This window comes from Haliotis rubra, unplaced genomic scaffold (genome assembly GCF_003918875.1).
Source record: "Haliotis rubra isolate DU_JTF1 unplaced genomic scaffold, ASM391887v1 Scf1309, whole genome shotgun sequence".
NCBI classification, from domain to species: Eukaryota; Metazoa; Mollusca; class Gastropoda; order Lepetellida; family Haliotidae; genus Haliotis; species Haliotis rubra.
Window position 1 is genome coordinate 91,589 of NW_025765236.1, and position 131,873 is coordinate 223,461.

Sequence of the window (131,873 nt, forward strand, 5' to 3'; positions counted from 1 at the left end):
GAAGCAGCAATTCTACTTCTCTATCATCTTTCTTTTCCGATATAGGCGAGTAGCAGATTTTGCCGTGCACAGAAACGGTTCCCGCCAACCGTGGCGTTCTATTCCACCGGCGTCCGAATCGTTTCTCAGATCTTGTAGCCAGACTGGAATCGTTTTCCCAGTCGGGGGATCGAGTAGCAACAACAGCCGGTTCTTCCTTTGTATCTCGCTACAGCAAACTTTTGCACATGTAGACTCCTTCTGGGACGTTCGCGCTTTTCGGTGTTCGCTGCAACGGAGGGGGTGCTACTTCCATATCCTTGGGTCCGCCATAGTTGGGCAATGGGGTATGCCAAATATTGCCCCGTCCCTGTGGTACCTCTGCTTCCCCCAATAGCTGCCGGAAGATACAAGACTCTTTCTCCTTGCACGGACAACGGTCCACCAATTTGCTGGCGAGGAGTGCATACCGTATGCTCCAGAAAGCACAGGCGTTGTCGTGACAGGTTCTCTATATTTCGCGAAACAGCTGTCGACTTCACGATCTCTTCGGGAACCCTCGAGTGGGAGTCGCTCCTGGGGTGTGTAGTCTATCGCTTTCTTTTCCCAGAGAACACATTTCTTGCTGTCGACGCGAGTGGTCGATGGCGCGACTTGCGCGTGGAGTTGTCGGGTCCAAAGAGAGCAGGCAGTTCGATAGAGTGGCGAGACAGTCGGTGCATTGGTTGTGCCTGTCCTTGGGACCCGGATTGCAGTCATCGGCGAGAATGATTCGGAGTTTGCCCGCCGAGGGTCGAAATTGGTGGGGTGGGTAGATGTAGACGAAATCGACTATTTTGCGGCTTCTACTGGTGGGCTAAAAGCACAGCAAATAGAGTTCGGTGAAACCGTTTGGGGATCTGGTAGCGCTCAGAGAAGGTGTGTCCCGATTGCTCCAGGATTTGTTTCTCTCGGTCGGAAAGCAACATGGGGCGACACTTCTGCAGCAGGGCCTCAAGTCTTCGGATATGTCGGGAGTTGTCGTCGTCTGGGGGCTTGTCTATACCACCTCGGATTCGCGTGTATCGAGCTTGCGATATGTGGTACTTCCTCTTCGCTTCCCGAAGGGACAAACGACCCGATCGGATCTCGGTATAGGCTTCGCGCGAGAGCTTGGTTCCTGGCATATTTCTATATCCATGCACCCACATAGCTCTAACTGGGAGTGCACTGCACTGGAAGCAGCCGAAAGTGGTCTTGTCGAAGGGATTGGGCAAACACTCATTTTCACCTAGGCTGGTAGCAGAATTAGCCCATATGGAAGCTTCTGAGCAAGGTGTACCTATACAGGTTTTTCTTATCATTCCCCCTACTACTGAGCACGAGGAAGTGAAGAAAGCTGTAAAGTCACTTATAAAGGACGTAAATGTGATCAAGCAACAGCTGAGTGAAGTGAAAGGTGATCCAGCTGACCAGTCAGAAGAAGTACGTGAGCTAACAGAACAGCTTTTAGATGTGCAGTCACGGTCCATGCGAGAAAATCTCATCTTCACAGGAATTGAAGAAAAACCTGAGGAAGACTGTGAAGAGGTTCTACACGAGTTTATAAGGACCAAGTTACGATGCGAGAGAGGAGTGAAGTTCGAACGAGTCCATCGTATAGGAAAACACTTTCCTAATCGGACTAGACCCAGACCTATCGTGGCAAAGTTCACAGAATTCAAAGACCGAGATTTCATACCACAATCAGCGTACAAACACCTCAAAGGGACGTCGTTCTACATCAACGAAATGTTCCCTAAGGAGATAGAAGACAGGAGGAAACAACTCTACCCTGTACGGAGGGAGGCAGCAAGGTCAGGTGACAAACTGAGACTCATAGTGGACAAGTTGTACATTGGAGACAAACTGTACGTTCAGGGAGAAGCCGCGTCACACTCCAAGGTGCGCCACTCTGAGGAGGAAACACAGTGTGGAGGAACTCAGAACTAGATCATCGACAGCAACATCGTCGACGAGGTAGGACGACGCGGAGCATACGCGAACCACACCTACTCCCAGTTCCCGACTGTGTGGACGTGGTAAGATGAATGCGTTGAATGTATGTGGTTTGAGATCCCGTCTTTGAAACCCAGACTTTGTGCAAAAGATATCCCAATATGACATTCTGTGCCTAACTGAAACGAAAACGTGTGATGTTGACATTATTAATATTCCTGGATATTCAGTATATATGAATAATAGGATAAACCACCAACACGTGAGGACTTCAGGAGGAATTGTTTTAGCAATCAGTCAAGCAATTGCCAAGCATGTTAGTGTGCTTGATATTTCACATGAGATTGCGACGTGGTGTAAATTATCCAGAAACCTACTTCAGACACAGTGTTATATATATCTCGCGTGTGTGTATATTCCCCCTGAGAACAGCAGATTCGCCTCACTCGAACATTTTACTGTATTAGAGGATGACATAATCAAATACTCGAATCTCTCTGATAATGTCTGCTTAACTGGACTAGAGACTTACAGGATTATGTACAAATTGATGAGTGTTTTAGATCCATGAGCATATTGATAGTGAAGAGCTTTTTTCTAATGTTCAATCACTTGTAAATCTGAACATTCCGCTTGGTCGTGCGCACACAGACAACTCTGTTAACAACTACGGTAAGAAGTTGATTGAGTTGTGTAAGAACACTGGATTGTTCATTGTTAACGGTCGTCTTGGTGATGACAAGGACTATGGGAAGCTAACGTGTAAGGATGCCAGTACTGTTGATTACTGTATTGCTTCTTCTACCGTATTGTCCCATATCGAGACTCTTAACAGTGGAAGAGTTTGATCCAGTGTACTCAGATGTACATTGCGGTGTGACATTCTCTTTTACGTGCAAACATATGAGCACTGGGAATGAGACGAAACAACGAGAAAATACACCCTGTATTAATATAAATAAGTTTGATAATAATTTCGAGATGACCTTGTAAATAATATTGATTTATCTGTTGTAAACACTTAGTGTACATACATGGAAAATGCTAATGATGATGATGTTGCATCATGTGTAAATTCTGTTTGTAATGATTTGTCAAATATGTTTGTTAGCGCTGCTAAGAATACGCTTGGTACCACTAAGGCTAAATCACCCCAAAATTGTAAAACACATAAACCTTGGTTTAATAGTTGTTTGGATTTAATAAGAACAAATCAAATCGTTCAAATTTCTTGAAAGCTGGTAAAAATTACAGTAAAATTTTGAAAACTTCATTTAATAACTATAAACATGACTGTGCTGAAAAATTACGTAATTCACAGAATTACGACCAAAAATCTTTCTGGAAAGTTTTAAAGTCATTTGATAATCGCACTGAAAAAGCTTTAGGTATTGACAAGCAAGAGCTATTTAATCATTTCAAAGATTCGAACGCAGGATAGGCCTGCAAGGTTGATTGTGATATTTGTTTTCATGAAGGTGTGTTACATAAAGAGATTTTGGATTCGGTGGATACAGATAAGGAAATTCTTTCTGCTGTCCATTGTCTGAAAAGCAACAAAGCTTGTGGGTTGGATAATATAGTAAATGAGTATATTCAGTCATCTATTGACGTTATGTTACCTGTATATGTAAAGCTATTTAATTTAGTTCTTGATGGTGGTGTAATGCCTGAGTCCTGGCTTCTAGGTATAATTAAGCCTATTTACAAAAACAAAGGGGATGTTGGGGACCCGGATAATTATCGAGGGGTGTCACTTTTAAGCTGCTTGGGTAAACTATTGCTCCAAGCCTACTCTGACAGCGTTGGTGTCATAAGCTCTGCGCAAGCGGGCTTCAGGAAAAACTACACCACCATCTATATCTTAAAGGCATTGATTGATATATACCTGAATCAAAATAAGAAATTATACTGCGTATTTGTTTATTTTATTAAAGCCTTTGATACTGTGTGTCGCTGTGGCCTTCGGCGGAAAATGGTTGATAATGGTATTACTGGAAAATGTTTTAATGTTATAAAAAATATGTATCAGCATATTAAATCACGTGTTTCTCATAATGGCAGTACAACCCAATTCTTTCCTTGTAATACGGGTGTTAGACAAGGCCAAAATTTATCTCCATTTCTGTTTGCTCTTTATTTAAAGGTTTGGAATATTTTCTATCAAATAACGTAATGCTTATGCACGAAAAGAAATAGGTATATTCATTAAGCTACTGGTAATTCTTTATGCTGATTGTACAGTACTTTTATCTGAATCTCCTTCTGATTGGAAACTTTTTTTGGAAACTTTTGATGCTTACTGTACACGATGGAAACTAACAGTAAACATTTCTAAAACTAAAGTTTTGATTATTTCCAAAAGAAGCAGTAAACTTAGTACATTATTTCTTCTGCAGAATACTGTTTTAGAGATAGAAAAACATTATGTTTATCTTGGTGTACTATTCACAAGCACTGGTCGCTTTTGTAAAGCCATTAAACGGCTCTCTGGCCAATCTTCTCGTGCAATGTTTGCTATATTTAGAAAAATTAGCTTGTTAGATTTACCGGTCGACTGCCAACTTAAACGTTTTGATCAACTTGTTAAGCCTATTTTATTGTATGTCGCTGAGGTGTGGGGCTACGAAAACACTATTCAGTTAGAAAGTATTCATTTGAAATTTTGTAAATACATATTGAAGGTAAAAACAACAACTCCAGACTATATGGTTTACGGTGAACTTGGAAAATATCCACTTAGTATTTCTATCAAATTGAGAATGTTATCATATTGGTGTAAATTATTATTATCTCATGGCAAACTATCAAAAGTAATGTATAAATTAATGTTCAATTTGCACAATTCTCAGGCAAATGCTAAATATCCGCTAATAGCGGAAGTAAAATCTGTCTTAGAGAATACAGGCTTTAGCTACATTTGGCAATTACAAGAATTTCAGAGTACCCATTGGCTGGTAAATAATGTTAAAAATGTACTCGTTGATCAGTTTCTACAAACTTGGAGAGAAAGTAAATCACAATCATCGAAAGGCCTATATTACAATATGTTTAAGGATAATCTTTATATTGAAACTTATTTGTTGCAACTTCCTCTAGATTTACGTATTTATACTACAAAACTTAGAACTTGTAACCACAGACTCCCTATTGAAACTGGTAGATGGCATAAAATTGATAAAGAAAATAGATTGTGTACATCATGCAAGAGTAAAATTGGGGATGAATTTCACTTTATGTTAGAATGCATTGAGTTAAACGAATTACGAAACAAATATCTCCCTCCATATTATTGTAAACATCCCACTGTGGATAAATATATTTCACTTATGTCTATCACATACAAACCAATACTTGTTAAACTTGCTCTTTTTGTGAAATGGGGCTTGCGTACGCTCCGTTATTGTAATATATATGTGTTTCATTGTTTTGCACATGTATTTGTTTTACTCTGTGTCATGTATATGACTCATGAGAATAAACTTTGAATTGAATTGAATTGCAACGTTTGCGTGTGTCGTCCAGCGTTCGAAATAATCGCCGGCCCAGAGGCCCAGCGCCGGTTGTTATTGTATCGGGCCGGCAGTTTCATATATTTGCAGGCCCTTGTGGCCTTCAGTAAATTATCTGTCTTTTTATCCCCCGCAACGCGTTTTGCGGGGGGTATTAAAATGGACTCCGTCCGTCCGTCCGACTGTACGTCCGTCCGTGCACATTTGTCTTTTCCGGAGCAGAACTCTAAAACCGTTCAATATTTCTTCACCAAACTTGGCACATACATGGATCTGGTGGTGTACTGGTGCCTTTTGGTAGTTTTGGAATTCTGAATTAAATATTTTTGGCGTTTCCATCGCGAAAATGTCGACTTTGACTGAAATTGGTGGTAGTGCTCTTTTCCGGAGCAGAACTCTAAAACCGCTCACTATTTCTTCACCAAACTTGGCACATAGATAGATCTGGTGGTGTACTGGTGCCTTTTGGTAGTTTTGGAATTCTGAATAAAATACTTTTGGCGTTTCCATGGCAACAAGTTCGACTTTGACTCAAATTGGTGGTAATGCTCTTTTCCGGAGCAGAACTCTAAAACTGTTCAATATTTCTTCACCAAACTTGGCACATAGATAGATCTGGTGGTGTACTGGTGCCTTTTGGTTGTTTTGGAATTCTGAATAAAATATTTTTGGCGTTTCCATGGCAACAAGTTTCACTTAGCCTGAAATTGGTGGTACGTGCAAATTTGTCTTTTCCGGAGCAGAACTCTAAAACCGTTCACTATTTCTTCACCAAACTTGGCCCATACATGGATCTGGTGGTGAACTGGTGCCTTTTGTTTGTTTTGGAATTCTGAATAAAATATTTTTGGCATTTCCATGGCAACAAGTTTTACTTAGCCTGAAATTGGTGATAGTGCTCCTTTCTGGAGCAGAACTTTCAAAACCTTTCAATACTCTCCTTCCACTTTTCTATATACACACCTAAATATTTGACATAATCATAACTCGTAGACATAATCATGAAGAGTATTTTGCCATTGCTGGGGATATTGATGACTTTGTCTTCTTGTTTACAACTGGAATCTTTCACTTGTTTTTTCCCCTTTATTAACGTTCGGGACTCATCCATGATCCATCATGTTACGATAACTTACAGTCTCACTTCCTGGTATTTCAGCGCTTTGCGCATAGGAATGTCAACACCAGTCTTTAAAATAAAAACGTCTCTCTGCGCCATAGAGTTCGCTAATTGATTTTGTAGAAACAGTGTGAAACTGTGTACAGTGTAGTCTATTTTGTTTTTATTGGTTTGACTTTAACAAAATGGGCCTGCAGATTTCATTCAGGGCCTGTAGATTTTAAAGCCTGCAAGCAGTAGCAGGCCCTGATGGCCAACTGGCAAATTAAAGTATTGCAAACACTGATTTCGACCCCATCTGGAGCATACTTATGGCCCTCTCACGTTCAACTGTTGATAGTCGTGGCATGTCTGTGGTGATCTTTTTCAAACTGCATGTGTAACCTGTCCACGCACAAACTTTTATACCCTTAGTGCATGTGAAACTCTGACAGAGGCTCAAAATCATGGTTTATACAATTGACCACTTCCACGTTTTATTCACGACGTGCACGTGAATTTCACTGCAGGTATCAAAATGTTTCAGCTTAAAAATATTAACCTACAAAACTGTTTCTTTAAAATTTGAGAAATGGTAACTTTTGGTATACTTTCTTTTGCCCGTCAGTTTATTTTTACGCAGCAAAAAGATTTAACTTTTAGCAAAGTACAAATTCTAGTAGTCATTCGGGAGGTCCGTGAAGATCCGGGTTAGAATTGATTTTCAGAAACCCATGCTTGTCGTAAGAGGCGACTAACGAGATCGGGTTGTGATGCTCGCTGACTTGGTTGACACATGTCATCGTACCCCTCATGCGTACATCGATGCTCATGCTGTTGATCACTGGATTGATCATTTACAGACCGTCACCATGTAACCGGAACATTGCTGAATGTACGTTAAGCAAAATAATAATTAATTAATTAATTATTAGATCATAAATAAATAAATAAACATAAAAAAAGAAGTAGTAAGAGTTGGAACTTTACCAAGAATACTTTTCCGTAATATATTATTTGTAACATTTGACAACACTCTATAAGGCATTACGTTTCCGTCTTGGGCTCCATTCCATCAAATGCAAACATTGTGTGGAAGGGAGCATGTTGGACTGTAACATTCACAACCTATTTGTATGTTTTATCCAAAAGGAATTATTAAAACAAATGCCATTGTCAACCAGTAAAATGCCGTAAATATAAAACACCAGCGCCAAAGACTATCGACTGGCGCTTTCGACTATCCTCAGAAACAGATTAACTGTGCGTGACTGTGGAAACATCAGTGGAATGTTACTTTGACAACTTTTTCAAAAATGTTAATAATTCACGAATCATAAGGAGTTGAAACTATCAACCTGTATGCATGATGTCCTCTCATAGGTTGTGGGAATCTTTGACATTATATATATAGATTGCACTTGATGGGGTGACGCTTTTTAGCCTTAAGTGATCTCACATCTACTCAGCTTTCACAGCCCATGGCCAAAGCACCATCGCATCGCACCAGAAGGGTCCGGATTTAAATTTAAGAAACACAATTGGCATTCTTCAAAGAAAAATCATTCCAGCGTTTTCAATTATTTATGTTAAAAAGTTACTCAGAATGTAAATGAAAGGGTTGTCGACGATCAAAAGTCTTGGTTTAGTAAGCAAGTCGATTAACACCACTTTAGTCCATTTGTTCGTACCAGTACATACGTGTCAGGATGTGCAGGGTTCCACCATTCCATATACATTATATCCACCCCGAACCGCATCAACAACCTACACACCCGTGAAGATTCAGGTTAGAATTGTTCTTCAGTAACCCGTTCTAACGGGATCGGGTGGTCAGGCTTGCTGACTTGGTTGACATGTCATCATACCCCAATTACGTAGATCGATGTTCATGCTGTTGATCACTGTAGTGTCTGGTCCAGACGCGATTATTTGGCGACCACCGCCATATAGCTGGAATATTCCCGAGTGCGGCCTAAAACTTGATTCACTCGATCACCAACTCACTAAACAACCTACATAAATAAATATTTTAAGACATACATATGTCTACTTTTCTTTCAATAAATTCAATTGTTATCATGTATGTATGGTATGTTTAAAGCTGTTCATAAACCCTCAATTTTGTAAAAATTATATGCACAGTCAAACACCGTTATGTCGATGATGAACATATCTACGTACATACTTCGAGTCATTCGAAGTTTGACACAACAGCAAAATGATGATTAATAAGAATTACGCAGGGACTAGATATTTACTTCCAGACAACTGTGCGTTCGACACATCGAAGTTGTTTGACTGATGAAAAGGACGAATTACCATCTGTGAAAAGAATGGTCTTCAAACACAAATCATATTGATGGATCAGTTGTATCCCACTAACAAAGATTCATATTGATGAGAGTGAACCTGTCTGGGGATTTGTCATTCCATGTATGTTACTTCCGCGTCGTGCACCCACCTAGTTGTCTAGTTATGTAACCTGCCAATGTATCCTCACACTTTAGAAAATCAATCCGTGCGTTTGGGTTTGTACTAAATTAACTGAAAAAAACACTTACTGAATACAACGCTGTACAGTATCTTGTAGATAAATAAAAATTATACACCAGTATATTCTTCTAATGAAATATAAATTGCAACTTTTAAAAGCAAAGATAAGCGGTGACAAGAAACAACCTGTGCAAACACCTGTGGTCTATGACGTCAGTGAATGACCCAACGCCGAAACTGAGGAAATTGCCACTTGTCTCCTGTCAATATTTACAGATTAATGGAAATACTCAGGGTGAAAATCTACCAAGTTCAACTTCCATTACAAATGTTAGCAAAGGATTTCTGTAAAGAACCACTTAGTGTTGTGTCTCGCATCGAAAAAACTCCCATCAACAAGTTAAAGGCACTATATCGCACCACATTTCTCTAAACATAAATAATGCATTTCTCTCAATAATACTAACTATCAGCCCTCGCGGAAACCACCATATAATTAATTCCAAAAACAAATACGCATTACAATATTGAATATTGAATTAATAAGTTCGAATGAATTAATGTAACGTTGGATTAAATCGACTGTTGCGCCCTCTACCGGCCGAACATTATTTTAAGCGAACCCCATATAATTATGTCCTTTGGAGCGCTCTTTGCGAATATCCTCCGCACAACTTGTGATTGAAACCAGTTCGGCAAACACCGACAACACCACGTGCGACATTTTTCGATGTACGGAACAATTGTTTACATATCATGTATGGCAAGTGTTCTCTGTTTAGAAGCTGTTCACCTAGAAGTTTCAATTATTGATTTCAGGCAAGGATAGGATCATAAGTAATTATCGCATCAATGGGAACTTACAGTGAGTGCATGTGCTCCAGTATGTATACTATAGACCAAAATATTTTCGAAAATATTTTATATATATATATATATATATGTATATATATGTGTGTATATATATATGTGTATATATATATATGTGTGTGTATATATGTGTGTGTATATATATGTGTGTGTATATATATGTATGTGTATATGTATAACAGCTGCATTGTGACGTCATGACAACGTGACGTCATAACACAATCCGTTTAACTGTAATCACTTCTCCCTGAAGATAAAAGTGAAACATGTTGGAGAAGATCCGTGTCGTGTGATTATTTCAAAAACTTCTCCTTATATATGTACTACTGTACGCTCGTTATTCTCATCACTTTCGTTATATATACATATATATATATATATATATGTATGTATATGTGGTGTGGTGTTGGTGTGTGTGTGTGTGTGTTTGTGTGTGTGTGTGTGTGTGTGTGTGTGTGTGTGTGTGTGTGTGTCCAGATAGCGCCACTGAAGTCATGAATACATGACACGTTTCTATGAATAACAACTTTTTATTCTTTATACGACGTTTCAGAGCTAATTCCTGCTCCATCATCCTCCTATCGTCAGTCTACTCAGTAAATGAGATTATCTGTAGGCATAAATACAGACGTGGTTTTTACAGACATATACAAGCACGTTCGACAAATCAATCAGCGATTTATCGTTTTATCCTTTAAACAATGTTTTTCAACCTCAGCTCTTCATTTCTCGGGCATTCACGGGCATATTACATGACATAATACATCCATTGTATCTAACGTATTTTAAATTGAATTTTATGTTATCATCTAATACTTTCTTATCAAAATTAGGTTTAATGTGTTTTAACATGTTTTATGGTCGCAAATGGTTTAAGTATATTTCCACTAGTTCAAACAAGCCATTATTTTATTTAATGTATTTTACGATTTTATCAAAAATACAGCACCGTTATCTTGCCTTTTAGAAATTATGTATATTTTACAGTTTTACCACTTGTCTCTTCGAGCCCTGTATGATTATAGGCTGTATAATCAATTTTACCTTGAAATTTTAGTGTCACACGTAAATATATCATTCACTCAAAGAAACGCCAATTGGGAACGTTTCAATATAGATTCTTGTACCGTTGTATAGCACGAATGATATGTATGGAAACGTCGCTCTCATGATATAACGAGGTTGTAATCCATATAGCCTGTCTATATTGTACTTCCCAACTTCTAGTTAATAATTTGCTTCGACAAAAGGTTTAAAAGTCCCCTTTGAACCAGCAAAATAGAACATAGACAAGTCTAAAATATTCAATAATATCTTGAACAAACAATGAGCAAGCTACAAATGAATGACAATACAGATTTCTAGTACTATGCAATTGAGTCACGAATCAAAAATATTGTGTCTCAAATATATAATATTAACTCACCAGAGTCTTGACATTCACAGTGAGAACAGATGTATTGATTAAGGGTTGTTTACAATGACAACAGTTGAATAGACAAGCACGGTCAGTCTTGAAATGTTGGTCAGCTTGATTATGGCAGACAGATGTGTATAATTCAAGTCAGGTGAAAGGTCCCGCGCATTACTCAACAACCAGCCTTAAACAGTTCTCGGGCATTCTATCAAAGCTAGGCTCCATCATTATTCTCTCAGAACGATGCGGGATTTTCTCGAACACACGACATGATAAGACCCGGACGTCAAAACAAAATAAAGCCAGCCAAGGGAGGCAACTCTGAAGCCCTATCAAAAAGAGGCGTGCCGCTACAAATATTATTGCCATTGACCATATATGATGCGAGCCAAAACCCACACTCACAACTTTTAACATTGTGACCCATAATAACTGTCACTTAATCAATGTGATATTACAAATTACAAATTACAAAAAAAACCACACACTCATAACATTATCACTTATTATGCCTATAAGAAAACGGGCAAGTGGATGACGATAAATAAACATGTAAGGGTCTGTACCATCAAACATAACAAAAGAGTTGTAATTTTTGTATCGTACGCATTTAAGTTAACTGAATGGTCGTTGCAGTTTTCAGAATATGCATGGGACGTCAATGCTATTTGCACGTATTTACTGCATACTAAGGTAGAGTGAGTGAGTTTAGTTTTACGCCGCACTCAGTAATATTCCAGCTATATGGCGGCGGTGTGTAAATAGTAAACTAAAGTAAAAGATGGTACATACACATTTACCTAAATGATTTGTTTTCATTAGACAATATCAAAATGGGCTTGTTTACGGCTTACAATAAATCAAATGCGTATTTTAACACTACATAACCGTTGAACTAAATATCAAGATATGGAACAAAGAAATGTGATCCAAATCAATCTCTGTAATCGTATAAACTCACGGATCAGAAATACAAACATTAATTTTAATCAAACTATAACACTGACTGACTGACTGAGTTTGATTTTACGCCGCTTTTAGCAATATTCCAGCTACATCACAGCGGGTGACACCAGAAATGGGCTTCACACATTGTACCCATGTGGGGATTCGAACCCGGGTCTTCGGAGTGACGAGCCAACGCTTTAACCATTAGGCTACCCCGCCGCCCCCAAACTATAACACAAAGATATTTCTTAATAACGGCATCTGATGGGCTTCCACCTCACTTTTTTGCGGTTGTGTAGGTTACGAATTTAATTAACAGGCATCCTTTGGTACATGGGAATCTTCAAAGATGATGGATAATCAATCAGTTATCAGAAAGGCGTGTAAACAATGTATATTGTGTTGTCATTACAGACGGTAACCCAGTCTGTTGTCAACTCAGCTGCATAAGCCAGTAAATCGTCGGGGTAGTCTTTTGGGTCGAGGTAACAATACATTGATGTTTGATGTTGTGAAAACGGTGTTGTTTTCGGGAATTTCTACAAAATGTAAAATGTGTTCACTCGTCTCACAACAGGTAACAATCACTATGTTTTAGACTGTGACAGTGTCATATTGTCGGGTAGTCTGTCTCACAGTCCCTGAACCATATTATTTTCCTTACTGTCTAGCCCTCCCTGCAATACTAAAGCCCAAAATAATGGAAATCTAGATTTCCCCAGGTTCTGGATTTCCCATCTCACTGGGGCTCCTTTTCACAATTTAAACTGGGTTATTTCTTACAATCAAAAATTATATATATTCAGCGCCTAAGCGTTAGTCTAGACTGTCGGGTGGTCAAAGATCGGTGCTCTTACTGCACCTACTGACCTGGCTGTCTTTGATTGTGTGGATCTCTCGTTCTCGGTATACGCTTTGTCTTTTGAAGCATAGCTTACAAGGCTTATTTGCATTTACACGGGTTACGCCAACAAACCGCGCATGTGCGATGGTTTGCTGTATTCATCAAACTTCTTTTGCAAGTGCATATAGATGCGCATTTCAACAAGACAAGAACAATGCAATTTCTTTCAAAAAATATATATTTACGGGCAATATGTTTATTTATTTGTATTCATTTATCTACAATGTACTTTGACTTAACTGCATTCCATTTTTGAGTATCATTAGAATCATTCACATAAAGAGTAATGACATAGCTAGCCGTGTGTCGACGAGTTCCGTTAAACTCCGATATATGTCCATAAAACAAATATTTACATTAATATCGCTAATTATTGGCAACTTCTTAGCGGATTATTCACGAATGATTCCAAACCTGTTGATTATTGGCGAAACATTCGTAGTTTTTCTGTGTAGTTCGCAAAAAAACAAACCCGATAGCAAACCTTTTGGGAGGATTATTAACGAAGCATTCGCAACCTCCCCGAGGCCCAGTCGCATGTTTACTGCAGAATTTAATTACAAAATCCTTTGTTGTAGCATAGTTTTACATTCCGCCGACAAATGCCATACTTGTGTACTTCCCTGCTGCCCCGTTAAGGTCCGGGTTAGATTTGGTCTTCAGCAACCCATGCTTGTCATAAGAACCGACTAACGGGATCAGGTGGTCATCCTTGTGGACTTGGTTGACACATGTCATTGTATCCCAATTGCGTAGATCGATGCTCATGATGTTTGATAACGGGATTGTCTGGTCCTGACTCGATTATTTACAAACCGCAGCCATATAGCTGAAATATTACTGAGTGCGGCGTTACACAACAAACAAAGACAACTTCCCTGCTCAACACTAAAAAATCTAAAAATCTAATCTAGAAATACCCTTACCACCGAGTACAAGTCCTGGGCATCTGGAGTCACACGTTCCGTTGAATGTTTGACCAAACATGTACGTTCTTGGTAACTGTACACCGCCAGTCTACAGCTTTTTAACTGCCTACACAAATTGGCACATTGGAATCTGTTTGAAACCCTTGTTGGATCTTGGTTCCATCCCTCCAGAAGCCTGCCGCCTTGATTCGCAGTGCTGAAAGTCCATAGCAAACACGACAGAAAGCCAGAAATACCCATGCTCTGAAACTTAACCATTCTGTTCCAGTGGCGTCGGAACCGACGCCTAGCAATTACATAAAGTAATCGGAGACTGCTGTATTGATTTAAAGCACGTACTTAATAAAATATTTATAGCAGTTCCATATCCATAATAGGCTCCCAAGACAACCCTTTAAAATGTATGGAGTTATGAAGAATTGCTACGTAAGCCATTTGAAAGATTGAGAAAAATGGGGGTGGGGATGGTGGGGGGAAGGGAGCTAATGAATTGTTGAGACCATATTTATCGCCTTAACAACAGTCTAGATCCATCACGACCACCACCACGACCACCACCACGACCACCATCACGACCACCATCACGACCACGACCACCACCACCATCACGACCACCACCACGACCACGATCACCATCACGACCATGACCACCACAACCACCACTATCACGACCACCATCACGATCACCACCACCACCATCAGCACGACCACCATCACGACCACCACCACGACCACCACCACGACCACGACCACCACAACTATCACGACCACCATCACGACCACGATCACCATCACGACCATGACCACCACAACCACCACTATCACGACCACCATCACGATCACCACCACCACCACCAGCACGACCACCATCACGACCACCACAACCAGCACGACAACCACCACCATCACAATCACGACTACCACCACCACCACCACGACGACCACCGCCACCACAACCACCATCACGACCACGAACACGGCCATCATCACCATCATGATCACCACCACCACCACCACCACCATCACGACCACCTTCACGACCACCACCACCACCACCACCACCACGACAAACATCACGACCACCACCAACACCATCACGACTACCATCACGACCACCATCACGACCACCATCACGACCACCACCACCATCACCACAACCATCACGACCACCATCACGACCACCACCACCACCACCACCACCACCATCACGACCACCATCACCACCACCACCACCACCACAATCACGACCACCATCACGACCACCACCACCATCACGACCACCATCACGACCACCACCACCACCACCATCACAACCACCATCACGACCACGACCACCACCACCATCACGACCACCACCACGACCACGACCACGACCACCATCACGACCACCATCACGACCACCACTACCACCACCATCACGACCATGACAACCACCACCACTATCACGACTACCATCACCATCACCACTATCACGACCACCACCAGCACGACCACCAGCACGACCACCACCACCAGCACGACCACCAGCGCGACCACCACCACCATCACGACCACAATCACGACCACGACCACCACCACGACCACCACCACCACCACCATCACTTCCACCGCCACGACCACGAACACCACCACCATCACGACCACGACCACCACCACGACCACCATCACGACCATGACCACCACCACCACCACTATCACGACCACCATCACGACCACCACCACCACCATCATCACGACCATGACCACCACCACCACCACTATCACGACCAGCACCACGACCACCATCATGACCACGACAACGACCACCATCACGACCACCACCACGACCACCACCACCACCATCACGAGCATGACCACCACCACCACCACTACCACGATCACCATCACGACCACCACCACCAGCACAACCACCAGCACGACCACCACCAACATCACGACCACCATCACGACCACCACCACCAACAACATCACGACCACGGACACCACCACGACCACCATCACGATGACAACCACCACCAGGACCACCACCAGGACCACCATCACGACCACGACAACGGAAAACACCACCACCACCACCACCATCACGACCACATCCACCACCACCACCACCACCACCACTATCACGACCACCATCACGACCACCACCACCACCACCACTATCACCACCACCATCACGACCACCACCACCAGCACGACCAACAGCACGACCACCACCACCATCACCACCACCACCATCACGACCACCACCACCATCACGACCACCACCACGACCACCACCACCACGACAAACATCACGACCACCACCACCACCATCACGACTACCATCACGACCACCATCACGACCACCATCACGACCACCACCACCATCACCACAACCATCACGACCACCACCACCACCACCACCACAATCACGACCACCATCACGACCACCACCACCATCACGACCACCATCACGACCACCACCACCACCACCATCACAACCACCACCACGACCACGACCACCACAACTATCACGACCACCATCACGACCACCATCACCATCACGACCACCACCACGACCACGATCACCATCACGACCATGACCACCACAACCACCACTATCACGACCACCATCACGATCACCACCACCACCAGCAGCACGACCACCATCACGACCACCACAACCAGCACAACCAGCACGACAACCACCACCATCACAATCACGACCACCACCACCACCACCAACACCACCACCACCACCACCACCACGACCACCGCCACCACAACCACCATCACGACCACGAACACGGCCATCATCACCATCATGATCACCACCACCACCACCACCACCATCACGACCACCTTCACGACCACCACCACGACCACCACGACAAACATCACGATCACCACCACCACCATCACGACTACCATCACGACCACCATCACCATCACGAGCATGACCACCACCACCACCACTACCACGATCACCATCACGACCACCACCACCAGCACAACCACCAGCACGACCACCACCAACATCACGATCACCATCACGACCACGACCACCACCGCCATCACGACCACCACCACCACCACCATCACGACCACCATCACCCCCACCATCACGACCACCATCACCACCACCATCACGTATCACGACCACGATCACGACCACCATTACGACCACCATCACGACCACCACCACCACCACCATCACCATCACGACTACCATCACGACCACCACCACCACCGCTATCACGACCACCATCACCACCACCATCACCACCACCATCACGACCACCATCACGACCACCATCACCCCCACCATCACGACCACCATCACCACCACCATCACGACCACTATCACGACCACCATCACCACCACAATCACGACCACCATCACGGCCACCACCCCCATCACCATCACAACCACGACCACCATCACGACCACCACCACGACTACCATCACGACCACCATCACGACAAACATCACGACCACCACCACCACCACCATCACGACTACCATCACAACAACCACCACCACCCCCATCACGACCACTATCACGACCACCATCACGGCCACCACCCCCATCACCATCACAATCACGACCACCATCACGACCACCACCACGACTACCATCACGACCACCATCACGACAAACATCACGACCACCACCACCACCACCATCACGACTACCATCACAACAACCACCACCACCCCCATCACGACCACTATCACGACCACCATCACGACTACCATCACGACCACCACCACCACCACTATCACGACCACTATCACGACCACCATCACGACCACCATCACGACCACAATCACGACCACCACCCCCATCACCACCACCATCACGACCACGATCACGACCACCATCACGACTACCATCACGACCACCATCACGGCCACCACCCCCATCACCATCACAACCACCACCACCACCACCATCATCAAGACCACCATCACGACCACCACCACCATCACAATCACGACCACCACGACCATCACGACCACCACCGCCACCACAACCACCATCACGACCACGAACACGGCCACCATCACCATCACGACCACCACCACCACCACCACCACCACCACCATCACGACCACCACCACCATCACCACCACCATCACGACCACCACCACCACCAGTATCACGACCACGATCACGACCACCATTACGACCACCATCACGACCACCACCACCACCACCATCACGACCACCATCACGACCACCACCACCATCACCACCACCATCACCACCACCACCACTATCACGACCACCATCACGACCACCATCACGACCACCATCACGACCACTATCACGACCACCATCACGACCACCATCACGACCACCACCACCACCACCTTCACGACCACCACCACGACCACCACCACCATCACGACAACCTTCACGACAATGACCACCACCACCACCACCGCGACAAACATCACGACCACCACCGCCACCATCACGACTACCATCACGACCACCATCACGACCACCCAAGCCACTACCATCACGAACATCATCACACGACCACCATCACGACCGTGACCACCACCACCACCATCACGACTACCATCACCACCACCACCACCATCACGACCACCACCACCACCACCACCACTTTCACGACCACGATCACGACCACGATCACCAGCACGACCACCAGCACGACCACCACCAACATCACGACCACCATCACGACCACCACCAACATCACGACCACCATCACGACCACCACCACGACCAACATCACGACCACCATCACGACCATCATCACAAGCACCATCACGACTACCATCACGAAAAAAAAAACCACCATCACGAAAACCACCACCACCATCACCATCACGACCATGGACACCACTACGACCACCATCAAGACAACCACCACCAGTACCACCATCACGACCACGACCACGGTCACCACCACCACCACCATCACCTCCACCACCATCACGACCACGTCCACCACCACCACCACAACCACCACCACCATCACGACCACCATCACGACCACCACCACTATCACGACCACCACCACGACGACCACCACCACCACCACCACCACTATCACGACCACCATCACGACCACCACCACAACCACTATCACGACCACCATCACGACCACCACCACCATCATCACCACCATCACGACTACCATCACGACCACCATCACCACTATCACGACCACCATCACGACCTCGACCACCACTATCACGACCACCATCACGACCACCACCACGACCACGACCACCACAACTATCACGACCACCATCACGACCACCATCACGACCACCATCAAGACCACCATCACGACCGCCACCACCACCATCACCACAATCACGACCACCATCAAGACCACCACCATGACCACCATCAAGACCACCATCAAGACCACCATCGCCACAATCACGACCACCACCATGACCACCATCACGACCACCATCATGACCACCATCACGACCACCATCACGACCACCATCACGACCACGACCATGACCACCCTCACGACAACCATCACGACCATGACCATCATCCCCGCCACCATCACGACCACCACCACCAACACCAACACCACTATCACGACCACCATCACGACCACCACCACGACCACCACCACGACCACGACCACCACAACTATCACGACCACCATCACGACCACCACCACCATCACGACCACCATCACGACCGCCACCACCACCATCACGACCACCATCACGACCACCATCAAGACCACCATCACCACCACCATCACCACAATCACCACCACCAACATGACCACCACCATGACCACCATCACGACCACCATCATGACCACAATCACGACCACCATCAAGACCACCATCACCACAATCACGACCACCAACATGACCACCACCATGACCACCATCACGACCACCATCATGACCACCCTCACGACAACCATCACGACCACCACCACCACCACCATCACGACCACCATCACGACCACCACCACGACCACCATCACGACCACCATCACGACCACCACCATGACCACCATTACGACCACCACCATGACCACCATCACGACCACCATCACGACTACCACCACGACCACGACCATGACCACCATCACGACCACCACCACTATCACAGCCACCACCATGACCACGACCATGAGCACCACCACCAAGACGACCACCATGACGACCACCATCACGATCACCATCACGACCACCACCACGACCACCACCACCATCACAGCCACCACCACCACCACCACACCACCATCACGAACCCCACCACTACGACCACCACACCACCATCACGAACACCACAGACACCTGTATATATCCTCTGATATCATTACTTACGTCCGATACAGCTGTATATATCCCTTGATACTGTTACTATCGTCTAAATCTGCTGTATATATCTTCTGATGCTATTACTAACGTCTAATGTTACTGTATATATCCTCTGATGCTATTACTACATCCTCCAATTAAATTACAGAAACTTACTTGATAAATCCATCCCAATTCTCGAAAAAGAGGATGAAACAAAAGTAAAAAAACAAAGTGAAATTATGCAAGAGGAAATAAAGTATTATATCAAATTATACAAAACGGAAGACTACACACAGTTTCAGTGCCAAGGGAAGATTATCACGCTATTTCGAAGGTGAACTTACTCGTCAAGAAGTGCTTGAGGCATTGAAAAAAATGAAAAATGATAAAAGCCTTGGCCCAGATTGATTCATTGCTGACATATACCCTGTATAATCCTACTGAGTGGATCTCCATAAATACGTGATTTATGACCTACATTATATATATATACTGAGTCGGGGGCGGAAGTTGCATGGTGTGGGGTGCTTTCTGTGGGAACAACCGTTCCCGACTTCTGGTCATCCGTAGAAACCTCACAGCTGCTGCTTACCGCGACCAGGTGCTCACCCCTGAACTCGTTCCTTTCATGGCGGCTCATGGCCCAGGTCTACAGTTCCAGCATTATAATGCTCGGCCGCATACCGCGATGTTGACACGAAATTTCCTTCAAAACGCTGGAATCAACGTCATGGACTGGCCATCGAGGTCCCCTGACCTTAATCCAATAGAGCACGTTTGGGATGCACTTGGGAGAAGGCTTCGTGGTCTTAGGAACCAACCTCCGAATATGCAGAGGAACTTGGCGCTGCCTTGCAAGAACAATAGCGCAGAATCCCCAACCACGTGTTCACAAGCATCAGGCAGTCGATGAGGAGACTGTGTTTGGCAGTGGTGAATGCGCGGGGCGGCCATACACAATATTGAACTGAGAAATTTCGCATTTTTATTCTTGTGACTTGACATTCTGTATACCCATGTTTTGGAACGGCGGTGTAGCCTTATGGAACTGATTATGGCACTGTCAGTGTATCGAGTACATCACACAGATCTCAGCAATGAAATAATATCAATTTAACCATCTTAACCATCTCTTGTTCTTTTATAGTGCCCTGAAGAAAGAATGTGAAGTTTCTTTTTCGACTCAGTATATAAAACAGGATCCTTATCCATATCTTAAAATCAAGGCTTGATAAAATGTATACCAAAAGAAAATAAATGTAAAATGTATTTGAAAAAAACTGTCGTCCGATCTCCCTTTCAAAAACAACCTGTAAGATACCCGCAGCCTCAGTTGCTAATAGGTTTAAACCAATTCTGCCATTAATAATTCGTGAAGATCAGAAAGGATTTGTGACAGTGGATATATAGGTGAAGCAATTAGGATTATTTATGATTCACTGGAATACACAGAATCTTACCAGATATCAGGTTTTGAAAAGCCATTTGATTCTGTACGAAGGAAATTTATACAAAATGTTTATCCAACAACTTTGGACTAAGCATTCAACATTGAACAAAATTCTTTTTGCAGATATTGAGTCTAGGGTTTGGTAAATGGGTTTGCAACCCACATTTTCAGTGTCACATATCGTCTTATACATTCATTCTTTGTGAAAAAACTTAGCAATCATGATTAGAAATAATAGTAAAATAAAAGGAATTCAAATAGGCAACATAAAATCTCTACTAACACAATTTGCAGATGACACTATACTCACTTTAGATCGATCTGAAAACAGTCTCTACGCTACAATGAACACATTATCCTTTTGGCTAGATTTTCAGGTTTAAAAGATAATGCTGAAAACAATAAATTGATATGGACAGGGTCAAAGAAAAGGTCAAGGTTAAATTATGTAAGGATTGGAATTTTGAATGAACACAAACACAAATTTAGCCACATGGCATTGGGTTTGATGTGTAATTAGAACATATGGTGAGCCTAAATTACGGCCAAGGGAACTTTAACACCAGTTGGCAGAAATGTAGTATTAAAATCTTATTTAATCATCTTTTCAGCAGTGTACCTAGTCCACCAAAACATACAATAGAATATTTTCAGTAACAAATGTTTTCAATTCATCTGGAAGTTTAAACCAGACAAGATCAAGAGGGAGGTAATGTCACTACAGCCAGAATATGGTGGCATTAGTGTACCTGTTGTAGAAATGTAATAGCTGCATAGAAATTAGGATGGAATATAAGATGATTTACCAGTAAATCCAAGTGGGTAATCTTATTTCTTTAAACTATAGTGAATAAAAATGTTATCACTTTGGCTGATAGTTCATGCATTAATGTAAATCCTTAGATACTATTACTCACCTCGAATTTAGCTGTATATATCCTCTGATACCATTACAAACGTCTAATGCAGCTGTATATTTCCTCTGATACCATTACAAACGTCTTATGTAGATGTATATATCCTCTGATACCATAACTAACGGTTAATGTAGATGTATATATACTCTGATATTGTTAATAACGTCTAATGGCGCTGTATATATCCTCTAATGTTATTACTAACGTATAATGTAGCTGTATATTTCCTCTGATACTGTTACTAACGTCTAATGTAGATGTATATATCATCTGATACCATTACAAACGTCTAATGTAGATGTATATATACTCTGATATTGTTAATAACGTCTAATGGCGCTGTATATATCCTCTAATGATATTACTAACGTATAATGTAGCTGTATATTTCCTCTGATACTGTTACTAACGTCTAATGTAGATGTATATATACTCTGATATTGTTAATAACGTCTATATATCATCTGATACCATAACTAACGGTTAATGTAGATGTATATATACTCTGATATTGTTAATAACGTCTAATGGCGCTGTATATATCCTCTAATGATATTACTAACGTATAATGTAGCTGTATATTTCCTCTGATACTGTTACTAACGTCTAATGTAGATGTATATATCATCTGATACCATTACAAACGTCTAATGTAGATGTATATATACTCTGATATTGTTAATAACGTCTAATGCAGCTGTATATATCCTCTAATGTTATTACTAACGTATAATGTAGCTGTATATTTCCTCTGATACTGTTACTAACGTCTAATGTCGATGTATATATCATCTGATACCATTACAAACGTCTAATGTAGATGTATATATACTCTGATATTGTTAATAACGTCTAATGCAGATGTATATATCCTCCAATGCTATTACTAACGTATAATGTAGCTGTATATTTCCTCTGATACTGTTACTAACGTCTAATGCAGCTGTATATTTCCTTTAATAATTTTACTAACGTCTAATGCAACTGTACAAATCCTCTGATATCATTACTAGCGTCTAATGCAGCTGTACAAATCCTCTGATATTATTACTAACGTCTAATGCAGCTGTACATATCCTCTGATGCTATTATCGACACGTAACGCAGCTGTCTATTAGCCCCTGCCGCTATTGTTGACATGTAATACTGCTGTATATGTAGCCTATGTTGATGTTAGCGATGTGTAACTCAGCTGAAAGTTTATCACCTGATCATAGTTCAAACGTGTAATATATAGAGAATACTACACGAAGTCTCATTACATACGAATTATACGAAACGAGTGTCCTTCTTATGGTATCTGACCGAGCGAAAGCGAGGTCAGAAACCATAGGAAGGTCACGAGTTTCGTATAATTCGTATGTAATGAGACCGAGTGTGGTATTTTATTTATTACCCACGTCTTACATGCATTAAATTGACAAAATAGCGTAGTTTTGGTATTGTTGTGGTTTCAAACCGAAACCGGTTTCATAAAGAGGTTGCGGAGGAATTTTGTTCTGACGTACACTTTTGCATGACGTCACACTGTATTGACGTCACTACGCCATTTCTCGTCTGTCCACTTGGTAACCGACGTCACGATGCATGTCAGTTGTCATCGCCTCTCGTACAGCCTCCTTCAGTAAACTACTCCGTAGCACCCCGTTTCTTGGTTTGCAACTGCTTCACTCGGCTAACATCACTGGTGGAAACATTGCGTTTATGTTTTTCGACGCATATAATGTCTCAGTTCGACTCACAATTAAACAGCGACGCGGCAACGTTCGCAATGTTTACATTCCCACAATGCATCTAAGTTGTAGAATGAATGAATTCACGTGTTTGTTATGAATGAACAAGTAGTTCCGTCACAACGTGGCCTAACTGAGAGGTCATCGGTTATCCAATCAAATCTTTAGAATCTCAGGTCAAGCCGTTCCGACACTGGTCAACGCGATACGACACTCGTGTGACGTACGAGATTAGTATGCAACTACCCATACGTTGACCACGTGGGTAATAAAGATATATATATATGTCGGTAGATCACTGGAACCCGCGCCAGTGCCCTATCAAAGGTATATACCCCCATTTTACTGGGCTACGACCTATCAAGACTACCCCGACTAGTGCCGATTCGTCACCTACGATGTTATCGTTCTCAATCGGCCAGTTTTTGTTTACATTTTCCTTTTCTACGCAGTATCTACAGTAAATCTACGTAAGAGAAGATGCAGAGACTGTAGACTTACGTATAAATGCCGATAACACTGCGATTGAGCACCCGTTGTTGATACGATTTCACCCAGTATTGGCCGATGGGTTAAGTTTAAATCACGTTTCTTCGGCGATATATCTATGATACACTCCCGATTCCTCACGATACTCGCCGACACAGTGATGTAGGGCTTACGATATCGAAGACTTATTGCCGTCATTGCCGATTACACAGGAAGATTACCGGTCGAAGCTGTGTAAAGTACGTATAATTGCCGAGTAAGACACGTAAACTCCGCCTCCAAACCACAAAATGGTCCCAATTCTCGGCTACAAAAGCTGACGATGACAGACGATTGTCATTATCTAGCAACATGCTCACAGCTGCACAACTACTTCTTCTGCTGCAACAACATGTCGGACTGGAGATAGATATCTATCAATACAGAAGGAACCAGGCACCAAAAAAGAAGAAAACAGAAACGGTTTTGGGTACGTCCGTGGTTGAGGTTGGAAAGAAGATTGAACTTTGGAAACTATGACAATCTCTTATCTGAACTCAGATTCGAAGACACGTCTTCTTCTTCAACTATCTGCGAATGCCTCCTGATATGTTTGATGAAATACTTCATTCCTGTCTCCCAGACTTACCAAAAAGACATCAACTTCAGGAAAGCTCTGCACACAGGTCTGAAGTTAGCAGTTACCATAAGGCACCTAGCCTCTTTCTCCCAGAGGTGTGCCCAGCCATCGTAGACCACTAAAAGGATACAGTGATTGCATGTCCTGTCACTCAAGGGGATTGGGAGACCATTAGTCTGGAATTCGAGCAGAGATGGAATCTCCCTCATGCTGTTGGTGCCCTCGATGGAAAACACATCTCGATTCGTAAGTCACCTGGTAGTGGAAGCCTTTACCACAACTACAATGGTTTCTTCTCCATTGTCCTGTTGGCCCTTGTAGATGCTAATTACAGATTTCTATTGGTGGACGTCGGAGGCCTGGGTCATGTGTCAGATGCACAAATCTTCAATGCCTCGGAGTTGAAGGAGTGTTTAGACGATGGCAGCATATGCTTGCCCGAACCTGAACCATTGTCAAATGATGATCTGGATATGCCTTACTTCATACTTGCAGATGATGCATTTGCCCTTCATCAATATGAAGAGATACTCAAGAAGAGGTCTATCAGAAGCTGAACTGATTGCCAACTACAGGATCCCCAGAGCGAGGAGAGTCATGGAGAATGCCTTTGGTATTCTTGCAAACCGATGGCAATTTCTTCTAAACACTTCGCAACAGGGTCCAGATGTGGTTATGATTATGGTTGAAGCTGCCGTGTGTCTCCATAACATAATGCGAATGAGGTACACTGGGTTGCAAGAAAACATGGTGGATAAGGAGGATGCTGAACACAACCTCATCCCTGGGCAGTGACGTGAAACAGCAAATATGCATGACTTGGAAGCTGTTATGGGACCAAACAGAGACACTGTTGAAGCTAAAAGCAAAGAGAATACCTGAAGCTGTATTTCAACAGTGACTCTGGTGCAGTACCATGGCAACATGCTATGATCCAACCCAAGAAGGTGTGAACTGAGATTACTGATGTTTGAAATGACATTTGATACTGATGTAAATAAATGACGATCCCTGTGTTTTATGTTCCACATTGCTGTTCGTTGTGTTTTATTGTATGACGTCGCTGGTATTATGTCAGAAAAAGGTCAAGGAGCACTGGGACATTGGTGATTTAAACCTAACTTTTCATCCTTATCCACTGTAGAAGAATGTTTTAGATGAATATCAGCATCTCATGCTCATATATTTTTATGTACAAAATATCAACATTCATAGATAAAGTAGAACACTTTAGTGTCTGCTTAACAAAATTAAGAACATCTAAGTACAAATGGAAGAGGGTTTAATATTAATCTGGAACAGAAACATATACAATATATAATCACCATGTTTTATTACTCGCCAGGTCAAGGCGTTGAAGATATCACTGTTTTATAACATCGAGTGCTGCCGAATGTGACGTCGTGATATTTAAGATTGGAACTCGTGAATGGTATTTATATCTAACTCGCCTTCATTCGTTGGATACCACACCAGGCAGTCAGTTCAGGAAAATGGTATTACACGGGGCCGAGTTCAGTGTTTTCTATATATGTCACGATTTTCATGGCATGTAATGATGATGAACGTAGTAAACTTTAGTAATAATAATTTAGTAGTAATATAATATGTACAAACGTATATCACTTATCAAATCAAATTATACCCTGTCTTATTAAAGCAATCACTTTTTCTTATTCTGTTTCTTTAGTCTTTTCTGAACCAATATGTTATTGTATTATGAGTGTAATGTGCCCTATATCATTTTCTATGATTTATGAGAATACAATTCTGTTCTCTTCGGACCTTGTTGGCAGAGAGCATAAGAGAGTGTGCCTTCCTTTCAGCAATCTTCACAGCAAATATTCACCATTATGATTCATGTATAATGCCGAGTAATATAGGAAAAGAAGACAAAAGAAAGTGCATTCAATATCAAATGTAATTAAGAAGCACTTGGGAAATACAACAGAGCATTTAAACATGAACACAAAACCGATGAGAAAATGAAGAAGAAATCAACAGTTCAGCACATCTCGAGACCGTTCACATATTTGTAAAAGTCCACACATCACATCTCGTCTGGGTCCTGGTCCTGGAGCGGCTGGGGTGTGTTCATTGTGTCGTCCTGGGTGTACCTTCTGATAAGGCTTGACAGGTTGGAAAAGGTGGAGTCGGACCGGTCTTTGGCGCCACTGGTGGGTGTACTGGTGCAAACCACAGTTGGGCAACTGCCAGGCCTTTGTTGCTGTGACGTCGACTGGGCCTGGGACTGAGGCTCTGCAGGTGATGCGACCGGGCGTTGCTGCTCTCCATCTTGTTGCTGTGCCCATCTGGCGTCCTGGGAGTGCCAGACGGACACACTGGGGCCGCTTATGTGCTTTTTCCATTGGGAAGGTGCTGGCTGCCAATACTGCTGCTGAGGACCCGGGTTATGACATCCGGACTGGAAAGAATGCTGAGGGTGAATTTGTGGCAGTGGTTGCTGCAAATAATTTGCTGGCAGTGCTGTCTGCTGGTTGGCTTGCTCCCTGGACTCCTGCTGCTGTCTGTAAAGCTCGAGTAGGTTCCAGGTGTCACTCTGGGCCTTCCTGTAAAGGTCTCTGGGCAGTTCATGACGCACAGCCGTAATCCAATTGCAGAAAGTGTTCCTCTCCCTGTCGTTGGTGGGCATGACCGTGTTGAAGAAGGCCTCTGACATCTTCATAATTCTGTCTTGTCTCTCTTGCAACTGGGCTAGGTCTGGACCGCCGCTCCTGGGATTGGGCTTCCCTCTGGTCGAATCTGTGAGAGTGGATGGTGCGGAGACGGGCATGGTGACACTGGGGGTTTTCTGAGTCTTTGGAATCTCTTCCTCGATTGGTAGGATATCATCTGCAGCAGATGTGGCGGGTTGGGATTCTTGTGTTACCCCAGCAGCTGCAGCAATCTTTTTCTTGAGGGACACCATGTTACGTCTCTGGCCCACGATTATATGTGGACAGAGGAAACTGAAGCTGTCATAAATCCACTGGTCTCTCTCGGAGAGTTCCACATCCCCCTGTCCCGACTTGGTCGTACCAGGTCTTTATTTCCGCAACTGTCCTGTGAAGCTTCTCTGCCTGATCCAGCCACAGTTTCTCTTTCAGGGGTCGTTCTGTCCACGCTCTCAACTTTTTGTTGTAGAGGGAGGGGTCGTTTCGTATGAAGCAGACCATGTCTGTCTCTTCAGCTGGGGTCAGCTTCACCACTACCCTCGGCTTCTTGGCGGGACCCACGGCAGTGTCTAAGTGCTCCTCCATTGATTGTGGAGGCTCGTCCTGAGAAAGCGCATCCTGGCTTTCTTCTGGTGGTGGGGTGGGTGATCTTCCTGTTGGCTGATCTCTTTGTTCTTGCCATGTTTCAATGTTTCCATTACAGCAGTTGAAGTGATATTGACTGTGATCGCCGGTGCTTTTATGCCTTTGCTGTCAGTCAGATGTGAATCGTGCAAATCGTGTGTAGAGCGTGAACATTACGTAAGTGGATCGTGTCTTATTTGGGAGAAATCGTGCTGATGCGTGGCTTTGACAGCTCTGCTTTGTTTGGCAATAAGCCTGTCGGTTCCATGTTGGGGATGTGTCGGGAGTTAATCGTGGTTGATCAGGTGTGAAGCGTGGCATTACGGGAATGACACGTGGCCGTTTCTGCCTCTCAATAATGGTACGACTCGTTCACGCTTCACCTATGGTTAAGCAGATTGCTCATGATACTTACCGATGCATTCCCGATTAACTCCCGACACACTGGCGACTATCCCGATCAGTCACGCATAACTTACGACTTTTTTCAATCGGCTCAAGTTTTTGAACCTGTTCAAAATCTTGGGCCGATTAAAAAATCACTTCCAGATTATGCACTCACACTCAAGTATCTTGCTGATCTCTGTCGACTACTCCAGGTACATTTCCGATATTATACGATTTAAAAAAATGCAATCGGGACCGATCGTAGCCCAGTGAAATGGGGGTATTAGTTATGATGAACTTGATTTCATTCAATTGCGAATAACATTTTTGCAAACTCTTATCACTGGAGTTTAAATTTTCTTATGGAGTTTCAATTTTCTTATGGAAATAAGAGATAAGCCTTTCCAAATAGGCTAAGTAGACTGACTGACTGAGTTTGATGTTACGCCGCTTTTAGCAATATTCCAGCAACATCACGGCGGGGAACACCAGAAATGGGCTTCACACATTGTTCCCATGTAGGGATTCGAACCCGGGTCTTCGGCGTGACGAGCCAACGCTTCAACCACTAGGCTACCCCACCGCCCCGGCTGAGTAGACAGTCCCACCAGATGTACGAATGTATCACAATACATGAAAATGTGATACCATGCACAGTCGATACTCCTATAAAGTATTGAGATTTGCCAGACATTAGTAATCTTGAAAAGAGCTCGCCTGTCAGTGTAAGGATACGACAGTTGGTCGGGATTAATGAACACAGTACAAACCTGAATCGTTTCAAGATAACAATTAATGTATATGGACAGCACACAGTGTACATAGGACATTCTACCATGGCTACGTGAAATGCTCGAATTTGATTGGTCAATCAATAAAATCAGACGGTATCAATTTGGATTGAAAATGCGTCTAATTTCACGGCACTTCACTGCACACGTATACAACACTGCCGCACTACTTCAGCTTGGCCACCAACATGACTAATTTCAACACAACAGACGTGATGGAAATGCTGATGAAACATTTATTAAAACTCGAAAAATACAATTATATGATTTCTCCACCACAATTATTAGGGAACCTCACTATCATAATTATTATCTTCTATTATAAAAATATTCAAACTCAATTACAATACACAGCTCCAAACATAAACAAACAATATCTAACATATAAATAAGAAAACCTTGTATAAAATACATCCCTATCTATCCATATTTGTGCGGCAAAACGTTCGTAAACATTTACCTACCTGGTAAATGGTATATTTGTTTCCGTTCAGAATGGGAAATTAGCAAGATAACGGTCAGGCGAAACAAAAAATTATGCCACTCATACTCCATCGAGTCCCGTTCATGACATAAAATTGAACCACGAGAATTCCGCTCTCTACCACCTTCCCCGCAAGGCTGTCACTGCTATGTTCGTACACTTTGAAAAGCTTGGCCATAATCCAGTCCAAAATGATGAGAACAATGTTCCAAGGAATCCCAAGTCAGTCGCATGTACACAAAGCAGCACTGTCACTCTTTCGTCGCCTGCCGGGGTGGAGGTACGTACGTGAAATCATGATCGACACTCGCCGGTCATAAAAATCAACAGTCTTTGATGGGTTACAGGTCATAGGTCGATCAGAAAAGGATGTATTCTTCGATTCTGCAGGGTTCAGGTTCGACAGTCAGTCAAGTATTTTCCACTGTCACTTCGAATTTCAACCTTTCGCAAAATGTACACAGGCTCGTCCGCCATTTCAAACTGTTGCGTAACTGTCTACTTCCATGAAAATAAGTAGGTCAGACGATTCCATTTTAGTGTGGCCAGGGGAGTACAGTAACACGGCACACAAAACAATAGGCTCGTTTCGGTCGTGTGGAGTTATGATTATAAAAACCAAGCTCTTAGGTGTTACATTATTGCATTGAATAAACAGTAGTTTGTTTTCTTTGGACAGAATATTTTTTATGTTGCAATGTTAAAAAAGATACGAACGGCACCTACCACTCCCTTCACAGATCACGCCGAGGACCCGGGTTCGATTCCCCTCATGGGCACAATGTGTGAAGCCCATTTCTGGTGTCTCCCGCCGTGATATTGCTGGAATATTGCTAAAAGCGGCGTAAAACCATGCTCACTCACTCACCCTTCACAGACGAGTTCAATTCGCCTCTCGTCCCATGCCGGATTACGCAGTGTCTTCCGCAGGACGAGGAAGTTCGATGTTAAATCGGTTATGGTAGAATGGAAATAAACATACTGTGTTTGGAATGTGATGAATGTTAGACCGAATTGATAGTCTCTAAATTAATCATTTGAAACCTCACGCTACGCGTTCGGCTTCAAATGAAATTTAGAGACTATCAATTCGGTCTAACATTCATCTAATTTCCAAACACAGTACGTTTATCTCCTAAGTGTACATAGGATAACACACAGGGTACATAGGATAACACACAGGGTACATAGGACAGCACACAGGGTACATAGGATAACACACAGGGTACATAGGATAACACACAGGGTACATAGGACAGCACACATGGTACATAGGACAGGTAGATAGGATAACACACAGAGTACATAGGACAGCACACATGGTACATTAGACAACACACAGGGTACATAGGACAGGGTACATAGGATAAAACACAGGGTACATAGGACAGCACACAGTGTACATAAGACAACACACAGGGTACATAGGATAACACACAGGGTACATAGGACAGCACACAGGCTACATAGGACAGGGTAGATAGGACAACACACAGGGTACATAGGACAGCACACAGTGTACATAGGACAGTGTACATAGGACAGTGTACATAGGATAACACACAGGGCAAATAGGATAGGGTACATAGGACAGCAGACATGGTACATAGGACAGGGTACATAGGACAACACACAGGATGTGTATATATTTATTTACAACTGTAGAGAAATCCACAAAATAATGACACTACACGAATTACTCTCATACCCGTTTCATGTTTTTCTTGAATACAATTACAGATTATACTTTATAACTTAATAACGACGCCTTATGTAAAGTTCACAAACACATTGACGCGGCGTTGCATACGGCGCTTATTAAAGAAATACGGTATAATAAAATGTCCGTCTTGATTCTAGGTGAGAACAGGGAACTGGCTCATATTATCAACCACTGCTTGGTGATGACTCGAGTAAGTGAGTGACTTGGGTTTTACGCCGCTTTTATTCCAGCAATATCACTGCGGGGGGCATAAGAAATGGGTTTCACACATTGTACACATGTGTGCAATCGAAACCGGACCTTCGGCGGGACGAGCGAACGCTTTAACCACTGCGCTACCCCGGTCATGACTCCAGCATGGACAGGTCGTCGTCAACTAGTGCGGTGTTAAACAACATTCACTCTCTTTTCTCAGCACGTCAGTCTTTCACGGGTCACAGGGTTCTATAACGGGATGGTGTTATTTGTTCCACTTCTAAACGACATCGTCTGTATTAGAAACAAAGCACCCAAGTAAACTGTGGTAAATCAAGGAAAGTCTATTTTCTCGCTTCAGGACAGTTAATAACACGGAACGACAATGCCGTGACTGTTGCAGTTCTACAAACAAACAAAACTCAAACAGAAAACTGCATCAGCATCATCGTCAGTTTCCCATCAGTTCCTCCACCGCCAGATATAACGACGTGGCGTCAGGAAAGTCATCCCCTGTACTCCTTGATGCAACAGCTTGCTGAATCAGCTCATATGAGATTCCCATGGTATGCACCGCCTCTACCTGTGGGGAGTGTCTTGGTTTACTTGGAGGAGCACCTGCGTGAACCTTTGTGGGACATCCGGTTCCAGGTCCGTCTTTGTCCCTGGATCCATGATTTGCAGCAACCACAACAGGTTTGTTTTGTGCACAAGACGCTCCATCGTGTCGTGGATCCTGTGACCTCATGTCAATTCCATCCCCCCCGTTTGCTGTTGTGGGCGTGTTTTATATACTCACATCTTGGAGACCACTGGAGATGCGCATCAAACGGATCATCATCAGTATCCCAGTCCCTTAATGTCAGCCCGCAGTAGAAGCACCGAGCTCGGTCTGCAGAGCCGATATAGAAAAAACCCGGCGGCAGCCATGTTTGGAGGAGATTGAATATCCAGTTTAAGGGGCCACGCTTCAAACGTGCCCAGTCTCTTTACCTGTTCAACAAAATCGCTATACTTTGCCTTGGTAACATCATATCCAGATCGTAGCGTAGGCGTAAGCGCAGGAAACCACTTCTTGAGGAAGCTGCAGTCTGGGGAGTATTTCCGATGTACGTCAAGGGGGACATCTGTCTCCGTCCAGTTGTACAGTTTAACCTTGCAGGTGTCACATTCCACTTTGTCCCCAGGGCCGATCAGCATAAACCCCGCAATAGCGAGCTGTAATGATTTAACCGTCCCTGTCCAGTTGTCGAATGTTCTCAACCTCCTACCGAGTTTCTCCTTCTCCTGAGTCGGTTGACTATGCTGCGTGTGGCGAGATATTTCACTTCCTGGTCGTCGTCTCTGTGCGCTGGCGGCGAGTACAGGCGCCCGTGATACAGCATCAGTAACATCCATAGCAGGCAACTGTACCTCGGCTAATTGAGAACTACAAATGCACAACTCCAAATTTACTAAATGTTTACCAGTGATCAGGTATCAATTACAACCACAATGACAATATGCGGAACCTCTGTACAGAGACACACGTCATTGAATGCAATGCTATAAATAGATCAGCGTCAGGGAAACCCTAGTTAGCTTAATCAAACATGTCCAGGCTGTTGCCTTCATTTAGTCTATACAGCCGTTCAACACAACAGGAAGGAGTGTCACATATTGGGGTTAATGCGTCAGAAAACTGACAGCGTTTAACTATGGATGAATGACTATTCACTGTTCTTCAGGTATGTACTCTTAGTTTCACCACAAAGGTTACCTTTCTATTTTTAGCGCTAGCACATTCATGGACAATTCCACATTAAGCGCTGACACGTGCGTATGATCGGCGCTGATGTCAACATGCGTTGTAAGTTGTACTCTGGTTTCTTAAAAACACCCACTTCATTCATGGAGTGGGTTTCTACTCCGCAGTTTGTCCTTGGTACTAGGTTTCTACTCCTTGTTTGATACTAGATAAGAATAGGTCCCCAGTCATCAATCAATGCTTGATCGGAGATGTGGGTGGTCATTCTCGGTGACTCCAGGTTACCCCAGACAAACGTCTCTGAATACGTACAATTTGGATAGAAACAAATAATTCCTTTTAAATTGAAAATGGCCAAGTGAGATGGGAGATTCAGACCTGAGAAAATATAGACTTGCTTCATTTTGGGCTTTAGAATGGCAGAAAGGGCTTGGAGGAAGGGGAAATAATGCGGTTCAGGAACTGTGAGACTAATAGGTTGCCCATGTTGTAATACCAACCACAGGTTCGTTTTTCGTTAGAAAATGTGAACTATTATTCCTGGCCAACTCCAATAGGAGTTCAAGAAGTATGGGTTTTTTCATGCAAGGTAAGGGGATGTTTTTTTGTGTGAATCTTCTTTCACCGTTATGAATACACTAACACCTAGTCTCTAAGTGAGTGGATATAGTTTTACGCCGCTTTTAGCAATATTCCAGCAACATCACGGAGGGGGACACCAGAAATGGACTTCACACATTGTACGTATGTGGGGAATCGAACCCGGGTCTTCCCTCGTCACGTCGAAGGCTCGAGTTCGCTTCCCCACATGGGTCCAATGTATGAAGCCTAGTTCTGTTATCCCCGCTGTGATTTTGCTGGAATATTGTTAAAAGCGGCGTAAAACCATACTAACTCTCTGTCAATAATAATCTTGAATAGTCAACTCTGCCCACATCATAACTGTACCGTCAATAACAGAATGTTATTGTCTCATCTCCACGTAGATTTTAATAATATATTTTCAGGGCTCAGTTATTTACAGACTGCTGTCATAGAGTTAGAATAATGCTGACTATGGCGAAGAATGATTTTTAAAATGTTTATTTAATGTTTTAATAGTCATGTAACGATAACACATCTCCGCCATATTATGACACTATATTTACTGGGAAATGTTTCCTTCTTAGAAAGATAATGATGTGTCGGGTATAGTTGGTTGGCTGGCTGGTTTGTTGCTTAACGCCGCAATCAGCAATATTCCAGCTATATGGCGGCGGGTCTGTAAAATAATCGAGTCTGGACCAGACAATCCAGTGATCAAAAGCATGAGCATCGATCTACGCATTTTGGATACGATGACATGTGTCAACTAAGTCAGCGAGCCTGACCACCCGATCCCGGCAAGACCAAACCTAACCCGGATCTTCACGGGTCCATATTGTAATTAAGTAACCTCGTGACCGAAGATAGCGTGCTTTACTCAACGAAAAAGAATCCATTCATAATGATATCAGTTAGTGATAGTCTGTTGTTGATTTCAGCTTGATGCATTTGTTGAAAAAAGACTTTTTCTATATTATTTTTGAGAGATGCTAAATGACGTATTTTTGTTGCACTTAATATGCTGACAAAAGAAAGGTAGGTGCTTAATTTTAGATTAGGAAAATATTGCACAGACACACTAATTATCAATAATGTAACTAAAATAGACACAAATGCGATCCAATTCCGTAAACGTATTTCTGTATACTCTCCCAAAAAAAGAAACGCACAGGTGATATTGCTTTTATGAAATTTCAAATATGGACGTCTGGGGGCTAGAGAGTCTCCTAAGTGACGTTACCTAAATGTTCACCAGAGTACCACCAGTCGTTTATGGAAGCGATAACAACAAACCAATTCTACGCAAGATCGTCCGCGCAGTGGCAGACCACGGCTAACCACTGCAGTACAAGATAGGTACGTCCGGGTACTTTATTTGCGGAATCAGTCACAGCAACTGCTAGTGCAATGCCTGGTTTGAGGAGAGTGTCGGCGCAAACCTTTCGTAATCATTTACGAGCAGCTGGACTTCGAGCCAGAAGACCATATGTTGGTCCTGTGCTGCGACGACTACATCTACGTCGACGGGTCTAGTGATGCAATAACATTCGGTTCAAGAATCTACAAAACTTGTGACGCGTATGGTTCAGTGATGAATCACGCTTTCGGCTTCAGTGGCGTGATGGAAGGGTACGTTTTTATCGACGTCAAAATGAACGTTTTGCATAGAATCGTGTAGCCCAAGTTGATCGATATAAGGGTGGTATGATGCGGGGAGCCATATCCTACACACAGACATCTAAGTGTGGGCGCCTAACTGTGTGTGAAATTTAGCTGCTATTCGGTACAGAGACGAAATCTTCAGGATTCACATCGATCCGTTCATTGACCGCCAGAGGAGCTGTTCCAGCATTCTCTTCTGAATGAGAACATTACGGTGTGGGATGACCTCGGCCGACGCGTACGTGAACGTCAACTTTTATACTGTGGAATTTGGCTTCAACTGATTCAGAATTACATCGGTTATCTCACTTTAAAGTTAGCAGATTAAATTCGTGAAAATACACCTATGCGTTTCTTTTTGGAGAGAGTGTAATAATTATCCTTCTGGGTGATAACCGAAACTAGCTGTACTTGTTTATACAATGTATTAATACCTATGACAATTTGCTGACAGGATAAGGATACTATTTCTGAGGCTGACCTCGTGTCAAAAATATTTATAAGCCTTTGAGATCACAACATTTACCCTATACACGATACAATAGAATCAAACATAAAAATATCATTTTTGACATGGCACTGAACAAGCGACATCAAATACAATTCACTCGTGTGCCTGAATACGAACACTGTGCGACGAGCGCTGGTGGGTGTGTGATTAAAATGACAGCTTCCCAGCCACTGATGAATGTTGAACTAAATTTTGGTTGTTTCGGACATTTTTGTATACCCAGCTAACAATTTCACGTTGTCACAGCGTTGTGGCCTGACGTTGTAATACGTTACTTTCAAGTCGCCACGGGGTAAAAATTATTTGATGCTAACGTATTTTACGTTGTCCTAACGTTCTATTTAACGTTAATAGTTGAATAGTTTTTAATAGTAGTGAACAGTACATAAAAAACAAAGCAGAAATTCACTTCAATGTTTATTTGCCAATTTGCATGTTGTTTTGCTCGTGTGTTTTCTGAAGCTGTAGCTGAATAGTGAAGAAAGAATCTCAAAGTGAATCTCAAACACTCTAGCGTGACACCAAGTTATTAGAAATGCTATCACGTTGTGAGGAGACCAAAGCACAACGTTTCCTCAGCGTAAATTTGCAATGTTGTTATTACGTTGTGACATAACGTTATAAAATGAGGCAATACTAACGTTGTTGCAACGTCGTGTCATGACGTTGCCAATTTACAACCTTCCCACAACGTTGCGAAAACGGTGTGTGTTAGCTGGGTTGTATTGAATCAACTAGGTACCGAGAAGTCCCGTGTTTAGGCCACGCGACATTTAGCCCATGGGCTTAAATTTGGATTTAATTTTGGGTGTTAAGAGTGACGTCCCTTTCTAAACGCGGAGACTTTGATATCAGTCAGTCACTCCTGTCATGTTAGTTTGAAGTTAAAATGTTCATGAATTCAGACTTGTTCTCGTCACTATGTGGCTGGAATAATGCCGATGTGACGTAAAGCCAAACTAAACTCAACTCAAACTATTAGTTTGAAGTTCATGTTTTGCATTAAATAGACTGTTATAACTTCATCATTCCGTTCGCAGTTGAAATACTCACTCGAGTGAACGTTTTCACAGCTTTGAACTCTGAAAACAGTGTGGCTCCAAATACTCACTGTAGAAACTAGTCATTGTCTTAGTCAGTCAATCCTCTCATGATAGTTTGAAGTTCGTGTTTAGCATTAAAGACTGTCAACTTTATCATTCAAGTTCACATATACTCAATCGAGTAAACATTTTCATAACTTTAAATATTTAATTTATAGACCAGTTTCCTGATTAAAGAGTTTTTAAAAATCCTGAGTCTTTTCCTTTTTTTTCAAAATATTATGCATTTTCGAATTTAAGCCCTGGGCTTAAATATGGTTCAAATATTTCATCACTAGAACAGTGATTTTCAGTATTTAAGCCCAGGCCCTGGTTTAAACTGTAATTGCAGGACACCTGTCTTGTCAGCTTTTGGGTGAACAAAATTCAAGTACAAATCATGCACTTCATTTATTATCAAGCTATATTTTAGGGACTAAATATCGGGATCGGGACCCAGGGCCCCGTTCCACAAAGCTATCGTAGAACTACGATGGCCGTAAGTCTATGTTAAAGCATAGGAGGAACGACAGTCGTAGCGCTACGATAGCTTTCTGAAACGGGGTCCAGGTAGGCAAACGTTTCATACAATCTCTTGTAAAAAAAGTCGAAAATCAGCTTGTCTACCACCATGGTGTCTACCATAAGATTAAAAGCATTTATGAGCCAAACATGTAGTTATTCCGTTATAAACAGGTATTCTGTTTTCATTCTTCTAACTAACCGTATTTTGGGACATTGTAATATGATATAATCTTCTTTACTGGGCCATCAGGTCAAAATTTGAAAGTTTATGTGAATAAATAGATTATACTTCTTGGGGCGGAAGTGGACCAAGAAGTCCCCTAGAGGCAGGACGACTGACAAGTCAGAAGACAACAGAGAACCAGGGTCTCAATCAACAAAGCGTTCGTAAGGTTACGACCTGTCGTAACTCTATAGTTTATCATAGATTTACGAATGGCGTGTGGCTACGAATGTTTTATGGATCTGGACCCAGGGCCCCGTTTCAGAAAGCTATCGTAGCGCTACGACTCTCGTAATGTATGTTACAGTACAAAGGTACTACAGTCGTAGCGCTACGATAGCTTTGTGAAACGGGGCCCAGGTAGGCAACCGTTTCATACAATCTCTTGGAGAAAACAATAAAAAATCGGCTTGTTTACCATAGTGTCTTTTGTATAGTGCGCACGTATATAACTTTGTAGAGAGGGATGGTGTTAGGATGTTGGCTCTGAAAAGAAAGTATATACCTGATAGCAAAAAGACGTACCCAAAGTGTCAATTTAAAATGGTTTCAGTTCAAATTGTAGGTAACGGTCTGTTAACAAATAAAAGTTTACACAAATAGGTTAAATGTGATCACTAGTCTTGCCAAGCAAGACATTTACAAATGCTCATAGTTGGGCAAAGAGAACATGGACACAAATTGGTGGAAATGTAGTATTCAAATCTTTGCTTTTACCCAAGCTTAATAATTTCAGCAGTATACCTACTCCGCCAAAACATATGATAGATAATTTTCAGAAAAAAATGTTTTCAATTTATCTGGAAGTTCAAACCAGGCAGGATCAAGAGTGAGATAATGTCACTACAGCCAGAATATGGCGGCATTAGTGAACCTGTTGTAGAAAACGTAATTGCAGCTCAGAAATTAGGATGGATTAAAAGATTGTTTACTAGTAAATCCAAGTGGACAATCATAATTTTTGAAACTGTAGTGAATAAAAATGTCATAACTTTAAATTTGGCTTTATAGTTCATATATCTATGAAAATATTGCTCAAAATATTCATAACACCTTTGGGAAAGGGATACTGCTATTATGGGGCTTATATCTGAACTGTTTTGACACTAAAGACTTTATGACAATGGTTTAACAATTCCATAAAAATTGATGGCAAACCCATATATATTGCACACTGGCATAAAAAGGGTATAACATTTCTGAATGATTTTATTAATGGGCATGGTAAAATATATGAGTTTGATGAATTTGTTAAAAAATATAGAATTTGAACCAATTTCGTGACTTATCAAGGAATCAAGCAAGCAATGTTGAGTTATTTACAAAATATTAATAAGAATCATTTAGCGAAAATTTCTCAAAGACCAATATTGCCATTCAACATCTCAAAAATACATAATAAATCTGGATGAAAGGTACTTTATAAAATTCTGCATGAGCCTAATTTTACAAAACTTAAGACATACAGAAAGTTGGAAGCTACCTTGGGAAAACATGTACTGATTCAGAATGGATAAACTATAATATGATGGTAAAAACATGTACTCCAAGTAGTGAAGTAAGATGGTTTCAGTTAAAGGTTTTACACAACATCCTGAGTACAAACAGTTATTTATTTAAGATTGGTTATGTACCATCTGCAGCTTATGTAACGAACCATATGAAACAATTTCACATATCTTATGTAAATGTTTATATTCTGTTGACATATGGGAAAAGCTATTAGAATGTATTGGAAATTATACAGAAGGCAGAATCACCTTCAGTGAAGAGCATATATTGTTTGGCTTAAAGGGTTATACATAATAATCCTTTGAATGTTGTTATCATGATAACAAAATCTCTCCTTTACAAATTTAATAGAAAAATGACTAAAACAAGCTTTTTAACCTTTCAAAAAGAAATAGTAAGATATTACGAAACCTCAAAGTTTATTGCATATTCAAATTGTAATTCTACAAGCTTTCATGCTTTTTGGTCTTCTTTCCATTTACTGTTTAGAAATCCTCTACACTGATTCCTGAAAATTGAATACGTTATAAAATTATATATATACATTACATGTATGTATGTGTATATGTGTATATGTATGTATGTATGTTTATGTATGTATGTATGTATGTATGTATGTATGTATGTATGTATGTATGTATGTATGTATGTATGTATGTATGCATGCATGCATGCATGTGTGTGTGTATGTATGTATGCAAGTATATGTATGTATGCATGTATGTGTGTATATGTATGTATGCATGTATGTGTGTGTATATATATATATATATATATATGTAGATGTGTATGTATGTATGCATGTATGTGTGTGCATATATATATATATATATATATAGATGTGTATGTATGTATATGTGTATATATGTATGTTTTGCTAATACATTTACAACAATAGTCATAAAGTCTGATGCACACTTAACTTATGAATGTTCAGAATGGATGGAAAAATATAACTTCAAAAGATGGAAATAAAAAAACAAAAAAACACATTTACAAATGCAGTGAGACTTAGATTAAACCATGTTTTAAACATGTTAAGAGAGAGATGCTTAATTACAAAACCACGTTGTCCATCACAGCAATAGTATTTACTGTTTGTAACAGATTACGGCAATTTGTATACCGGTCAAATATGTATTCACATGTTCTTTCTACCTGACCATTGTATTTTATGCTGTATGTACACAACATCTGCAATAAATCTGCAGTGATATGTAAACGCTGAACTTAAATTCTACATGACATTTCTTTCAAATGCTTTTCGAACATGTGATGCTGTATTTGTAACATAGAAATGGGAAATAAATAAAAAAATAAGTAAATACGGGTAGACGGCTTCTGTTGATCTTTAACAACCCGAGAACAGAAAATGGCAAACTGCATGTCAACAAAAACACATTGAACAACATCGCAAGTTATCATATTACCTGTCTACAAAAGGTGTTTATTATATATTTTACTAACATAATTAAAAATTAACAAATATTAAGTTTATAAATTTAATTCATAGAAACGCTAAGTGAACGAATTAGCAGACCGCCATTGACAAACTCATCAGTATTTACAACAACCACGATCAGATTCGGCCGTCATACCTTAAAATGTATCGTAACCGCGTACCTTGACTCTTCAAAGAGTCTGTCATATAGGTTGTTTCATGCATGAAGTGTAATATTGTTTCTTGTTCAATAATAGTTATCACATTAATATTCATTTAAGTTATATTTGTTTTTACTTAATGTCAGGTAGATCTGAAAGAAAATGCTTTTCCGGCTTATTTCATTAACATTTAAATATTTTAATTTCCATATTTCATACAATCACATAATAGGAAACAAAGCATAAATTGTAAATGTTTTCTACTAGTATAGTATCTCCCGCTCTTTCGCCAGACACAATATGGTAAATAATATTTCCCTCATGTAGGTGGGCATTGTACGTTAAGGTATATTGCAGCACTATTTGCCTGTATTGAAATACCTCTTCATCATCATGATGTAGGCGGTGGACAAAAGATTGGTTTAAATTATAGACATACATATACATACATGCAGACAAATGATTGGTTTAAAATATAGACATACATATGCATACATACATGCATACTTACACACTTACACACACGCGCGCGCACACAGACCCACACACATGTGAGTTGATATTTCGCGTCGGCTCGCCGTTGTTACGAAATTGTACACACATTACAGACAGACAGTTTTATTCTGTAAAATGCCATCAGCCCATAATACAGTCAAATGCATGATCACACATCACGTGAACGGTATACATGAATTTATAAAAAAAAAATTCTGCTCTTAATTCTAATTTGTACATAGTATAAACATAAACTAACATTCTTAATCACATCAACATTGACAGATTGCATGATTTTTATAAAGTTGTTTATCGTAGGAGTTTGACTAAAATATTTCACAATATATTTATCTCAAACATCAGAAAAACATTCACAAATATACAAAATTTTCAACTCATCTGCAACAACATTAATACATTTTGATTTACAAAATATTTCAAAAAGCAACATTTTCATACCTCCCACTCTGCATTGCTAAATTAAAATGTCCAAATCGGAATTTTGAAAGGACAGATCTCAAATTTAAACAACTATTACAATTTAAGTATTTTTCTACATCTAATTTGGTTTTTTACTGACAATAATAAATAGTTTTATGTGAATTTTCAATGGACGTATACCACGATTGCTTTAAATTATAGGTCAGTCTTTGTTTAAAAAGAAGCATAAACTACTCAACATTATCAATATCCTCACTGAACCATGCATAGCCAAAACCAAATAATTTTAACATTAGTTGCCGACGTTACACTTTCAACATTATCTAATGATTTCAGCATTTCGTACCAGTGTTTTGGGAGTCTAATTGGGGGTAAATATATACAATTGAGTCATATATACAATTTGTAAAGTGAGTGTACAATGTTCTCCAAGTACCACATTATTACAAGTAGATTTACCAACTTTTAAAAAATACTTACAAAATTTAATTTGTACGTAGCCCTAAACTTCAGCTCCATAACATAATATAGGTCAAATATTTTAAACAAATCTTTATAATTGACACTACCCATTATTCTTGGAAAGTTATTTACCGAAAATAATGCCTTATTGGCCTGAGAAACAAGACATGTCTCGGCTTTACTCCATAAAAGTTTTGGTGCAAATATAAGTCCTGAATATTTATAACGATACCGATTTAATTTGTTTACCATTTTAATACCATTTTTCATAATCTCTTAGAAGCCCACCACTTCTAATAACAAGAATCTTAGTCTTTTTTAGATTAACTGACATACCAGTGAATTTACAAAATTTCTCAAGAGCATTAATCTTTTTCTGTAATTGGTTACAGATATCATACAGTGCTCACTGGTAGGGAACTTGGTGACAGTGAGAGTGGAGTCTTTGTGATTTATGCGACAGAAACCTTATGATTTCTGAGTCTTTGCAATGATACGTGTTATAATAAGATAAAATGATAATTATACTTTAGTCTGTGGTATTAAAGACTATAATTTTCCTTATCAACACAATAATGATATCATGTTGCAACTTTATAATTTACTTTAATAAATCTAGCAATAGTATACATATAATGTGTAGCATAGTTTGCAATGAAAGTCATTTGATAATAAATATGAGTAAAACATCAAGATTAACAACCCACGAAGAACAAAATATTCACAATGAATTGTGTTAATTTTTCAACATTTGTGTCATATATATATATATCAATATTTCAACATCAATTTCACTAAAATAATATTTTAGAAATGTCACAGAGTCTTTACCACTGGTAACGGAGAATTTGAGATTGAAAGATGATGGTAACGGAAAATTCCTGTTATTTTGTGTTCATTCGGGTTAAGGCAATAAGTTGTTCTGTTGTATATAAACATTTTCTTGGCAAATAATTGGTGTGCATCATGCAATTTCAAGTCGCCCAAATGAACAAGCCATAATATAAAATGATTTTTTTTATTATCCCAAGGGAAATGTGGTGTGCATCATGTACAGTTCTCCATTCTTTAATGAGTAGCTGCAAGTGATTGCAAATCACAATATCATTACCTCTCGAAATGGAACACATACAAATAGATAGTACAAAGCCCCATTTACATTGTTTAACTCACATAGTCCGTACCAAAACAATGATTTTTAGAAGAAGAAAATTTAGTCAATGTTCATGGTGATTTTGATGATGATTGTGATGTACACATTGTTGTAGATAATGATGGCTATGTTTCAGTCATAAATAAATGTAAAGTGTTGCCTAGTGTAACACAATATGCGAATAAACACTACAGGCTTGAGGAATAGACTCTAGTTTTACATCCCTGTTCAAGTGGCGATTCATGGCTATCTTGATCCTATAAGTGGATTCATAAGATTGTTTTTTACTGAACTATATATTTCCGGAATAATGAAGAAAATCTAAGGATAGAGAAAACTATGCGAAAAAGGAAGGTTTGACAGGTCCGCCTTACAGCAATATTTATGCCAGGAGATTTTCAACCAAAGTGAACCGATTCTGCACAATTCTATTATAAGTAATTCACGCAAAATTCATACGCTTCATGATGAAATTAAAAGCATGGGACAAATATCACCACATAATACTTGACAATTTATTATGTTCTAGTCAACATTATATATTCAGTTTAAATCACCTCGAATTATAGCTTCAAACATTCAGATGTTCTTTAAACACCACAGATACATTAATAGAAATGTCCAATTCCGATTCATGAACAAGATTTTACAAATTGTGTCCCGTCAATTCCATTTTTGTGATTGTAAGTTATCTGTGACCCTGAATGAATTTTCCGTTACATCAACTTCATAATAACAAATGTTCTGTCACATTAGACCAATTCAGTGTTTTAATTCTCTTCATTTGGCTGATAAAACAGCACATGCTTCTTTATAGTGGGAGATAGAGCCAATCAGAATGCTGACTTTTTATGCTTCAATACTTTATTCAGTCCTTTTATTAAAATATATCAATTCATTATTAAAAAATATATGAAAATCTAAACAATTTATGATTTTACTTGATTATCAAGGGTTTTCAGAGTAATATAACTATATAAGTTCCTAAAGGAACATAGCATAGAGGTAAACATAAATTAATTCACTTATAAAGTTGATTTTGGACGTCTACCGGACATTTACTGCACTTTACCCTCGCCTTGCAGTTAAAATCACAAAGACTCTGTCACAAATCATAAAGTTTCTGTCGCAAAAATCACAAAGACTGCACTCTCATTGTAATCAAGTTCCCTACCAGGGGTGCTGAAACATCAGCAGCAAACTTAAGTCATCATACATTATTAATATCTGATGAAACTGTTACATCTGAACCACCCTCCAGTTCCATTAAAGTAGATAACTTGATAACGAAGATAATAAATAATTCTGGGCTTAAAACACAACCCTTACGGGTACCAATATTACAAAAAAAACATTTAGACAAACCTTTTTAAGTTCTAACACACGCTGATGAATTCTGATACATTTTTGTTGTAACATTTAAAAATATCATAACAGGTCATATTTGCACAAGATCACATCAGACAAGACAATAGGTCATATTTGCACAAGATCACATCAGACAAGATAACAGGTCATATTTGCACAAGATCACATCAGACAAGACGATAGGTCATATTTGCACAAGATCACATCAGACAAGATAACAGGTCATATTTGCAAGGACAACAACAGACAAGGCAACAGGTGACATTTGCACAGGATGACATCAGACAAGATTAAAAATATCATTTATACCAACTTCAGAGAGGGATTGAAGTAAAACATCGTGTTTAATTATGTCAAAGGCTTTGGAAAAATCAATAAAAAGACAATAAAACCTACCCTTCTTTTTACAAGAATATTTCTGAATTAAAGCCTGGAGAGAAAATATATGATCACTTGTAGAATAAATAACTCTAATACCTGCTTGGGACTCATTAATATCACACCATTTCGGAAGACGTTTATTCCAAATAGAAGTAAATGATTTACAAATATAGTCAATGAAGGATATACCTCTATAATTATTGGGGCCATCTTTACAGACAGATTTAGAAAAAAGGCATATTATACGCTTACTCAAGCTTTTAGGGAAATTACCACCACCACAAGACAATAGGTCATATTTGCACAAGATCACATCAGACAAGATAACAGGTCATATTTGCACAAGATCACATCAGACAAGACAATAGGTCATATTTGCACAAGATCACATAAGACAAGATAACAGGTCACATTTGCACAGGATGACATCAGACAAGATAATAGGCCATATTTGAAGGACCACAACAGACACGATAACAGGCCACATTTGCAAGGACCACTAACTGACTAGATAACAGGCCACGTTTGCAAGGACCACAACAGACAATGTAACAGGCGACATTTGCAAGGACCACAACAGACACGATAACAGGCCACATTTGCAAGGACCACAACAGACAAGATAACAGGCCACATTTGCAAGGACCACAACAGACAAGGTAACAGGCGACATTTGCAAGGACCACAACAGACAAGGTAACAGGCGACGTTTGCAAGGACCACAACAGACAAGGTAACAGGCGACATTTGCACAGGAACAGACTACAGGTGAGCTGAATTGTAATGGGGTTTGACACTTCACTAATACAGTGACATGACGTATGAGAATATGTTCTTTGTACTTTTCGGTGCAGTGGTGAGTGCAGCTACACCAAAGCAGAGATTTAGGGCATGAAGGATATAACAAGTTAATATCCGGTGATACAAAACTTTACAGGGCACTTATACACGTAAATCGATGTATATCAGTCCATATATGGAGATGCATCTGGTTTTACGGAGCACTTATACAAGTGTATCAAAGCATGGAAGATATAACAGTCTATGTGCGGTGATGTATAATTTTACAGGGCACCATACAAGTACATCAAGGCATGGAAGATATAACAGACCATATACAGTGTCATATAATTTTACAAGGAAGATATAACAGTCTATGTGCTGTGATGCATAATTTTACAGGGCACCATACAAGTACATCAAGGCATGGAAGATATAACAGTCCATATACAGTGTTATATAATTTTACAAGGAAGATATAACAGTCTATGTGCGGTGATGCATAATTTTACAGGATACTATACAGGTACATCAAGGCATGAAAGATATTACAGTCCATATACAGTGTTATATAATTTTACAAGGAAGATATAACAGTACATATAGAGTGTTATATAATTTTACAAGGAAGATATAACAGTCCATATACAGTGTTATATAATTTTACAAGGAAGGTATAACAGTCCATATACAGTGTTATATAATTTTACAAGGAAGATATAACAGTCTATTTGCGGTGATGCATAATTTTACAGGATACTATACAGGTACATCAAGGCATGAAAGATATAACAGTCCATATACAGTGTTATATAATTTTACAAGGAAGATATAACAGTCCATATACAGTGTTATATAATTTTACAAGGAAGATATAACAGTCTATGTGCGGTGATGCATAATTTTACAGGATACTATACAGGTACATCAAGGCATGAAAGATATAACAGTCCATATACAGTGTTATATAATTTTACAAGGAAGATATAACAGTCCATATACAGTGTTATATAATTTTACAAGGAAGATATAACAGTCTATGTGCGGTGATGCATAATTTTACAGGATACTATACAGGTACATCAAGGCATGAAAGATATAACAGTCCATATACAGTGTTATATAATTTTACAAGGAAGATATAACAGTCCATATACAGTGTTATATAATTTTACAAGGAAGATATAACAGTCTATACAGGATACTATACAGGTACATCAGGGCATGAAAGATATTACAGTCCATATACAGTGTTATATAATGTTACAAGGTACTTATGCAGGGGCTTTAAAGTGGAGATTTCAGGCGAGGAAGATATAACAGTTCATATATTGTGATGCGTAGGTTTACAAGGTACTCATACAAGTATATGAAGGTATCGAAGGTATATCAGTCCATATGCAACGATACAGTCGATTTTACAAGGTACTTCTCCAAGTGTATCAAGGCATGAAAGACATAACAGTCCATGTACAGCGAAGCATAGTTTTACGGGGCACTATACAAGTACATCAAGGCTAGGAAGATATACCAATCCATATACAGTGTTATATAATTTTACAAGGTAATTACACAAGAGCTTTAAGGCAAAGGCTTGAGGCATAGAGAATATAACAGTCCATATCCTATGGTACATAGTACAATGATATCTATACAAGAACATCAAGACATGGAAAATATCCAAAGTTCATTTTTCGGTCCATATACAGTAATGCATGGATTTTACAAAGTACATATACAAATGTATCAAGGTATGAGGATAATAATTTTACACGGTATATAAACGTGCTTTAAGGCAGAGATTTGCAGCATGGAAGATATAACAATCTATTTTCAATAATACGTAGTTTTACCTCGCACTTATACAAGTACATCAAGGCATGGAAGACATAACAGTCTATATACAGTAAAACATTTAACAAAGTACTTATACAAGAGCTTTAAAGAGGAAATGTAAGGGATAGAAGATATAACTGTCCAAATGATGTGATACATAATAGTACAAGGTACTCGTACAAGTACAACAAGCCACGGATGATATGCCAGTCCCTATACAGTGATACATACTTTTACAAGGTACTTATACAATACAAGAGCTTTGAGGCGGAGATTTGAGGCATGGAAGATGTAGCAGTCCAGGTTTCTAATGACAGATTCTTGTTGAGAAGACATAAGTAAATTAAACATAGCTAGAGGTGGGAATTCCAAATATTTCAGAGGGATATATCTCTGGCGGAGATTATAATAGACTTCACAAGACAGCAAAAACTGAATACCACTTTTTTGCGAATATGTTACTACTTGTTCTAGTCCAGACATTCTGTTTGTATGGTGCTTGTCCACTAAGATTACCATGCGGTAGTTTAACATAATAAACTATAATAATGAACTTTAGTGCCTAACGTCCAACCAGTAGTGCTGCAGTAAATCTTTTGTTACTTTCTGCATACTGCTCAAATGATACAGCTTCAAACAGGCACTTTCCCCACATGGGCACAATGTGTGAAGCCCATTTCTGGTGTCACCCGCCGCGATATTGCTGGAATATTGCTAAAAGCGGCGTTAAATCCAACTCACTCACTCAAACAGGAACTTGCTGAGACAGAAACAAGACAAAATATGTTACTAAAATATATAAACCGTAAGATCAACTGGGCCACATATGAACATACTACGTGCGCTTCATTTACTTAGATATTCGTGTTTGAAAAGCACAACGAATTCCTTATGGTCAAAGCTCCTGTGGGGGCAGTGGGGTAGCCTAGTGGTTAAAGCGTTCACTCGTCACACCGAAGACCCGGGTTCGACTCCCCATATGGGCACAATGTGTGAACCCCATTTCTGGTGTCCCCCGCCGTGACATTGCTGGAATATTGCTAACAGCGGCGTAAAACCATACTTACTCACTACTCGGAAAGTTCCTTGTGGGCAAAGTTCCTTGTGGGCAATGTTCCCGTGGGCAAAGTTCCTGTGGGCAAAGCTCTGTAGGCAAAGTTCCTGTCGGCAAAGTTCCTGTGGCAATGTTCCTTGTGGGCAGAGTTCCCGAGGGCAATGTTCCTTGTGGGCAAAGTTCCTGTGGGCAAAGGTCCTGTGGCAAAGTTCCTTGTGGGCAAAGGTCCTGTGGCAAAGGTCTCTGTGGGCAAAGGTCCTGTGGGCAAAGGTCCTGAGGGCAAAGGTCCTGTGGGCAAAGGTCTTGTGGCAAAGTTCCTTGTGGGCAAAGGTCCTGTGGGCAAAGGTCCTGTGGCAAAGCTCCTTGTGGGCAAAGTTCCTGAGGGCAAAGGTCCTGTGGCAAAGTTCCTTGTGGGCAAAGTTCCTGAGGGCAAAGGTCCTGTGGGCAAAGTTCCTTGTGGGCAAAGGTCCTGTGGCAAAGTTCCTTGTGGGCAAAGTTTCTGTGGCAAAGTTCCTGTGGGCAAAGGTCCTGAGGGCAAAGGTCCTGAGGGCAAAGGTCCTGTGGCAAAGTTCCTTGTGGGCAAAGGTCCTGTGGGCAAAGTTCCTGAGGGCAAAGGTCCTGTGGCAAAGTTCCTGGGTTCCCATTGCCATTGTGCTCGGTTATTGATACTTATGTGGTTTCTTGAGGATTATATGCCAGAATCTTTAAAATGACGTCATAAGACCATAGTTATCAGTCAATTTTTGCTATGTTTACTTCTCTCAATAAACTACAGTTTTTCGTTCTTTTGGCCTTTGGATTTGTCTTTATATTTTCCTTGATGATCAATTCATCCAGATTGCACATTAAATTGAGGTTTGGATAAGTTCATTTGCCACGGTTAATGCAACATATTGGTACTATGAAAAATATGGGGTGTTGTGTTACTTTTTCCATGTGTATAGTAAATTCCTGGAAATGTTTTCAGTTCTAAGCGTAAATGATGTTTGTCATACACTAAATTTTAAAGCCTGAAACGAAAATGTCCTCAACTCACACTAAAACGAAACACAAAATCTTTCACGCTTGTGCTTTGTAAAGCATTACACTTGGCAGATGAGTCCATGTGTTTACTTTGCTTAAGAAGTAGCTTCATGTGTTTTAAATTTTTTGTTACTAACCCAACAAACGATTATACTGAGAGGAAAAGAGACCTGCTCACAAATTAAGAGTACAGTGAAATATTCCCACTTAAATCTATGCCATAAACACATTTCTTGGTGTGCAGTTTTCATAATAGATGTGACATGATTTTCTACTTTATCTCTTCATAAGTGCAAGTGCAGCATCTTCATAATCCTGTTGCGCTTGCTATTCCACATAGACTCAAAATCACTATGCAAGAGCTGAGTTGGAGTGAGTGAGTGAGTTTAGTTTTACGCCACACTCAGCAATATTCCAGCTATATGGCGGTGGTCTGTAAATAATAGAGTCTGGACCAGACAATCCAGTGATCAACAGCATGAGCATCGATCTGCGCAATTGGGAACCGATGACATGTGTCAACCAAGTCAGCGAGCCTGACCACCCGATCCCATTAGTCGCCTCTTACAAGCATGGGTTACTGAAGGCCAATATTCTCACCCCAACCTTCACGGGTAGCTGAGTTGGAAGCAGCAGTAGCTGTATTAATCAGCCAGTCAGGTGTCATTGCTGTGGTTGGTAGGTTGATTGTTCAACACGCACTCAGCAATATCCCAGCTATATGGTGGAGGTCTGTAAATAATCAAGCCTGGAGCAAACGATCCAGTGATCAACAGCATTAACATCGATCTACACGATGACATGTTCAACCAAGTCAGCGAGGTCTGACCACCTGATCCCATTAGTCGCCTCTTACGACAAGCATGGGTTGCTGAAGACTAATTCTAAACCCAGATCTCCATTGGTGTTATTGCTGTGAATATCTATAATTTTACATATCATTTCAAGCAATATTGTAAAATCAATATGTCTGTGGTGGGTTTCACATGAATGTTGTCTCTATCAGTTCGAGTCAGAACAGGAACCAGATGTTTTAAACATTAAATGTATGAACGCTGAAAACAAGCAATACTGAGAATACAAATATTCACTTAGATAAAAAACAAAACAGAATTTGTATTCCATTTTTAATTCAGGTGGGGTGTAAAAATCACATGTCTCAATACACTTGTCTATTTTATAATCATGTAATGGCACGTAATTATTCTCAAATAAAATGTAATCATTATTAACCCATTTATGCATATCGTCCCTTTTGGGAATGGATACTTTCTTTTATTGCTGAAGATAGAAACTTGCAGTATAGAAGTGAATGAAGCTGAGTAAATTGTTTAGTGGGTGAAATATTCACATTACTTGTATAGTTTAAGTTCTTTAAGCATGGCCACCTCCAGTGACAAGGCAGGTCCCCTGCTAATTCGGAGAAGTGTTAGGTAAGATCATTTTTTCTTGGTCGCTATTTTAACTATGTAAGTTCATTAAATGTGTTTAAAACTTTTGTTATTCATATAGAAAAATATAATGAAGAATGGTTTGCATGTATTCCATACTCAACTTTCTGCCAAAATACCATCCCAAAAATGGGAATATATGTAGATGAGTGAACTTAAATTAGGTAATTTATTAGGCTTAGGTGGGGGGAGATCAACCTCTTTTTTGATAGGGAATTTCCCTGTTCATGGCCTGATGTTATAATTGTCCCAATTCCTAAACCTGGACGTGACCATACCGATCCTTCAAATTATTGACCAATTTCACTAACTAGCTGTGTTTGCAAAACCATGGAACACATAATCAATAAACGATTAGTTTGGCACTTAGAAACCAATAATCTACTTACTGGCATACAATGAGGCATATGTAAGAAACATAAGTAAATATTTGCATGTACATGATTTAGTATGACATACCAAGACATACTTACCCAAGGCCCTTCACTTCCTCCATGAAAGATGTGTGTGTGTTAATGCACCTACCCAACACTGTAAAATAACCCTGTGCCCATCTGTGCATATCGTCCCATTTTTAGGACGCACTTCTGCAGTTTACTAGTAAAATGACACCCCATTAATTTCATTGCTTGCCAAAAGAAACTAGCTCACGACATTTGATGAAAACCTAAGACCCTATGCATAAATGGGTTAAAACAATGACAAATATATCAATATATTAACACAGACAGTTTTCATTAATATAAAAATAATTTGACCTTATATCTATTTAAATAAACAATTACAAAATAGCCTTATGTACTGAGCATTCAAAATGCAACGCTAGGTAAACAAACCTACAATTTCATCTTTTGGGAATTGAAAACCACAATGCCATACAGTATGGAGGATCCAATATAATTATGCATGTGTAACTCATGTTTGAAATAAAATCTATAATAGCTTGAACAAAAAGTGCAACAGTTTCAAATTTCACCACCCACAGCCACTCTGCAGAAACCTACTCTTACTAATCTAATGTTATGAAGAAAACATGATGTTGTTATTTGTAGTACACTCAAGGCAAAGTACAGCTCCCTCACTATGGCAATCAGGGAGAAGTACAAACAACCAAATTTGTATTTTGAGATCATTAAAAGTCTGGTCAAATCACATAGGTCAGTAGCAAAGTTTACAACTTTATTCTTGTTTATTGTTATCCCCAAAGTTATAACCTTTGGTATTAACTTACAAATACGAAAAAGCATATATAACAACACCTGTCAAAACAACGTCAAATTGTTGAAAAGAGAACTAATTGCTACAAAAAGACAAAAGAAAGGACATAAAAATAAATCCTGCTTCAATTCTTTCTACAATTGCCTATAAATATAAAGATCCTACAAGCAATTTTTTTCAAATAAAAATGTTAATAATATTACGTATTAATTAAAACGTTTTTGGGCTACATCTGCAAAATATATGCTATTGAATTTAAGTAATAAGGCAACATATAAATATCATTCTCAAATACATTCATAAACATGTGTCAGTCCAATTTCTGTCTAAATCAGTTTAATTTAATTATAATATTAATGATGAGACAATGAGACACAATATAGTTATCTAATCACACTTTAATACTGCCCACTGATATGCAATGAAAAAACATACAAAAATAGTTAAAAATTCAACCTTGCATGAAAGCCCTCTAGTATAAACTGTAATGTGTCTATACGTGAAACACGTTCAACAAATACATAGGGGTGGGTATTGCAGAGAATTTTCATATTGCGATAAATTGAGCTGCAAGTCAAATATTGTGATATGTATTGCAATATATTGCAAGAAGATTTTTTTAACAAAAAATCACTCATAATCGATTTAATGCTTTATTATAAAGCAAAAAAACAACAAATTTACAATGCTTGATTAAGATTTAATAACAACTTTTAATCATGACAAAATAAAAAACTTTTTTCAACCCAAAATGCTGCCAGGCTTAAACCTTTGTCCTAGTATTTGTTCGTTGTTGGGTGTCACCATTTTACAACAATCGTATGACTTCCGATGTGAAAAATGGAAATATCCGAAGATTTCCGAGTGTTAGAAAGTATTCCTAATGCATGTCAAAATACCAGTTTTCAATCAGCATATCGCAATACGTATCATTTTCATGTCTGAACCAGTAAATACAGGTAAACTGGTTATATTGCACAGCCTTACAAATACACAATAAAAAAACATATGCATATAGCTGAAGATTATTATCTTTCTAAATGCTGACATAGAAAATCCTGTTCAGTCTACAATTCACTTGCACTGAAGCTGAAGCCCCGGCCGTTAGGAAATACCGATCAATGTAAAGTTTTAATCAATTACACTGTAAGTACTAAACATTCTCATATATACAAATGAATACATTTGGTCATTGTAATGTATTATACCCCGACTTTGGAAAAGTGTGATTGGTCAAATCAGTTCTTTACAAGAGGTGCAGTAGCCAAAGACCACCTTCAATGCATTCGATCAAAGTATTAAGTTGGTATTGTAACTATACTTATACTTACTATACACTATAAGTGGTTGTAATTTAGTATCAAAACTGACAATGAATCTTATATGCTACTCAAAACAAATTAAGGAATACCCAACTTTTTCAAATTATCACAGTTAATCTGTCATGGAAAGGCATAGCATGAAAAAACTGAGTGTTCTTAAATATCTTTTGAGTAATGGTAGTATGTTTATATATTTCATGAAGGAGACAGTGGTTAGGGATGATTAATAATTTATGGCCAGAGGGGGTGATGATGATTTTCAGGGGGAGGGTCATCAATTTTGTACACATGTATTAGGGGGGTCAGCAAGTATGTACATACAGATATTTTAAAATTATACTTAGAAATTATGGAAAGGGGAGGGGTGGGTCATTAATTATGATTGGTCCCTTAGGTTAATAAAAACAGTTTTGTTATTTTTTCTGAAAGTGGCTTTTGGCTCAATTTGATCAAACTAATAAGTAAGAAATAACATTATTTTGAAAAGACACAGACAGAAATACAGAACAGACAACATATGGAGATAGAAGGATGAGGAAGAATACCTGGAATGTTATAATTGCTGACATTACAATTCCTACCACTTGGTGGCATTTTGATAACCAACTATTGGGAAACAACCACCCATGTTGCCTTCGTGGGGCAGACCTATGTTGTAAATCTTCAAAATAAGGCACTTTTCTATCAACACATGATGATAACATTATTTATGTATTTCTCAATGTAAACAGCAGTTAGCAATAATCCAATAATATAAAGATATAAATATAGAATTTACGCCAGAATCTGACCAACCAGTGGTTCACATTATGAGCATCACCCCACAATCAACATAATCACCAAGAATGACATTGCTGTCCATGTGGATGGTGAGGTAGTCTAATGGTTTAAGCATTTGCTCGTCATGGTTAAGACCCTGCTTCGATTCCCCACATGCGTACAGTGTATGAAACCCATTGCTTCTGTCCTCTGTTGTGATAATACTGGAATATAAAAGCACCGTAAAACCTTACTCTGTCACTCACATACTCTCATCCATTTAGTCATCCCTACATATTATTGGAGAATTATTATATTGTATGCATATAAGGATACTCATGTCAAATAGTAACACTCATGATACAGCCACCTCTGGATCGAACCAACTAGAAATCTTTGGGACTCAATGATCAAAATGGGCTGCACATTTACATCCTTCTTGGTGTTCATGATGGATGAGACTATGTAACATTATGGTGACTTGTGTATCAAGTAGCAGTGTGGTTATAAAATCAACAGGATCTCCTGCAAATACTTTAACATATTCAGGGTGTTTTGTCCTAAGGCTTGAGTAACATGCTCACATGCAAATATGTCTTCCTGATACTACCGAATATTACCGTAGATAAGCCGAATTTTGAGGACAAAATAATGCAGTCTGTAGAAGGGGGTCGGCTTATCTATGAGATATAATTTCACGAAAGTATTTTTCAGTTCGTCAGTGCCCTGTGAGGACGATCTTACAGGTTAGCGGTACACCTGCCTGGAGCAGCACTGGAAGTTTACGACAATTACAGCAACTTTGTTATAAATGATCAATAAAATACAGGGGGGTCGGCTTATGTACGAAATGTACCATTTTGACACTGATTTCAAGGGTCAAGTTAGGGGGTCGGCTTATCTACGGTAATATACGGTAAGGACCTTGAGGAGTGTCTCAATATATGTCCGCATGAAAGACACTGGGCTTGTACAGGTCATTAGACACAACCAAATCCTGATCAAATCACAGTCCTTCATAAAGTCACTCAGTGAGTGAGTCGAGTTTTACTCCACTTTAATAATATTCCTGTAATATTACAGCAGGGGACACCAGAAATGAGCTTCACACATACTATTTATCACTGTGTATAAGGGACATTCTTCATGCCTAGAATAAAAGGCAGTTTCCTCATGAATGGGTGAGATCTCAGTATTTTCCAGCTGTATTACTTTCAGGTTAAACTGGCAATGTCGACCAGAGTCCTTTGTTGGGAGTCCAGACTGTGGAATGGATATTTTAGCCACAATGCTACCTCCTTCCTCTAAAGGAGATGAATGCATCATCACAACTACCACAAAACACTGTACAAAAATAAGAGGAGTCTGGGGCCTTTGAAATCTATTATGGTACATGAACCTATTGCAGCACCCTAAATCTTTAACTTTTAAAACATTATAGTGACTTCTTTACCTTCATGCTTAACTCTGAACACTGAAGAATCCAATCCTGATCATCCTCGATAATCTCAAAGGTATACGTTACAATAAATCTCCACTATACCCTGGATGCATCTATGGCTCGGCCCCTTGATTTTGTTACCTCCCTTGGCGGGCTATTTATCCAATCAGGAGTCTACGCTGGGAAGTTGAGCTACCAATCACAACTCATTTTCGCTTCTTTCTACAAACCAATTAAACTTGGCAACATAATTGTTGCAGAGGTACTCTGAAAGAGGTAGACTGACTGACTGACTGAGTATGGTTTTACGCCGTTTTTAGCAATATTCCAGCAATATCACGGCTGGGGACACCAGAAATGTGAAAGAGGTAGAAAGAGTTCTTGCATATATTTTTTAAGGTTTCAGACCTGTCAATTTGTCTGTATGATTTCCCCAAAATTCTAAGTCGTACTGTGAACAAACCTTCTCAGCTGGGGCAGCTATCTTTGTTGACACTGGCAAGCTCGGTTGTAACGGCGGCTTAGTTGAATGCAGAGCTAGCAAAGGGAGGTAATGAAATTAGAGCCACAGATGCATCCAGGGTACTAGTGGAGATTTATCGTAACGTATACCCTGGAGATTACGGAGGATGAATTCTGACCACTTTAAGGCCTTTTAACATAGAGGAAAGTGTATCCTCAGTGCCTGCCTGGCTTGAAATAGAGCGTATCGTCATGACTGCCATCTCTGTGCCCATTCTTCCTGTTACTTTTACCCTGCACAGCTTCCTCAGGAGATCTGGCTAGCTGCAAGTTGTCGAAGTCTGCTATGCCGTAATCACTGGTGCCTACTGCTGCAAACCCTTGTGATGGTTGAGCAGGTATGGTGATGTTGAACAGAAGTTCTCCGTTCACAAGGCCAACTGCTTGGCGACCCTGAAAATGAATGATGAATTATAGTGAGTGAGTGAATGATGTTTTACACCTTAGTTCACATCATTCCATCTTCACCATGGTGGTCTCATAACGAGTTTGTGGTTGACAGTTATTTACACAAGATGAAATGACAAGCCATCCGTCGGGTCACACATTGTGATATGTAAATGCCTAATCATCAGCATTAGACAGTGGTTGGGTGGATGGTGGGTACCTGCGTGGGTGCATCCATCCATAGGGCAGTGCTTTTAGCAATATCATAGAGGGGGGACACCAGAAATGGGCTCCATACATTGTACCCACATGGGAAATTGAAGCCTAGTCTTCAGCGTGGTTAGTGAACACTTGAAACACAAGGCTACCCCACCACCCTCTTTAAACAGTGCTTTCAAAAAGCATTTTTTTGAAAAGTTAATGCATTGTAATATATTTCAAGTATTTGCATTGGGATATATTTTGTAATATACTAGGAGCTAAACTATTTGACAGTGATTGTACAGTGATTTTCTGCAGACTAAAGTAAATATGTCTGTTCTTAAGACTACCTTCTCACAGTTGTAAACAAATAAAGGTAAACAATCTGTAACACAGAATCACTACCTGTACAGAGAGAGACACCTGGTTCCATCCATATTGGCTGGACAATGTCTGAGGACCCTGCTTGATGATACTTATTCTCCCTAAAATGAAACATATATATACATTGCATAAAATGTGATTTCGCTAAGGCTGCAATGAATCCACAATGAGGTGAATCTGACATGCATCACAAATATTTGGTAATGAATACGATTGTTTGGGTAACTGATACAGATATTGGGTAACGAATATTATTATTGGGTAACGATTACAATAACAAGTCAAGAGCTGTATTATTCATTATAGCTAAAACACATGGAATTATCATGAAACAGCCCTCCTATTATCAGAAATTTACGGGCCGCTGCAACCTTAACAATGGGCCACTATCAGTTCTGTTGTCAAATGCCTTCATAGTGGGTGCGTCGGTTCATTCGACTTTGGCTTTGGACTGGTAGATATTCTGGGGCAAACAAGTCAAAGCAACCCGAATTCCCGTTTTAAATAGCAGTAATATTGGCTTACTTGCGGGTCTAACCGTAACAATTGCCCTATTATCGTTGTTGTTGGACCAAAACCAAACACTGACAACCGACGTTGTGTCTGAAATAGTTTGACATGTTGCAGGCCATGGTCTTGTCAAAGGTCGAATATCGTCACGTTCTGTTATGACGTCACTTGAATTGTTCAATGACGTAATTGCATTCGGTCAGTCAACCCTGTCAGAAGTTGGTATTGAGTAAACTTAGAGTCAAATTCGTTCATTGTTCCCTTTTTCTTTTCAACACAAATTCCATGTATTTTAGCAATAATAACGGCAATGCTATTTTTGAGGGCATTATCGTTTGCAGAAGACCTCAGGCTTTTTCAACTGCCCTCCTTCGTCGGGCAGTTAATGGAAGACCTCGGGCTTCTGCAAATGATAGTTGACGAGGAATTCAACTTTTCTCAACAAGGATAGATACACTGGATATAAAAAATATAGAAGAATGAGAATGTATTGCCATCCAAAATCGTGATTCCATTTTTACGTTGTGAAGAATGATTTCACAAATGTTATATGTATATGTACTTAGCTAGCCTCAGTGGCTGCTAGTCATGTCATTTGAGTGATGTCTCAATCATCTGTAATTAATCTTGACAAGTTCCCAAAAAGCCAGACCAATTTTATTTCTTGTGTCATGGATCTGCGAGTCATATTTTTTCAAGATTAAGAAAAAAATAAGAATTAAATTCCCCACTCTGAAAATGTTTTTATAGGCCAGAAATGTAAAACTTACAAGAAAAATCTTGTAAGATAGTTTTTTGCTCCATATACACTTCATAAAGTGCCAAAAATAATATACTTTTAGTATTTAGAAGGAATATTATTTGGACCTTTCTTTCCCTCCAGCCCTTAGGTTTTCTGAGAACAAAAATCTGTAAAAGAAGAAATAAAATTGGTCTGGCCTAATTAAAGTAAAGATTACACCTTACAGCACAGTATGCCAAACCATTTTCTCACTTTAAAGGACCCACATAGTTTCTGTCAAGACCATGAAACCAGAGATCCTGTGGACTTTTCGTTTAGTAGGTCAATATCAAACCCTGTTCAGGCAATGTTTTAACTATCATTCCAATGGGGTACTGGAGAGGAGGCAGAGGAACTATAAGTGTTACACACAAGACTCAATTGTATAATGTAATTCATCTTATGTTTGGGATGACACGTTCTCAGTAAAGTACAGATTCTAGTACTTTTCTTGGGTTGAGTCCCATCCGGGACTTGAACCCAAACCCTCAGATTCAGGCACCTAATTGCCTCGAAGCCAGTGGAAGCTGTGGTGGCTGAGTGGGTGAGGTGGCTTACTTTGTGTGCTTGGGACTCAAACCAATAAAAGTATTAGAATCTGTACTTTTCTGAGAAAGTGTACCGGTAATCCCAAATATACTGAGTCAAAAAAGAAACTTCACAAAATGTAATTTAAAAATAATGAATAATATTTTTCTGATGATACATCTATGTATACGAAATGGGATCCCTATCTTTCGACTCTAGAAAAACGTTAGCAAAACCCACTCAAACCCATCCATTCGTCGTGCAAATGATGTTAGTGCCAAATCAGGTTTTGCACGTTCAGTCGATCACGTGATCTTCGCATCGAAGTTTTCTTCATATGAACGCGTTTGCATTGGCCTCAAGAATTGAAAAAACACTTTTAAACCACAGTTCTAACGGTAATTGAAATGCCACGATTGTCAAATGTGCAACATGAACGTGCCGTGCCGTTGGCATGTTGCAAGCGGGCAGATCAGTTATTGACGTCGCAAGAGCAATGGGATGCAGCCGTCGTACTGTGTATGACTTGCGTGGTCGTCTACAACAAACTGGCACCACTTCTGATCGCCCAAGGTCGGGTCGTCCACGTGTGATGTCACAAGCAGAAGACCGTCAAATCGTCCTACGTCACCTACATGACAGATTTCTTCCGGCTACACGAACCAGGGATGAGATGTTCAGAGGTCGACTGTCCTCACAGACCATTTGAAATCGGTTGCGGGCTGCCAATGTCCATTCTCGACGTCAATATCGTGGGCCAATATTGACGCCGTTTTATCAACGTTAACGTCTGCTGTGGGCCCAACGTCACCTCCGATGGACACAGAGAGACTGGAATCGAGTCGTCTTTAGCGATGAATCCAGGTTTACCCTCAGATTCGCGGACGGCAGGCATAGAGTCTGGAGACAACGTCGTGAGCGGTAGGCCCAATGTTGTGTACAGGAAGTCGACAGATTGGAGGAAGTTGCATGGTGTGCGGTGCTTTCTGTGGGAACAACCGTTCCCGACTTCTGGTCATCGGTGGAAACCTCACAGCTGCTGCTTACGCGACCAGGTGCTCACCCCTGAACTCGTTCCTTTCATGGCTGCTCATGGCCCAGGTCTACAGTTCCAGCATGATAATGCTCGGCCGCATACCGCAGCGATGTTGACACGAAATTTCCTTCAAAACGCTGGAATCAACGTCATGGACCGGCCGTCGAGGTCCCCTGACCTTAATCCAATAGAGCACGTTTGGGATGCACTTGGGAGAAGGCTTCGTGGTCTTAGGAACTTGGCGCTGCCTTGCAAGAGCAATGGCGCAGAATCCCCAACCACGTGTTCACAAGCATCAGGCAGTCAATGAGGAGACGGTGTTTGGCAGTGGTGAATGTGCGGGGCGGCCATACACAATATTGGACGGAGAAATTTCGCATTTTATTCTTGTGTCTTGATATTCTGTATACCCATGTTTTGGAATGGCGGTGTAGCCTAATGGAACTGATTATGGCACTGTCAGTGTATCGAGTATATCACACAGATCTCAACAGTGAAATAATAACAATTTAACCATCTTACCATCTCTTGTTCTTTTTATAGTGCCCTGAAGAAAGAATGTGAAGTTTCTTTTTTGACTCAGTATATAACATGTTATATTTGAAAACTTTCTCAGTCTAAGTAAACTTTACTCAGTATTATTTGTTACACTGGTATACTGAGCCTAACAAACTCTAGTTTAGTATAGCAGTGTAACTAATAATACGAGCATAAGTTTACTTAGACTGCCACTTTCTAAATGTCATTGTATAACGTTGTAGGTAATTGTGATCAATTCTCACCAATGTCATTGGACACAATGTACGACTGATTGACAGGGAAGAGGAAAAAGAAGATGCCACCAGACGTGAGGGTATCGCAGCCAGTTTGGTTGATTCGAGCAGCCACATAGATGCCACTCGTACCATTCTCCATGCTCACCAGCACCTCCGTGTCAATGTAAATGTTGCTCCTACAAAGAGAATAGTCAATATTTCACAAGTTTACATTACTATACAACACAGTGTAATTTCTCTAACTAAGAATAATTTTTTTAAATCTGACGCTTACTTATCCCCAAATCTGTTATTGTAATGTCAGTTATTTCTTAAAAGATGCTTGTATGAAACTATTTAGCTTCTCACTTAAAAACATTTTCAGTTTTCTTTCTTGAGAGTACAGTATATACTTGCATGTGTGCATTTTGGCAATTCTAAATACTGATTTGAAAGTATGAGAGATATGATACGATAACTATACCATACGATAACTATGCATGTCACAAATTGGTAACATTGAAACAACAGGCTTAATTCATTGAAATGTCTCTGCAGTGGTGATATTTCATGCTTCTTTCTTCAATTTGTCATCAAATGTCTATGACAGGGGGCAGTGGGGTAGCCTAGTGGTTAAAGCATTTTCTCATCATGCCAAAGACATGGGTTCGATTCCCCACATGGATACAATGTGTGAAGCCCATTTCTGGTGTCTCCCATTGTGATATTGCTGGAATATTGCTAATAGTGGCATAGATCACACTCACTCGCTCACTATGACTGAACAAACTATACGAAAGAAACTCAAAATACAGATTATCTGTCCCTTGTGAATGAAAGCTCACAGTCTAAGGGCTTACACCATTCATTCTCAAGGAACAGATAGTCTGTAATTCTTGCTAGCTGGTTGGCTGATTCTCCACATATTCACACACCATGTAACAGCACCGAGGAGGTTCATGGTTGTATTGTACTCCTCATAACCAGTGCACCAGGCAATAGGTGTCTCCAGCACCATCTGCCTCATAACATTGCCGACCGTGGTGTCGATGTGGACCACTTCAAATGCTCCATTTTGCTGAGCCATGAGTAAGGGCTCTGCATTGTTTTCATAACCTGAAACAACATGCAAATGTGAAAAAATTAAATTTTCATAATGAATACAATAAACTATGTTTATAACAAACTTGCTTAAAATGAAACATATATTTAGTCACCCCTCCTGTTCCAAATCTCCATGGGACAGTTGGGCAAATGACATCTGATTGTACATTTGACAAACTTTTGAATAATCCTACCCTTAGTTTTAAGGAACAATTAAACTTTGTATTTTTGTACTCTTTTAACCATTACACATGAAAGATTTGTAGTTAGACTTATGCCGAACACCAAATTCATTCTTAAAAAACTTGTAGTTAATTAACACCGAGCGATAAAAGTTGCCAAAAAATCGCCTGCTTCACTCTCACTGCCAACAAAACCACAGACAGGTTATGTAACTCTGTCGCCAGGGCACTGCAGTGACGTCATATGAGGAAGGATTTTCAGTTAGCTGTATATAAAGTGTGTAGCAAACTCGTCATTTTGATGATTTCTCGACATCAACGAAGACATGCCGAATCATTGCGTTGTCGTCAATTGCTCCTAGGGGATGGCGATGGTGTCACCATGCACAGATTTTCACAGGACCCCACAGTTCATGCTAAATGGGTTATGTTTGTGAGTGCGAAGTGAGTGTTGTGGAAGCCTCTTACTTGTGTTCAGGTCGCTTGACGGAAGCTAAAAAACTACTTACTAGTTGTGGTAAAATATGTATATGATTGATGACCATAAAGATTTTTCATGACACAACTTGTAACATAAGATTTCTTCCTCGGAAGCGAAGTTGTGGTCGAAGTAACAATAATATTGTAAGTAGTATTATATTGACACCCACCTCGCTTCCACGAGAGAAATTGTTATGTTATGAGCTATGTCATGCAAAATCCTATTGGCCATCAATCAAATACATAATTTACTACTAGTAGTAAGTAGTTTTGATTTCGTAACTCAGTGAAAACAAACCTAAATAGCATTGATCCTCAGACTGATGGATGTTCGTGACAGGGCACAGCCATTTTTGAAAATCGTAAAGTCACGGGCTAAAGTCTGTTAGAATTTCTGAGATTATGGTTTGTTTTCATCAAGTTAGAAAATCATAACTACTTTCTACTCGTAGTTACATATGTATTTGAATCATGACCAAAAGGATTTTGCATGACACAACTTGTAACATAACGATTTCTTCCACGGAAGCGAGGTGGGAGTTGAAGTGACAATACTGTGCGATAAATTTCTTGCCACATTCACGTGGTTAACGTCCACTCACCAGTATGTAGATACTAGTCAATGTAAGTCTTTATATTTGGTCTTATAATCCTAATTAGTTTATTATCATACTTGTATGTATTTTGAAACTAAATAAAAAGCAGACAATCTGCTGATACTTATAGTGAATTTATAACAGGACTGTAATATCTAGACATTTTATAGTTTGCCAGTGTGAATCATAATTCGCACACAGGCCCTAGTGTATGTTGTCTGTCTCATTACACTTCACGGCGAAAACAATGATTCTGTTGAATTCTACGACAAATGAATAAAAACAAAATGCAAGTTGTAACTCGGAAACTAGGCAAAGCAGGAGACACAATTAAATGACAGTAGACTGTGAAAACATATAGCTTTCATTTTTCACAACAGTTGTCAAGATTTCAGGTTTATGTAAACCTGTAAACAAGATAATTTACCCCCTGAAATGTACATGAATTCTGCATCGGCCCTCATATCTATTCCTCATATGACGTCACAGAGACGTGCCGCTCTGATTGGTTGAAATTTCGTTGCGGGTGAGAATTGTGCACTGTTGTCAAAAAGGTCGAATTAAGTCAATTTAAGATAGAAATGAGAAGTTTTAATGGCGGGGTTTCATTTATAACGATGCCAATTAGTGATTTATGTATTTGTACCAACCTAAAGTATATGTGATCTTTAACACTATTTTATTAATAGATATGTGAAAATAAAGGTTTACATGTTTCCTCTTCAGACCTAGTCATAAATTGTTTCACTCACTTTCAAAGTCTTCTGTATAAGGCAGTAGGAAGGTACGGTATTGAGGGGGTGTTCCGTAATCTCCCTTTGCGCCAGTGGTCAGAGTAGTCAGAGTGTAGATCTCATCCAAGCCCACCTTCAGGCTAACCGTGCCACTGGTTACCTGAACAATAAGTCAACAACTGATAAATTAGATTTCAGGACCCTGACCCACATCATTCCTTGATGCTAAAAGTCAAAGTTAATCAGAGCCAAGTCAATATGTATCAATGAAGCGGCTGTGCACACTGGAAAAAGTGGTACAGATGGAAAAAGAAATACCTGCACAAATTTGTGCATAAGCCTATCAGGGAGGTTGTGAATTAAGCACATGCTGTCTACTGTGAGGGACAGTGTCATAATTCTTTTCAAAGTTTGTATGTTCATTGTTTAATAAAGGCCGTACATAGCTATATTCCAGCTGTATGAAGGCCGTGGGGTAGCCTAATGGTTAAAGCGTTGGCTCGTGACGCCGAAGACCCGGGTTCGATTCCCCACATGGGTACAATGCGTGAAGCCCATTTCTGGTGTTCCCCGCCGTGATGTTGCTGGAGTATTGCTAAAAGCGGCGTAAAACCAAACCCAGTCAGTCAGTCAGTCCAGCTGTATGAGGGTGGTCTATAAAGAATTGAGTTGGGACCAGACAATCCAGTGATCAACAGCATGAGCATCAATCTATGCATCAATCAAGTCAGAAAGCCTGACCTCCCAATCCTGTTAGTCACCCCTTACGACAAGCACAGTTTGCTGAATCCTAATTCTAACTGGGATCTTCTCAGGTCCTTTTCTAAGCATGATAGCAGTTTATATTGCTCATAGGGCGTTTCCCTTGTGACTGTGACCACATTGGTCAACCATACAACCTCCTGGATTCATTTGCACAACAACACTCTACTAAACGCACAAATGATTAAGACTTTCCAAACCTTCTTGTTCTGACTCATGGCGATCTTATATAATTTAGCAGTGTTATACCAGTGTTTTTTGGATCATGAACATGTAATGTAATTTACAACACTTCTTTGTCATTGTGAAAATGTTTAGATATTTGTAGTGAAAACAATTCTGTCTTGGGTTTGGTCAGTTAGTACAGATTGTGGTGGGCCTGTGGGATTGGTATTATATTATATCTCATATTCTGATACCCCTCTCAATCCTTTTCATCACACGCCTCCCTATCCATAGTAGTGATACACTTGGCCATCCGACCTCAACCCCAACCCTAGCCTCTCACACTCCCTGAACCACATTATTTTCCCTACAGCCTCGCCCTCCCTGCAATGCTTATGCTTTAAACAAAATAAGTCAAGATTTCCCCAGGTTCATCTCCCAACTCACTGTGGCTTCTTTTCAATTTAAATGGGTCTATATGTTACTATCAAAAATATTCAGGGATTAAGCATTTGGCTACCCCCACTCCACCCTTTCATTGTGACATTTTGTTACAGTCATTCCTGACTATATTCTCATCCAACCTATCAGTCCCTATGCTGACAGGTTAGGGGTTAGGTTAAGTGAGTGAGTGAGTGAGTTTAGTTTTACGCTGCACTCAGCAATATTCCAGCTAGTTGGCGGTGGTCTGTAAATAATCGAGTCTGGACCAGACAATCCAGTGATCAACAGCATGAACATCGATCTGTGCAATTGGGAACTGATGACATGTGTCAACCAAGTCAGCGAGCCTGACCACCTGATCCCGTTAGTCGCCTCTTACAAGCATGGGTTACTGAAGGTTCATTCTAACCCGGACCTTCACGGGTGGTTAGGTGAAGAGTATATATAGTAAGTAATGATGGTTATGTGTAACTTCTTCACCATTCCAGCCATATGATAGTTGGGAACACGAAGAATTGGTTATCTAAACAAGTACACACTTTAGTTGGAGAAAAATGATAAAATTCACCTTGAGAACTTATTTACCTGTACTGGAGGTAGAGACTTGAAGAAGACAGACGGTGCCTCTGTGTCATTAAACCCAAGTTTGCTGTACCAAACATACAGCTTTGTAACACTTCTCTGTAAAAAAAATCATGCAATGAGTTTGTTTTAACAGCCGCTGCTGCTGTTACGGTAGGGGTAGCCTAACTATGCTTATATGCATCATGTACAAGTCTACTTACAGTGCTGATAACACTGTCATTTTGTGTAAGTGTTTGTGACAAAAGCACACTGTGGTTTGCTAATTTGTACATATACAGCCGAGTTATTACGCATAATTGACCACTCCCCAATAGGGAAACTAACTTGAAATTAATCCTGAAAACAAAAGTTCAGAGACCATATACCTGATATAAGGCCTTTGGTTTATACCAACTTAATGATGCTGTTTCCAGCTTCTTTCCATAAAGACAAAGAAAAGAGTATTTGGACAAAATGGAATCAGTTATTTTGTCTTCAGGGTAGTATGGTCAACTCACAAAGTTTCCTCCAAGTTCCAGTGTGATGGTCTGTGGTGTGACAGTGTATGGTGGCAGGAATGGGCGGATACACTGGGAATGGTTATGAGTCTGCAACAAGGAACACAATGTCTTGAACATTGTAATGTTATATCAGCTAGTAAAACATAAGACCTCAATAAGTGACACAATTCTTTGAATATTGTTTGGCGATATTATATCAGATTAGTGATGTAGCATCCTATAATTGATCCATGTAATGTTTCTTTTTCTAATTCAGGTTGCAGTAAGTGAGTGAGCTGGGTCTTATTCTATGTACAGTATATGTACTATTTTCATATCATACCATGCTCATAATAAGATATATAGAGGATAGTAAACGACCTTCCGTGTAATACCATTTTTATTAAATGAGTTAATGATTTGGTATCAAACGTTCGCTTTCGCTCGTTTGATACAAAATCATTCACGAGTTTAATAAAAAAGGTATTTCACGGAAGTGAGTTTAGTATTCTGTTTATTACTCTCCAACATAAATTGATAGAAACTGTCTAGAGTGTGATGACTTGAGTCATCTTTCCTCGAGTCAAGTAAGGTCTAATGCCATTGTGACAGAGATATTAGCATTGTGATGTCATAACTGTAACCATTATGACGTCATACGTTTAGCGGTATTACACTAGTGTAATACTGCCGTAAAAATATTACACTGCAGTATCTTACACGGGCAAGTAATAAAACAAGATAGTGAGTGAGTTGGGTTTTATGCCGCTTTTAGCAATATTCCAGCAATATCACAGCGGGGGACACCAGAAATGGGCTTCACACATTGTGCCGATGTGGGGAATTGAACTCAGGCCTTCAACGTTACGAGTGAACGCTTTAACCACTTGGCTACCCCACCGCCCCTATAATAAGACAGGAAGGAAGAAAGCTAAACGGGACATGTACCACTTTAGGAATACCAGAAGTACCTGCATGGTGATAATCACCACAAATCAAGGATTTGAACTCATGCACATTTTGCTGATCCTCGCATGTGTCAGGGACACAACTCTCACACCTGGCTGAACAGATGGACAGAAATACATGCATTCCTTGCAGAGCAGTTTTAGATCAATGAATTGTTGGTGCCTGAAGATTGGCCCCATTGTCTTGAGCATTTGAATTTTCTGTGCAGAATTGTGTCCCTTTGAGTGATTGAGTGAGTGCATATGGTTTTACATCGCTTTTAGCAATATCTCAGCAATATCGCAGCAGGGGACACCAGAAAATGGGCTTCACATATGGTACCCATGTGGGATATCGAACCCGGGTCTTTGGCGCAACAAGCGAACTCTTTAACCACTAGGCTACGCCACCGCCCCATGTCCCTTAGACATGCCAGGATGGGCTTAATAAGAAATCAGTTTCAAGTGATCCAACAATAGCAGATGTTTTAAAGCATGTGAAAAGCGACAGTATTACAATGATAATCAAGACTTTATTTTGACTCTAAGAGCTGGGAGGGGCTTCCATATTGATTTCCCTTTTTGTATTTCATGATGTTATGGTGTTTAAGCATTGCATTATTGTTTTGTTGTATTATATAACTTCAAAGGAGTGATTCATTAAAACTGAATGAAATATAGTCTTTAGTCATGTTTGCATAGTTTCTATACAAAAACCCAGGGTTTAATGTGGGATGAAATAAACTGATTATAGAGGCCTGAGCTTAAAGGTAGCCACTCCCACCAGTACCTTACCATAGTTTCCATGACAATCGAGAGATCCTTTCCATCCGGGCTGACGAGTGAGACGTAGCTTCCGCCTTTGTCCAACAGCCCAACTCCAGACCCATGTTTCAGATATCTCCATCCTATCTCAGTGAACTGGGTGGTGTGGCCTGTGCATATAGGTTGAAAATATTCATTAAATGTATCATTATTTCTAAGCATGCTTTCGACAGTAGATAGGGCTCCTGGGCCTGTCCATTTCATGAAGCCGTCACAGCATTACAACTGTTGTAAGTCTGTGTTAAACTATGGGAGTGACACAGTCATAGTGTTACAATCGCTTTGTGAAATGTGGCTATGGAACTTGAATGCTAACTTGAAACATGCTTAAATTTTGTTTCTAAGATTAGCGTGAATCCTGTTATTATTAGTTATCAACAGGTCTACACAGCATTGTCATACAAGTGGTCTTGTGACTTCAGTGTATCAATCCTAAATGTGAGAGATAAGTTACCAACCTGACATCCAGATGGGACTCTCAACAATGTAGTGGCCACTCCAAGGCTGTCTGGCCGTCATCAACGAGTCCCGGTCCCACTGTAAACCCTCGTAGTAACTGTCTATGAGGTTCCATGCAATTGTGCTGCAATACAGTCAACAAAAAGCAATACTTCAGCAGATATCATTTGTTTGTTTACCATAACCCTGAAAACTGAACACAGGCTTCTGTTTCATAGCTTAAATATTTCCAAATCAGTTAACATTATTAAAGTCATTGGATAAATAAATTTGGAAATATTTTATCCACAACACAGGGGCCTATGGTTTAACCATGTTATTTTTCAACCTAAAGCATTCCAAATAACAAGTATATACTTTAATGTGTGTGTTTATTTAGTGCCAACTTCCATACACAAGGTGTATACTCAAAGCAGTAACATGTTTACCCTGGTAAATGAATAAATGAATCAGTTGCACTACAAGCCCAGCTGCCTTGTTTTAAAAAAAAAGGTATTCAAACAAAATTTCCCAAATTCATTCTGGCATACCAATTGTCTGTATTAACTGTATTTCTGTGCTGGTCCCTACAATCAATTTGATATTGACATGTCTCTACTCAGAGATACTGGATGTTCCATAGTGTTCTCCACATGGTTTCAAAAAGAATGGGATATTTCAGATATAACAGTTTAGAAAAACAAAGGGGAAACATGCTTAGTGGTACAATGATCGCAAGTCTATGTTAAAGTATGAGAGTTATAGTCACCTTAGCACAAAGATTCCTTTGTGGAACAATAAGCTGAGATATCTTTAGTCTGATGACGGACTGAGATGTTTCTTCAACAGTTATGCTTGCAGAAATTGATCTGTAATGCTACATGTATTATGATAAAAAAAATTCATCTTATTGGGCTGGGCATGATCTGTATCATCAAAAGCACTACAGTAAAAGACAACTGCATACCTTGTCATGAATCCATTGACATAGTTTTGGTTTAAAATCTGAAAAGAAAGCATTCAAAATAAATTGATTTACTACCAACCAAATTTAAAAAGGAACTAATGTCACATCTCAGAAACTATGTATTGTTTCTTGCAGTTCATCATAGCTCTTGATGCCTGTAACGCAAAGGAACCTTTCTAGAAAGTATGCTCTTCACAAATAGTTATAGTGAATGGCACAACAACTGGACAAAAGATTTCTTTAACATATCGCATGTCATGTATGCATTGATGTTTGTTACTCACATCAACCTACAGTTATCACAATACATCATTTTACTAATGACATTTCCACATCAACCAATTCAGACCGACTGTGACACAAACAATATACAAGCTGAACAAAGACTGGCATCTAATCAATGTATAATGTTAGAGGCATACAGATATTTCCTGACTTTCAAAGGCTTCCTGGTGGTATTTACCATGTGAAAAGCATGAAGAAGGAGCAAAAATCTGAAATTTTAAATCCATGCTTGACCATCTCCCCAAACTTCCTTGAGTCCAATTCAAATCAACGTTTCTTTTCAGATAGCATTGACCACCTTCCAACACTTTTGTGTTCCTAATTCAAATCAATGCCTCTTTCCTGATAATAAATCTTCTATCCATGCTATGACCCCTTCCCCAAACCTCCTTCGTTCCATCCAACTCAAATCAATGCCTCTTTCCTTTCAACTTGCTATCAGTCAGTGTATGTCATACCCTGGCCCAGCATCCGCCACCGATGTTGTTGTTGAAGGAGCTGTAGTCTTCAGATGACCACAATTGCTTGCCGGTCTGAAGGGCAGCCATTTTTGTCTCAGTACCAGGATAATGTACACTGCGAAGGACAAGATGACTAATTCACAGAATCACCATTTACTCTTAAACCATAACCACAAACTTTCATATTTTTTTCCTGAATGAGTGAGTGAATGCTTCTTAGGCCTTTTCTCTTTTATTGCTTGGTTTACAAATCCGCCAACCCGAAATGTGAAGAAAGTGAAAAAAAAATGTTTTTACATGTTTTTTGCCATTATATGCCGCTGACCAGACAAAAGACAAAGAAAGTGAAAAAATAAATAAAGAAAAAAGAAAAAGCAAATAATACCTTTTAAATATTCCCTGAAACTATTTTATATTTTACAAAAGAAAATCACACAAATCGTCATAACGATTTACTCAAGTGCACAAATAACATCTCCATATTCCTTTTTTTTCTCCTCCCTACCAACCTAATAAATTTTATTTAAAATCCATAAACCAAGTAATTGTGAGGTAGTAAGTACAAATGATGATCCTTGCCATCAGGGCACGATGGCACATAATTACCCTATGTTATACTTGACTGATAAGAATTACACTTTCTCTAGTACTTATTGTGAGTCACATATGGGTTTTGGACCCACACTCTCAGAGGCAGGCACCTAATCACAAGCACACAGTTGGCCACCATGGTTTCCACAAAAATGTACGTCTGACAACTGGTTGTGTACATTACATACTTTGTGTACTCTTCTGACAAGTGTGAATTGGCACAGCTCCCATGGCCGAAAGCTATGAATGCACACAATGCCAATAAGAAAGTGGTCATATATATTTTTTTTTCTTTGTAAAGTGCAGATTCCAGCACATTTTGGGGTTGAGTCCCATCCATTACGTTTGACCACTTTCTAAATGGCAGTGTGAACTCCTAACTATTTTACCCAATGTAATCCACTGCTGCTGCAAGATCTTGGTCGCCTAGGATGTCCACCGACACGTCCCACAGGCCATCTGCTGCCACAATACGTACATGGGAGAACCCTGTGTCATCCAGGACTTTTCTCAACAGCTGCATAGAGACGTTAATGAACTAAGTAACGATAACACTATATTGAAGAACAAGTTCTATATTACAGTGAAAGCAATATATCGGTGTAGGTTCAAACACCATTATCAAGCAAGTGATGAACAGAATAAAGATTGAGGGGCAGATATACAAGTGTGGGGAAGTGATAAACTACCATGGTGCTATGTTGTCTCATGCAAGAGGGATTTACATAGAGTGTCCCCCCAAAAAGGTTCAGCCGAAAAAAATATAACTGTTATAATTCACATTCATTTTAACTGACATCATGGCAAAGTTTAAGTGTTACTGATAACAGGAAAAATAAGGAGGAAGAGTCAGTAATATAAAACACGTTTTATTTGAGATTACACTTTCTTAGTAAAGTATATATTGTAGTACTTTTGTTCGGTTGAGTCTCATCTTGGATTCAAACCCTCATGCTGTCAGTCATGCAATTAATCGCCAGCACACAAAATCAGTGATCTAACCCACTCTGTCACTGTGGCTTCCACAAAGTATATATTCTAGACTACCAGTTGTCTGACTTCCATTTCGAATCCCAGATGGAACTCAACCTAACAAAAGTACTAGAATCTGTACTTTACTTAGAAAGTATAATCCCAAATATTACACATTTAACCACTTTTTGAATGGTATTGTATATTCAGTTATTGAATGAGTTTAGTTTTACGCCGCACTCAGCAATATTCCAGTTATATGGCGGCAGTCTGTAAATAATCGAGTCTGGACCAGACAATCCAGTGCTCCACAGCATGAGCTGCACAATTGGGATACGATGATTGTGCATTCAGAGTCAGGATTGTTTTATGTTTTTTGTGCTCTTATCGAAGGATAACAGTCACAAATTGTACGATATCACATAACAGAGCGGAACAAAAAATAACACTTTGTAACTATTTCACAATAATGCATTTAATGATGGACAAGTACTACAAAATTGAGTGTCCATGGTTGAAAGCTGCCTGCTTAGAATTTTGTTACAGAATATTTTTTGTACATCAAAGTATTGATATAACATTCTTTCAACATGGATAGTGCCCCCCCCCCCCTTTAGTCCAATGAAGAAAGGTTAGCGGCCCTGCGCATTGAGAAATGGAATTCAATTTTTCTATATTTTAGTAAAACAAGTGGTGTGATGTAGTACGAGACTGCAAATTTCTTTAAACAGGCTTACCTTTATGTATGTGGTGTTATATGACCTTTCATTCCAAATCTGAAAAAAACACCTTGGTTTGAATATGGTAAGAGAAAACACTATTTGTTAGAAACGAAACAGCTATGGGGTAAAGTTACACATTCAACATGGCCATAAGCCCATTTGGTTTTCTTCTCCACCAGTTTTGTCACATAAAAAAACAGATCTGCAGACCTTGACTCATTATGTCTGTCTCAGATCCCAAAACGATTGGTTGCTTGTCCATAGTCATCTGACCCCAGTGGAGGTAACTGTTTGCTTATCAGTCATGCAAAAGGCCAGGGTTTAATTGATACAATATGTGAAGCCCACTTTAGGTGTTTCCCTGGCGTGATACTGCTGAGACATTGCTGAAAAACCATACTCACTCACTCACTCACTCATCTTACCCCAATATAGTCTATAGTGAGGCTGTGGACATCCCTGGCACCCTGGATCCACTTCTGGATGTAGCTGGCAAGGACATCAGGGTTCTGGTATGGGTTCTGGGTTCCATTTCCGATCCAGCCAGGAAAGTTCCATGGCAGTCCATATAGCTTGATGTTTGGATTCCTCTGAAAGTTATGGTTTTGTTGAAGGGCAGTTGGGTAGCCTAGTGGTTAAAGTGGTCGCTCATCATGAGAAAGGCACAGTTCAGTTCCCCATATAATTACACTGTGTGAAGGCTATTTCTGGTGGAACCGCCATGATATTGCTGGAATTTTGCTCACTTGCTCACTCAATCACTCTCACTCACTCACTCACTCACCAAGGCTCAGTTAAAAATGAACATGATGACACATGAACACACAGAAATGAGAAGCATCACATTCCCACATTGCACACAAACATTGAATGCTGGTGCATGGATTACCTCTGAATGAAAGTCACACTAACATGTATATTTTCAAATGTGCCAGGTTCTTGAGAGTTATTGCCGTAGTAATCAAGGGACCCCCTAAATCTTTAAAACCAGGATAATGACAAATCCTACATTTTCAATGTTAATTTCAAACATTGACATGCCTGTTCACTGCATCACTCCTGTTACTCGGTTAAACCACATCCAATATTGCTGAGAATACTCTCATGCATTCAAAGTGACATTAATCCACGCTCATGATTCATAAGTTCTTTAATCCATTAATTTGTAAAACAGACTGCTCTGGGAGCGTTACTGTCCAGAGCCCTGTTCTACAAAATGATCTTGGCGCTAAGATGACTGTAACTCCTATGCTTAACATAGGCTTACATTAGTCGTAGAGCTAAAGTCACTTTGTGGAACAGGGCCCAAATTGTCAGGTTTTCACCATACACTGAGGAACAGAGAGAACTAGCGAACCTTCTTGGCCTCCAGCATGAGCCACCATTCATATCCTCTCTGGTAGTTCTCCTCCCAGCTGTTGTGCATGTGGGACGCCTCAGTAGCATCTTACCATGAAACATAAGTGTACAGAACTCAGCTTCTTTTATTCATACAAAATATCTATGGTAATCCACAGCTAGCCCTTCTGACTGCTTTAACCCATGAAGATCCAGGTTAGAATTGGTCTTCAGTAACCCATGCTTGTCGTAGGAGGCAACTTACGGCATTGGGTAGTCAGGCTTGCTGACTTGGTTTTCACCTGTCATTGCGTAGATTGATGCTCGTGATGTCAATTACTGGATTGCCTGGTCCAGACTTGATATTTTACAGACTGCAGACCCACCTGACTGATCAATATGGCCCTGGGTTGATTCATTAACAAACACAGACGAAATTTTGCTGACATCAGCATTCACCAATTTTTACTCAATTACACTAGCATAAGTTCATAGAGAAATATTCCCTGCATTGTTAATGGACGGATAAGAAACCTCATAAAAAAATAACTGAGGTTATTGACAGAAATTTAAAGAAATATCGCATATGCAATATGGCACACATGCCATACTTTCCTAAGACTGACTGACTGAGTGAGTTTGGTTTTATGCCGCTTTTAGCAATATTCCAGCAACATCACGACGGGGGACACCAGAAATGGGCTTCACACATTGTACCCATGTGGGGATTCAAACCCGGGGTCTTCGGCGTGATGAGCCAACGCTTTAACCACTAGGTTACCCCACTGCCCCCTAAGAAGAAAATGCCCTGTTATTCTGCTGGACTCCAGTGAATAACACTAAATTTGGTTCTGTCAAAAATAATCCTTGACCCCAAATCATGGGCCACAAGATACATTGTGGATACAACTACATAATGTGTAATAAATGGTGAAAATGGTGTACAATCAAATACATTTGACAATAATGGGATTTTAACGGTGGCAAATTATCTTACATAATGACTGAAAATATTGCAATCAGTACATAATCACAAATTTCTTAACATGGTATAGAATTATAGTGATGGACATATTACCATATTAACCCAAGAAAAGTGCACACACGATAAATACAGCATTCGCTGGTCACAATGAAGGACCAGGTTTGATTCCCACATGGGAATGATGTGTGAATCCCATTTCTGGTTTCCCCACCATGTTATAGCTGGAATATTGCTAAAAACGGCATAAAACTCACTCACTACCACATTGTCTCTTTACCTGAACTCTGCGAGTCACCTCCAATTTCAACTTTCAGTATTTGCAAGGAGGCAGCAAAGTTGGGCTGAAACATGTATGAACAATTAATGTCTGCATCGCAATATAATAATGATCAAAAAGATTAATCTAATTAATTGTTACAAATATGGTGTGACATGACCTTTGAGGTCAAACAAGCTCTTCATTTTGTAGGTTTAGTACTCTTGTTCTTGCGTTTTTGAAAATCAGTCATGAACCTAAGAAACCAAACATACATATGCTGGCATCATGACAAACTAATTCACAAATACCTTGAACAGATAATCCAAGACTTCATTTCTCTGTTTTTCAGGATAAGCTTTCAAAAGTTTTGATGTTGCCTGAAACATAAATGCAGAATTTAAACAAAAGTTACCTGTATGGATGGAATTCAGTAACAGAAAGTGTTGAGCTATAGAGCGAATAAGACCAGGACACACCAAAGCATTAATAACATTTTGAAATCTACTGGTAACATCCACATTATTGAATCAGATGCTGGATGTAAGTAATATCAATATTGCCTGATCAAGAAAGTTTGAGTGAGTGAGAGCGAGTGAGTGCGAGTGAGTGTGATTATAAGTGTAATTAAGAATGTGAGAGTGAGTGAGAATGTGAGAGTATGGTTGTGATTGTAAGTGTGAGTAAGTGTGAGTGTGTGTGTGAGTGAGAATGTGAATGAGAGTGTATGTGAGAGCGTGAGAGAGAGTGATGAATGTGCTGGTAGATGGTTAAACTGTGACATTTGTCATGATGCTACCTGATCAAGTGCACAACTTCAGTTGTACAAATAACACTTTTCACCACTCCATTCATATATTATGCATTACATTGTATAATGAATAGCAAACTGGTAAGCAATTTCTCATTGCCAACAGAATGTCCAGTGTCATGTACAAATATATGTACATTAATGCTGCACTGAGCAATATTCCAGCTTTATGTAAATAATGGAATCTGTGTGAGTGAGTGAGAGAGTGAGTGAATGAATGAGTGAGTGAATGAGTGAGGTCTAAGCCTGTTCAGCAATATCACAGAGAGGAGCTTCACAATTTTATCCATGTGGGGAAACAAACCAGGGTCTTCAGTGTGATGAGCGACACCTTTAACCAATTGGCTACCTCATCAGCCCTAATAAAAGCTTGACCAAATAATCCAACAACAGATATTGTGAAGGATCTGCACCTTCAGAGAAAGATGACACAAAATCAACCACATCACCAAGCCTGAACACCCAATCCATTTGGTTGCCTCTTACCACCATTGGTTGTCACAAATTGCTGCAAAACTGCAGATGCAGCCTTAAGCAACTTAATTTATATCCTTACCATGAACCCACATTGGGTATTATATATCCATCTGGTTTACAGATAAATGGCATTTTACTCAAGAAGTAGATATCTGACATTGCCAAATATAAAAAAGCTTATGAAGAGAGCTTTCATTTGATATGCATCATGACACTTAAACACAACCGAAAACAGCCATCATCTGCTTCAGATGGGTCGTGGCCTTTATGACCTTTGGGGTGAAATTTGACAGGGTTCCATCACTCCGATTTTACTAGACTTTTCATATGTTACAAAGGGTCGATTCAGATGCTACATCAGTTCGATACTCTTCCAATTTGTGGTGGGTGTCTTGCTTATGTGCCTTTACTAAAGTGTCATTTTCAATAGTTTTGCCAAGGTTTCGCCTTCTGACCCTTGGCCTGGGCGACACGGAAGATAGGAGACAGGTCTTACCGAACCCCCGCTAAGGCCACCGATGCCATCATATCGCCTCCCTAGACCAGCAGAAGTGTCAATAAAATACGCAGATGATGCTTCGACAACGCAAAGATAACAGAGTAACGAAATCACAAAAAATCTCCCCATCTTTTATCTTTCGTCTGCTCGTGGGCCAGGTGCGCTGATAGCTCTGCCTTGGCTATTACTTTCGTATATAGTTGCATGAATTTGATGTACTGAAAGGACTTTAATATTTATATTTAGGACTATATACGTATTGAAATTATATCAATGGGTTATTTATTGTCACATTTATTGAACAAGTGTCTGTTCGCATTAAATACGAAACCAAACAATACAACTCTGCAAAGATGGCTGGTTTAGTGTAGAATTATTTCCGTGTTTGGACTTGGAATAGAAACTTTTCAAAATATGGCTCTGGTGTCGTCACTGAGACGATTCTGTGTACATACAGCTAAGGACAAATGTCTATTGTTTAGTATCCGGGATAGATCTCTTTCAAGAAATGGATATTTGGCTAGATTTGTTGCTAAAAACGCATCGTCAGTCAATGTCAAACGAAATATATCTAAACCACTGTCAATTTTAATCGGTGGAAGTGCACTGTGTTTATCCCTTTCACTGTATGAGCTACTAAAGGACAGACTGACACCCACAGTTCATGCTGCTGTGCCTGATTCCCCAAGGATGCAATATAATTTCATTGCAGATGTTGTTAAAAAAGCAGCACCAGCTGTTGTGTACATTGAATTAAAGGGGAGGTAATGCAATTTTTCGAACTTGTAAGACGTTTCTGTAAATTGTTATCATTGTTGCTTGTGTGGCAAGAGTTCCTCTCTCTCTCTTTTTTATTATTATTATATAATTATATATATTACAGTATTTTTGCAATTTAATGTGTAGTTAAGTTATGTAATTGTATACGCTGTTACAAGTGGAAAGTTTCTACACAAAATCTGATTCCCAAAAATATACATCTAGAAAGTACACTTGGTCTCACACGATTCAAGGAGAAGAAAGTTGTTGAAAATTAGGATTTATATCACAAACAACATACCAAACCGAACTCATGAAGATCCTCTCAAAATATACCAGAAGTTCATAAAAATGTCTTTAAACAAGGCACAGTGAGATTTTTACTGGCAATGTCTGTCTGGGAATCAGAGGTGCATTCTTGTAGTACCTGTTCTGAAAATTTGGTTATTCTCAAAAGTACCTCATGAAACAGATGCCATCAAAAGGAGACTATTGTGAGATCCCCTTACCTAACATCCATATTAGCCAGGGGTTCCTTTGTCTTGGGGTACTAAAGAATCAGACTTACCTAAAGGTATCTTACTGGCTGTTTCTATTTCTTTTACCATGTTTACTCAACATTGCTAGTCTGATTTTCATTATCACAGTTTTAAGTATCCAGTGTTGTATTATCCAGATTGTATTATTGCAACAGTTTGCTCAGGAAATGTCTCCCAGGAACACTTTGCCTGACTTCAGTGTGTGCAAAATACTGCTGCACGTATAGTCACCAGCACTAAGAAGTCTTCACAACATTACACCAGTCCTTATATCACTGCATTGGCTTCCTGTACAAGCAAGAGTTCAATTCAAAATTTTGACACTTGTCTACAAATGCGATCATCAGTCCGCTCCTCCACATTTGAATGATCTCATTCACAAATATGTACCATTGAGATCACTTCGATCTGCCGACCATCAACTACTTGAAGTACCAAAGTACAATCTGAAAAAGTTTGGATATACATCCTTTGCCTACTTGGCTACCACTTCATGGAACCCATTACCTCTTCAAATCAAGGAGGCAGAATCCCAATAACAGTTTTTTAAGAGCAATCTGAAAACCTATCTCTTTAGGACTTTCTATACTTGTGAGCACCCATGAAAAAACCCTGCCTATGACTTTTAGCAGTGACTTCATTTTGTTTGTAGCCCCATGAGAAAGCACTCTGTGTCTGGTGTTTGGCGCAGTATACGTGCATATATTATATAATAAGTAGTATAAAGATCGGCAGTGAGTCGGTTGGTTGGTTGGTTTTTTAACGCCACACTGAGCAATATTGCAGTTGCATGGCGGTGGTCTGTCAGTGAGACAGGAAAGTTCAATTGGAAAGGATGGTGGTTAACAGTAACTGTTCTGTTTCAGACATCCATTCCATGGCGGCTACACTACCATGTCTAATGGCTCTGGTTTCATTGTGCGTGAGGATGGACTGATTCTAACAAATGCCCATGTCGTTGGTAACAAGCAGTCTCTTCGTGTAAAGCTACATGATGGAAGGGAATTTGATGGTGTGGTACAAGCTGTTGATCCAGTCTCAGATTTAGCAACCATTAAAATTCAAGCTGTGAGTTAAAACAGTTTTTATCAGTTGTGGTGGGTGAAATGAATTCTCAAACTAACAACATATCAAGTGTAGTTTTAATATAAACCCATGAAGATCCGTGTTAGAATTGATCTTCAGTAACCCATGCTTGTCATAAGAGGCGACTAGGATTGGGTGGTCAGGCTTGCTGACTTGGTTGACACATGTCATCGTATCCCATTTGCATAGATATATGCTCAAGCTGTTGATCATTGGATTGTCTGGTCCAGATAATTTACAGACCGCTGCCACATAGCTGGAATATTGCTCAGTGTGGCAAACAAACAAACATTGATATTGTTAAAACAGATTTTACAAGTACTGAAACGTGAAAGAGTTGTCTCCCTTAGACCATACCTTGCAAAATAGCTCAGCTTTTTATGTTCAGAGTAATCTCACCTGTCATAGAGATGATGCTAGGTGCTAGCTGTGCTGATATTACTTCACTAATATCATGGAGGTAGTCTGGAAATCTAGTGACTTAGACTTAGTGACTACCCACTGATGTTTATGTCCCAATATAGATTGTGTACAAGGTTGTGCTGAGGTTAAAGCTTTAATAATTACATGCCAATATGATTCAAAATTAAAATGTCAGTGAAACACAACCTTTGTTGTTTTTGTTTAATTGTTTACAACTCATACATAACAAGACAAATTTGATGTTTTTGCAAGTTAAACATTCGTAATCTGTTACTAACCTGTAACTAATTTTAACTCCAATTCAGAAAGACCTCCCCACTCTGCAGCTTGGGAAGTCGTCATCCCTAGAGCCTGGGGAATGGGTGATAGCAATGGGGAGTCCACTAGCCCTCAGCAACACCGTCACTGCCGGCATTGTTAGCACCGTCCACCGAGGAAGCAAGGAACTCGGGATACACAACAAAGACATGGAGTACATACAGACCGATGCAGTCATCAATGTACGCATACCATATCTGTTCTGAAGACAAACAATATCTCTTACAATATCAATAAAGACAGACAATTATTAATTTCCAGCTGTCTGGATGATTGGAACAGTATGAACATTACAAAATTTAATATTTAATGTAAAGATGCATGGCATATTCTCATCCATCATTGTGGTAGTACTTGTCTTGTGTATAGAGCCCACGTCACAAACCAGTTGACCCACATGGGTGCAAACATGTGCTTTGTTTATTATGACATGAAATACACAATGCCATTTTAGAAAGTGGTCAAATGTAACATATGTTATATTTGGGATTACACTTTCTCAGTAAAGTACAGATGCTAGTACTTTTGACAGGTGGAGTCCCATCCGGGATTCGAACACACACGCCACCTAATCGCCAGCACACAAAGTCAGACGCCTAGACCGCTCAGCCACCGCGGCTTCCACAAAAATGGAAGTCAGACAACTGGTAGTCTAGACTGCGGACTTTGTGTACCCCTCTGATAAGTGTTAATTGGCACGGCTCCCACTGCGATTAGGTGCCTGACTCTGAGGGTGTGGGTTCGAAGCCCGAATGGGACTCAACCCAACAAAAGTACTAGAATCTGTACTTTACTAAGAAAGTGTAATCCCAAATATAACATATGTTATTATGACATGTTGTGTTTTGTGACATATATTATTATTGGTTCAAAATAAGACATTTGAACTACTTCCCCATTGTTAATATATTTTGTATGTTATCAACAAGGCCTGTGGAGTTGATACTGAATGTATATCCAAGCCATGCAGTAGCGTAACTTGTGTTATTTTGCTAAGGCCTATTACGGCACTGTCATAAGGCTATGAGCAGCATTGTTCACAATCTATTGCTTTTATAGAAATTATCATTTAAATGTTTCAACTTAGGCAATTACATAACATATTCAGCATTTTAATTTCTTGATGTTAAGCATAAAGTATTCATGAAAATATTTGAGCATTTGTTACTATATATTCATAAAACATACAGTATTTGCCTCACAGTGTATTCGTTGCAGCACTAGTTGATACAGTAAATGATCCCCAATAGGTGTCTTTACTGTCAAAGACCTCAAAGAATTTCAGTACTGTTTTAAACACAATAACCGTTATTTCTTATAATGGAGGTTAACTACAAAGCATGTTTTCCATTTATAAGACGAGTATATGGATGACAACTTCTTCTATATTGTATAACACAACGTTTCTGGGCAGTAAGAAACTTAGGCTCAGTATTATTCGTTACACTGCTATACTGGGTCTAACAAAACCTTGTGGAAGGTCGCGTCAGATAACCTATGGCGACCTATTCAATCAAAGCACGAGACGGACGAAAGGATTTAACCAATCAGACAACATCTACTATTTAGGGTTCAGCGGGACTTACAAAATGGATTTTCTCTTCCCCGTTCGCCAACCCTGATCTCCCAACAAATGAAACAGATATATACTCTTTGGGGTTTCTGGTGACATGGCTATCATAGCTAATATTTCAGCAAGCTGACATGCTTGAATACTGACAAAACGCTATTTTCAGCGACTGTTTACTCACTGTTGTGGTGTGCCTCACTAGGAACCGATCGTACGGAAAATAGCATTTGGAATCGTTCGGTACAAACTTTCTGGAGGTAAAAGTTCAAAAGGTATGTGCGAATGTCAACTTTCACGATTTGGTAAGCTGTGTTCTGATTGGTCAGTTGAAAAGGTTATCTGACGGGACCTTCCACAAGGTTTTGTTAGACTCAGTATAGCAGTGTAACAAATAATACTGAGTCTAAGTTTACTTAGACTGCGTTTCTGGGCTACTTCTTGACACTTCTTCAGGTGATACTCGTCTTATATATTCATCAACTTCTAAATGCCTCTCAAGAATCTCATGTTTTCCATTATTCAGACTAACAAGAAAAGTGAAGTGATTTTAGTAATTTGCATGCATAAATATATGTATATGTCCAAAGTAAGGCAAGACTGTCAAACTGGTTTACAAATTCTGACGACCACCACAAACTGAGCTGGGGAAAAGGAGAAACTTGAAAACAGTTTCAACCTGAATGCTAATGTATACTTTGACTAGCACCCCATTCTACTGAGTGATCATAGCCTACGAACACAAACAATAATCTGTTAGACTGGGAACCTTGAAAAACAGCCATACCAAATTCTGTATGGACATTATTTATGCTATTTCATTATGAACTTTTCAAAATTAATAACTGCATGTAAGTCAGTGGCCTTTGGCCATCCTCCAGCTCATTTCACACAAAGACCTTGATTATCAGTCAACTGGAAAAATATCCAAAATCATTTTTTTATTTCCTCTTTTCAGTTTGGTAACTCAGGAGGGCCACTCGTCAACCTGGTGAGTACATCTGGCAAACTGAACATTTACTGCTGTTTGTTAAATGTATGAATAAGATTAGTAAGTTTTCCATCAAAACACCTTCAATAATGAAATCAGAAAATTTTACAGTGTTTGAGAAGAAATTAATGGTGGAGGCGAAAACCATGCATGTAGAAAATTTTAGTGGCAATTTACATTCATTACGGCATTAAATGTTTTAGGAGAAAACAGCATGGATAATTAATGGTCTGAAATTGCCATTAATTATTGAATAAAATTGTTGTCGTAGGGTTGACTTCTATTTAACATTTCATAAGAAAGTTGATTTCTGTCGTGACAATGTTTGCATTCATTTCTCAGTTTATACAGTATATGTGACTGGAATTAATAATGTGTAAGAGTCATTCATATGTTTGAATAACCATGGTTATTTGGAACACATCAGAAGTAATTTGTATTCATGCAAAGTGATGACATTTAATAGGGAAAGGTCTGTCCTTACAAGGAAATATTTGCATGAATAAAAAGATTTGTCTGAAGAGGAGGTGGTAGAATGAAAATATGTCAATCAAACTTAAATAGAAATTCTGTTTGTGTAGTAGGAATGTGAGTTTTAAAAAAAAGCCTTCAATTTTTTACTGTGTTATATCTGACTTTGAGAGATGATCACTTGCATGATATTGGTGTTCAGAATATTCACCTACGCGTCACTCCTAATTGTAAATATATAAGTTGTTTATCCATATATCTATATAACTGATCAGTTTTCTTTGATCTAGGGCTGTGGGGTAGCGTAGTGGTTAAAGAGCTTGGTCATCACACTCAGACCTGGGTTTGATTCCCCACATGGGCATTTCTGGTAACCCCTGCTGTGATATTGCTGGAATATTTCTAAAGCGGTGTAAAACCACACTCACTCACTCACTCACTCACACTCATGCTCTCACTTATAATCATACCCTCACTCACACACACACTCACACTCTCACTCACATTCTCATTCACAGTTACAATCACACATTCTTAATCACACAAATAATCACAATCATGCTCTCACAGTCAGGACTCGCACTCACTTACTCACTCACTCACCTGGATGTGTGGAAGTATTTGATCTGAAACATACCTCATTTAGGAGATAAACGTACTGTATTTGGAAATTAGATGAATGTTAGACCGAATTGATAGTCTCTAAATTTCATTTGAAGCCGAACAAGAGGTGAATTGAACTCGTCTGTGAAGGGAGTGGTAGGTTCCGTTCATATTTTTTTTAACATTGCACATACAAAATATTCTGCCCAAAGAAAACAAACTACTGTTTATTCAATGCAATAATGTAACACCTAAGAGCTTGGTTTTTATAATCATAACTGCACACGACCGTAACCAGCTTATTGTTTTGTGTGCCGTGTTACTGTATCCCCCTGGCCACACTATAGTGGAATCGTCTGACCTACTTATTTTTTGGAAGTAGACAGTTACGCAACAGTTTGAAATGGCGGACGAGCCAGTGTTTACATTTTGCGAAAGGTTGAAATTCGAAGTGACAGTGGAAAATACTTTACCAGGTAGGTAAATGTTTACGAACGTTTTGCCGCACAAATAGGGATAGATAGGGATGTATTTTCACAAGGTTTTCTGATTTTTTTGTTAGATTGTTTGTTTATGTTTGGGGCTGTGTATTGTAATTGAGTTTGAATATTTTTATAATAGACGGTAATAATTATGATAGTGAGGTTCCCGAATAATTGTGGAGGAGAAATCGTATAATTGTATTTTCCGAGTTTTAATAAATTTTTCATCAGCATTTCCATCACGTCTGTTGTGTTGATATTAGTCATGTTGGTGGCCAAGCTGAAGTAGTGCGGCAGTGTTGTTTACGTGCGCCAGTGAAGCGCCGTGAAATCAGACGAATATTCAATCCAAATTGATACCGTCTGATTTTATGGATTGACCAATCAAATTCGAGCATTTCACGTAGCCATGGTAGAATGCTAGTTATACTGTAGTATTATGTTTCATTGAGAAGAAGCTGATTTAAATTGGCAGAAAACGTGTGTGGTTAAGATGATTAGAATTATGATGAGATAATGGTTATGTCATGTGTGTTTATTTAACTTTTTAAAATGGCATTTATAAGTTGGTATGCTGAACGTGTGATCTCTTGCTTGATAACAGTGTCAGTAACTTCACCCAAATGTCGTATCTCTTCTTGTAACTCATCATGTGTATCAGTGTCATCCAAATCAGATCTTCAGCTCGAACCTGATAACTCTCAACCTGAACATCTGCGAACACCTCCATTAGAGGTCAGATCACATGAAATCTGTATTCAGCCAATCCGTATCAAGGCTCATAAATTCACTGTAATTATGCATGAGCATAGACATGCACATCTGATTCTGTATCTGGAACTAAAACCACAAATCCTGGACAAAAAGGTCTGGCAGCAAAAAAATTGGGGATATGTAGACATGCAGAGGAAATTTCTAAATTTGAAGAATCAGTGACAATCAGCCTGGTGTTGTGCTTTTGGAAGAAAACATGTATAGACGACGCCCTCCCAGATTCTTCCAAAGCACTACAACAGGCTGATTATGTATCCTTGTAACCCATTTAACTGTCACTCAAAATACTGATTTAAGTTTTGTACCACTTAGTTCTGTACTGTTATTTTAAACTGATTTTGCCACCCTTTGATCTGTTTTCAGGATGGAGAGGCTATTGGCATCAACACAATGAAAGTGACCACAGGAATTTCATTTGCCATACCCTCTGACTATGCGTGTGAATTTTTGTTGAAAGCCGATGAATTATTGAAGAGAGGTAAGCAGTAAAAGTCAGATGTGATATTTCTCCATCAGGATCTGACAACATCAGATTAAACCAAATGGAATCCCCAATCTAGATATTACTGACATTGGTCTTGTTTCTTTCATCACCTTCCTGCTGTATCACAGTATGGTGAGAATAATCGTCGCATCATAATACAAGTACCTTTCTTGACATACCTGTGACATATATAATAATAATAATAATGTGTCCATTTATATAGCCCCAAACTCTACACTAGGTATGCTCATAGAGCTAACAATCAAGGCACAGCACATTATTACCCCGGATAACCAAAGCTGCCTGTTAGGTGCTAGAAGGTTATAGTCATATGACTTTTTTCCACTGGTTACCCATTTTCCTGCTGGGTGAACAGAGACAATTTTGAACAAACTCACTTGCCTAAGGTGAGACCACATGTGTCACATGTGCTTCGTTGTGGGGCAGGACTCAAGTCCTAGAAACTCTCAGAAGCATATAGAAGCTGTGAGGAAGATCACACAGCAAACCATTTTAGTATGGGATTCCTTTGTCTCTTCTTGCAGCCCAGAGCAAGTCACGAGGCTGGTTTGGTACAGGGAGTAGTGCCAAGGCACGGCGATTCATGGGCATCACGATGTTGACACTGACACCGAGCATCTTGCTGGAGTTGAAGGAGAGATCGGCGGACTTCCCTGATGTACAACATGGAGTCTTTGTACATAAGGTCACACTTGGATCACCAGCTTATAAGTATGTTCATTTGTGTCACCATTCAGTGTTTGGGTACATGATTGTAAACTGTCATCCCAAACCTGTTTGAGAATGGTTTACAGATTACATCCCCCCAAAGGGGGCTGGATTTGAGGAAATGAAACCAACAGGCACTTGGTGCAACCTTAGGTAATAACCTTGTTGCACCAGACAAAAACAGGTTGCACCTGCTGCTCAACAGAAAGGTACATTATGAGTTGTTCACTGGTCTCTCAGGGGACATGGGCTGATGTACCCTCAATGTTCGTTTATGTTCCCTGAGCCAGTGAACACCTCAATGGTAATTTTGAACTGTTTGAAGCATGAGTATCAGATCATAGTATGGAGTAACAAACGACAACAAAAACAAATTTAGAGCTATCTCCCTTCCATCGATTTGCTTTCGCAAAACATTGGTAATTTCCGTACAGCATACATGATTCAATCTTATTCGAGATAAAGAATTCCCAGCAGGGTACATAGAAAATGTTACTTGCTTGTAAGCGGGATACATTGAAAATAGTAGAAGAGCACTCATCCAATCAGAAAATGACATTTATGTGTGAGGCAAGATACTGTAAGATGTATGCTTCTCTCGAGGATGATATGGTCTGATGTACGCCTCTTTGTAGCAGTGTCACCCGAGCCGGTAGGCGAGGGATAACACTGCTACAAAGAGGCATACATCAGACCGTATTACCCGAGGCAGAAGTTTACAGCATATTTATCTTACCGCCATGTTAAATGTACAAAATATCATTTTATTTTATTTTGAAGATCGCTACCGACTATATGACATGTAAACAAAATGGCGTCTGCTTCTTGACTGGATTTTCAAAATCAGTGAAACATATTCTGACAAGCTTAAACCTGCTTTAAAAAATGGTTATTTTTCCTTATCCTGACTCATGCTTATTGCTTGTCTCCTTCCTTTTGCGAACGTTAGTGGAACACTTGTATCTTCTATTGAAGCTCCCTTCAATAAAAACAGACGTAAAATCACTACTCACCATGAGTTATCTCTCTGGCCGTTGTGGGCTCCCACATGCTTCACTCTCTCCTTCTTCGCCCTAGTGGACGGTTGAGAGAGCGCCTGTGTCTTCTATACGGCACTATATCCTTTTATTTATTAGTTATTACCCTATACATTACCTTTATAGGGGTTTAGGGAGTATCCTTCAACATTATGGTTTGAAATTTATTCGTATTTTTCACTGTTTATTCACGGTTTCGTCCTTGATTGTTCAGTGTTAACATTTCATGAAAACCTGTTTTCGTTGTAGGTTCCCGATTCTCTGCTGCAGACCCGCATTTATTGTGCCCTAGCTGCACAACACCATGCACTTCCAGCTCTCGCTGCAACCTTTGTCAGCATTTAACCAATATTGAATTTAATAAATATATTTTCTGCGTACTTAGGAGTGCTAAAGACAAGTCCAGACGACTTTTTCAAGTTATGGATAACCCGGCTGAGTCCCTCGCGTGTCAACTGCTGTCAAGACGACCCTCTTCCTTCCTGTGATCCGCCGGAGATGTCCTCGGAGGATGGGCGTGGGACGTTGTCAGCCACTTTGCAGAAGAGGGCTGCCCCTTCGGACATCCCTTCATCACAGACGAAGAAGAAGAGGCCATCCTCTACACAGAGACGGCCACACACCCCTAAGATGGCGAGCAGCTCTACGGGGACGCTGTGCAGACAACTAGGACTTTCTCAGGCGAGATTGTCCCGATGGAGGAAAGAGGTCTCTATGATGAGCAGCTGCTCATCATCCCAGAGATACATTGCCCCAAGAAGAAGCAGGCCTCAGCAACGGTAACTTCAGCACAGTTATCTACGCAGTCCGAGGTATCTACACTGACGGCAGATGAGCGATCCCTGGACCATATTGCTACCAACACAGAGAGGGCAGCTCATCTATCACCGCAGACATTCGACCCAGGGGCCTTCATGCAGCAGTTCTCGCAGCAGATAATGGAGATGATGGAGAGGCACTTCGCGCAGGAAAGAGATCAACCAGCCCTGGACACCACCTGCAGAGAGGACCCGGACCTGCACAAAGGACCCACCGCCGACGACACAACGGAGAGGCCTTCCATTGATGACGCAGATGAACAGCCGAAGGTCTTCGGAGACAGCCTCAAGGACGTCATCAACATCACACAGATCATCAAGGGATTCGCCGAGGCAGTCACGAACCAAGAGACACTCGCCTCCACGCAGGTCTCCACGCAGATCGCCCTACAGACGCAGCTCTACAGGCTCATCTCCACGCAGGTCTTCACGCAAGTCTCCGTGCAGGTCTCCACGCAGGTCTCCGCGCAAGTCTCCGTGCAGGTCTCCGCGCATGTCTCCACACACATCCCCAGCGGAGGAGGATCAACGATCCCAGATCAACGCCCCTGAAACAGAGGACGATGGCGGTATTATCTTCTCGGACGCAGAGATAAGATATTGGATGGCCAACGGACTGGAGTTAGCGTCACCCTCTAAGGAAGAGAATGCAGCACTCACGTACCTGATGAAGGGCGATGATGTCGACCACGATCACTCTACCGCCAATTGATTCCATCTCGGAGTTCCAGAGAACTTGGGAGCTTCAGCGGAAGGCAACGAGATCTCAAGCGCCCGAATATTCCGCGGTTCAACGCTAAGAAGTTCTCCTACACAATATGGACCCCTTCATGAAGGCACAAGAGATCGATGACAACTACAAGGTCATCAGCGGCGCCCGGACCAAGTCTTATAAGATTGATTACAAAAGCTGGCGCAGATAGAGAGCGATGTCCAGAAGGATGTTCTTGGCCTGAACAGATCCCGGGCAGTGAATGAGGCGCTCATCGCCAAGTTCAGGGACTCTACGCAGAGGAGGACGGATGATCTACTCTGCTCTACTCATGCAGAAGAAGGACCAGCAGTTTATGGCCGGACCATCTATCATCCATCTCAGCAGCGTTGGCGTTGGTGAGGCGACAAGGACTACTGGCATCCTGCACATGGAGCGAGCTTCGCGAAATTAAGTCGCTGTACAGAGCCCCATGGTCGACATCATCCATCTTAGCAGGGGAGATTGGCGGCGTCGCCAAGGAAGTTGCCAAAGACCCAGAGAAGTCCTCATGATAAAGTCCATTGATACACTAGCCAGTGTCATCAGGCAGGCGTCCCAGCTACTCAGGCAAGTCGAGAAGTTCGCAGGCATCCAGAAGGCAAGAGACAAGAAAATGAGCACCTTCAGAGGAGGAAGGACTCTTTTAAATTAAGCCCAGCCGGCAACTATAGAGGACGGCAGGGCGAGGCAGGGCACCCAGAAGCCAAGGTTCAGAGAGCGATGAAGGAGGGGGTTGAACGACTGGAGTCTTCCACCCCAGCCGTTCCTGTACAACCTTCACAAGTGGGTGGATGTCTACAAAACTACTGGGAGAACTTGGGAAATCTTCAAGATCCATTTGTATCCAGCATCCTAAGAGAGCGGATATCGCATACAACTACAAGCAACTCTGCCCGTGGACAGAGCGAACCTCACAAGTTCAACTTCAAGACCCATCGGACAGAGAGGAGGCTACGAGAAGCGGTCACATCTCTACTAGAGAAGGAAGCCATAGAAGTGGTGGACCAGGACCAGCTCTCACCAGGATTCTACTCCCCAGTTTTCCTAGTGCCAAAGAAAAACTCCAAAGAAAAGTTCCGACTCATCTACAACATGAGGGCCTTCAACAGAGATTATCTACGCAGACCACCAAAGTTCAGCATGATACATCTCCCACAACTCCTACACCTCGTCCGTCCGATGGACTATATGACTAGCATAGATCTACAGGACGCCTACCTGCATATTCCTGTACATCCGGACTCAAGAAGTACCTGAGGTTTATACTGGACGGACGACACTACCAATGGAAGGTCCTGCCATTTGGAATATCATCGGCCCCCTGGTTGTTTACAAGGGTGGCCGAAGCCCATAGTCACATACCTACATCATCGAGGGGCCTCGCGCAGTGCATTCTACCTAGACGGCCGGGATTCAAGTACATCAAGATCCCAAGCATCTCAGACTACAACTGGACTTCACCATCAGACTGCGTACACAACTGGGGTGGCTAGTGAATCTCCTCAAGTCGGACCTAGAACCTACACAGGACCTGCAGTTCCTAGGAATCCAGTTCATCACAACACAGAACCGCATAGTGGTACCAGAGGACCGATGGCTCAAGATACAACAGACAATCTCGCCAAGCTCTACTCTCTCCGTGGCCACTCACGACAATGGCAGAGTCTGTTGGGTCTCCTCCGCCAGCACAAGACATGACAGCCAGAGGGGAGACTACAACTTCGCCCACTACAGGTCTTCGTCGTCAATGCTCATCTAGGCGACCTGGAACCCTTCGGACTCTCCGGACTTTTCGCCCATATCTACTATGGTGGACCCAGAGATCGAATGTTTGCGGAGGCACCTACTTAGCAGAGCCAGAGTGCAAGGCAGCATCTCTACCTGGACTCATCGCTCCAAGGTTTGGGAGCACATCTCGATGACGAAGTGTCAGCTGGGACGTGGACCAACGAGGAGAAAGATCTGCACATCAACATGCTGGAAATGAAAGCAGTACTAAACGCCATACTCCACTGGACAAACATTCTGGAGAATGCTCATCTGATGGTGCATACGGACAACTCCACAGTGGCGTTCTACATAAACAGGCAAGGATCAACAAGGTCGGTGAACCTCCTGGACCTCTGCTTTCAACTGTTCAGCATAACAGACAACCTGAACATCCACATACGAGCATGCCACATTCCAGGAGCCAAGAATGTGATAGCAGACTTACTATCCGTCCAGCGCAGCCATCCCCAACAGAATGGATGCTACGTCCAGAGATCTTCAAGCAGATCATACAAGAGATGGGAGCACCACTAATAGACCTCTTCGCCACAAGATTCAACAATCAACTGATAACATTTGTCTCACCAATACCAGATCCTCGAGCATGGGCAACGGACGCTCTAAGCATCTCCTGGGAAGGACTAAACGCTTACGCTTTTCCACCACCAGCTCTAATACCGAGGGTGTTGCAGAAAATCAGCCAGACGAAGGACCTACAACTGATTTTGGTCGCTCCTTACTGGCCAGCGAGAATATGGTTCCCCATTCTCATACAAGAATTAGGACAACCTCAACTGCAACTACCAGAGTGGACAAATCTACTAGTACATCCTCACACAAAGCAGGCGCACGGCAACCCAGAGGTGTTCCGGCTACACATGTGGACTGTATCAAGGCATGCTTGAACAAGAGAGGATATTCCGCCAGGGCAGCGAAAGCAGTCACACTAGCTCTACTCAAGTCTACGCGCACCAATGCGGCGACAAGTGGCTAAGCTTTGAGACATACGCCATGAGGACCGGCTTTACAGCCATAAAGGCGACACACCCTCAAGTGGCGGACTACCTTTGTCACCCCACGACAAACGAGGCGGTTAAAAGGGTCAACCCTCTCAACATACCTAGCGGCATTGAGCTCAGTCATCACCATGAGGACATGTGCAAAACTGACGAAAGTACCAGAGTTACTGGCCTTACTACGCTCTTTTAAATTGGAGGACCAACAACAGAGATTTAAAGCTCCGGCGTGGGACCTCAACGTAGTTCTACGACATCTCACCAGTGACGTCTACGAACCATTAGAGAGGACATTCTTCGAGTTCTTGGCGCAGAGAAGATGCTGTTCCCTGATCGCCTTAGCAACAGCAGCAAGGATGTCGGAAATACATGCTCTGGACCCGAGAGAACACGATTGGATGAAAATCAAAACACCGTGCATATGGGACTGCGATGGGACTTCATCGCAAAGAATCAACTGCCAGGTCAACTGGACAGACAATTCCACGTCCCAGCACTATCATCAGTCCTGGGATCACAGGATACGCAGGACCTATCCTTGTGCCCAGTAAGAGCATTGAAAGTCTACCTACAAAGATCCAGGACCAGGAGGACGGAAATTCAAAGCGTCTTTTTCGTCCCGATATCGACAGCGCGACACAGGCGGAGGTCTCCGCGACCTCGATATCAATCTGGATCAGAACTGTCATCCTACGGGCCTACAAAGCAGCAGGACTGGATCCTCCACGAGCCTCCAACCCACACAAAGTTAGAGCTCTGGTGTCAACACTCGCTCTACATGGGAATTGCTCTATCAGGACGATAATGGAGGGCTGCTTCTGGAAATCCGACATGGTGTTTGCCAACCATTACCTGAGGGACATAAGCCACCGAGGGGCGCCTCCGGCATTCACCATTTTGGCCCGGCTGGTTGTTACACAACAGTTGACAGTCCCTCAAAGGCGCTGAGACGAAGTCTAGCCCTTTTATCACATGACTTGAAAAAGCCTACACTCGGAAGAGTTCAGCTTTAGAGTCTAGATGCAGGTCTAAGGACAGACTAGCATAAGTGATATGACCCAGTACTTGTAAGGATACTTCATTGCAGAAAGGGTCGCTTCTCCACTTGATGCTTGCATCAAGAAATGGAGTCATAAAATCCACATAAGATGTTAACAGAAGCCAGGACCAAAAGTTAACAATTGTGGTCCCCCCGTCAGAGACAGCTGGAAGTACCGGGTTACAGCAGCAGCAGAGATTAGCAGTAAAATAGCAGTGCCAACAAGAAGTTCCCATAGGGGGGTATATAAGACGTAAATCACTAAATGAAATCCAGAAGTAGCTTGACCCACCACCAAATCCGACGGATTCTACAAGCAATAAGCATGAGTCGGGATAAGGAAAAATATGTTATTTTCTGAATAAAATTGATATTTTATACTTATCCTGATTCATGAGGTAAGCCCCCCCAACCTCCCCACTAGACACTTTGGATTTCCCTGCAAATTAAAGTGTCGGGCTCATAATTCGGAGAGAGTGAAGCATGTGGGAGTGGTAGCCACTTTTCCGCCAAAGCGGCCAGAGAGATAACTCATGGTGAGTAGTGATTTTACGTCTGTTTTTATTGAAGGGAGCTTCAATAGAAGATACAAGTGTTCCACTAACGTTCGCAAAAGGAAGGAGACAAGCAATAAGCATGAGTCAGGATAAGTATAAAATATCAATTTTATTCAGAAAATTACATAATTATGTTTAAGTTGAGTGTGCAAAGCGATGCAATGTATAAACTAGTTTAAATAAAGCAGTGAAAGTCGGTAAAATAAATGTGTACATGGTGAATTAAAAACAGGTAATCGAGCGGTTTTCGAACTCCATGCATTGCATGCACCATATTATATGAGTCATCACGATTGTTAAGCGATACAGCTTCTCTTGGAGAGTTCAGCAGTTACAGTGGCAGCGTAATATTTTTTCAGTTGTCACCCTCCTTGGAAGGGTGACACGAAACTGTTAAAGCATCATTTACCAATGAAATTAAAGTATTTTACATGAAGGTAACATAATATAAGTTGTTCACTGGTCATGAAGGGGACATGGGTTGATGTACCTTCGATGTTTGTTTTTGAAGAACAAAATATGAGCTGAAATGCCTATGCTATACAAAGAAGTTCAAACCTTGTTATTATTTTGTTGTTAGAGATTAATCATCCTCGAATGCCCAGTGTAATTAACCTCCATTATGATCCGTTTGCCACCATCTTTGTTTCTTAAGTAACAGAGCTATTTCAATAGCTTTTATTGATTATTTGGCATTGAATTAAATTCAGGATATATTTGAGATACCTTACAAAAGTCAAAATGATTACCTGTTATAACGGCAGTTGTTTCAAATATGAAAGAACAGTGTCACTTTAATGTGTTGAATGTCAAATCATCCAAACCAGGCTCAAAACAAAGGTGTCATGGCAGTGAGTGAGTGAGTGAGCGAGCGTGTAAGAGAGAAGCAAATACTTCTCTTCAGATGAATACTTCCACATATGCAGGTGATGAGAGTGAGTATGGTTTTATGCTGCTTTTACCAATTTTCCGGCAGTATCACGGCAAGGGACTATTGAAGCGAGTTACTCCCATTGACCCATGTGGGGAATTGAACTTGGGTCTTCAGCATGACAACATATGCTACCCCAACACCCCATTTGTAACACTGGATTATGGAGGATGGAGATGATAGACCTGTGTTTGTTGCAGCGGTGGCATCCACCCTGGGGATGTTATAACACAGATCAATGGGCAGGACGTCCTATCTTCCTCTGACGTGTACAGCGCTGTGGAGAACAACCACACCTTGCGGGTGTGCGTCATGCGGGGAGCCAGAAAAATACTGTTGGTGGTCCACACAGAAGAGGTGGATTGATGAAGTATCAGCCATGGATGTAAGCAACAACTATAGTCTGTTTGGCGGTGAAAATGTACCGATGAATTTCACTTTAAAACAAAAAGTAAATCAAATAAAGTGAAATTAAGATTGCGAATCCTCATAATTTTTACCTTGCCATTTGAAAATTTAAATCTCAGAATTTTATTCAACTTGGAATGAAAGTTGTTTAATAAAGCGATCATAGTTTCAAATCGGGTATTATTGGTTTTGTATTACAAGGATATGCACATAAAATGAAACACCAAGATCAAGTAGGGTTGGTCTAAGTTAACGCAGCTCATCCGCATTACGCGCGTGCATTTGTTTCACTGTTCCAACTACTGTGCTTACCCCTTGTAATACAAACCAATATAAAGCGATGTGAAACTATGATCGTTTTGTTACACAACTTTTTCATAAGTTGAATAAAAATCTAAGATTTAAATGTTCAATTGGCAAGGTAGGAATTATGAGGATTCTGAATCTTAATTTCACTTTATTCGATTTACATTTTTGTTTAAAGTGCAGTCCAATCGATACATTTTCACTACAAACAGACTATAGTCAACAACAACAACAACACAAGCTAGGGTTCATTAATGCTTGAATTTCATAAATGCTTGAATGTACATTGCATTATTTAACTTGTTCAAATATTTTTTTCTTGAGTATGCGCTGTTTTCAATCTCATTAAAATCAGGACTAAGTTGTAACACGCTGTCATTAACTCACAGGTTCTTTAAACCCGAAACTTCTCTTTTATGTGCTGTTTGTGAATTGTGGTTTTAATGTAATTGTATGAAGCAGTCCTTAAACTATCAATAAGTTACAATGTTTTTAAGTGTAAGAATTCCATTATCATGGCATTATACATTGGTATTAGGGCATTCCCCAATAATTTTCTTTTTAGAAAAACAAGAATTTTAAAAGCATTTTGTCATTCTCATCAGCCAGGGTGGCTCTCAAGTAGTTGCCATCAGAAGTTTTGCAAGCATAACTTTTATCAGACATTGTTTTGTTTCAGTGTATTAGCACATATTATGGGGCATGTTTGTTTCAATGACACTTTGTGTACTAACACCGTACTACTACGGCAGCCGATAACTCTGTACACAAATATCTGACAAACACTTCACCATAGGTCATGTCACATTAATCCTTGAGTCAAATTTAAGTGACGGATAAACGTGGATTCTCAAGGCAGTCAGATATTAACATTCTAAGATGATTCAGAATTATTTATTTAATGTTTTGAACACAGAACACAAATATTACTTTGATGGTACTTCTTTTTAGCTGTAGATGCCATGCTGCATGATTAAAAAAATCAAAAGGTTAATCGCATGGTCAATATTATTTACATTTCGAACTGTCCATTTAAGTTCAGTTTCATGAAACAGAAATAAAGATGTGCTGACTTTTGTTGAGAATTTGTCAGGTCTACATATCAGAGTGCAAGATCTGATTTTTAAAAGATTGTTGATTAGCGGATTTGTGTTCCAAAACTGGATGAAAGGACATTATAAAAGTGTTTTCATTTGTTGTGATTTTCCTCCTTTATTGACATCCTTTAAAGTTTTTTTATCAGTGGCATTAATTTACAGACTTGAATAGACATAGATACAACTTTAAATACTTATATATTTTATTTAAACCATGTGATATTCAGCATGTCTATGAAAGAAGAAAGATGCCCTGGGATATGGGTTGACTGTGTTTTGTTGATTAATACCATATTTGCCTTTATGAGATGCATTTATATTTGATATGATGTTTTCCAGTTGTATTGATGTGACTATTACTTAGTACAAGTATGTGTGCAGGATTTATGGACTGAATGTGTGTGTGTGGCTTGTGATGTCTTTTTGTAGCGGGTGATGGAATAAATCATTTATACATACTTGACTTCGTGTTTTTCAAAGAGGTAGGGAGGAATGCAGAATGGCAGATTCTGCTCCAAAGCCTGTTCCCCAAGCGCCTTTAACCCCCATGTGACTCTTAACCTTGTTGTGACCCGTGAAGGCCGCGGGTTAGAATGAATCTTCAGTAACCCATGCTTGTCGTAGAGGCAACTAACTGGATCGGTGGTCAGGTTAAAGCTGGCTTGGTTGTCACATGTCATCCCGGTTCCATTGCGCAGATCGATGCTCATGCTGTTGATCACTGGTTTTGTCTGGTCCAGACTCGATTATTTACAGACCTTCACCATATAGCTGGAATATTGCTGAGGCGGCGTGAAAACTAAAACTCACTCACTCACTTAACCTTGTTGTGTCCATAGGCACCCTGGATTGTGTACTTCTCAGGATCCGTTTACGCAGGGGCAAAGCTTTGTAGCACCGCGGAACATACACTTCTTGGTTGGTTGGGTTTGGTTGGTTGTTTGGGATGGTTGGTTGGTTTTAGTTGGTTGGTTGTTGTTTAACGCCATACTAAGCAGTATTCCAGCCATATAGTGGCGGTCTGTAAATAATCAAATCTGAACAGCATGAGCATCGATCTACACAATTGGGATACAATGACATGTGTCAACCAAGTCAGCGAGCCTGACCACCCAATCCCATCAGTCTCCTGTTATGACAAGCAAGTGTCACGGGTTTAAGCAAGGAATCTGCTTCATGAATTAACTTATTATTATTATGATTATTACCTATAGACACTGAATTATTGGGTTGGTGGGGTAGCCTAGTGGTTAAAGCATTAAATTTCGTCACTCAAAAAGAGCACGGCGTTCACCCCCACATGGGTACAATGTGTGAAGCATATTTCTGTGGTGTCTCCTGCCGTGATATTGCTGGAATATTGCTAAAAGCTCTGCGAAAACTAAACTCACTCACTCACTGGAATTACCGAAGGTTTCTCTGATACTTGTATCTGAATTACTGAGGGGGGCAGTAAAGTAGCCTTGTGGTTAAAGTGTTCACTTGTCAGCCAAAGTAAAGGGTTTGATTCCTCACGTATGGGCAACAGTGCTTGAGAAGTCCATTTCTGGTGTTGCCAGCAATGCTGGAACGTTGCTAAGAGTGTTGTAAAACCTTATTCACTTACTGTATTACTGAGGGGCAGGATTCTGATATATCGCTTATATCTCTGTGTGATAAAGTGTAGCCCACATGCACATAGTGGTCACAGCACTGTGGTTATTGTAGCCCCATATTTACACATACAGACTTAAATTAGTAACAGCTGTATAAATGCTCCAATGCAATCAAGTCCAGATGTCTTCCTGAATCTAATCCCCTCCCCTCTGAAACAGGATCTTTGACATGACAATATATCCTCAACCTCAAAGGTCTTGCTTAAACCCGTGAAGTTCCATGTTAGAATATTGATCTTCAGTAACCCGTGCTTGTCGTGAAGTGGCTGAATTTCGGGATCAGGGTGGTCAGGCTCTCTCGCTGGCTTGGTTGACACACATCATCGATTCCCAATTGCCATGTAGATCAATGCTTATGCTGTTGATCACTTGATTGTCTGGTCCAGACTCGACATTTACGCACCGCCCGTATTGCTGGAATATAGCTGCATGGGGCATAAACTAAACTCACTCACTCAAGGTCTTACCATCAGTTCAGGGATGTTGAGTTGAGATATACTGCAGAAACTTTAAAAAGAAATGTGGCAGAAGGATGGATACAGCTGTTGAGATGATTTAAGGTCTGATTTTGTAATTGTTTTTCAAGCAATGTGGTAGCATCTTCATTATATCAGGGTGGTGGTTGAGCCCAGTGGTTAAAGCATTAATTAAGCTCGTCACATCAAAGACCTAAGGTTCAATTCCCCACATGGGTACAATGTGTGAAGCCCATTTCTGGTGTCCCCTCCGCCTTGATATTGCTGGAATATTGCTAAAAGCGTGATAAAACCATACTAAGCTCACTGATTCATTACATCCCATAATTTTCATCACTTACCTATTTATTTAGTCTGTCTCTCAGTCCTAAGACACGTTACATTGTATTTTGCCTACCATCCACCATTATCAATGCTATATCCCATCTCAACATAGAATTTTACTTGTGTCTATCAAAATAACACACATTCACAGTCTTGGTGGGTGAGTGAGTTCAGTTTTATGTCGCACTCAGCAATATTCTAGCTTAGCATATGACTGTGGTCTGTAAATAATCAAGTCTGACCAGACAATCCAGTGATCAACAGCATCATAGGCATAGGAACAGTTTAAAATGTGTGTGTGGGGGGAAGATTTCAAAGTGATAACGGTGGTGGGTGGAGAGGAGATATATATAGAAAAGGACAGACGACTTCACTTGAAACTTTAATTAATAGCAAATGCATTACATTATTCAGGTAACACTAGATCGACTGTTTATACAGGCTAGTGCATCATGAAAAGGTTCAGCTCTTATGAGAAAAGTCCAAAGTAGTTCGTCTTCTGTCATTGAAAGAAATGAACTCCCGGCAACATCCACTAGAGATAGTTCATCAGCAAGGGTTTTGTGGACATGCAGTAGCAGAGCGTTATTCATACGTTCCTGTGTCATTGTAGATCTGATGTATGACTTCAGGCGAAGCTTGGAGAAGGTGCGTTCTGATGTTGCTGTGGTGACAGGAATAGTCAAGTAGATCTTCAAAGGGTGCTTATCTCCTTGAACAGGTGCCTATTTACGGGCTGATGAGTTGATAATTGATACAACAATATCAATATTTGTGACTTCAGTGATTAAGCATCCTCTTTCAGTGGAGACAGATTTCAATGTCATAAAGCATGGAAAGTTGTGTGTTCAATCAACAAAGTCAAGCATCATCTTTGTAGAGTTCTCTGATGTGTGAAGATGTTTGAAAGTTCAGATCCATTTGCAGCTGACAGCAACAGTTGCTCTCTATCTCCACAGCAGTGTTAAATCCTTTCTGCGAGAATCTCGCTTTAGTTGCTCTGAAAGCGATGTCTAGACCTTCAAAATATTGTTCCAATAATAATCTTCCACAGAAGGAGAAATCCGTGTGCTAGATCCATCATCCAATCTCTTGGGCCTCTTCCGGTAGCGTGGTAGGCGGTGGAGGATCAGTTTTGTCTTCAGCTTCATCAACAACAGACTTGGAGAACTCTGAAAAAGTATCTGTACTCCTCAGCTTACCATAATACGCCAGTGCACTTGCTCCTTTTGTGCGTCCTTTGCGTTGTTTCTCTAAAAGCTTTGAATGGAGGAAGACAATTGCTCTGATGCAGCAAAAAATTGGGAAAGAACTTTCAATAACAAGGCAGAAGTGAGCACAGCTCACATACCCCAGCTTATAGTCTGATGATCCTTCAATGTACCATTATTGAATACCAAAGAATAATGTTTTAGGAAAACTTTCAATTTTGGCATCATGCAATTGAAAAGCCAAAACCAACAATGGCACCATAAGGGTAAAGTTCCATGCCAAATTTGAAGTTTGTAAAGTGGTATAGTTTTGAGTTATGCTCAGAGAAACCATTCGAGGAAGACGACTGGCCTTACCGGACACCGCGGGCAGGGTGGAAGGGCTATATACCAGCTGACTTCACGTCGTGGCGGGGGGTATAATAATGCAGCCATTCTTATTTCCATACATGAATTCGGCTTTCAGATCAAAACCAGCTCTCTCACTGCCAATGTATGGAGTTTGAAATCAAGTGTCTTATTGTTATTGTTTAGATTTTCAATAAACAATCAAACAGCACCTATTATACTTAAAATAGGGCTATTACTGTAAACTAAATATTTACTGTATATAGACTACACTGTAATGTCAATGTATGTTGTCAACTTTACTGTTGATTCCCAGAATCCATGTTGGCTGTTAATAACTTAGCCTGACTGCCCTACTTTCACTTTTGAGTGACATGAATTAAAAAAATTGGATTCTATCATTAGCGAGGAAAAGGTATTGTTTGATCGTGTTATTTTTCAAGCGTTACCAGAGGCTTGAATTTGTGTTTAATTCTCTATTATTGGTCCCTAAAAAAATTCAAGCTTGTAAAAGTGGGGGGCACCCCATATTTTAGAGGAAGCTCCCCCCAGTCGCCTATCCTCGCCTATGCAGCATGAATTATCCAATCTCACGCAATTGAGATCACGACGATAACGTATGTGTCAACCAAAGCCAGTGAGGTTGACCACCTGATCCAGATTAGTTGCCTCTTACAACAAGCATGGGTTACTGAAGATCATCAATTCTAACCCGGACCTTCCACCGGTGACCACAGTCTAAGCTTTAGTCTAGTTCATGCACAATTGGACTTCTAACACTGAATATTTCTGTTTACAAAAGTAATAGGAGGGAAGAACTGACAAGATTTGACCTCTAAAACATATCGGATTGCACCATGTTTGTTAGGGGCTCATGCAGATTGTATGCATGTTCTTTTAGGAGTTAACACCTGAGTCTGCCTGCAGTAGGATAAAAACAACACTGTGCTTTTGAATTTCACTTTATACCTGTTGTCATTTCCTCAGATGAAATAAGACCTGTAAACCAGTTTCTAAAGAAGGTATTGCCTGAGTGCACCTTGAACATAAGGGCAATCCTGGTATAGATGGTATAGAGTATCGGTTTAAATATATAACCTGACTCAGTGGTCACCATTGGAAACTATGTGAATGTAAAATGTTTATTTTATGTGAAATTATAAACATGAATAAATGAATGAATGAAATGAGGAGATAATCAGGAACTGCCTGCTTAGTCTAAGTCAGTATACAGAGTCCCAGTGGGTATCCATGGTGAATAGCAGCAGAAGTACCTCAAAGGGAGTGAGTGACTGAGTTTAGTTTAAAATTAGACCAAGAATTTTTTATTCCGGCAATATCATGGCTGGTGGTGAATGCCAGAAAGAGGTGCCTCAAGGAGGCTGTCGCTATAAAACCAGAAGACTAATGGTATAAGCATCCATGCATCTCACACCCAAAGATCAACCCTAACCCTCCTTCTCTCTCCCCACCACCCAACACACACACCACACCTCTCCTACTCCTACATCCCTCCTTCCCCTCCCCCACCCAACACCACACACTCCCCTAGCCCCTTCTTTCTCCATTGGCCCCTATCCCCAACCACCATCCAACACCTTGCGCATTGCTTAGCACACACCCACATACACACACATCCTTCAAATACACCCCACACATACATGTATGTTTGTTTTGTCAGTGCAGTTATCATGAATACAATGTTTTAACTGAATTCACCTCCCTATTGTTGTCGTGTTGTATGGTTAAGCTTGACTCCGCATAATAGGTTCATTATCCACGTTGTGTGAATGACAGGACAATTGGAGTAATGACCGGATTGGGCTTCACTTGTATTTATTTACTGAAGTGAATCTAGCCCAGGATTTGTTTAACCACCATGTCAGATTTAATCACCTCATTTGTGCCAATGATGAAAACATAAACTGGAAATTACTAAAGAAAGTACAAGTACACATCTGGTGCTTTGGGGTTGTTTTTAAAAAGAACTACATAAATGTAACATATGTAATGATTTGGGATTACATTTTCTCAGTCGAAATCAGACCAATTTTATTTCTTGTTTCTGAGGATCCATATATGTTGTATTTTTTTCAAGAATAAGAACAAAAATCAAAATCAATTTTCCACAGCTTAAAAAAAATAAAATCCTAATGTTTTATTGGTCAAAAATGTAAACATACCAAGAATTTTTGTTTAGATTGCTTTTTGCCCCATATACACTTCATAAATTGCCAACAGTAAATACTTTTTAGTATTTAGAAGGAATATTACTTTGACTGGTGATTTTATTTTTTTATTTTTTCCCCTCCTGCCTTTAGGTTTTCTGAGGACAAAATCTGTAAAACAAGAAATAAAATTGGGTTGACCTAAAGTACAGATTCCATTACTTTTGTTGGGTTGAGTCCCATCGGGATTCAACCCACATCCTCAGAAGTCAGGCACCTATTGTGCCAGCACACAAAGTCAGCCGCCTAACCCACTCCAGCCACCGAATGGGTGCTGGGTGATTAAGGTGCCTGACTCTGAGGGTGGGTCTTCAAATCGGAATGATAGACCTCCAATAAAAATACTAGAAATCTATGCTTTTACTGAAAATCCGTGTAATCCCAAATATAACATGTGTACATTTGACCACTTTCTAAATGGCATTGTGTATTCATAACTACATAAATATTTTGAAAAAGTGTTTTGATTGTGACAAACATTGCATAGGTGATGCTGATGCAGAGATATCCTTTACACGGTGTTGTGGGTGGGATATCATGAAAATCATGATAATGCTGAACTGCATGTGCATGATATACACCAACAGTCAATTGTGATTATTAGTGGTATACCTTTTTTAAAGGCACACATCACATCAGTTGGGCAAATTATAAAGTGATAAACACTCAGACCCATTTACTACCAGCTTCATCTGAATTTAGCCATACAATCAAAAGGACTTTCAGTTAATTCTGTATGATTTTATGCCACTTTTCTCAATATCCCTGAGGTTACATCATGGTGTGGAACACCAGAAATGGACTTCACACCTTTTACCCATGGGAAACAGAGCCTGGGGGAGGACTTTAACCATTAGGCTACCCAACCACCCTGAACAATGGAGGTGGTAGCTTCCAAAACAAATACATTGTGATTAACAATTGCATTGGTCCAAGCAGTGTGCGAAATAGCTGCTGGCCCGTTAGCCCATGGCTAGTAAAATCAGTTGGATCAAGTAAATCTCCAGCAGTCACTGGCCTACGACTGGCTTATGAATTTTCATGAGGTTATTATTTTGTAGATATATCACTCTCTCTGACTTGTTAAGGTTATAATACATTTGCAGAAGGGCTGGCGGATGGATGGGAAAATATAGCAGTTCACTAACAGTGAGGACGGGACTATGACCAGAAAGTGAAACTGAAACTGATCAGCATAACAATGGAGTAGTTCCCCTTTAAAATTATAAATTCACTAGGGAATTCACCCTATGGGACAAAAGATTTAGGAATTGGGTATTGCAGAGAATTTTCCTTATTACCGATATATTGCGATCGCGAGAAAGCATATATTGCGATATCGTACGGTACGGCATATATTGCATGAAGTATTTTTGAACAAAAGACTACTTATAATCGAGTCGCTTCTTGATTTATAGAGCAAAACACAACCGAATCCACTGAGGCTTGATTAAGCTTTAATAGCAACTTTTAATCATGATAAAATAAAAATGTGAATAATATTTGGCAACAAATGAAGCAAGGACATATCGAACATTTCGAGGTGTTCTGGAGTTTTCGAATGCAAGTCAAAATCTGCGGTTTTCGATCAATGATATGCGCCCATAGCGTATCGATTTTCATGCTGAACCGGTAAATAACGGTGAAACCCGGTTATATTAGCATGAGCCCTACAAAAGATACCATTTCACATACAACAGTCATACATGCAGTAATCAGTGCCGCTGTTTTTATTCAAGAAAACCTTTAGAAAATCATGCACCTTTAATTGTGGTTCCTGACTTGAAAGGTTTTGACAATGTTATTATTGGGGAAAGGAAAGGGGATGGACCACCTCACCCCAGCTTTCTAATCTGCTGCCGGTTTGCATTGCGCAGCCACCTTGGTTAGTTGCTTAGTCTCTGAATATATAATATTTTGACAGAGAATTGAAAGGAGCCCTAAGTGAGATGGGAGATTAAGGGAACCTGCACCTGAGGGGAAATCTAGACTTGCTTCATTTAGGGCTTTATTTTCTGCAAGAGGTATGGGCGGAAGGGAGAATACAGTTAAGCCTTAAGGATCTGTAGAGACAGACTATCACACGTACAATGTAATCTTACACCTGTTTTATTCAAGGAAAATCTTTCAGTAAATCATGTCTGTAATCATGGTTCTCATGGGTGTTGACCCCAAAAAGTATTTCTTGGGGAAAGGGAAGGAGGAGTCACACACCCCACCCCAGCTTTTCCTAATCTGATGACAATTTCTATGCCCATAGCCTACCATAATAACATGCTGAGTTTGGTAGTTTCAAAATCAATAATGGTTTACATGTCATGTTTGTTATTTTTGGGGTAAGCCTTTGAATTGACTTTTAGATTTGCCATGGAATTTTTGACTATATGATATTTTGCCACCCCCATACTCCATTCACATTTTAAGTGGCATTTTTGTGACATATGCTGGCCTATAATAGATAGAAGTGGGCCCTAAATAGCCATTCTGGAATTGATAGATTTTGTTTCAAATAGAAACAGATGCATGACAGTAGTATTTAGGAATTAGTTGAAATCTCGTAATTGTTGATTGGTTCATTATAACTAATCAATCATCAAAGAAAATTGGTTAAGCGTCATTTATGAAATCTTCCTGGTTGTATGTTATGCAGCAAAAAATATAAATAAATAAAGAAAGAAAACACATGTAATTCTTTGCGTGTGTTTTCAAATTGCACAAAATGCATTTGCAAATTTCCACATCTTTAAAGGGTGACTAGCAATATGCTAGGAAGATAAAGTTCCCTGGAGTCTTTAAGATAGCTTCAATCCTTGACTTGGAACAAGCTTGTAGTGGGTATAGATGTAACGCAGACAAAATCCAACCTTATGAAAAATATTGCCAATTTAATGCAAATGGAAAGTGTTTCCCAAAATTGTTTTGATGTTGATTATGAGAAAACATCATGCAGTTTGCTTTTAGTCATTGCGACCAATCTTAGATGAGTTCCAATTAATCTATATGACGTGTCATTTTATGGCCCATTAAGGACCTTTCAATATGGCTAGAGGGAAGTATTATTGATGATTTTATGGAGACCAAAGCATTTACATACCCCACCTAAAATATATGTACAAAGTGTGTTACCCTCACCCACCTGCATGTCATGTACAAAATCAATGACACCCCTCCTCCCCATTTCCAATTTTTTTAAAGCATAATTTTTTAATATTCTGTATGCACCAATTGCTTAGCTTCCCCAAGAACAAAATGGGTGACCACCCCATAAAAATCAAACTTCACCCTCTTGCCATATATAATATGCGTTGGTCCCTTACTATAGCTTATACTCTCATATCATGTAGCAAGGGACCATTCATAACTATAAACAAGGAGTGATAAATTTTAATGGAGAAACTATGTACAATATGAATCCCTCATAACTTACAAAATCAATTACACCCCCCCCTTCCCATGAATTTCTAAGCATAATTTTAAACATATTTTTTGGTACAAAAATGCTGACCCCTGACCCCCACCCATCCCCAGAGTACGGTATTGTACAAAATTGCTTCATCCCCTAGCTCCCCCAAGACCAGATGGGGAACCTCCTTAAAAATCCACTGCAGAATGCACACACAAACACACACACAAACACACATACAAACACAAACAAGCACACACACAAACAAACAAACACACACAAAACAAACAAACAAATACACACAAACAAACAAACACACAAGCTAAACAAGAAACATAAAGTATGAATGGTTCCTAAATGTACTTTGATACATTGTATTTTTTCAAATTCATGAGATCCTGAAATCCCACCAATTGAGATGTCTGGTAACTATGTGTTAACATATTTTCATGTTTTGCAGATACTCGTCATTTACATATTACATAAAAGTCAATGTAGAATAGAAACTATTTGGTTGCAAGATCTGTTTGATTGATCCTGTCTGTTATCCATAAACAATCTTACTTTCCTTATTTGAATTGCAAATTCATTATTAATCAAATAAATGAAACATAATTTTAATTTCAACATGTAACAATTGTATGTCCAAGGTCATTTGGAGATTTTATGAAGTTTGTATCAATGAATAAATATTGTACACTATTTCAGTAACCTATTGCCTTGGGATGATTCAAAGGTCTGTATAAATGAAGGAGTCTGTGAGAAGTAATACATGTATACTTTGTTTGGGCTGATAGTATTAGTAGAATTCTATTTCAGATATTATATTTAATAATTTTGTATATATAAAATGCACAAAGATTAATGCAGATATGAGATGTCGTTCTTCACGTCAGTCAACAAAGAAGCTAGCACACTACAAGGGCATTTTTCCTACATGGTTCTTTGATATATCAATACATGTACACCTATGCAAATAATGCATAAAACAAGTCTTCTTTAATTTGCATAAAATACGATTGTAGAGACTATTTTATAATATCATAATAAATAAAAGAATAGATTCTGATATTTCCCAAATAAATAAAACCAAACATTACTTTTAATTGCTATTTCTGTACGAATTGTATGTAAAATAAACAGTCTCTTGACGTAGAAAATGGATAGAAAGAGGATTTTCTGATATGAACATTGATAGAAAATGTAGGATATATTGAAGAAGCAGCCTTTAATCGAGTGTTTGGAGTGTCTGATATTGGGTATGATATAAAATGAAGAAAACACAAGTGCAATGTGCGTTCATTTAAAAGCCAGTATAATTTCATATTGGGTTGAAAAAAGAAAAAATTCAGGCTGCTAATATGCAAACATCACGCGCCATTTTCAAGCGCTTTCAGGGCGGAAGACTCGAAATTATCAATAACATTGTCCAGCCAATCAACATTAGCATGCTTTCCCGCGTAGCTTTGGCGAAGAGTGTTGGAAGAGCGTTGGATCGTGCTTTGAAAGGAATGAAACTATGCAGCTAGTCCTTGATTTGGTAATGGGATGTAGAATGTCTATTATGCGTAATGTATTTGCATCCTTAGTCTTACTTCAGCTAATATGACGTATTGTTAAATACGATTTGTGCACGGCGCTATTGTTGTTTGGTGTGGTGACCCTTAAACACTTGCCCGCGTGTTGTCTGACTGCAAAATGGCTTCCTCGTAAAGGAAACCCACATTCGTAAAGGGGTCATCAGGACCGGAATCAGGAGGCGTTTTGGCTCGATAGCTTATGTCATGATGGATTTAAATTATTGCATTTTTGTTTTATCGAGTGTTTAACATTTTATAACAACATTTATGTACGTTACTGATTACATTTTTAGATATTTTACAGGACGAAATTTTCATGCTTCCCAATCCGCGAAATTTACTAACGCTGGCGTGAGAGTGGCATACAAGTGACAATGTTCTGAAGAGGACTCCTCATTTTCTCGCCGGGTTGGAATACATAAAATGCTTATCTAATTTGGGTGTCATATGTGCTTGCAAACAACTCACGCTGATTGCGAAATAAGATGCGTTTTCGAACTATTATTTCCAGTTTGGTCCCCACTTTTGCAGGATTAAAAGATTCACAGAAGGCTATACTGCTGGATTCAATTTCACCAGGATTATAACGTTTGAAATAGTTTGTATACCTGGTGTGTACACATTATAGAACGTGTTTAGAAGGCACCTAATAAGAAACTGATATTATTATTAAAAGTGAATCTTTTCCAGTAGTCCTGTTTCCAATTGATCATAAAGCAAATGTTCATTGTGCTGAACTTTCCTCATACATCCCCTGAAAGGATATTAAAACGGAATTTTATGTTAGTTTAATATCTGTCAGAGAACAAAGTTATCAAAGCTCAATTATTATTAACGACATAGGATATGATTTTCAGGAGTTGTCAAGCTCTTCACTATCCAATTATTATCATAACGTTGTGCTCCATTCCTGATAGTAGCCAAACAAACTGATACATGGAATTGAAGTAATGGTTTTCATGATAATTATTTATGAATCATATTGCAATGCATTTATGATTTTGTGTTATCAGTTTGAGATAATCTTTGCCTTTTAAGAGACATTTCAGGATATTCTTATTTAATAACATGCTATTCTTACCGAAATAACCATCTAATGTACCAAATTGGGCATCATGCAGTGCTTGTGATGAGATCTTTATTTATTTACAGATTACAGCTACCCTCTAACTTCATACAACTAAAATTGAATCTATAAATTCTTTTTTACGCTGAAGTTCGCTTGTTGGCTTGTTTAAGGTGTTAAAAGAAGTTCCATATGCTCAAGAACTTGGCTGATAATTTGTCTTGGTTTCAGCTTTATACCAAGTCCTTTCTTTCCATTTGAATTAAAGTTGACTATTGGAGAGGAAACTTAACTATTCTTGATAGTGATAGTCTATTGCGACCAACTACTGTTAATCCTAAAGTTTTTCTCATAGATTCTTATCCTCATTGAAGTCATTTCCCAAATGAATAGTGTACAGTTTGTATGGCATAAAACAAGTTGAAGTGGTTTTAGTATCTTAACGGTGGCAGAACGCAGAGACTGAGATCAAGTAATGAGTTTAGACATAAACTCGTTTGAGGCTGCAGAATCTGTCCCATACATCCATGTATTACTGCGTTGCGTTTATCAATGGAAGTCAATTACTAAACTATCAATAGTCGTGCATACTGCTCGATGTATCGATGGTGTTTACCGTTCTATGGATAACGTTTCTCCGGCTGACTCGGCAACGTACCGATCCATGATAGTTCCGATCCATCGTTCCAGCCCTAGTTGAATACTTAAATCCCATACCATGTTGAAGGAAACTCCTCATAATGTCCTCTTTCCTGCTTGTTGAAAAATCCATCTAAGGAATGGAATTTTTTGGTATGTTGCTATGGAGATGTCTTGTTTTGTTGTTTAACCTTTTAGACAGACTAGCGTCGGTTCTAGGGATTGGCATCAGTTCTAAGTTATGTAAACTATAAGCAGGCAGACATTTATAATTGCTGGCTTTGGTGGTTTTTGGTCAGTGACATGTTTTCCAGCAATCACTTTGCCTGAATTCCGTCACCCTACCAGTAGTTTCCACTTGACGGTAGGATGACTAGGGAAGTACCTGGCATGAAGACAAAAGGGAGTGTGAAAATATTCTGCTTCAATTTTTTTTTTGGGTGAAATCCAAGAGTGTTTTAAGCCCCACCCAGATTGATAAACTGTTGTTGGGGCGTTTGGTAATGAGTAGTTAGAAGTTAGATTACGTCACACGAAGGCACGAGTTCTGATCCCCACATGGGCACAATGTAGTGGAGAGCCCATTTCTAGGTATCCCTACCATGGAAATTGCTGGAATATTACTTCATGGCGTAAAGCCTTCGACTCACTCGTCAGCTGGCCTTGCCGTGTACGGGGTCCTTCTTTGAGTTGCTTTAGTGATAAGTGATAAAATTATGGAGAACAAGGTTTAGGAGTTACATGGCGTAATGTTGTTTAGAAACTGTTTTGTAGCACTTTATCTTGTTAAAGATTGTATCAAAGATCTTTCTAAAGTATAGTAGAGGATTGGCTGGCTATGGCCTTAGATCTTATTGCATGTATGCTGGAAGGGTCTATTTCACAATTGAGAAATAAATATTGGCCATTATTCTTATTGCTTGATCAGGGCAAAGTAGTCTTCAAAACAGATCGAAACAAATTTCATTATGCCCTCTTTTGCATAGTTATTTAAGGTATATCCTGCAAGCGTATACTCTATTCTAAAGAGAATTGCTTTCAAGATCCGGCTGGTAGCTGATTGGAAGTCAGTTCTCCTATCACCATGTCAGTTGAGAGTAGCCAGCTCCCAATGGCTCCAGCATGCAGCTCCTCAGTCTAGGGCTGAATTATAGTTTTCATCATCCCTCAAATCCAACTGTAGAATTAAAATAAGCCCAAAGAAACAGGAGCCAAATCAAGAATTGAGATGATTCTCCGAGGGAGGAAGATGCAGACTGTAATGTGTCCAAGTGTCTGAAGAAGTGAAGGGACAAATCAGGATGTGGCTAACCCTCCAAGGATAGTAGCCCGATGTTCAGTAGGCAACAGCCTGAAGAAAAGCCAAAGAGTTGACAGCCTCCAAAGTAAATCAGTCTTGAGCTTACTGCCTTAAGAAAGCTGGCAGTTGCTTTGAGTCGTGAGAAAAAGAGCAAATCAAGAGAAGATATAGGATTTGGTTATTTAAGCCAATGAAAGGAAACCTCAAAAGAAACCTCCCAAAGCCGGACTGCAGTCACACCCTAAACAGCCTGCACCAGCAGGAAGGATTACATCAGGATGTCAACTAGAAATTCTCTTGTGAGGTGACCTGGCTGTGGGTAGGATGAACAGGTACCCCTTCCTGGCTATACATGGTGGTATAGTATCATCAGCATCTTTACCAAAGAGTCAGGGTAAGTGTTCATTATTTCCCTCAGTGGTTTTTCAAATTTGGAATGTGTTTTATCTTACATGGTGCTTTTTAGGTACATTCTGCCAAGCCAGTTTCTTGCAGCCCCAACTTTCAAAGGGGTGGGTGTGGGGATTATCTTAGTTCCCATTGCCCTGGGCAGGATTTTTTATTTATGGAATTTATTTATTTGTTTTTTATTTTGTAGGTGTGGGAACACATTCAGTTAAAATTTATTATTTCTGTTGTCATTTGATTACAAGTGGGAGAGTATCTACAATCTCAAAGGCTGAGTCCTGGACAAATCTATTATGTATATAAGATTAGGCTGAACCCATGTTACTAAAGTCACTATTGCATCAACTTACCTGCAGTCATTTACTAGCAGGATGTCAGGTAGGAAGCCTTATAGTTGGTATGAGTAGGGATGTATGGGAGTTCAATTCAACTTATCTTGGTAGAGGCAATGAAGGTCCTGTGAGTAATGGTGTAGAGGAACTGTACATTTGATACTTCTTTAGAGCCTGGAATGAGAGCAGTGATCATATGGACTGATGGTTGGGGAAATGATTCAAATGTATCACAAGAAGGACTGGAAACCTCAAGTCTATACAGGTGTTTGTAGGTACAATGAATAATATTGTTCATCCATTTGGATGCGATGAATTGTCTGTACATTCACTTTAAATTTGTCATTACCATATAAAGCCCGTCTCAGTCTTTGCCGAAGTTCATGTCTCAGTCAAGGAAAGGATTTGTGACAAAACATTATATTTGATGTTGTTGGATCTAACATTTGTAGAGTAGTTCGCTTACATACTTATGAAATAATCCTCCATTTCTTGCATTCAACTGTAAGAACAAGAAATCATATCATGTACAGTGCAGGTAATTAAAATAGGAGAGGGCTAGATCAATGAATCATCACCATTCCCTTTGAGAGGAAAGCGTTTCTTCAGCGATACAGAGAAAATTCAATTAATTGCACTTGGAAACCATAGAAATGAGTTCATGCAGATGTATAGAAGGTAAGATACATCCGTTGCCCTGCATGGTGGTGATGGCTGCTGCAGAGGCATACAATTTGGGATGAAATGGTATAAGCAACAGTTTACATTTGTGTATGGAATCCCAGCTGTAGGGACTTTAAGGCTTTCCCAGACATCTAAAGCGCCTCAAACACCTGACTCCGAAGGAAGGCGAGAAGCACAGAGCAGAGCCCCGAGGTGGAAGAAACAGACCGAAGAGAGAAGAGCCAGAACAAGCTAGTCCCACTTCAAAAGGCAGAGTTCCATTAGTAGAGAGTACAGAAGAGCCAACTGCTTACCACACAAGGTGACCAGTACTGAGGAGTTCATTTTAGAAACTTCTATCACAAGCCTCGGGATAGGCGTGCTGGGCCAGTCATCCTGGCCCTATGATGAGCAGGTAGTGGAGTATCTCCATCAGCAGTGGAGTATGATATTAGAAAGGGCAGAGGCTGAGATACACATCCAAATACACTGGGAGGAAACTGGAAGAAAACCCACACCAGATTTGGTGGATATGCTGCATGGATTAGAGACTAGAAGCGTAATGCATGGCTGGGGCTGGAAATCCTGTGAAATGCATATCTAGGCATGAAACCTTAACACTAGACTCACTGGGAATGCTCGTCAACCACGGGATGTGGCTACTGATATTAAGGCCAGAGCCAGTTTTATTTCTTGTTTTACAGATTTTGTCCTCAGATAGCCTAAAGGCAGGAGGGAAAAAAATAAAAATTAATTACTTGATCAAAGTAATATTCATATAAATACTCAAGTATGTTACTTTTGGCAGTTATAAAGTGTATGGGGACCATGAAAACAATCTAAAACAAAGGTTATTGTATGGTACATTTTTGGCCAATGAATGCATTGGGATTTTTTGGTAGGGGAAAATCAATTTTATTTTTTTTCTTATTCTTTAAAAATCTGACAGGTTGATCCATTGACAAAAGGGAATTAAATTGAGTCACAGCCTAATGTTGGAAATACAATTTTTCTGAAATCACTTTTTATGTATCCTCATGATGCAGTTAGAGCCCAACCCTGTGCTTAGTTGACTGAATGATGCACTGACAATATATACCACAACGGATTGCTTAGAAGTCCAATTAGAACCAATTTTCACATTAAGCTGAGGTAGATCTTTTCAAACTTGTATGTTCTTCATTCTAGCATTTATCTTGAGTGTTGTGCACACTATTTTAAAGTTCACGAGTCGTGATATAGGTTTGGCAGGAGATGCACATGCCATTAACATTATTTTACCCAACATGATGGCATTACAAGATATAGAGCCCTGGAAATGCCTTCGAAAATTATTCTATGTCTTGTAATTACACTGTCTAGTTATGGAAGTGTTCATTTGTATATCTAGGCTAAGTGAAATCCTATTTGATTAATATTGAAATATTGCTTAGTCGGTATTTACCTAGATTTGACAAAGTGGAAATTGATTAGCAGATCCATCAACTTTATTATTTACAGCAATGATCAGTTTCAACTAAAATGACTATAGGAAACAATTGACAGAGTGTATACATGTCTTAATGTATAATGTAACTCATTAAAAGTCATATTTGTATAAGTTGGACTACTACATGTAGTTGACAATATATAATGAGTGTGATAAAGTAGGCATGGGAGCCTTGAAGGTGACTGATGAAATATTTCATTATGTAGCAAAATACATACAGTAAAAGGATCATCTGTAAAAAAAGTAAAGTGCAAGCTCCAGATTATTTTTTGTACTAAAAGGCCCAGACCGTTTATTTCAGTTTTACAGATTTTTGTCTTAGTAAACCTAGAGGCAGAGGAGGGGAAAAATAAAATAAAATCCTGAGTTAAAGTAATATTCCTTCTAAGAAATGGACTAAATCATTTTACTTTTGTAATTTATAGAGTAGAATTTCTTGTAAGTTTACCTTTTGGCTACAAAAACAGTGGGATTTTATCTATTGGTAGGGAAAATTAACTTTATTCTTAGAAAAAAATCTGACAAAATTGAGATCTATCAAACAAAATAAAATTAGGAGTCACAAGCCCTAAAGTACATGTACAGAAGCTACCTGCAACAAAATATCACATATTAGAAATTAGTAGTAGTAAAGTGGAAGTAAATTAGAGAAGGAATATTTATTAGATTTATGTGACTCTTGAACAGTTCATTGCTATTTAGGTATATGTTGTTGGGGAAGATGCGCGTGTGAATCGCGAAATGTGAGGGCTGTGTAGCGTGAGGCCAGGAATTGCAGTTTATGTTGTGTCGGTGATTGACATTTCCAGGTGGTTTTCGTCAATGGGATTTTCGCCGAATTAATGTGGAAGACGTTGATGTTTGTGGTTTGTTTTCTTATGTAGTACTCTAGAACGACAAGGCATTGTCGGTTGAGGACATGTTTGTGTGTTTCTGGATATCAGGAAGATGCATGATGTTGTGTTTGAATTTAGGTTGGATACTTGTGGTGAAATGGACACCAGTGCATTTGCGTTGACACGGATAGGTGACGGAGGTCCGTCCACTTGCTCATGTTTGCAGTGGCCGGGTTTGGGACCTTGAAAGGATCTGGTGGTGAGATGGGTTGATTGTGGTCCAGGCGTGGAAACTTCGTTGACGTATAAATGATATCAATCACTGATAGACAATAATTTATGCATATATAAGCTGGAATAATACTTTAAGTAGCAGTGTTAAACAACAAACAACTCTGATAAATAAGTTTAATTGAATACGGATCTTCAGGCTTTAATATTTAGACTCGCTATTTATTGAAAATTTATCAAAACATGACATTTTGCTCAACTATTTCCTTATGTTCCTTCAGGCAACGAGTCGAAGATCTCCAGGTAATGGAGCCACGGTCCAAATAGAAGCGGAGAGACAATAAACTCTTTTGTGAGATAGTGGCTAAGAAATGAAAAAGAGTAAGTGCAGGTTCTGAGTGTATTTCCAGGATAGATTAGTTTGCTTTGAAGGTAGGGGTAAGCGATGGCTGATAGGACCTTCATTAGACCTTTAAGGATTATGACATATTTGAATGGAAGGATGCTATCCTGTGAATAACCTGCTTCAGTTTCAGGATATTTTGATGAAACCATTTGCAGCAGCTTAATCCAGAATTGTTTTGTTCAAGTGATCAGTTATATCTTTCAAAGTAGATTATTTGGGAAAATGTTATAAGAGTAAAGGCCAAGTACGTAACTGAAACATTTGCCTCCGGATAACCAGTGACCGTTCTATTCTGGCAGATATATACTTACATATACTAGTGTAATAATGCAATGTGTACATGGAATTGATGTACATCAGCCTACTTTGGATAAAATGCAATGATTATAATGGATAATGTATTTAGATGACTGAAGTATTTTGTGATGTACTAAGTTGAACACTTCCATTTCTTTTAAAAATACAATTTATAATTCTTATATTGACTTTGAAGCCTGACAAATGGAGTCCACTCTGTAGTTTGCTTACTAGTGTATTTATAGCCAATTACATCTATAAGGTTAAGTGTAGAATAATTAAATCCTAGACTGAGAGGAGAAAATCAATTTTAAATGGAGCAAATTAATATCTTTGGTTTGGTTTTGCAGAAGATGGCGAGACATATATTAGAATCATTGTCCTTTTTCATGATAAGAATTATCATAAAGGCAAAGATGAATAATCCTTGATTATAAGTAGGAACTTGTCCCAAAGTTATTTTGCACCTAATAGTATAATAACTAAAATAGTTTTGTCACCAAAGGCCGGCTTATAAAAGTCATATCGACAGAGGTTGATGGAATTAACATTTGAAGGAATTGCTTGTATATTGTGATTAAGAGAAAATTTATTTCCAAATGGCACAAAGCCAAACTGGTTACATGTAAGTTATCCATTGCATATTTCAGAATCTATTGTCACTGTCTTAATATGAATTATGAAGTTAAAGTCATCCCAAAAGAAACTAACATGATTAATCTTATATAGTGTGTGTGTATACTTCAGTAGTCCGGCTGATTCATGTAAATGTGTAGAAAATGCACAAGCCAGAAGCTTCACAATAGAGATTTAGTTTGAGTGGAAGCCTGTTAATATTGAATAAATGTTTACACTTCTTTGGATTAATGCGACATCCCAAATTAATTTAACTGATAGACACAGCTAGTATCTAGTTGTCAATGGCTAGCTACACTGTATGCAAAACCTTCCCTGCCTACAGAATCGAACATATCTGTTGGCGTTGTTTTGAGAGTAGAGTTTACGTATTATAATATGCATTGTTATTAGAGCTTGCTAAAAATTACTAAGACTCAACCGGACAGTGGCAGAGTTAAACACCAGGTATTTTGTCAGCAGTTATCCAGTGTGTTAAATCTCTGTTCTGTTGATGAATGCAATACCGTTTATCACTAAAGCTTTTGTTGTATCCTTTTCATCTCTTATCAGCATCTCACCCAATTTTCCCTCTTTTCTTCCTAAGGTTGAAAGTCAAGAACCAGTCAAAAGTGAAAACTTGACACCAGTATAGGTGATTAGGGTAGCCTAGTGGATTTAAAATGTTAGCTCATCATTACTGAGAACTGGGTTTTGATTCCCTACATGGGTACAACATATAAGAGCCCATTTCTGATGTTGGCCGTCATTGATATTGCTGGAATATTGAAATTTAAAAGCTGTAAAACCATACTCACTCAAAGTTTGTATATATAGCACAAACAGTGATAGAAATTTACATAGCTTATAGTCAAAGTACATAATTGTTCAAAATTATCTTAGGGACCAGTAGAATTGGCCATTTTTTATTGGGTTTTGATATGTTACTATTACAGGGGCAAGTGGATTAGAGTATTTGTTTCTATCTCTCTGACACCCATTATTTTAGTTGGAAGACTAGTAATTGGAAGTATTTATTTGCACTGAGATTATTTGCTCATTTTAAAATGGGTACTCAGAGCAGTCAGTATTCCCTAGTTGGCAATGGAGGATAGTACTCAACAAGAATAGTTAGCAGTACTACTGAGCTTATTTCCAATTTGTAGAAGATGATGATAATTCTTTTTGATAGTTAATGTAATTTGGACCAAATTGAAACAAAGCTATGGAGAATGAGTATAGTTATCGTAATAGAATAGAGATCTTACACACTGGAAAACCAATTAGGCTGTTTGTTCTCTGGTGCATTACTATGGTCTGGTGTGCTTATCGATTCTTTTCATTATATCTATTTGTAGAATTTCGTTCCTTGGTTCAATAAAGCTGACTGATCTTATCCCTCTAGATTATATGTCTTGTACTTTCAAGACACCTCATTCCTGTTCTTTAGCCAGCTAATGCCACTTCAGCATTTTCAAAATTGTTTCCATGCAGTAACTGATAACAGAAATGAAATCCTGCACCTCTGTTAACTTTTTCTGCATGAATTGCCCTGTTACCTCAGACCGATTCTTGCATCCCTTAGATCCACTCTAGGGACTTTGCAGCTGCAAGAACCATTGTGTAGTTGCTTGTCCATCAACTTTATAGAGTTGTGCCGCCAGGAGTGCCAAGCAGGAGTCATTAAGGCGTGTTAGAGAGTGGCCACTCGATCAGCTACCCCGAGAGTTGCATGGTCTGTGACCTTCCACCCTGCTTGGGCATGTGTAGGGGAGTCATAAATCATGGCACCGCCCATTGCACTTCTCCCCAATAGCTGAAAGCTGGGACAGAATGAGCCTTTTACTTAGATTGGTGTATATTAATGATCTGTATTGCTATGCTTGCAGTTACTACTAATAATTGGGGTATGGTGAGAGAAAGATTATCATGGGAAATTTTCTATTTAGAAAACCATTAGAGCAATATCTTGATAGAATTTGGGATACTTATTGTAATAATTTCTTCTCTAGAAGCTGGGAAAATAAAACTGGAATAGTCATTTGTTTTTAATTCTGATTCTGTTCAGAAAGAGAGATGAAAATAGGTTACAAATTATGTACCTCTTTCTTGCTGAATTGCTTTACTAATAATTTCTATTTGATGCTTGTTAGTAGTAGTTGAAACTACATCTTCTGGCTACGTCTTGGTACTCAAAACAGGCATACTACATGGAAATAAACTTTAGATGCAAGATTTTGCTGGCAGCCTGCGGGAGAGGAAAGGAGAGAAGGAGTAGTGGCCGACGGTGGGGGGCAGAGTGAGTTATCAAGATGGAGTTGGATGAGGCTGAGGTGAAACTGAACCTGAGGTCAAGGCCCTTCCTGGGTCAGGAGTCACAGATGTAGCACCGAGGAGGAAGAAGAAGGGAAAAGAATCTGGGAGTTTGTATCAATTTTATATATGTGTTTGTTTCATATCTTTAAGGAGTTATAACAGATGGAAAATATTAAGGGTAAGACCCACATTATGCTATTTCTAGGATTTCAGATCATGTATAAAGTTGTTGAGAACTAAGACATTCCTGACACTATCAGTTAATGTAAAATTCAATTTTTGGGAATTAAATTTATTTGAATTTCCATATCATGGCCGAGCTCCATGCCTTTGCATCTGCGAAGCTTCAATTGTAGCTCCATGGGCCTCAGACCCAAACCTGAAACTTGTTTCTTGTACTTGAAACTAGGCTTCAATTTGTAACTCTCCATGGAGCCTAAGACCCTAGAAGCCCTAAAGCTTATTTCTTGTATGTGGCAGGTATTGTTTTATTTCCAAGACAAATTAAGATAAAGTCTTTTTATGAAACAAATGGCATAAGGTGTTTCAGTTGCTCATTTCCAAAGGTTATGCACAGAATTGATATGCTGCTTTATGCCAAGATTCATGAAGGCGTTCAAAAATGTTCAATTTTCCAGTGTCCTCTAATGCACTTATTTGTGTCTATTAAGAATAGCCTTTTCTAATGCGTTACCTTACCCTCAATGCGGCAGCGCATGCGATTCCGGGCCAGTGTATCAATAAGAAGGTATTATCAGAAGTGTCCTTAGATTTAATAAAGACTATTTTCTGTGAATGAAATGGTTATTAATAGCATTATTCTCCAAACATGTTTAATGTAAAGGGAAGGAAGGAATATCCATCAAGCTGAACCCACAGCTGTAGAAGGGATACTTTTAGCCATTGATAGGATAAACTTAGTGGGATTCTTCTTAAAATGTACTTATTACAAAATTTGATCCCTTAATTATTATTATTAGCAATATTGTTGCAGAGATTGGAGTGGGGGTGTTATGGATAGTGTCTGTGACAAAGATATTGCTATCCAAGTGGCATTCTGGATGAGAATAGGTCCCGGAGGCAACCCATGCTTACATTGGTCAAAGCGTTTTGGGGCGGTGGGGTAAGCATTAGAGTTAAAGTGTTTGCTCATCAAATATAGACCCGCAGTTTCAGAGTCCCACAGCTGGATACAGTAAATGGCAGAGCCCATTTCTTATGTTCCCTTGTAAAACTACCTCAATCAATCAGAGGCATCCTAGCTTCTGGATCTGATATTTCATTGTTTGGGCTTTATTGGTGCCCTTGGCCCAACAGAGTTGGATGCTGTACTACTAGTCTATCCTTCACTGATTATGTACTGTCACGTCTTCGTAGCTGGAATATTGCCATCAACAGACAAACAAGCTTGAGTAATTGCTACAGTGTATCAGATGGGACTATCCACCTCAGTATTTGTAGTTTAGTGAAAGACCATTTCTCGATACCTAATAGTTCTGGTGTCTTGCTACCTCCTTTCCTCTGCAGAGTGTTTATAATAAAAGAAGGAAGGTTATATTTATTTTCAGACTTGATGTAGAAGGTAGATCAACTACCAACTGGGAGTAATGCAAGAACATTCATATAACAACATGATCAATTCATCAAAGTCCATATAGATTTAATGCCATTAATGAGTCCTAGCTAGTGTGTTGCCATATATAATTATATACATGGCTGCTGGTGAGGACAAAATGTCTTATTCTTTTTATACATAATAAAACCAAACAATTAACATGTCCGTCAGTGTTTGTTATTTGTGCATATTGGATCATACAGTGATCAAACTGCTGGAACCGCGGATCAATGGAATACTTGAGGGAGAGGAGTAATGGAAGGATAAAGGAGGAAGAGGCCACAATTCAATGAATCTTTCAAAGGCAGTTTGACTAGAAACTTGTTTAAAATTCAACAGTTTTGTTCTGACATGTATGGCAAAAAACAAACAATGAATTTTGACAGTAAGATGAGCATGCACCAAGGACCAGTTGCTTGTGAGTGTGATGCAATGCTTACACCAGAACATATGGAATTCAATTACATCCCACGAGTATTGATATTTTGCTGGTATGTTAGAATCAGTAATTGAACATGCAGATTCTCTTTTTATCAACTACACATGGGTTAGCTGTGTGTCTGTTGTATTGGTAACTTCAAGCATGTGAAAAGATAAATGTGACCCCAGTTGGCTCAATGGACTGAAGGAAAGAATGAAGCTGGATGTTTCTCATTTTTAGATTTTGTAGCTACCACCACCACCACCACCACCACCCTCCAGTTGAACAGTGAGGAGTCAGGAGGGTCACAGGCGTGTGAGTCCCAGTAATGGAGGCGGAGGCGGAGCCATCCAAGGAAGTGGAGGTAGGCCCTGCTTCTGTCAGTGCCAGAGGAAGCCCAGACTGCTCGTGTAAGGTGGAATGTCAAGGTCTGGCTCGGTTAGAGTCAGACACTGGGTATGGTTCATTGGACATAAGCTTGTTATTGTCAATTATGCGTGCTTGGAGAAAAGGAGTTGTGGCTGTTGTGTTGAACTATTTTGGTTGCTTGGCCATGCCCTTTTGACCACTGGTAGAAAAGTTCTTGACCAGAATCTTGGGTACAGATGCAGTCTTGTGTTTTGTAGTGCCCCTATATCATTCCTGGTATACGGCATTGCAGGTACCAGTGAATATTATAGAATTCAAAATTTCTAAAACTCTGAAGACTACATCTATACCAGATGTCAAAATTTCTACCAGAATGATCGAAACTGTATATCCAGCAACAAATACAACAGCCACAACCCTACTCCAAAACGCGGTACTGACAATACCAAGCTTATATCCATGAACCAGCTGCCTGTGTGTCTGACGAGATCGGCTTCCTTGACGACATTCCGCCTTTACCGCAGGCGCGATTAGCTTCTGCAGGAGCATGGTTTGGCAAAGAGCTCACTCCCGACGATGATGCGTCCCTGCGCTTCCGATAACTCTTGTTCTCGTGACTTTCGCCGATTCAGCAGTGAAATGACGGTATTGTGAGCAATGGCGCAGCCAGGCGAAATGAAACGTCAGCTTCATTCTTCTCGCTTCGTTCCATTGGCGAACTGAGTCATTGTTCATGTGATTACCAACACGGCAGACACGTAGCCAGTTGAATGAAAGAGATCTGCGCCATTCAATTCTGAACATACCAGCAAAATGTCAGTAAATGATCGGTGAACGGTTATGTTTGGTGTAGTATTGAATATGCGCTCTGCAATGCTGGTGCATGCTCAATCTGCTGTCGGGAATTAATTTGTTTTGTTTGCCATCTGGTATGTCAGAGACAAAGGCACTGTTGAATTTTAACATTCAATCAACCTTGAAGAACGTTGATTGTGGCCTTTCCTCTTTATTCCGTGCTCTCGCAGACCATTCCGACGATCCGTGTTCCGGTTTATTTCGCTGTATCCAATAATGCGCACAAAATAACAAAACGCTGGCGGTATTGAAAACATTTGGTTTATTATGCGTAAAGAGATATTATTTGTCCTCAATAAAGAACGTAACCAATATGCTAATTGCTGTATGTGCGAAAGCAAAGCTGAACTCGTTACTGTATTATTAAATCATATGGTTTTCTTGACGGTGTTCGTATTGATATATGATGTTCTTGCATTAAACTTCCGGTGTGGTTGATCTACCTTACATCGGAAGTCTGAAAATAAATGTAACCTTCTTTTATTATGAACGCTCTGCGAAGGTAACGAACGCGAATTTATTAAATCGGAGAAATGTCTTTCATAGGCTTCAAAATGCTGGTGGATATCCCATCTGATACGCTGTAGCAATACCGAAAGCTTGTTTGTCATTCAATACGTGAGCGACGGTATAATCGATGAAGAGACGGACTCAGTATTACCGGCGTCAATATTGTGAAATCAACAGAGTCTGAAACGTGAACATCGATCCGGTGGATAGCTGGAACGATTGATTAACAGTTTTCATGCGTCATGGCGGCTGAAGGCGGAAGCTTCACACATTGTATCCGGATTGAGGACGAACCCTGTACTGATGAGCAAACGCTGGCTCTGCGGCTGCCCGCGGCTTTAAACGCTCAACAGCGTAAGGTCCGGAGATGCCGCGCAGACAGCAATACACTGATAAGACACTTCCATAACGCTACCCGACCCCAGATATTAATGATAACAGTGGGATCCAGAGCCTGTAACGAAACTGCATTGCCGCAACTCGCTGGCTATCCCCGCTGCGCCCGTCGCAGTAGAGATGATTTCGGCTGACTACATTTCCTTCGCTTGCATTGAGCATGTTTGAGAGAATGGTAACTGTCGGCAACGGCGTCATTCACGGAAATGGTTCGTGGAAATCTGGACGCGCCAGTACACTGCTATTGATACGCTGCTGATGCATGTGCTACTTTATTGATGGGCAAAATGAAAGCGGTAAGAAGCACGGGAACACAACGGTATTAGAGGAACGCTGGAAAATGCTCGGTATTTTGAGCGTCGCTTGTGCATAAACTGATGTAATACCTGGTATTGCAACCTTTAGTGCATCAAAAGGCAATTCTTATGTCATTTGTTGCAAGACTTTTATCTTGAATTTGTTGAAACAAACAATGCCTGGCTGAAATTTGCAAAACAAGTTGCTTTAGTCTTGACCGATGAAGTTACATTGAAGCTTTGGCAAGTACAGAAGGATTTGAAGCTTTGAAGTCACCGAATGCGATGAAGTACAGTGGCTTTTAAGGTACCCGAAAACGTAATGATCGAAAGCATGATATGAAATTCAAGTATGTAACGAATGCTCAAAGAATGAATTTTGCTATTAACTGATAGTGTCGGAATTATCGGATTCATAGAACAACTTTTACGTGATCTGAAATCTTGTAAGGCTACGGTACAGTAATGAGTCTTACCCACTTAATATTTCGTCTGTTATAAATTTCGAAGACGTAGAACAAACACGTATATCAAAATTGTGCAAGCAATTCTTCTTCTTCTCACTCGCAAATTATTCCATCTGTGATCCCTGACAGGAAGACATGACTCGAGTTCGGATTTAAGCTCGATAAATCAGCTTTCATCTTGATAATAGTCGCGATAAATTCACTACTCCTTTCTTTCTCTCGACTACCAGCAAAATCTTTGCATTCAAAAGCATTTCAGCGAAGTGCTCGCAGTACCAAAGGCAACCGAAGATAACAGTTTTAATCACCATGACTGGCCTCAAATGAAATTATTAATGAAGCAATCGGCAAAAGAAAAGGTACTTGTTGCTGCTGTCTATAACAAGACGGAATTCGTGTCATTTTGACAATGACCATTCGGTACGGCCTACGGCTCTGAAGAAGAGGTATTGCAATGTTATCCAAATTCTATCGAATTAACAATGGTTTTCAATGAAAATTTCATGATCTGCTACTCGCCATGCCTCAATTATTATTGGCTGCAATAACGGCTACGAACTGCCAATAATACGCCAGTCGCGGCAGGAAGAACTCATTCTGTCCCGGCAATATTGAAGGAGAAACAATGGGGCGGTCATGATGACCCCGCATATGAAGCAGGTAGTCACGAACAATGCAATACCGAGGCCAGCTGACTGAGCGCTATTTCTCTGGCTTAGCGCCAATGACTCAAGCATACCGATAATATTCTGAGATTGATGGACGAACTGCAGCAGTCGAGTGAATCTGAAGGCGTCTTAGGCTCGATCGAGAAAACGAAGATAAATGAAAGGATTGACGAAGATTACCGGATTGCATTTCTGTTATCAGAGCTATTTTGAATGCTGGTGGCTGACACAGATCGGGAATTGTGGCGGTAACATGAATTTCGGAGGATAGATCAGCTTTTGGGGTGAAATTTCATACTGCTGAATGTAATGAAAGGATGCATTGATGTTATCATGATAGCATCTGACCGAAGAACAAAACAATACCTGATTTTCAGTGTGTAGCTATTCTGCGTCAACTATGCCATTCTCCGCACAGCTTTAATTTCGGTACAGTCTGAAATTACGTGTATCGAAGAATTGTCATATCGCAAAATTGAAATAAAGCTCGGTAGTACAACTATTCTTGTTGAGTATATCTCAACCGCAACTAGAATAGCTGACTTCTTGATACTTACTAATGAGCAATATTCGAACGAAATAAATACTGATTACTAGTCTTCAATTAAAAGAATATTGGTGTCGGAACAAGTAAAATACTCGACGCCTTACTTTATGATAGTAACGTATCAAACTCGTAAAATGGCCGAATTTCTGCTGATCATAAAGACACGCTTGAACAGTGGAAACGCTGACTGTAAACTGGTGTAATTTCTGTCGCTGTTGCGTAATGGCATATATTAGGCGGTGGTAATGGTTTTACGCGAGCAACAATATTCCGGCGATATCGCGGGCGATCATCGGTCGGGCTTCGTATCATGTGAAGTCAACCGCAGATTCTTCGGCATGATGAACATTTAACCATAGACACCGCATATACATATTGAGACGAAGTTACTTTGACTGATTTCTTGACTTTTCGGCTTTGAAGATTGGGTGAAGATGTTGACGGAAGACAATTGATAATCGCAACAAAGCTTTGGTGAAGCTGATGTTGGTATTCGTCGCCAACGAACGGGGCTGGCACTGGATAATCGAAGTTGACAGAGCTACTGCGTGACTTCATGCGCTGGTCGGTTGGTCTGGTAATTTTTAATGACTAAACACAATAATAATGCGTATTATAAATAGAGCTCTGCAAAGGCTGGCATCAACGAACAATGTTCGGACAACAAAACGGAAGAATTTTGACATGCGGTCAGCTGTATTGAATTATTCGAATACTATTGTGTTCATCGGTTAGGTAATTTGGGATGACCATTATCAGAACCAGCAAACATTTATTCATTGATATGCCAAACTAGGCGGAAACTTGAAAGCGCCGTATTTTCATAATGTTTACGTAGTGCCGGAACGAAGTACGCAATTATCAAGATTGATAATGTTGATTTTGGGATGACTGTAACTTCGCCAATTCATATTGAACGGTGACAACCAGATGCGAAGTAATAACGTGGTTGTCTGCGTATGACCGGTTGTGCACGAAGGCAAATTTTCTTCTTTGTCACCATTATACGAAGCAATTCCTGTATCCTCAACCTTCAATGATATGACAACTGGCGTCTTCAGTGACAAACTATTTTGAACCATTATATTGATGCCAAAATTAACTTTGGACAAAATTCCCATTTATAATCATGATTATTCATCTTTAAGCTGTATGATAATTCTTATCGTGAAAGGACAGTGAATTCTAATATGACCGTCTTCAAACCAAACCAAGACTGCCTTCCGACTGGAGTGATTTTCTCCTCAGTTCGGGCATGACAACCTTGCGGTGTAATCATTACAAGCAATCGTGAAACAAACTACGGAATTATATCGAGGCTGAAATCGTATAAGAATTACGATTGTATTTTTAAAGATGAGTGTTGGCGCAATGCATCTGAAAATCTTATCATTCAACACATTATCCATTACGATCATTGCATTTTATCCCGAAATAGATAGAATCTTAACATCAATTTGCTGCCAATACGATACGTTATTACGCGAATAACTAACAATTACTGGCATCTGCGTAACTCGCTAATCCTTTGAATCCCGAATCGCTTGAACAAACAATTCTGGATTGAGTTGCAAACTCGGTTTCAAATCAAAAGTATCTTTCGAAACTGAAACAAGTTATTTCACGAATGGCATCCTTCCATTCGACATGTCATCGCTGGGTGCAATGAAGTCGATACTATCGGCGGCGTTTACCCCACGCTCAAAACGGCAATCTTATCTAGTACTGTGAATGCGCCCCTTTCTTTTCATTTCTTAGCCGCTATCTCTGAAAGTTTATTGCCCTCTTCGCTTCGCTTCTTGACAGTCCTACTTACCGTGGAGATCTCTTCGCTGTTACTTACCTGAAAGGGTATGAAATAGTTGAGCAAAATGTCGTGTTTGACAAATTTTCAATGAAATAGAAGTAGTCGATATTGAAGCCTCGGCTATCGTTATTCAATTAAAACTGTTTCCTCGAGTTGTTGTTTAACACTGGTAGCAATATTCAGCTATATGGCGGTGTATAAGGTATTAAGTCTATCGATGATTGACATCATGAGCATGTCAATGAAGTCAACGTAACGACACCGCAATCCGTCTGTACTCTGACGGATCTTTTAGTCTCGAACTCTTCATGGTGAATTAATGGATGTCTCTGTCTCGCTATTCGAGGTAGCGTCAAATACCGAGTTCGACTACCGCGGTATGGTATTCAATTTTCAGTGAAATACAACATTATGTATTTTCTTGAGTATTATTGAACGCACTGAACATAAACTTGCCTTAACGGTGCGTGTTTTGGAAAAACAACCTTTAAGTATATGCGAAATACCAAAATTACAGGCTGTCACTGTTCCCCTTTCGCATATTTGGATGACGACAGTGAAATTATTGATGAGTAATTTGAAATAAACATCGCTGAACATGGCTACTCCTGTTTTGCTGGCACGATTCATATGCGGGTGAACGGTGTTCTTCGCAATATAGGCGTAACGGTGAAAAGAGTCACAAATATTCTTCGAGCTTGCCCGCTAAGCCGCTGGTTTCATATGGTATTTTGTTGTTTGTCTTTAATGGCATGCTTAGGCAGACCAGTATTTCTTGTTTTGTTAGATCCGTATCTAATGCTAAAGATAAGTTATTTTCCCGGCTCGATAAAGATCTAGTATTTTTATTGTAAGGCTGGAAACTTACAGAAATTTTCGCTATAGATTGCCGAAAGTAAGGTGTTGACATTTGGAAGGAGATGTTGCTTTTGGCTGGTGATTTTATCTTTGTTTTCTCACCGGTTTATGGAGTTGAGAATCTGTGAACTTGATAAGGTGGTCTGACAGTAAAGATACGTGGTTGCGCTTTGCATACGGATGATCTGCCAATTGTTCATGCAATGCGGGAATGTTTCGTCGCCTTCATGCTCGCGATCACCGTGCATTGTATTGCATAGTGGTCGGCTTACGCAGAATCCTTGACTTTTAATGGTTGCGATGTGACATTGAACGATACGCTCTTGTCGATTAAAGTTGCCATCGTAGTCGCGGTTGAGCTTGACTTCGTATATGGTAACTGAGTTGATGTATCTTGTCGCTTCATGTGATAAAGATTCGGTGTGAAATGACTGAAATGATATTTCGGTAATCGAGTGGACAGCGAATATGCAATGAACGCTTCACAATCAGACAGTCAGTGGATTATGGAATTTTGACGTGGCATTTCGGGGTTCATATTCGCTGATGATATCGTGAGTAAAGGCAATGTTGTGGCGTGCGTTCGCCAGGCCATGAAATGCGGGCTGTGAACTTTGTGAATGGTGTGCTTTTGGCACTCGAGATCGGAAATAACTGGAATGAAGGAATACCGAGTTTGAAGATTCGCTGAGAGCGTGGTTTAGCGGGATAACGTTCTTATATATTGTTTAGGTGCCATCGTCGGACTGATCGAGAACTCAGCTGCCATGAGGTTATGCATGAAAGTGATTTGAAAGGATAAACATTTTGTCATTGAGCCAGACCAATTTAATTTCTTTATGACCTATTAAGGCGACACCGAGAATGAAGAAATGAAATTGATTTTCCCGTCGAAATCTGGAACTTCGTTGACGAAATGTCGGCTGATGATTTTTGTTTTTGGTCGCATGCCGCTGGCATGGAAGTTAGCGAAGTAACGCGCTTTGGTATTTGGAGGTATTGCGGGCTGTTGAATTGGTACTGTTTTTCACTCACCCTTGCTTTAAAAGATTTATCACCGGACAAGAATCAATGAACAGAATAAGTGGTTTGGCAGCAATATCGAATATTGTCGTGTTGAATATCGATATTCGGTGAGTTCGATGTTATGTTTCGTCAACGCAGATATGCGGCCTCGGCCATGCGTGCGTTCGGTCTGACCATGCGTATATCCGCCGGTATAATTATTTTTCTTCGGTGTAGAGCTGTGTGTTTGGTCGTATCGCAGCTTCTGCTCGCGGCTCATCATGCTCGCTGGCGATATCGCTGCCAACAAATAAATGATCGGGATGATAGTCGGCCTCGATAGCACGAACGGAAGCTCCGTCAGACATAGGTAACTGATCGCGGCAACGGTACGGTTGGGCTTCTTTAGGTCGCATCGGGGCTTTAAACTGCTTGGTCAGGACACAACTTGTTCTGGGTTTTCTTCTTCTCTTCGAGCTTTCTTCGACTTTTCGCTACTTCGATAACGCCAGAATAACTTCTTCAGTCAGTGTTTAGGCGTTTTAAATATGTTTTCGGAAACCGGCTTCAGGATTGCATGGCGTCAGGCGACGCTGGCATTTCTGTCCAGAATGTATCTTCTGCGGCGATGCGCCCTTCCCGTAGCATCGATATTCGTACATCTGCGTGAACTTGCTAAATGGTTTTAGTGCATTTCAGTGGAGCCTGCGCGCGTTGAAGCGTTAACCATAGAAACGGTGATTCATTGATCGGCCTCTCTGCTAAATCGCCGAAAATTTGCGCGTATGAATAGCAGTAACTTTGTTTCGCGGTACTGCGAGATGGAGGATTATTTTCATGGTAATGCCAGAAGGAACTGCTCACAATGTTAATCAACGGCATCAAAATACCAATCGAACATCACCGTCGCTACTGACGGACAAACTGTGAAGACTTGGGCGAGGACATGAACAGCATGAAATTGAGGGAGAAAGGAGCAGTTAATTCGGTCGAATAGTCGGTATTATGGTACGTACCCTGAAAACTGCCATGTTTTAGCGGTGTTTGTTCTTTCTTTCGAGGCGATTGCCGAATCATTTCGGCCATCGTCCGCGATCTGTTTCATTCGAGCTCTAAAGTATCGGGTAATATGATTCTCTGCCGTGCTTCGCAGGACAACTCATGACGGGTTTGGGGGTGGTGAACCATGCATCACTAAATCAATAAACTGTAAGGCCTTTCGTCTTGCGTAAAATGACGCGAATGAATTGATGCGGCAGTGACTTTAACGGCATGTCTGAAAGCGCGGATGCTATTACATAACGGACTGTCGAACCAGCTTTGGATAACTTTCTTCCGCTATGATCGAAACGGCAGAATAATGGTACTGGCGAATGCTGTTGCATGACGCAAAACAAAGCATGAAACGACGACGCAAATTCGCGGCAAAATCGCCGCTGAGTCGGGTGGAATCGCTTGCGCCCTCTTTGGTTGGGCGAAACTGTGCGAATGTATACAAAATTGTTGCGGGCAAAACAATGATGAATTTGAAAACCGCTGATATGAACACTCGATATCTTTAAGATGGCGTGAGAATATGCGGGGCATAGAAGGCGGAAGGTGACCGCGATATTATTCACGGCGATCTGCGACTTGAATACTTTGAAGGACGTCTGATGCGTCCTCTATGCTGTGCGGAAGTTGTTTATCTGACTTTGGTTTTAGAGTTTTTAAATGGCAGTAATCCTTAAGGAGACTTCTTCTTGATTTTGCCTTTTCTCGCGACTCACAACTGCTAACTTGGGCAGCTTCGTAGATTCTGACGGCATTTCTTTGGTGTCGATAACTTTCAACTTTGGCTTTCTTCGGGCTTTCGGCTTTAACCGGCTTTCGGAACATCGTGGCTTGTCTTGATTGGCACAACGATTACGATTTGTCTCTTTTGCCTCTTCGAACATGAACGGCTATTGACGGTCTGGGCATCTACCGGGAAAATTCGCTGGGTTCTTGGCGGCTATTGCTGAACTTATTTGAAGTTGTGATGACGATTTGAATTTGAGGAAGATGATGATGAAAACCGGCATGACGAACTGGTGATGCCGTTAACGAATGAAATCAACTGACGTGATGACGGAAGTCGTCAGCGGATGTTTAACGATTTTCAGGCCAGGCGCTGTGTCGGTGAAGATAGACATTTCAGCTTAATCTTATGCGAAGTGGCAATAATTTTGTTTTTGATCTGAAGCGAAGACTGCTTTTGACTTCGCAATAAAGTCTGCAATATTTACTTTCGGTATTGAACGAACCTTCGGCGTATGTAATGTAGCTGTCGGCTTTTCATTATGCCAGGATTTTTGATACTGTCTTTGTCGAATAAAGTGCTGCAAAACGGTTTGAATGTGCGATATGTGACTTGTTTCATAATTTTATCGCTACTTCCCTTTACAAACGGCTTCAAGAAGGACCTCTGCCATCTTTAACGATTGACGGTGGTTGTTTTGCGTACTTTGTAATATTTCAACGATTTCATGGTGAGACGATAAAGACTGCATTATTGTGATGATTAGAACGATTGACGAGCGGCGTAACCGCTGAACAACGGTTTATCGATGGGTAGACTGAAACAGCGATTTCAGATTCAAGATTGGAGCAGTGTTTTAATACGCTTTTTGTCTTCGTATGACGTTTCTTGATCTTAAATGTGGAAGACTTTAACGGAATGAAATTGTTCGATAGCGATGAATAGCGGGAATCAAACGATTATGAAATCAACCGGTTTGCGATACGGAACGATCGTCCTCGACTATCCATCAATATCGTCATAAAGATACTATAAAATATCATCACGGCTTCGACAATAAATAAATTAATGCGGCTGTTTCAGTAAACAGAATTTGAACGTGGTGAACAAAAATATAACGGTACGGG

At 40.1% G+C, this 131,873-nt stretch overlaps 3 protein-coding genes and 1 long non-coding RNA gene across 4 annotated transcripts; 1 reads left to right on the top strand and 3 right to left on the bottom strand.

The window, feature by feature from the left end:
* Positions 1–33,368: 33,368 nt before the first annotated feature.
* Positions 33,369–33,926, bottom strand: LOC124267388 (baculoviral IAP repeat-containing protein 7-B-like). Its single transcript, XM_046702298.1, has one exon. It carries the CDS (start codon positions 33,924–33,926, stop codon positions 33,369–33,371), a length of 558 nt encoding a protein of 185 aa, XP_046558254.1.
* A 23,744-nt stretch (positions 33,927–57,670) lies between these two features.
* On the bottom strand, positions 57,671–78,532 carry LOC124267383 (galactocerebrosidase-like). The gene is made up of 18 exons (XM_046702294.1): positions 78,368–78,532; positions 76,895–76,963; positions 76,605–76,668; positions 75,362–75,450; positions 74,430–74,594; positions 74,020–74,058; positions 72,700–72,827; positions 71,717–71,834; positions 70,974–71,011; positions 70,027–70,151; positions 69,539–69,678; positions 67,815–67,904; positions 67,318–67,413; positions 65,380–65,521; positions 63,201–63,381; positions 62,293–62,462; positions 58,677–58,756; positions 57,671–58,076 (listed from the first exon to the last, which is right to left on the bottom strand). Exons 1-18 carry the CDS (start codon positions 78,497–78,499, stop codon positions 57,840–57,842), a joined length of 2,103 nt encoding a protein of 700 aa, XP_046558250.1. The 5' UTR covers positions 78,500–78,532; the 3' UTR covers positions 57,671–57,839.
* Positions 78,533–78,731: 199 nt separating this feature from the next.
* On the top strand, positions 78,732–96,490 carry LOC124267384 (serine protease HTRA2, mitochondrial-like). The gene is made up of 8 exons (XM_046702296.1): positions 78,732–79,134; positions 80,535–80,736; positions 81,483–81,677; positions 84,021–84,053; positions 86,747–86,861; positions 87,413–87,599; positions 95,719–95,916; positions 96,450–96,490. Exons 1-7 carry the CDS (start codon positions 78,785–78,787, stop codon positions 95,882–95,884), a joined length of 1,248 nt encoding a protein of 415 aa, XP_046558252.1. The 5' UTR covers positions 78,732–78,784; the 3' UTR covers positions 95,885–95,916; positions 96,450–96,490.
* On the bottom strand, positions 81,089–103,832 carry LOC124267385. The gene is made up of 3 exons (XR_006896017.1): positions 103,713–103,832; positions 84,995–84,999; positions 81,089–81,099 (listed from the first exon to the last, which is right to left on the bottom strand). It is a non-coding gene; the product is annotated as an uncharacterized LOC124267385 (long non-coding RNA).
* Positions 103,833–131,873: the final 28,041 nt, after the last annotated feature.

What these genes read in the sequence shown, in the direction of transcription:
- LOC124267384 (XM_046702296.1), top strand. Translation starts at nt 78,785, where the DNA reads ATGGCTCTGGTGTCGTCACTGAGACGATTCTGTGTACATACAGCTAAG. An exon ending in TACATTGAATTAAAGGGGAG is followed by an intron (nt 79,135 to 80,534) that starts GTAATGCAATTT and finishes GTTCTGTTTCAG; the next exon opens with ACATCCATTCCATGGCGGCT. An exon ending in CTTGGATCACCAGCTTATAA is followed by an intron (nt 87,600 to 95,718) that starts GTATGTTCATTT and finishes TGTTTGTTGCAG; the next exon opens with CGGTGGCATCCACCCTGGGG.
- LOC124267383 (XM_046702294.1), bottom strand. Translation starts at nt 78,499, where the DNA reads ATGGGGAGATTTTTTGTGATTTCGTTACTCTGTTATCTTTGCGTTGTC. An exon ending in GTGGCCTTAGCGGGGGTTCG is followed by an intron (nt 76,964 to 78,367) that starts GTAAGACCTGTC and finishes TTTATGTTTCAG; the next exon opens with GCAACATCAAAACTTTTGAA. An exon ending in GAGTCCCATCTGGATGTCAG is followed by an intron (nt 69,679 to 70,026) that starts GTTGGTAACTTA and finishes CTATATGCACAG; the next exon opens with GCCACACCACCCAGTTCACT.
- LOC124267388 (XM_046702298.1), bottom strand. Translation starts at nt 33,926, where the DNA reads ATGGATGTTACTGATGCTGTATCACGGGCGCCTGTACTCGCCGCCAGC.